The sequence below is a fragment of the Pagrus major genome, chromosome 24 (genome assembly GCF_040436345.1).
Source record: "Pagrus major chromosome 24, Pma_NU_1.0".
In the NCBI taxonomy this organism is placed as follows: domain Eukaryota; kingdom Metazoa; phylum Chordata; class Actinopteri; order Spariformes; family Sparidae; genus Pagrus; species Pagrus major.
In genome coordinates this window covers 12017242-12161420 of record NC_133238.1, presented here as the reverse complement: position 1 = coordinate 12161420, position 144179 = coordinate 12017242, and the positions used below count along the sequence as shown (strand labels likewise).

Sequence of the window (144179 nt, the reverse complement as noted above, 5' to 3'; positions counted from 1 at the left end):
AATTCAACACACTAAATAAAAAAAAGAAGAGTGTGCCCACGTATATACACATTCACACGCGCACAACCACAGTAGTTCACAAAAGATTAAAGCAAATGTATTGGATTATACATTTCCAGGTCGCCTATAGGTCGACCCCAACCGTCCCCTCCCTCACAAGTCGCTTGTGAGTGTGTTTTTGACGTCAGTGTTTATCAGGTGTGTGTGTTTTTGCCTATAGCTCAGTCTGACAGTGACAGAGACACACACACGCACACACACACACACACACTAGGCTATGCTGCAGCCTGCGGTTGCACCATCAGCTAAATGTTTTAAGTACAGTCATCTGAGGTAGACTGCGCAAAACTTCATGGTGTTATTCTCCCCCGCTTCTTCTTCTTCTTCGTCGTCTTCTTCTTTTTTTTTTTTGTAAATTTTTCAATGCATTTTTCACAAATGTCTGACATTTGGAAAGACGTAAATCAAATACCACGTGTGTTTTTTGTAGCCATGAGGTAGAAATGCTTTAAAGAAGAACTTTAGCGTCCGTTTAAAGAAAAAGGTTTCCAAGAAGAAAAAAAAAAGAACAAAAAAAAAAAAAGCTAGATTTAAACACCATGTAGAAAAAGGTCAAGACACAAAAAGAAGGACCACAAAACACGTAACAAACAAGCGTAGCATTGACCGGTGTGTGTTTCAAGTCGTTTGTTCGTCGGCTGTGGAGAGAGAGCGCCTGTGCTGTTGATGTGTGCTCTGAAGTGCATTAGTAGGTTTTTCTGTCTAAAGGGACTCTCTCTCCAGAGGATTTGCTGACAGAAGGAATTCTGGTACAGATTGTTTTGAGGGTGGTTTTCTGACGGACCACTCTGCTTTCCCCCCTTGTGCTGCCGCCACACTGCCTGGCTGTCTTTCCTTTCCGTCAGTTTTGCTGATGCTCAGCAGAACTTTCCCCCCCACATCAGGTGCTGCGCTGATGGTGCCTCGACCAGAGATAGCAGCACAGAGCGGGGCCCGCACATGCAAGTCTGTAGCTCCTACCTCAACACTGATATTATAAAAAAATGTTTTTTAAAAAAAGCAGGATGTACAATAAAAGTGTAAAACTGATCATCAGCTCAGATAAATGAAATCTCCCTCGGGATAAATATCAGACAAAACAAAACAAATCAAAGCGCTGCCAATGGCATTAATACAATTCAACAAAACGATATCACACAAAATGCTTTAGTGCACGTACATTAAACTATCTTAAGTACTCCCATGTCACAACAGCAGAGCTAAAGGACAGCGTCTCACACAGTGACAAGGAAGAGACAAAATTACATTCCAATGCAATACAACGGGCAACAGATAACCCTCAGGTAAGAAGGACTTTAAGACTAGTGCCAAAATTCCTCACTCATGTTACAAAGCTTTTCATTTAAAGTATGTATCCAAATGCATTTAGATTACGTGCTTTGTGTCATCTGTGTAAATATAGTGAAAAACAAAACTGACGATACGATTACAGATGAGAAAAAAATGGGTTTGAATTGGATTAGTCAGTCTGGGGCGCTCATTTTGGATGAACATCTTTAATTAAAAATCTATTTTCTGATTGAAATTTGATTAACATATCATGGCCACTTCAATAATAACACTATTTGTGTTCGAGAGATCTCAATCAATCAGAATTGTTATCATCACATGACCTCTGACAAAAACAGTAATTTGCTCTTGATTTCCATCTTTACATACTAAATTATAGACATGTATGTACTGGATGAATGACCCTGCCTAATTACAATTACAGGAGTGGTATCCCATTCTGCAGCTAATCCAGTTCAAATACAGCTAAACAGTGTGAGTGACAAGGCAACTTTGCAGAATCCACACTTCCGTATCGTAGTTAGGATTTCAGATCCAACTTAAAAACTAGGAGAGTATCCGGGATTAGTTCCCTTGATTCTAGTTTACTGTTTTAAAAACAGGTTTTCCTTGAACACAACAGATTAGCTTCTTACTGATATCCAATACGGCATTTCAGGCTGAAACCAACAACAGTCAAACATTTAATAAATTGTCTTTGATATCACTGTGATTTAAAAGAATATCTCCACATTTTAGGAAATACGTTTATTTACTATCTTGCAGAGAGTTCGATCGAATATAAGGCTAGAGCTAGCAGCCCGATAGCTTAGCGGCAAATAAAATCACTCATTTTTTACACTTAAGTTTTCATACGGAACAAACGATCAAAATATAAAACAGATTTTGTCTGACAGCCTTGTTAGTTGCCATGCTAAGCTAACTGGCTGCTAGCACAAGCTTGATCTTCTCATTTAAAGGTCCAGTGTTAGGTTTGTCCGTTCTGGGCTACTGTTGAAACCTTTAACTCAAGGTAAGAGAGCAAATTAGTGTATTTCCCAAAGTGTCAAACAATTCCTTTAAATTTTTTGGAGCTGCTTTTAGCATCAAGTTCAACTTCGTCAGAGAATAAATGATAAATGAGCCAATATTTTGCGCAGGATTTAGCTGACAAACTGATGGAGCCTCCATGCAGCCTAACCATATAGCCTAGATCACATACATAATATAAACAATGTTGATTATGGTTGTTTTAATAAATATACAACTCCCACCATCCCAGCACCTTCCCGGCTCTTGTAACCCCCAAACAGCAATGCTGGGCAACGTGTTTTTAAATTTTTTTAAGAGCGATGGAGATAAGCTTCAGGATTGGTCAAGTAGAAGCAGGTAACTAAAGCACCTGCTGTGAGAAAAAAAAAAAAAGAAATAATGTTTTTACTCTCACTGTTGATTATGTTCCATCTTTCCAGAACATATCTAGTACATTCATTGTCACCTCTTGCCTATCTATCCTAGCCAGCTGAGGTACACCTAACACTGCTTCGTCAAACTACCAAACCACCTCGGATTCTCCCGTCAGATCTTAGTGCTTTTCGTCAAAATATCTTGAGGTACTGTACAATTCACAAACGCTTTCCTGAGTTTTGTTTGTTACGTTTGTTTGTTTTGCAGACACAGGATCAGAAGAGATGAGTGTGAGTCAGGGCCCAGACTACTGCCGCCCTGATGGATTACTGCTCTTAGCAAGACAATAAAGAATGATTGACCACCACCGATGGCAACTGTCAATCTCTGTTTTTCAGACTCACTGCTGAAGTTTTAAAGCTCTTAATAATCATCAGCTCATGCCATGAATGTAGATTGTGAGGCAAATAAACAAAGAAAGAAAATCAGAAAGCACCACTTCAGGCACTTGGATAGCCAACTAAATCTCAAGAACAAGAACATAAAGATATATACACAGACACTGGGGCGTCTCTTCTGAAGCCAACTTGCTTGCAATGTGTAAACAATGCCTGGCTTTCTGGAGTGTCAAGCATTCAAATTAAAACTCTTGCTCGTTAACTGCAAAACTGCCAGTTGTCTCATCAAACCAGGTCTCTTGGTGCATCTAAACCCTGCTTGTGAGAACTCAGTGGGCTTGTGTTGGCCTTCTGTGTGCCTTTCCCTCCAGCACAATGCTTCTGCCCTGAGGGGAGGAATTGTGGATGCCTCTTTTTCTCAAGGGCGGAATCTATCATTTCACTGGCTGCAGCCGAACATTTTGTTCCACTCAGTGTACGTGTCAATCTCTTTCTGCGATATACTGGCTTGGAATTTACAAAAGACACTCTCAATGTCCTGGTAGGTGAGGGGCCTGACCTGTCCCCTGGGCATCATACCCGTCATGTCCATGCCCTGTGCAGAGACATGTAACAGACCGACGAGGGCCTCCTGGCAGAGTCTGGCCAGGTCCAGTCCGGAGAAGCCCTCGGTACGCTGGACCAGCAGCGCCAGCTCCTCCTCACTCATGCAGTATTTGTGCTGCGATTGAGCCAGGAGCTGGTTCACGATCTGGTGTCGGGCTGTGCTGTCCGGCAGGGGCACAAGGACCCTCCGAGCAAAGTATCTGCGCAGCCCTTCGTCCATGTCCTGGGGTCTGCTTGTGGAGCAAACCACCAACACTTGGTTGCTTCCGTCCTCGCCTGAGCTCATGAGGAGTGAGTCCAACTGGGCGAGTAGCTCCCCCTTCAGCCGGTTGATGGGGCTTTCTTCACTGAGGTGGGCTGACAGCAGCATGTCCACCTCACTAATGAACAGTACTGAGGGCTGCCTGCAGCGAGCCACCAGGAAGGACGCTCGGATAATTTTTTCTCCGTCTGCCAGCCACTTGGTGGCCAACGTGGACCCGCTGAGCTGGAGGAATGGTGCACCCAGCTGGCTGGCCAGGCAGCGACCCAGCAACGTCCTGCCGCTGCCCCTGGGGCCAAACAGCAACACGCAACGTGGGGCTGGTCCCAAACTGCTGAACATGTCCGGGCGCAGAATGGGCCACAGGACCTCCTCCTTCAGGGTTGCCTTGGCCAGTTCTAGTCCTGCAATGTCACTCCAATCCACCGGCGGCCCCTGTTGAACGATTTCAGAGGTAACCATGTCTAGGAGGTGAGGGTCACTGGTTTTTAGCTGCTCTTCAGCAGGCCGGGAGGAGGAAGTGGATGAGGAGGAGGTAGGCCCTGGCGCTGAGTGGGAGAGGTGCAGACGGTGATCATCAGCACCTTGCTCACTGAGGGAAGGGGAGGTGAAGCTGACAAGGGAATCTGCTGAGCGGGACCCCCCCAGGGTGGAGGAGACGTAGGCCGGTGGAGTCAGTGGCCCACCAGTCACCTGGCTGCTGTACTTCCTCTGCTGCTGCTCCGAGGACATCGTGGACTGCTTCTGAGGATTAAAAGGTAAAGACGCCTTTTCAGCACTTCTGTCAAATGCACCACCACTGGCGCTGTTGGCGCCTCCATTTGTACTGCTGCTGTCTGCTATCCTGTACATGGGGCTCTCAGCTGAGCTCCGAGCCTGGCCATAGCCAAAGTTACCGTAAGTGGAGTCTATCTCTCCTTGGCCTGTCATGTAGAAGGCTTTCCTCTTCAGTGAGTTGGAGGAGCTACTGTTGAGAGGAGTGGGGGCGATTGGGGTCAGGTTGTGGCTCTGGTATGGGTATCCAGGTAAAGCAGAAGAGGGGGGTAGGGGTGTAGGTGCAGCAATGCCTGAGGGGAGGTATGAGGAAGGAGGGGGCGCTCCCCCAGGGCTGTATCCTGGCCCGACCGAGCTCTGAGCTGGGTAGCCTGCTGGGGGGTAATTATAACTAGACAAGTTGGGGGAGCCTCCGTTGTAAGCTGGGACTAAAGTGGGGTGGGAGGGCGGCGGAGGGGGTGGCTGCAGCAGCCCAGAGCTGTGCAGTGGGGAGGGAAGTGCTGGGGTGGGGGCAGACTGGGAGCTGTAACTACTGTGCAGGTAGGAGCTGCTGTATGCGGGGCCGTATTCCTGAGAGGGCATGGAGGAGGAATGGAGGGCCGTGGCAGTGTGGCTCCCACAGCTGCTGCTGGAGTAGCTTGGCTCACTCAGGGTGCTGGAGGCCAGGCCGGGGGAGCTGCACATGCCAGACACCACCTCTGAAGCCGCTGCCACACCTCCCTTTCTGACAGAAACCCCCTCTGGGATGCAGCTCATGGGATAGACGCCATCCTGCCATGGCTCTGATTCACCTTTCCGGCCATTCATCACTCCTGGGACCCCAGGGGCCTCAGAATAAGAGCCCGGCATCTCCAGAATGCCAGAATACTTCTCAGCATACTTCTTGAGCAGGTTGGAAGCAGTGAGGGCTGAGATGTCGTCATTGGCCCAGGCGTACTGGTAGGTGGCCGAGCGCTGCAGGTGGCCGGGCACCGCCCTGTAGGCCTCGGCCTTGTGGGCTGGCGAGCGCGTAGTGGAGGAGATGTCGAAATGCTGTTCGGCCCACTGGCTGTGCTCGGGGGTCCACTGCATCTTTAAGCCTGAGAGAAACGAGACATAGACAGCGCATGTGAGCACACTGACATGCTAAAATCATTTTAGCAATAATTAAAATGACAACACCTTCAAATTGCCTGCGATGGAAGGTGGTCAATTAAAAAGGTGACATTCATCTGGAGGCTTGTTTGCCATGGCTTTATTTTTATTTATTTATCTCCCTGATTCATGTCATGAGAGGGTTTTGTGTCCAACTACACATGAAATGTTAATTTCCACAGATCATGAAAAGGACGGCGTGTGTCTGCAGGTACAGTGCTGCACAGAGGGATGGTGGGATGGCTGGTTACGGCAGCCTAATGCACCCTGGCCAGACCAATAAGACAGAGGCATTGAGGGTCACTCTATAATCCCCGGCTCATCTGAGGTGGCTGGAGATGGGTTTGAAAATGCGCCTCGCCGAGTGCCACAAAGCAACACACACACACCCATACACATCCAACCCCCCTCGGCTCACGGTGCTTTCATCGAACACACAAACACACACCCAAACCTGTGCTCAGACACACAGGCGTTTAAAAAAAAACTATCTGTGCCTGCACTCAGGCGTGCTGACGTGCACACGCGCACACACAAGCTCACATCCACTGACCCAGACGGACAAACACAGGCACGCACACAGTAGCTGTAGCGAGCAATGAATTACAACACATTGTGTCTCAAGCTTAGTTCCTGTCTGCACAGCTCCACCTTGACCTCTCTCTCTACCGTTCTCTTTACCTTTCTGTCTGCCTCTCTTCTTTATGCCTCCCTGCCGCCTTGTCTTTCCTCTCAGCTTCTCTTCTCTGCTTTTTTTTGTCGACCATTTTCCACCTCCCCTCCTGCTAGATCCTCCTTTATTTCTCTTCACCTCCTTTTATTCTGACTCCATCTATTTCGATATATATCTCTCCTTTTCATTCCCTTTCTGCTCTTTCTTCATGGCCACCCCTCCTCTTATTTACTCCCTCTGTGCTCGCTTCGCCTCCTCCCCTCCCTCCCTCCTTGCTCCATCTCATCTCAGACACACTCACCTGGCTCTCCCCTTTATTGCCTCAGGAGGCTGGAGAGCCACTGTTTCCTTTAATCCCAGCCAATGCCATCTGCAAACACTGACAGTCACACAGCGACTCCATCGTTGTCTCACTATCAAAGCCGTGGCGCTATCAAAGGCTGGACGGGGCGTAATCACAGCAGCCGCACGGCAGATTGAACCCTGTTTGATTTGACTTAGTGCACACAAATAAAGGATAATATCGGTGTCATTTAGGCTGCTTCCTCCGACTTATTGACTGGCGGCGGTTGCATGTAGAGATCCACAGTTGGGGGTCTGGTGAGCAATGCCTCCTTCGGAATTGGTTTATGTGTGTGTTTTTGTGCTTGTGTGAGTGAAGCAGGCATGCACAATAAAATCCATTCATGGAGGAGCAAATCTTCTCTTCCTCCCATCCATTTATGCTACCGCAAACACAGACATACACGGGGAAAAAAAAAGCACGCAGGCACAAACACATACACGTTCACACTCTCTTGCTCTCTTTTCCGAGGCCCTGTGTTTGTTTGGTAACAACACAGGCAAGGAGGGGGGGAATCCCCAGACTCCTATTTCCTCTCTGATTCTCCTCTCTAGCCATCTCTCGGCAGACGCCAGTGGCTAATTAGCAGAATGGCGATCTGCTAATTGTGTTAATTTACAACATTTTAGCCGAGGGGAGTCTAGCAGGGGCTGGCAAGCCTGTCACCCTCCCAGTGTACCGAGCAGGGAACGCCTCAGACAAAGAGCTGAGCGGAGGAAAGTTTTGTATTAGCTGGGAGGCTCCTTTAATATTGAGAATATATTAAGTGGAAGCAGCAATATAAAAGGGCAGTATTTCAAGGAGAAAATTACCAGTCGGGAAGACCGGACAAAATAAGAGAAAATGAGGCTTGAGGCCAAACACAGGTTTCACAACAAGCCTTCAATAGCAGCCTGGATTGTATACACCATTATATTGTTGTTATGTGCTTTTTTATACAGAAAATCAATGGTAATACAGTGACAGAATCCAAAAGAGGATGCAGTCTGTCCTTTGTTTATTCTGTTATGCCTAATACTATATAATCCCAACACAAAAAATAATCATAAATAAATAACATCATTATTGAACTGTTGAACTGCGTCATAGAAGCAGAGTAAATAAAACATTTTCAAGGGCTTTTAAAGTTGCGTTGTTCTCAGTATTGTACTCTCAAGTTACATGTCTGATCTGTAGCCAGAAGCAAACACGCTGGTCTGGCAGTGCACATGAAATCTCTATTATTTCTACATTAGCTCGTCAGCATTAATAGATAATATATAGCTGAGGAGAAAGTGGGAGACGCGTGGCAAAGGCTCTGAAGACAGATTCAGCCGTCAGTATACACCTTCTCTTGCTAATCCACAGTCCACCCCCCCATCGGACTCAGGAGCCACAGTCGCTGCAGAAAGTCTTTTCAGCGTCTCGTCTTGAAGGTTTGAAGAGGCGCGGCTATGAAACTGCCTCATTGATGTCGAGGTCAGGTTCTGCTCCACCTTCACTTGTCACTTAGTCATCTTCCATTCAGTAATCTAATCACGGACCACCACTGTTGAGCAAGAAATAACAAGTATGTCGTCAAGTACTTGACCTTGGTCCATAACAATGTAATAATAATGTCTCTTCTTTCATTGACGGATGGGGTGAAGTATCACTACATGAAATAATGTTGACATGAGAATTAATCTGTTTTATCATAAAAAATATGATACCATATAGATATATAATTTCTGGCAGGTCCCTCCCCTTCAGATGGACCACCATGGGTCCGTATTTAAGATAAAATATGTATGGTAGTTAATAGCGAGATAGAAAATGAACTTTTGATCCCGTTTGATTTGTGCCACGATTTAAACAAATGATGTTTGTCAATTTAAAAGATCATTTTTGAACCCCATAAAGTTGTGTCAGGGTGAAGGCCATGTTTGCATTGGTGACATATATTATGCGAGACGATGTATTGCACTTAGCAGTTACGTCTAGCCTTAGCTAGCTGTAATAAGCATTCGCAAATACACATTTTGATGACCAGACGTCTGGGCAATTCAGTTAGCTACCCATACACGGGCTAGCTAACAAGCTAAAGTAGCATAACTAGCCTCGCTTAACAACAAAGCAATGTGTGTGTTTGTAAATCAAATCTGTGGGTTGACACTTCATTGAGCGCGTGGCTGTACAAAGTAGTCGATTGCGAGCTTTCTGTGTGAATTAAAGGACGGGTTAACTGTCTAAAAAAAATGTTTCTATCTTTATTTACTGTAATATAAAATGTATTTCCTCTTGAGCAAGAGCTTGTTGGAGAATGACAGAGTAAGAGATGTGTTACTATTGTAACAACATATGCCTATGAAAATAAGTTCGCTAGGCTAGCTGGGCTACAATGAATTGGCTCACGCTACACACACAGAGCGGACTCTTCTCTGCTCGTGTATGTTGAATTATTTTGGTTAATTTTAACATCAGTTGCTACAGTTAGCTAGGACGGCCATTTTCACCCAAAACTTGCCATCAATTTGTTGTGGCTACCTTTAAATCACATATTTAAATGTATACCATTTATACATTTATTACATTATAATGAAATATAAACATATACAAATTAAGCAAATTATGAACTTAAAATATTCCTAATAAAGCTTACATTACATAGAGATAGAGCATGTACATTTTTTAGGATTGCGTTTATTTATTTCAATCCCAGTTATTTTAAACACTAATTTAAAATGTCTCACTGTTTCTGTAGTGATTCAGCATTATAGGATTAACTACTCCAACTGATTTGACATTTAATCTCCAGATTGTGTCAGTGCAGTGGAGTTGTTTTTGTATGCCAGTCTTCAGTGACATGCAATCAAGCACAAATTTGGAAGTGAGCATTAGGGTTGTTTCAGGACAAATATCAGCTGATTTAACACATGTCTTGAGAACAAAAAGCTGCGCCGCGTCGCACACGAGGCAAAATATTATGACGTGTAAGGATGGATGTGTCTTTGCGCTGTCAGGACGAATTGGCCTGTTTGGGCTTCATTTTAAGTGCCAATGCTCCGGTTCAACTTCGCAGTGCAGGGACGCGTACACAGAAATGGACGGCGCTGGAAATAGAAGGAGAGGACAGAAAATAAAACAAGCCTTGTGAATCGCACGCACTCTCCTCTCCACATAGTTTGACACTCCATCAAACTCCGATATGTCCTCCATTTAAAGAAACATGAATCTTTCTAATTCCATCATTAATAAAGATAACATATATAAAAGAGTGTGTCAGGCTCCATCAGGGCTTTCATCTCCTCTATAATGAGGTTAATGCAGAGACACAGTGATTACCCCAGCAATGCAAATGAAGGCCAAATGATAACTTGCACTATTTAAATAAGGTAATAGCGATTACTCTACGTTATTCAAATGAGGACAGATGCTTTGAACTGAGCGCTTTGAACTCGCTGCTCCTTCTCCAAAACATATGAGGATTGACTTTGGAATCATTCAGTGTGTGTATCCTCTAATTCAACGTGATGTAAACCAAGGGCAACGAGCAAAGCAAAGTCACTTAAAGTGGTGGTGGTGGTGGTGGTGGCGGTGCAGGGTGGGCGGGGTTAACTAGGAAAAGATGTTCAAGGTAGCCACTCCTTTATTCACTTTGAAAAGACCTTGAAAGTCACTCAACGGCTCTTGAATTCATTGTCAATGCCGCATATTAAAAGGGGGACTAAGTAGTTTTGGAGAAGAAATTAAAAATGTTTAATATCTGCAATATTAACGAGGTAATAATCAAACTCAGAGATATTTATTTTTCTATAACTGAATAAGCAAGCTGTTCTCAGAGGTAAACACCACTTGAAGCTTGAAAGGTGGCAGGGTCCGCCACACACAAACAAATACAAACTGTGTTGTCCTTTAAGGTCATTTCAGAACAAAACTAGTTGTTTGTTTAGTTTTGTCATTGAAGCTCTTTTTCTTCTGATTAAAATGCGTTCCTCAAAACTACATAATGCACCTTTAATAAATAACATCACCTACTTCAAATACCGACCGTTAATTCCAAAGACTTTCAAGGCCCTTTTCATATTTCAAATATGAAAAGACTTCTGCTACTTGTCGAGTCCAAACCGCCGCAGCTTTAATGTAAAACGAGTGTGTAATAGCCTCATGTACAGACTCATAAAGAGCCTTCAATCTTTTCATTCATTCCTTTTTTTCTTTTCTGATTACAGCACCTCCACAATCTTTCAAGGGTTTTTAAGGCCTGAGGGAGGTTTAAAGCATTTCGATGGACACATGCAGCAATGTGTGTGTGTGTGTGTGTGTGCTAAAAAGCAAGCGATGTGTGTGTTTGTGCTGCGGAGAGACGGCGAAAGAGGGAGGGAGAGCGAGATCGTGCACTCAGCTGAAACAACATCCAACAGAAAATCTTCTCCACCTTCTGAAGCGTCAAGTCTGCCAGCGCTTTTTTCCTTTTTTTTTCCTCCAGTCCCCTTTCCTTCCCTCCTCCAACCTCCACATAGAGAAGCCTAATCATTCTCATTACACTCGGCGTCCATCTGCATCAACAGAGCTGCCTATTACTGTGCGTGTGTGTATGTGCAGTAAACAGCTCTTTAGAGAGAGCTAATGAGCTCTTTTAAGTCTGTCCGCTGTGTGATTCTGCAAGCGGGGTGTCAGAGCAAACTGCCCATTTTGGTAACGTCATAATTAAGCCGTGTGTGTGTGTGCGCGAGTGTGGAAGAGAGACGCCGACGCTGACATACGCCGAACGCACACACACAAATCTGAGGCAAGACGTACAAATGCGTGCCCTTCTTTTGTCTTTCTAACATAAACAGACGCTGAAGACCTTCAAAAACAAACTATCATGTCAGATTGTTTTTTTTAGAAAAATCTGTCCGATCGGGTGTAGGAGGAGGAGGAGGAGGAGAAGGAGCTGCATGACAAGCGATAACTTCATCAGGAGAGACCTGTTTTCACACACCACCGGGGAAATCTAACCAGCCAGTTATTCAAATCCTTATCAAATACACCAGAGGGCATCTTTTAACCTCTAAATCGCTAAAGCACAAAAAAAACCTGGATGTGCGGCGTATGTAGCCATTGTTTCGTGAGTGTGTGTATTCTCATGCGTGTGTGTGTGTGTGTGTGTTTGACAACCTCCGGACCACCTTGTTAATGAGTCCAGCACACTGTGACTAAGCCACGGGCTACGCTGTATTGGCACACAACCTACAGTAGAGAGTCAAATAATGTGATTAGGTCCTCCAAAAGGCAATTAATTATGAAATTAGTCATGAGCTGGTGTCACACGCGCACACACACACACCCACACACACACACGCCGCAATCAAAACTCTCGCACGCGCTCTTCTGAAGTGACAGAAATTACAAAAGGTTGAATTATTTGAGTCGAAACTACACAAAATGAATTAAAACAGACAAATGTGTGTCAACAGATCAACTAAATTTTCCCTCCCGTCCTCGCTGACAGACGACAAAACCGTCCTCCAAGACAGACTCGTCCTCTGAAAAAAAAAAAAAACCCAACGAGCGCCGGATCTTTGAAGGCGGCGATTCAAGCTCAGCCGCGGCTTACCATTGCAACGACTAGTCTGTCGCAAAGCAACGACAATAACAACAACAACAGATAAGGGAGTAAACAGAGCGAGTTCAAAGTCTAGACGGCGAGCAGTGACCGGGAGAGATGAGCTGTCACTAACTCAAAGACAGTAAGGGGGGGAAGAGAGATCGCTGTAAAGATGACAGCTCGGAGCTGCGATATAAGGATATTTGACAAATGACAGCATCTTTAAAAAAATCAAATATTCATTGTAATCCGTGATCTTTGACCCTCGTGATAAGTTCTGCGCGGCTCTCGACCATCAAACTTTGAAATCGGCGTGTCTTTGTGGAGCAGAATATTCAGCTTTGAGACACAAAATGATGAAGCTTTAAAAAAATATTAGGGTATATTTTATGACGACTAAATTTAGCTCGCAGCAAGAAATCAGTCTTAACCGCTGTAAATCTCTTACTAAATTCCACAGGCATATCATCGCCGCCCCTGCCTGCCCGTATCAGATCTTCCTTAGAGCTGTATAAATTGACACTGTCTAAATTTCCTTTTACTAGACAGACTATTGAATGGGTGGGTTAAATGGGTAGGGCGCAGTTAAACAAATGCTCCGGATCAAGGAAATTGTGCGTGCCTTCTTTTGTCATTCAGAGAGGAAATTGAGAGATATTCGGCGGGGGCTTGGAGCCGCTAACGCATGGCATTCATCTATAATGCACTCGGCCTGTCCGTCAGCTACTCCATTTCCTGTGACTAGCGCAGCGTGCCTAATCACCCGGCTCGACGCGGGGTTCCTTCCTCAAAGACAGGCCTGCACACACACACACACACACACACACACACATACACACTCACTGCGGTCACACAGGCAGAGGAGGCAGGCAGACACATGCAGGACACACAAACACATGCATAGAAACATCAGGCCCGCTGAGGCAAACAGATTACTCTTATCTGGCGAACAAAACATCTGTAAGGACGCTCTCCACCACTGTGGCACATACACAATATCAGAGGGGGAAAAAAAGACATGCGTGACTTCTGCTGAATGACACATCTGCCTTGTGCTAAGTGTGATCTATGACTTAAATAATGACATGTTGTAGCTACTGCTGTTTTATATTCATTAAATTAAAAATCGAGATAGATAAAGATATCTACTGCAGATATGAGCCTGATCTACATGTCTTTAAATAATATTTAGGGTTAAAGTTACACTAGAGGAGGATAAACTGCAGTCAAACAAACAATGTTCTTATAGGCTTATTACAGATATATACTGCATTACTAAACACTATAAACTTGATAATCCCATTACAAACAACCCACATAAACCCGTAATTAGACAACATCAATAAACTTCAATTAATTAATTTCATTAGGTCATTTGTAACAGCATATAATCTCACAATAAAACATACTTTACTGGGGATTTATAAGGCATGAACAAACTATGTATTAACATAATAAAGCAGTGGTATGAATGTTTAATGAAATGTCTTGTTAAAGGTTAACAAGTCAACAAATCAGTTATTAATTCATATTACTGATCTATAAACATTTACTATCAATTGATAATCTAGTGATTGGTAACAACAATACTGTACAAGTTGTTACTACAGGCTTTATTTAGTTGATTAATCAATTGTTAACCCTTATTACTGATCATAAACATCAATCAACTATTCACTCAATTCAAGTTACGACCTCACTTCATTACAGGATTTGATAGTTGATAGCAATAACTTAAATCTCATTTCTCAACACATTACGTAAATGACTGTAAACAGAAATAAAGGAGCTAATACATGGCTTTTTTAAATTCAAATCACAGCTCATGCAACAAGAAACTGCAAAAACGGCAACTGTTTAAATAATAAACTACGTTATTGTGCTTTACTGTTTATAATGCGACCAATTGAAATCTTAAGTTGCACTTGTCAGATTGTTGGGTCCATGAGCGACCAAAACATTTGCATCCTGGAGCCCTGTTACTAATCTGTAAACATTAATAAACAATTAATTAACACATTTAAACCCTTAATTAGAGTGTAGAAGTAGTTACTAAGTTTATATGCGTTAATAAGTCCTTTATTACTGATCCATTAACACTTATACTTAACAAAATGAAGCCATTAGCATCAACTTAAAGCCATTCATTGATTCATTCTTCAAGAAGGGTTTATTTTTTTAGAAAGTGGGAACATTTTCAGCTCTAGTGGCATCGCAAGCAGAAGTTTCCGATTCTCAAGTAATGCTTTATTGACTAACTCTGCCCACATTTTCAGAACAAAGTAAATACCTTCCTCCTGTCAATTAAAGCTACACTGTCCGTACCTGCAGTGTTTTGTCAGGTGACAGCGGACAACAGTCGCACATCTGCATTCCCTACAAACAGGCTGCTGCTGATGTGCTCCTACCTGGGGGGCAGTCAACAGGATCTCTGAGTGGCCCCGAGGTTAACATGGGGCCACATGCTATCAATACTCCTCTGACGCCCAGATCCATACCTGTGAACCACCACCACTTTGTTTACCTGTGTGTTCAGTAATTAAAATAGATTTCTGAGAGGAGGCCTAATCCTCTTAGAAATGACATCGATCCTGCGATGCAAAGAGAGCTGCGGTGTAACTTTTTTTTCCCTCTCCCCTACACTCGCTCCACAGCGACGAGGACGCTCTCTTCGATGGAAACTTTGGAAAGTCCTCGACATGAAGGACGTCATTTAGGGCCAGGCTGGGAGAGGGAGGGGGGTTGGCAGGTGGAGATAATAGAGAGGAAGCCTCTAACCTCGTCTAAAGCTGTCTGTCTTCGTAAATAAAATGAGATAATTATTGAGTGAACAACATTATACGCCGACGACGCACTCTTTCTTCTACCCCCCTCCTGCCGGCGCAGTTGTAAATCTCAACAAACACGGTGCTTTTGGACATTAAGTGCTCACTAAGCACAGTGGATGCATCATATTTCAAGAGCAGGCGTTGTGTGGGTGAGGAGCTGGGGGAAAATGGAGTGTAATGGTTATCCATTATCTTATACGGCAACGGCGGCGATGATCATTTTCAAGTGACTCATTTCTGGAAGTACCTATCTATTGGCCACTTCGAGAGAAGACTTTGATGGCTAATCCAAAACAACTATTCAGAGGTCATTTACTGCAGCGGCGCCGAGACACTCTGCACAAGAGAACGCTCCAGCCTCCCTCATTATTCAAATACAATCCTCAGGAAGATCCACATCACAAACAGCCGCAGCCGCAGCCCCAGAGTGGGCGATTACCTACACAGCATACTCCGGTCCAGAGTGGAAACATTAACAATGCATCAACAAATGAATATATCACAATCCAAGTATGAGTTTGAAAGCGCCAAAGAGATATTTGTCGTGGGAATTAAATAGTGATACTGGAGTGTATTAACATATCAATGATCCCACTTGGTAGTCAATAATATCCAGATATAAGTCGTGCCTGTGGAGAACTTTCCTCTTATTCACTCATTTTATTTTATTCTGCCGAGGTAAATGTATTTTTAGAAGTGTAGGTGCGATGTTTGTTTGTGTGTGGTCTCGGCTCCACATGAATGGTTACTTAACACCACACTGATTTCCCCTCAGCAGTTAGAGAAAAACCAGCCGATGCTCAATGATGCATCACCGTGTTTGTTGCCGCCAGGCTGTGTGTATGTGTGCGCATATGTGTGTGTGTGTGTGTTATCATCGCTGGCACGTAGACAGACAGCCCAGGAGTGACTGCCGGAGTGTCACCATCTGTGGATGCATTATGTCTGTCTGCACTGGGCTGTGTATGTCTCAGTGTGTGTGTGTGTGTCCATGTGTGTGTGTGTGTTCGTGTGTGTGTGGGTGGTTTAGAAGTGGAAGTGGAAGAGGGGGGGTGGGGGTGCACTCAGTCAGACAGTAGACTGGACCACAGCTCCATAGTTTGCTGCTTCTGACAACAGCAGGCCAACTCGGTGCCAAATACTAACTACACTGCAAAAACTGTCAATTTTAGAAAGAGACAACGCTCCAAATTTGAAATAATATTCTTAAAATCTTTTTTTCCCCCTTCAAAAACGCTAAAGCAAGACACCAGATGCTGAGAAAAGCGCATAATTTATCTAAAAAGTGTTTCAAAACAAGACAAATCTCCCTACTTGTACTCATAAAACCATATTTTAACGTGTCATTTCATCACCAGGGCTCATTTAGAAAACGCACGATTTTAAAGTACGTTAAACGGCTCTCTAATTTGGAGTTTTTGCAGTGTATGAAACACTTGGCAAGCGAGCGAGATTAGAGTTCAACAGCAGTTGGTGGAGATTAACGCCCGCCGTGAGTGGCGCACGTGCGAGGCTGTGTGTGCGTGCGTGTGTGCATGCGCCTGTGGGGTGTGTGGATTACTGAAGCGGCCCTGGCTGGGATAACCTCTACCCCCAGCCTGTGAACTCGCAGGATCCTTCAGCGTGCATGTTTGAAGTGTCAAATCCTGCTCCCTTCATATAGATTCTGGAGAGATCTGCCAACTCACGCCTTCTCTCGCTGTGTCCCAATAAATCGGAGAAATGTGAAGTAGACTCTTTTTCAGGACTGTTTTTTATATAATATTTCCTCTATTCCTTAAATACGTAGGTAAAGGGAAGGGAGTTAAAGTAAAAAGTAGTTTAATTACACAATACCTCTTCTAACAATGAGTTGGGAGTTATTTATCTTAATGTCACACCTTTGGTGTTGTGTGGATGTAGCGGCGACCGACAGGATAGGTGAGAGGGGAACGGGAGGACATGTCGCATAAGGTCGCGGAGTTGGATTCGATTCTACCGATGGCTGCACACAGAGTCATGAGGGCGCAACAACAGGCCGTCCTACAGCTGCTTATACGCCACGTGAACTCGCATGCGCCTTACATCGGGAGTGCTGTGACGGCGGCGTGCTCACTTTTCGTGCAGGTGCGCGGACACGATGCCGCAAGCCCGGGCGCGCCTCTTTAAATCCACTGTGGCTCGCATTATGCTGGAATTCACACAGGTTGTCTAAACAGTCAAACAGCGGATCAATACGCCCATCGATCGGTGGCATTGAGACTGAACTGGTCGTGTCGAGGGGGCAGGAGATTCTCACTAGAGCTCTCTGCAGGCTGCCGGCTGGTGGACGCACGTACACACATTTAGAGAGTGAGCACACACACACACAAACACAGAACATATATATATACAGACTCCACAGCTGAGGAGCTGCTGTGGTATAAACCACAAATATTTGTGAACGCATGTGTACAGATTTTATGAACACACACTCTCCCCGTCCTCCACGCATATCTGCCTCTCTACCCACTCGAACGCAGACTCCAGGCCTCCTTGGGACACAAACTACCTCCACACCAACACAACAGCGCTCATCTCATATGAGCACATTCAGGTCCTGTCTGTTCAAGTCAGAGCAGTCTGCCAGCAGTTTGTCTCAAAGTGAGGGCATCCAGTCAGCTTCAGCAGCTGAATATCAAGCTGGCTGCCGCCGCGTCTCCTCGCGCTCAACTGACACAGTCGATAGCTCTGCATTATTCATGGGGACGGGCGGGGGCCGATGAGATGGCCTCTCACTGAGGGCTGGATTTCAGCGGTCCCAAACTTTACAGGGGCTGGCGGACGCATGACACCTTCAACAACTGCTTATCGTCAGCGAAAATGACAACGCGAGGCACGAGAAAGGGCACCGAACTTTAGAGGGAAAGCTCGGGGAGGCAAAAACTCAAAGGCAAATTTTGCGGGGCCTTCAATGAGACTGTAAGTCTGACATGACAAACAAGTGTTGGTGCCTTTTAAATAAAACACACCAGAGCTAAAATAGCCCCAGTCTGAAAAACTAAAGTACATATTATGACTGTCTTGTCAGCTCCTCTTGTTCGCTATCAAGTCAATAAACACGGATCACAAAGTTAACACGAAAACCTGAAGCGCCTAATAAAAAGAAAACAAATCATAATTTCAAATGTTGCTCATCCGTGTTTGCTGATTTCCATTACACAGACTAAAGACATCAATTAGCTAAACTGCGTCCGTTCAAAAAAAAAAAAGAAAAACAAGAAAAAAAACAAGAAAGAGAGACAGTTATTTGGAGTGAATCAAACAAGACGCAACGAGAACCAGAGGCAATAAAACACGTCAGGCTGCTTGATATCAGATCTCGGAGGAGAAATTTGATGGGCACCGATGAGCAGAAGGCATCTCAGGAGAATTGGACAGAGGAGAGATTTAATGTGATCATAGGGGACGCTCATCTTTCAGGGAACGGGGTAATAATGAGCAATCAATAACGTCCTTAACAGAGTTAGAGCGAGTGGCTGACAGCAGATGTAAGGCTCCGGCTAACAGGCTACGTCTGATCTCACATTACCACGCTGGAGCTGGGTTTATCACACACACACATGCACACACTCAGGCGTACATACATGCACGGAGACCGGCATATGGGCCAACACGCACCAACATATGGACACACACACACACTCTTATCCTTTGCTTTTCCCTCAGTCACCCACACACGTCTCACACACCCTCTCCTCAGGTGACATCCAGCAGCATCGTGTCATTGTCTATCGATCAATAGCTGTAATCACATTCACAGGCGATGAACACGGTAGCGGGCTCTGTACTGTGAACACAGGCTTCTCAGTTTATCCCTCGGCTGCTGATTTCACGGGCTAAAATGACAACCACCGCTGGCAGATTCTATCAGCTGGACTCGCGAGGTAATAAAAAAAAAAGAAGAAGCATACAGTATTTACTTATGAAGCGAATAAAAGCGCTGTACTCTGCCAGCTGCTGTCGAGGCCACTTACGCTCAGCTAACATCTACACTCAGGGTCTCAGGGTGGCTACACCTGAAAGCGACACACAACTTGTCACATTCGGATTATTAATAACAATAAAGGGTAGTTGTGCTGCTTTATGCTACCTGAAAAAAAGTGTCAACCCTCCCTGTAAGAACAACCATCCAGAGGAGATTAGGATGGCTTAGTCTCTTGTTAAAACACACTTTTATAGTCTAGCCCTCCTGTCTCCCGCACCATTTGTTTTACTCTTTGTTTTATTGTTTTAATTCTTTGTTGTATTTTATTTTGTGTCTACGTTTTACTGCCATTCTCTGTATACTTTATTTGATGGTGCTATTGATTTTATGATTGTTTCATGTTTGTTGTTTTAACCCTGTGAAGCACCTTGTAAACCTTGTTTTGGAAAGGTGCTACATGAAGAAAGTTATTACCTCCACCAAGGAGGGTATGTTTTTATCCATGTCCATGTGTTGGTTGGTTTGTCACCAGGACAACACAAAAACTACTGATCGGATTTCCATGAAACTTGGGTGGCGGATGGGTCTTAGCCCAGAATAGTGCCCATTAACTTTTGGCACGGAACTGGTTAAAGGGACAGTTCCAGGATTTTTTTCTCACTTTCTTTAAAGGTGCACTATGTATTTTGGAAAAGATATTCAAACTCAGAAGATTTGTTAGTTTGTGTTAGCGGACTTAATTTCTAAACTAACGTTAGCTACTGTTGCTCTCTGTTAGTGGAGCATAGCAAGGCACTGAGATGAGGCCCTCCTTTGGACTGTCACGGAAGTCCTTTACAAGGAAATCAGCAGCATGAAACAACAAAAACAAATCATCCACAAGCTTGTATAGACAACTGAGAGAGACGGGGAAGGTCTCATTTTTCCTCTCATGTTACAATCCACTCCATTTTTCCGATACGAAAGTGATTTATACATTGGTAATGGCACAAATTGCTACAAGGAGCCCCTTTAATAGTTTGGCCTGAAAGTTGTCAGCTCTTTTAAGGAGCTTTTTAAACGTTGTCTTTTGATCGGCTTGACATTCTCAGATGTCACGACTAAGGACAATTCACCTTTCAATTGCAGTTTTCTTCTTGACATTAACCCAAGTAATGATTCAGGTCATTCAACTGTCTTTACATCACAATACCACTGCAAAAAAAAAGAAAAGAAAAGAAGTTTGATGAAGAGCTGGACATTCCTGTTAGTGTTGAACTTAAAATGTGACCTTAAGTAGCTTTTAACTTCACTAAGCATATAGATTGACAGATGTTTGTATGATGGAAGGTTGAAGTGCGGTTCTACTTCCTGCAGAGCATTTTGCAGAGCCCCGACTCAAAGCCACTGAAGCTGTGAAGCAAACACAAAATAAGATATTTAATGTCTCTGTTAACTATTCTGCATTTTCCCTCCAGTTCTGCCTGATCTGGAGTGAGAAGGACAAGGACCTTGATAACAGTGCGAATGTGAATGTTTGTGTGTTTGTTGGCAACTTAATGTACTTTCACATATTTTCAGCGCAATATTTTCTCACAGCAGCAGCAGTTAGAAAGTCTTGTTTTCACTCTTACTAAATAAATAATTACAGCTTTATTACTGTGGGGCGCAGCTTCAACCCTCAGGCTAACACTGGATCTGTACTTGTTTGTCATCTGGAGGAAAACCAAAGTACTGTATCTCTAAAAAAAAAACATGTTCTAGTTTTGGGAACCAAAACATTTCCTATTCAGAGAGACAGGGCTGTCGACTCCACTGTAGGAATCGCTATTTCTGTGATGCTTTCCCCCATAATTCAAGATGAACATGGTTGTGACCGGTGTAGAGGGAGAGAGCCGAGGAGATAAACATCGTCTGGATCGTTGCAGAAAACGGGAATATGATCAGGTAGAGACGTGTTAAAAGGATGCGATTCGACAGGGGAGAAAAGGACGTGAAGTATTTATCGACAAGATGAGCTGTGACATAAGATAAGGAGTGACTCCGCTGTCCTGCTGGAAGATGAATGTCATTCCGCCATTCAAGTCCCAGGAGGGAGATGAGTCAAGGCCGAGGAACGACGGGGCCGACAGGACAGCCTGAAATACAGGCTGTGATATTTTCATTTTTGGAAAGTCGTCACGGTACAGTCATTTCCTGCGAAAATTAAACTTTTTGGTGATGCATTTTGTTTCTGAAGAAATCACGATCATTTATTCAGACTCTTCTGAGAACATACTCAGACCTGCAGCGCCTAAACACTGATTAAAGATGCACTATGTAGTTTTTGAGGGAAGAAATTGTACTGATTATGTCTAAACAAACACAAGACACAATTTCATACTGTTTTACTTTGTTTATATGTGGCGGACCCTGCCACCTTTCTAGCTTCAAACAGAGTTCTGGGACCTTATTTTCCTCTGAGAACAGCTTGTTTATTCTCTTATGGTACCAAAAGTATTATCACCTCATTAATATTGTCAATATTAAAATTCTGAGTTTGAATTTCTACATAGCGCCCCTTTAAATGGATCATTTCATTTTGTAAACAGTATCATGCAGTTGCGGATGCTCCGGCCCCCTGTCAACAACTTGTACTAACAGCTGACCAGATGTGTCCGAGGGTTTCAGCGTCTCCTAGCAACAGTAAAAACGTTCTGGCCCTGCGAGCAAATCCGAGAACCACACCACGGATTTCTATAGTGTCATTTTTAATGGTTTGCTGCCACTGTGCATTTAACTTGAGGAGATTCTGTGTGTATACTGTTACACCGCGTCGGGGCCCGGGCCGACACCGCTTCCCCCGGCTTAATCACGGCTTTCGGCGCCGCGGTTCATCAAGTTGCTAGTTGCGGCGAGGCTCTCGGACGTGGCCGCGGGCCTCTTATCTTATCAGTCAATCGGCGACGGCACGCAGGAAATGAGACACACAACAGCGATACTGCCAACAACACTCAACTGTCAAGACACGCTGGCTCAATTACCATACCGTAGCACAAAGACTCGCACCAAACAGGATGCGCGGCACGGCGCTGAAGTGGATAAACTGAATTGCTGACGTTATACAAGCTAAGTCATTAGTCGCATCCATATAGGGGGAACCAAGAGCTCGGTGGGGGAGAGAAGACGGAGGTGTTGTTTTATTTGGTGTAGCTGCGCACAAAAGAGGAAGTGGTAAACTTCTTGCAGGCCGGACATAAAATCTGCATTTTTCTAATCATGAGTGTGAGTGTTTGTTTCTGATGCAGCCCCCTCATATTACTGTACTTGTTTGCTGCCTCTGTCTGGAGATGGAAAAGGAAAAAGGGGAGGAGGGGAGGGGAGGAGGAGGAATGATATAAAGAGAGAGACAGACAGACAGAAACAGAATGAGAAACAGATACAAACAAAGACGGAGACAAACACACAGAGAGGAAGAGGGAGAGAGACACAGACACAGGGATAGAGGGAGAGATAGGGAGGGATGCTGCATGTGTGTACTGCATCCCAAGGGATCACTTACTCAGTATAGACACAGTACTGGAGGACAGAGCACAGCAAGGGTTCATTGGCCAAAATCTCTCCTCTTTACACACACATACACACTCACCATCCCTCCAAGCAATATTCCTGTAAGCACTCGTCCACTGAGAATAACCGCATTGACTGAAGTGGAGTCAATGTAAGAGGACGATAGAATGAGGGGAGGAAGAAAAAAATGAAAACGGAGGGATCAGGCGGAAGCAGCAGGAGGAGGAGTGTCCACCTGGCCAGTGTCCAGGGGAATTAAACAGTCTGTTTACCGCTCTCAGCGCCTCAGCAGCGCCATGTTAGCCTAATGGCACGGACATGAAGCCAATTGATTTGTGGACCAATAGACCTGTCCCACAGCACAGGCAGATTACCTAGATCACTGGCTCTGCATCGAGTAGACATCGCTTCTCATTCGCGCCCCACGGGCAGTGGAATGTGAACACGGTTTAATGTGCGTCTGTGTGGGCATGCTTGCATATATGTACACGTGTCCTTCAGATCAGAGCATGAAACAAGCGAGCTGGTTCATATCTGTGGGGGCTTATGCTCAACTTGCATACTGTTGCATAACTTGGACCTCATTTATTATATTATATTATTTATTATATATATATTTGAAAATAACAATGTTGTTAAAGATATGGTTTGAGACGAAACTCTTTCATTGTGACTATAATTTAAAGGAAAAGTTCATCCAAAAATTAAACTGTAGTCATTATCTAGTCGCCCCTAAGCCGATTTAATGTCAGATGAAGTTTCAACGTCCACAAAACATTTCTGTTGCGTGGTTTAGCTCAGACGGGGTGCGCGCTAATGCTTTTAGCTTAGCAGCTACAGTCAAGATTTCGTCTTAAAAAGGTGTAAATAACATATTTTCTAATAAATTTGGGGTCTTAGGGCTTCTGGAGATTTGGATTACGCCGGATGAGCTGATGGACGAGCATTTTATGTTCTTTTTCTGGTTGTTTGTTTACGTTTTGAAACAAGTCCCCATCTACTTCAGTTGTTCAGGAGAATGTTGAACGCCGTTTTGCTGTGAAGCTCCAGAAATGTTTTGTAGACTATGAAACTGGGTAGGTAATGTCTGAATATTCATTTTTGGGTTGAAGTTTCCTTTAAAGTATTAATCTAAAAGCATCCAGATGAAATAATGAGGTTACTTTTTGCTTTATTGATGTATCCGATGTTTACTTGAATTTGGTCGACATTTTATGACAAAAGTAATAATATATTCACTGATATCAGCCTCAAGATTGGTAAGTTACAGCAAAATGATTAACTGCCTCTGGACTTTGATATCACAGGCAGCTAACAACACTGCTGACAGCTCACGCTAACGTAACATTAGCTTAAGTGGCTGAAGCGCAGAGCTGTCAACAGAATTGTTAGGTTGACGCTGTGGAGCTACTTTACAGCTTGAGATATTAATTATGAGAACTGAATGTGATGAGATTAATATTATTCTGTCATTTAAACTCAATAACTGCGAAGCTACATGCTAGCTAACGGTGTGAAATTAACGTGAAGCCACAGCTGAGATCATTTCTGTAGAACGAGACTCAATAAAAAGCCTGTTTCATCTTCCTTCCTGGTATACAGAGAGCATAATTAACCAGACAGCCAAGAGTTTCTCTTCTGTTGTTTTTCATGAACACACATAAAAGTTAATTAGCTACAGCTGAGTAGATTTACCAGCGACAAATACCATTATAGAAGAGGAAGTCAAAGGTCGCAGGCTCGAACTTTTAAATTATGGAAAAATCGCAGCTTTTCTCTATTAAAGAAAAAAAATATCAGGATTTCGACATAAAATCAATTAACTTCCAGCTTCATAGTCCAAGCAAGTTGTCATTATTTACACATGTGAAGAGCTTCTTTTCTGTTGCATTACATCAGTTTCCCCATTTTACATAGAAGTTTTCCAGCTCCAATGGCTCCTTCTCAAAGCTAAATATGATTAAGTAAGAATAAACGTATGATGGTCCGGCTAAAAGCTTTAATTTCTCTGTTCCAGTGAGGCTCATATATAAGAGAAATAAACAGTATGTACATAGAGTTCACACCTGATGTCAGAATGTGAAAGTGTGGAGTTTAGCGGGTGATATTTTCCCACAAGGATACAGTGGAGCTAATGCACGGTGCACATTTGTGGCATTAACAGTGCATATTGTTCCAAATTGAATGTTACACCCGAATAAAAAAAAACCTCGCTGCAGGACAATGAAAGACCACACACACTTGAAACTACAGTTGTCCATGTGTACGGCCGAGGAGTGAGAATAATTCCGCATTCTCCACAGTTTTCACTCATGTCAGTGTCCCAGTTGATAAGCATGAAAATCCATTTATCTACAAAGGAACTGTATGGTCCATATTGGACAATGTCTCTTTCATGGTCCCTTGCAGGCCCTCTCTCGTCCACAAAGCCACCCAACTGACTCCACCACGTCTGTAATAGGCCACATTCATTTGATATGGACACATCAAGGGAGATATTGCGGTGGGTTTTGCCGTGCATCAAGAGGAGTGGAGCTGGTTCACAGAGGCAGCAATATGCTCTGAACATAAAAGAACAATGGACGAGAGGCAGATGCATTTAGGCAGAAAGTAAAAAAAAAACAGTGGACACGGTGCCGGCCTGGACATGGACACCCAACATGTTTGCTAGGATGGAGACGCAGTAAGGCTTACTGTCATTGTCATTCAGCCCTTTTCTCCCTTTGAGAGCCTGCAGTGTGAGCAGGAGGACAGAGATCCAGAATTAGGTGTCTGAGGAGGAGGAGGAAGAGGAGGAGGAGGAGGAGGAGGAGCCGTCAGATTACAGATTAGAAGGTGGGGAAGTGGTGGGATTAAGCATGCGGTCTAGATGGTAGCCCGACTAATACAGCTCACAGCTCGGCTGAGGGCGTTGTCAAATTTAGTCCTGTGGATTACACTGTGGTTAGTCCACTGACGAACCACGCTGGGGGAAATGCTGGCGAAGAAAAACGACTCTCCTGGAGACTCTTATTGAAACACTTTCCACGGTGGTCAATGTTATTCATTGCTCATCTAATCCATATTTGTGTAAATGAGGTGCACGGAGCTTCACAACACAAGGCAGACACAAAAACCTCTGAGACTCCGGTATTAACAATGATGCTACGTCTTAACCACCCTCTGGCTAATGCAGCTAATGAATGAGAAAGCGCTAGCAGGCTAACGGCTCTAATTCTCCTTCACAGGCTATCATGTTGCAGCCCGGAGACGGATCAATACCATTTGCTCAACACACAGGAGGCCTGGGAATCTATAAAAGGGCTTTTATTGAGTAATTAAACACCCATTACTGTCCCGTGCAGCCAAACAATAAATTTGATCAGCCTCTCAGGCGCAGATCCAGCCGTGATTAATACTCAGTGCATGCATGACATAAAAGACCACAATGACATTTTGTTAAGTCCTGTCTTAGACCCTCTGACGGTGCCGGGACAAGAGTTCGGCTGCTTACTGTGGCAGTTTCAAGGTTGTTTAGCGTGCGGACGGACCTGAAGAGAGCCCCGTCCTCAGTACATACTGTCCGTCCCTGAAGGACTCGGATCGAATCCCAGCAACACCTGCTGTCCTGAGGACGCCCATCGCGGGGATGTGCCCTCAAACAAAACTATTGATCTTTTTTTGTGATATTTTAAACTTTTTTTATATATTTGCACTTTAGATTGTATCATTCTAAAGACTGAGAATACAGACAAGTTACTACTTAACATGGCATTAATATTTCTAAATGTCATTTTAATGAGCGTGATGTTTTGGGCCGAGGCAGATACTGATATTAAAATAAAAAATTCAATTTTTTTCCAGCACACTGGCCAATATACGTGGGTTATGTGCTTATCAGACACAAAGATATGTTATGGAAGCAGGATATTTTACAGTTTAACGAAACTTCACTGGTAATTTAACAATTATAAACCATCCCCAACATCTATTTTCTGCATTATAAACTCTAAACACAAAGTTTTAATATCGGCGCATATTGGAATCAATATATCTGTAAATCAATAGCATTAAAATGTGTTATTGGTATAGGCTTAAAATACATATTAGTAACTGCAGAGGCTAATGTTATATACTGCTCACCTTTATAATTGTAGCATTTATAAGCAATATATGAACATTTAAAAATATGGTACAAGTTTTTACAAAGTGCTACTGAATATATCTATAAAAAAAGTAATTTAAACAGCTGTTTAACGTTGTAAAAAAGGCAAATAGTACCAAAGAATGTTTAGATTAAACTTGATGCAAAATCTGTACACTTTCAAATATCTGTAATTTCACTGACTGCATGAGGAGAAGGAAGACGCACACACTGTGAGGACAACTTCATTCTCGCATAACTGGAAGTAAAAAGAAATGCTGCTGCTGTTTGGGGTCTCCGCTTTACTATTCACCCCGTTCACAGTGGCTGAAGGGTCGACTGTTTTTTCTCCCCAATTTTCCCAACGTCCTTCCCTACACTCGCACAATTCAAAAACCTGTTACAATCCCATCCTTGTTGGAGAATATTTAGCGTTGTTGAGCCAACAATATGGCATCTGGGTGATTCTCCTAAATATGAATGGCCCATTCACGAGGCTCAATGGAGTCGCTTGGCAATGGCCCTTCTTCCCCTCCCTCCTCCATACTCAAAACAATATTCAGCGCAGCAGTCTTGGCACTTTTCCCCGAAATCAACAAAAGAGGAACTCGAAGCTGTCCCTGAAACCCTCAAAGCATTAAGCCTCTGTGAGATGCAAGTACTTGGCACAAGCAAAGCGATTTAACGACAATGGGCAAATCATACAGTGCTTTGTGAGATTTAGGGGATACAATAGCACTCCGTTTCCAAAGCACACATTAGTAAGCATGTCATTGGGACCCCCTGGGGGATTTGAGCAGCCTAGAGGATTGTGTAGTGAAGAGGATAAATATATGTTACAGGGCTAAAAGATGGACCGCTGCCAACGCCTCCCCTCCATCACTCTACATACTGTGGATTATGAGTGTGTGGAATACATTAATAGATTAATCTTCTGAACACACAAACTAACCCACAAACTGAACCCATTTGGCTTGTTAAGCGTATACATCGCAACACATCCAAAATCAATTTACCACCATTTAACAGAGCTCAAGAGGTGCAGATGAGGAGAGATTCTCGCCTCACTAAAAAAAAAAAGAAAAAAGAACGAACTCCTGCCACAAAAATAAAAACCTAAAAAAAAAAATAAAAAAAACCAGAAAAAAAAAACTTGTTATAAATGTGCGGCGCTTGCAGCCATGCTGACCTCTGAGTGCTAAACAAAACCAACAACGGACAAGCAGACACCCACTCAAAAGTCAATACCATGCGTGCCTCCTCTTCCTCTTGTATGGTTAATGCATGATGCCAGGTAGGGGAGACAGACGGAGAGTAGGATCTCATTATACGCTGCATGCTATCATTAGCTATCTACCACATGTGTCCATCCTGCCAACAGAGTTGTACAAGAAACACCCTAATGCTCTCGCCTGCTTCCAGTGGGGAAACTTGGCCCACACACACACACACACACACACACACACACACGGTACAAGTATGCATGTAAATAATCACAGGTGAGCATACTAACACGTTCCTACCTCAGCAGGCCTCGGCGCACACAGATTTCGAGTCATTTTTAAGTTGTTTTTCAGACAGAAAGATGAGGATTTGCCGCTTTTCTTTTTTTTATTTGACTGTAAACTGAATATCTTTGTGTTGTTAGGCTGTTGTCGGACAAAGGAAGATTTTTAAAGATGTCATTTTGGACTCCGGGAAATAGGGATCGATAATATAATCAAATTATTAGTCGTGGCTCACATACAGAGATATACAAGATGCAGCACGGACGCAAGACGGACAGTTGTCAAGACCTGAAACCATTAGTCGATTAATTGACTGACAGAAAAATTATCTTTTTAAGCAAAAATAGTGAAATGATGCTACAATTTCTCAGGTTCCAGCGTCTCAAATGTGAATATTTGCTGCTTTTCTTTTCTTTATATGGCTTAAAACTGAATATCTTTGGGTGTTCTGGTTTAGATGTTAACAATTTGTTGATTAATTGATCGACAGAAAAATAATCTTTTACTAAAAACTATTTTAGTAATCGACTAATTGTTTCAGTCAATTATTAAGCAAAAAATACTGAGATAATGCAACAATTTCTCACCTTCCAGCTTCTCAAATGTGACGATGCTGCTTTACTTTTCTTTAAATGACTGTAAAGTGAATATCCGTGGGTTAAAGATATTTAAAGGGTGTCACTTTGGACTTTGTGAAACTGGGATGGCAGATTTATCAATAACAAAATTAAATACTTCAATTCAACATGAGCACTGATTCAAGTAAGACAATCAACTAGAGCTGAAACCATTAGTCGACAAGTGTTTCCCACACATATAGTTTACTGGGGCCGGCCGGGCGCCCAGGTATATCTGGCAATGCATTTATTCAGTTTATATTTATTCCCGGCACCATTGGTCGATTAATTGATTGACAGAAAAATAATTGATTTTAGTCAATGATGATTAATCAGTAATTTTTTAAGCAAAAATAATGAAAAAATGCAACAATTGCTCAGTTTTCTGCGTCTCAAATGTGATTATTTGCTGCTACTCTAAGTTGTTTTTGGTATTTCTTCCCTATTTTCTGATCGAAAAAGAGAATTGGCAGCCTCATCGATAATGACTATAATTGTCAGACGCAGCCTTACAATGGCCGCTGCAGTATGTGACGCTCTGTAGCGACTAGCGATAGCAGTTGTTTTTCCCTCTCGCTCCCAGTTTGTGCCCATCTCCCAGAGGCCACAGGCAGCTCAGTGATGCTGTGCCACACGCCCAGCCACTCAACATCCTTTGTGTCCATCCCCTGGCAGCCTGCCAAGCTCAAACACACACACACACACACACACACACACACACACACACACACACCAATTCTCCCTCGCACCCAATGAGCCATTGTTCATTAGCGCGCACGCACACCTTTTGCCGGCGCGCAGACAAAAAAGTGTCCTGACTTACTTGCCGCTTGCGCAAGATGCCTCGCTAATCAAGACGTTCAAACTGAGCCGCAGACGGGGGGGAGGTGGGGGTTGGAGGGGAGGGAGGTGGGGGGGCGCGGCAGCAGACGGCCACTATCTAGCCAAGGCTCGCTGTTAACAAAATCAGATCATCCAGCCAGAGCCAGAAAGAGAAGAGCAGCGGCGGCGAGAGATTACAGTCAGATCCATCCTCTCTCCTCGCTGTCATTTTCTTTGGCCCTTGTAAAAAAAAAAAAAAGAAAAAGAAAGAGGATGGGGATGGGGAGAGAAAAAAAGGCCCTCGTCTGCCTCATCTGCGTTCTCCATCGTCGGGCCAAATGATTGGCGAGCGTCTCCGCATATCAATGCACAATTTAACTTAAGACTTCCATGGCAATAACCTAATTAGAAACGGCGCCTTCTCATTTGAAGGCACAATGTAAAGGATAAGCTGTGTGCCGCCATGTCTATTGAGGTCTAATGGTGCGGAATATTCCAAAGTGGAAGTCAGATTTTTTTTTCTTTCTCTCTTTTTCTTTTTTTTTTTAATAAGTCCTTAGCATATTTAACGCTTCCACATGCTGAATGTTTTAATATCTGCCAGAGAATCCGGGCCATGGGTGGTGGAGATTGCTGGTAAAGAGTAAAGAGAGGTGAGCGGGGGTCTGCTTAAAATTCAGAGAAAGGGGGCAGCGGATTGCAAAGGAAGGTAGGAGGGAGAGAGAGGGAAAAAAAATCTACAGCTTTGATTTGATTAAAACGTATGAAAATGACGCATTACATAAACCAAAAGAAACTTCAAACATTTGAGTGGATTCGGAGTTCAAAGAAAGGGAGATAATGCTTTTTAACGCTGGAATTAACATGGAAATGAATTTAGCCGGATGTCTCTTTTCGAAAGGAGGTGGAGAAGTCTGGAAAATTTGGCGCCACTGATCTTAGATCAGTTTTGGGCTTTTCCCTCAACTGACCGCTTCTTATTTTCACTTCAATTTCATCTCTTTTCAACCTAAAATCTGCCGTTCGATCATTTGAAATGTAAGGATTTGACTTTCTAGAATACCTGAAAAAAAAAAACCCTCATCAAACCTGTGATCTTTCAAGTGTTACCTGGATACATAAAAGCATCGTCTTGGTATTAAGCGTCACAGGTTACAGCAGCAGTAAGCTTTGCAGGTATTATTCCACCCCTGAGTCAGTCCTGTGTGGATACCCCCTCGCCTTAAGTACACCCATCAGATTCTGACTGGATAATAACCAGTCAGCACTGGGCGAGAGACGTGAGGGCAGAGTGAATATAATTTGGAGTGTGTGAGGGCGAACGCTGTGTGTGTGTGTGTGTGTGTGTGTGTGTGTGTGTGTGTGTGTGTGTGTGTGTGTGTGTGTGTGTGTGTTTGAGAAAACTTCAATTGCAACATGGAGGAGAAAAAAAAAAAAATCCATCAACCGGCAACTGTCAGTCACAGCAAACAAAAAAATGCAGCCAGTGTACCAACACTGAAGGAGGAGGAGGAGGAGGATTGAGTGGATCACGGTGTCAAGGATTTTAAGGAATTGGCGTCCACTCATCTACGGAGAGAGCCTGCGTTTCGGGCAGCGGCGCTACCGACAGCTGCCTGCCGTCTCCGGGAGAGGAACTTCAGATCGGCGAGGAGGGGCTGTCAGCGAGCACGCAGGGAGACACACAAAGACTTACAACGGCCTCGCTACAGTTAGCTGACACACACAGCCCCGGCACTGTCTTGTGGGACGAACGAGAGAGAGAAGGATGGAGAGCGAGAGAGAGAGAGAGAGAGAGAGAGGGAGGAAATAAGTGGACAAAGAGTGAAATAGATGAGAGAGCAGGGAGACAAGACGGGCTGACGCACTGTCGAGCAAACGTGGAGAAAAGAGAGGGGGTGTGTGCGGTGGTGTGGGGGGGGGATGAGAAGACAAGAGAGAGATGGAGAGAGTGAAACAGACAGACAGGTCCGAGAGGGATTTGTTCTATTTGCATGCGCCGGGCTCCCATGGGGTCCAGCTCCGCTCGGCGAGCCCAGAGCACAAAAGATAACACTTAACATATTTGCTAAAAGATGACAACCCTGGCTGGATCTCGTTTGAAGAGGCCCTTTGTCAGGACGTGCAGACAGGAGAAATCCACTGATATGGATGCAGCAGAGACTCACAAATGTCTCTCTCTCTCTCTCTCTCTGTGTGTGTGTGTAGAAAGCACAATATTTCCCCACATCGCCTTTACATCTGGCAGAAGTCCCACGGGGGGCGGGCTAGATCGCACGCCGGTGGCTCCGGGACGGTAAAACAGCTTTTAATGGTAAACATTACAGACTGATAGAAAGTGTCAGGATAATTTATTTATACGGTCCCACCGGGAGTAGCTGAACCACCTTCGCAGCACAGCGGCTCTCGCTATTCATTTGAGGGAAAAGTCTGTATTTAGATAAATAAAGGCGAGAGTAAAAAGAGGGGGTGCCTGTTTGTAAAGCAGTTTTTCTTCTGCTCCTATTATCTCCCCTTCTCTCTGTCCCTATTAGCTGTATCGGGGGGGCTGCCGGAGATGTGAGGCGATATGTTATGTGTATAATGAGGGGGATTATTGCTACTGTCACTGCAACACGCGCAGACAGCGGATGCAGAGGGACAGATCTTAAGCCGGGGACTGTAGCAAACAAATAGACTTAGAGGAATAAACAAACCGCTGAGTATCTACATTATTTACATTACACACACACACACACACAAAAATGACACGCGCACGGCTGCGCCCGGGCTTCCTCGACTCCTGCACGCACACACAAACTCACGCATCCCCATCACTTCCCCAGTATGTTTATCCAGAGTCTCTTACTTAACCACAAAACAGCAGTAGAGCAAGCTGACAATTTGAGGAAACTTCCTTCAAATATCTCTAATAAAATAAGATTCAAGTGCAACCAAACTTCAGTCATTTTTTAGCAAATTCTACAAAACGAGCTGCAAAAAAAAGTCGTATTTTATGCATCACCTGTGTGCTGTTGAAATAAATTTAAATCAGAGCACCTGAGCGTTATATCATCACAGTTAAAGTTTGACAATATGGACACACACTCACACACACCTATAAAAGGCAGAAACGTTTACAAGGTAGTAAAAAATGCAGCGCGCGTTTGTGTGTGTGTGTGTGTGTGTGTGTGCGCAAAACCGACAAGTGCATCAGCAGTAGAAAAAAGGAAACAGCACATGATGCGAAGCAAATAACTGTGTGTGTGTGTGTGTGTGTGTGGTGTGTGTGTGTGAGAGAGCGAGAGAGGGAGAGCGAGCAGTGCCAAAGATCAAAGGTGAAAGGTCGAGTCCTCGCTAATAACTGCAACAAAAACCAAGAATGTGCAATCGTGGAAGTTCTCCGTGTGTGTGTGTGTGTGTGTGTGTGTGTGTGTGTGTGTGTGTGTGTGTGTACAGAAAGAAAGACATTGTGATTATTCATTAGAAAACTATCCGCTGCCGGTCTCACTTGCAACAGGGGTGGGATGGTTGTTTTCGATTGCAACAATCCGCCATTGTTCTGCGTGAATGTTGAAGAACATTTCCTGCAGCTTCGTGTAAATCTGTTTTTTTTTTTGTTTTTTTTTAAATACCTAAAAATCTGAATGGAGTCTGGTGGGGGAATATTCCTGCAGCAAGTTGTGCTCCCTTGCCATAAACTCTGTTTATTCCTGCCATTACAGCACAATCCCCTCACACTGTCATGTTAATAATCAGGAGCGGATCTAGCTTTAATGTTATTAAGCGAGAATTATGACATCAAGTGTTGCTTATTAATAAATCCTGATTGTAAATATGCACCGTGGCCTCCAATCACATGTTAGCGTGACACCTGGTCCAGTAAACGACGAGTGTGTTAGCGTGTTTTTAAAATGTGAATCAAAATAAAACTCTGCACATGGTTGTGTGAGAGAAATGTGCAAAAAAAAAACAACACTAATCTCTCTTAATAATGTGCAGGTTTGATAATAATGTACAGGTTTGATTATATTTTAAAAGTTCAAAAACAGTGTTCAAAAGCAGGTTTGAAAATCTTTTAAAAATTCAAATTATGGTGTACAATGCAGCCAGATTAGTGTTTTAGTTGCTGTGGCTGTTGAGAAAGATGGAAAACATTTTTTTGGGGAGATTTATCCTATAAAATGCAAATTATCTAAACACAGACAGGCTTGATCTCGCACACAAACACACTCTGCACACCTTCGCCTGCACCTGAAACTCATCTGTGCATGGATTTTTTTAAACACAGTGTAATAAGTTGATGGGGAAAAAGAAAAATCTACCTACCATAGACGCTGCTGCTGCTGATCATCTCGTGCTGGAGGAGGAAGGAGAGCAAGAGGAAGGAATTAGAGCAAAAAGGGGGGAAAGCTTTACATCACACACACTTCTTTTTTTGTTTGTTTTTTTGTTGTCTGTGTCCAGCACTGCTCAGATTTCACGGGGCCCACAGCAACTCAATAGGAGACACATGTAACCTACATGCATGTCATTAGAAAGTGGAGCCCGGGATGACAGGCAGGCAGGCAGGCAGGCGGGCAGGAGGTGCAGGAGAAGGAGGAGAAGGAGGTTGAAATCAACTGGTGCAGGAGCAGCTCAAAGTTAAATCTCTTGATAACGCCCTAAATCGTCCCGGCTCTTAAAAAATACATGCCGCGGTGACATTGTATCCGCGCGTAAGGGCAACTTGTTGTAACCGTATCGCCGCAGCGAGGCTGGAGGAGGCTGCGTGTTGCGTTCAAGTTGTGTGTTTTCTTCCCCCCGATTTAGAGAGAGAGAGGAGAGAGGAGAGAGAGTGGCGCACAGCACCGCGCACACAGGGAAACCTACAGTAACAGTGCAGCCGTGCCTCTCTGCGGTTTGGCGCAGGTGCGCTCCTTCAAATCACATTTAAGGGGGGAAAGAAGCGCACGGAGGAATTCACGCAATAAAACCACAAAGTGCGCGTTATTCCTCTGCTCTCCTCTCCTCCGTCTGCTCTGTCCACTCTGTCTAATTGCAGACGCAGCGGATCACCCCCTCCCTCTCTCCCTCCTCTTTCCTTTCCTTTCCTTTCCTCCAGACTATCCTTCCCTCCTTACCTGCTTTTTTAGCGACAGGTCGACCTCTCACGTGCGGGGGTTAGGGTCGCATCGATCCCGGGGACCGGGTAGCTGCTGATGAACGGGGGGCGCCGAGGTTAAGCCGGGCTGCGAGCGAGCTGAAACCATCCCAAGTTAACGCAGGAAACACTGACCACAGCCACTGCCATGTTGGAATTTCACCAGCCCCGAACAGCTGCTTCTCACACTGACCAGCACGCTCCCCACTGCGCATGCGCCCGGAGGGGTAAAGAGGGGAGAGGAGAGAGAGAGAGAGAAAGAGAGAGAGGGAGGAAAAAAATCCTCAATTCCCAATTACTGCCCATAAGGTTATTATGGGCGTGTGGTTGAGTGTGGTGAGGGTGGCACAGTGAGTCCGAGTGGTGAAGAGATGAAGTGTTGAGACAGAATGAGGGATTTTAAAGGTGAGAGAGTCGATTTTCTTTCTACTTTAAAGGGGCACTGTGTGGATTTGGGGAGTCTAAACAAACTAAATAAACAAACTCTGTTTGTTTTCATAGCTGAATAAACAAACTGACTTTAAAGGACGACACGATTTCATACTGTTTTACCTTGTTTATATGTGGCGGACCCTGCCACCTTTCTAGCTTCAAACAACAGTGACCTTATTTTGTTCTTTCTTCAGTTATTAGAAAAATAAATATTTACGAGTTTGTATTATTACCTCATTATTTTGTAAACATTTAAATTCTGCGTTTGAATTTCTTCTCCAAATGACATAGTGCCCCTTTAAGAGCATTTGTGGCTAACATTTGTAGCTAAACGAGAAAAAATGAGGATTTTATTTTGGTAGGGTGCGTAAAATAATTCAAAAACAATTATTAATCTGTCATTTTATCACCAGGAAGTTGTTAAATGTTTGGAAATTATTATTTTTTTTTAGCTCTCTAAGTAAAGCTACAGTCCGCCTATAGCGCACCGACGACCCTCAAAAGCCCCCCCGGCCCTAGTTTGGAAACCTACCCAAGTGCAACGTGGGGGCAAACCCACCCAAGTGCAACGTGGGGGCAAACCCGCGCAACCGCCTCTCCCCCATCTCCCCCGAAAAATCTCGCCGCAGTGTCCGCGTATCTCCCAGTGATAATTATAGTAGCAATATGGAATTAGCAATTGAAGCCCTAATTAGAATGAAAATGTCCCAGTTAGCGAGGTATCAAAGCATCAGCGGGGAGAGCACATTTAAACAAGACATCAAAGATGGAGGAACTGTCAGTTCATTGTTCCTAATCACCCCCATGAGTTCATATAGCAGGCACGTGGCACTTCAAAAAAACCCTCCAATCAGATTGAGGGTGTAAATAAATAAAAAAAACTGAAAGGTCACGTGCGCAGTCAAACAGGCTGCCCTCGAGTCACCAGGTAGAAAAGTGGATCCTTCCTCTTCCTCTTCCTCTTCCCTTATCCTCCACCTGCTCTTATTCCCGGTCTTTGTTTATGACAGCGGCTGCAGCAGATCACACACTCCTGCAGGCCGGGGGAGCTACAACTTCCCTCTCTCTATTCTCTCGTATTAATTGTCGTATTTTCCCTCCCTCCTCATCAATTCATTAAATTTGTCAAGCCTGCAACGCAATCAAGGATTTGTTAGCGTAATTAGAATTGATTGAAAACTCACCTAATCGCCGCGTAATAGCCCTGTAAAGAAGTCTTTTTTAAGGTTGTTATGCGGTGCTAATTATTAGTTAGTAATTAGAAAGAGCCTTAAATTAGCGTCTTTTATGTTTAAGTGAGTAAAAAACACAGCTTTGTGGTATAACACAGCGTGGCGAGCATGCTCTCTCTGCTCTCTGATTTACATACCGAAGGCAAAGGTATAATTCAAGTGTGTTGAATATGCAGTGTTGCTATAAAAGGCGCCCACATTGATATGGAAAATCTTATGTAGAGTCACACAGGACGCTTTCAGGTTTAATTTCATGACACGTTTTCTGATTTGTGACCAACCGCATATGTGTGTGTGTGTGAGAGAGAGAGAGAGTGTGTGAGTGTGTGTGGAGGAGATTTAACGGCAACATAAATCTAAATAGATTTTAACTCATTAGCCATTGGAGAGGTAATGATGTAAGTCTGCCACTAATGAGCTTAAGCTCTTAATTGAATAGGAGGGGGGGGCGGGGGGGGGGGGGGGGGGGGTGGAGACACACACACACACATACATGCACATGCACGGACACCCACACAAGTGCACAAAAGGATGCAACTACAAATACCGCCTCCTGTGTTGGCATGGGGTGTTTTTTTCCTCCGTTTTCTCTCTCCGGGGTCATGTGAAGGGGGGGAGTCAGAGTCACATGACCAGCTAAATTTCAACTCCAGCGCCTGCGGACTTCAGTGTCGGCCCTCATCACTTCACCGCTGCACTTTTTGGTGCCTCTTCCCCACCCCTCAAACGAGAGCACGAACAAACCACATCTGATGTGTTGTTTATTAAATGAGTACAAGCAACAAAAAAACACAAAGGTTTTTCCACAATAAGTGTCTAATCAAAGCAGCCATTGAACGTCGCGCTAATCAAACTCCAAATGTTCCATATTGGCGGTATAAGAGGGAGAAAACATGCAACAAAAACCCCGCCGCTTTGATGTCACCTCTTCCAGACACATTTCATATTTTTATTCATCTCTTCCAAATAATTATCAGCACTTAACCCGCCGTGTCTGCCAAGACGCAGAAACGTCAGAATCAATTTGGGCGAAGAAGAAAGCTTATAGGATAAAGTGTCCATTCTTGAGACAATACATTTAGAATAGAACATGTTCCCCTGGTAATACACGCTATGAAAATGATGATATCCAATTTCTATCAAATATGCCCCTGATATAAACAAAGCCCCAGTGAATGGGGGACAATCTCAAAGCAGGAAATCCAGAGGGAGAGAAAAGGGGAGATTAGAAAGCCCAGACAGTGTTTCCAGTTCAGATAAAAGAAGAAGGGGGAGAAAAAAAAAAAAGAAAGAAGCGGGGATGAGTCGTCTTCGCTCAGAGGCTACAACAGTGTGTGTGGCCAATCCACTTTTATGAGCCCAGACTAACGCCCTGATGGGACACGGCGTAGATTTGAGCGGAGCCTATTGAGCATAAGCTGCTAAATTTGGCAATAAAGGGAATGTGATTTACTGTAAGCTCCAGTGGGCCGAGAGCGACGCGGCCGACGGCGTGCGTGCATACACACACACACACACACACACCTGAGAGCATAAAAACACACACTAACAATAACTCACTCACTCTGTTACTGTCTCTTGCTCTCTCCCTCATTCTCCTCGACACACACACACACACACACACAAAGCGAACGCCTGGCCGGCTTGCCTCTGAGCCACCACACACTCGCGCAGCCACTCATGCGGCTCAGCGGCAGTGACTTTGACAAATAACCAGGAAGTCCTGGTGTTGGCTTAAAAACTCCAACTTGTTCAGTTGCAATTCTGCATTTGTCCTGCTTTAATGGCTGTGGAAGTGGCTTTGGAGGTAATCTGTCAGTGATTGATTAGAGCCCGGCCAAATCCCCTCACTGAACGCATTGGTAGGCTGCAGGCCCGCCTGCTACCGTGTGAGGCAGAGAGAGATGCAGGAAAGAGAGGGAACGACAGGAAGATGAGAAACATGGCTCTGCTGAGTGTGTGAGTGCATGTGTGTGTGTCTACATCAAGTCAGCAGCAATTCAAATGGCAAAGTTCACCTGTACGTATAAGAATCCAATAGGTAACGCTGGATCCATTTCAAAATAAAATCCAATAACATAAGAATATATCAAGAAAAAAACATTTGTTCCCTTTAAATATATTTTTTTCTTCTAACCTTATTTAGTCTTATTGTTTTTACACCATATAAGGAACATTTTGTGAATATATACAGTAAAAAGATATCCGTTCTGTTCGGCAAGAAATCATCCACAGACATCCAAAATCTACCATGTTGTCCTAAACAGTGACGTTAATTATGTTTGGGGTCAATAAGTCGACCTGTGAGGAACAAACTGTTATAAAACTCAAAACATTGATCCAACTATTTGTAGTTATTTGGGATTTTTGAGGGGTAGAGCTTCGTAAACAGTACATGAAATAAGACGTCATTTCGCAGTAAAATAAGTTAATGTTAAGCAAATATTACGATTTTTAAGAAGATCCCAAACAGACACGTCAGGGTTAAATCCCACTGACCACCCAATAGGTGAGTCATTACAAACAGCATTGTTCAAACCCACAAAACTTTATTTAACATTCTAGTTAAAAGCCCAGTTAAAAGTTTCTACCAAAACCAAATATGTGTATTAAACGGTCCACAGGACATTGTGATGGAATAGTGCTTTAAAAAATATGAATCGATACCAATTTATATAAACCATCATTAATAAATGATCAATTAATAGTTAATTAAACTGTAGTTAATAGTTATTTCACTGTTAACAAACAATTAAATGCTTTTTAAATCATTTACTAAGCAATTGTAAAGGTTTATAAACATCACTGCATCACATCCAAATAATGTTTATAGATTAACTGCACAGTATTTATTTACCATTTACAGTGATGTTGTCAATTGTTTAATAAATGGTTTATTAAACATTTCATTGCTTGTTAACAGTGAAATTACTTTTAACTAATGTGTATTAACTATTGATTGAACATTTATTAATGATGGTTATTATAAAGTCAAGTATTCAGATCCTTAAGGGAAAGTGGAAATACTCGAGAACAAGTAAAAGTCGTACATTAAAAAATTTATGTTAAGCAAAAAATGGTAGGTATCAAAATAAAATGTCTTATTAGATAATCTGAACTAACCACAATTACTTCAATATAACTACTTTTAATTAGTTCAGTCATCTTAAAACGTTAATCATATATATATTAAAATAAGGGAACAATATTTCCCTGTGAAATATACCTCAAGATGGTACTTAAGTGCTATACTTGACTATATCTGCTCAATCACTTCCCACCACTGTATATGCTTTATAATACTGTCAGATTGATTTTAGACAACCTTGAAGCAACTGAAGGGAAATAAAAGAAGCAGACACTGGGCGTCGAGGAGTGTTATTACACTTTACATTTTGTAAAGAGTGACACGATCGTGATGCTAAGACCTCCAAACTTCATCTGATTCTCTGCAGAGTTTTGTCTGAGCATGAAATACAGACAGGGGCGAGTGTCTGTGCAGCTAACAGCCCACATTATCCTCCATCTTACAAGAAAGAGACTTTTTAATGGCTGCTCTGATTTAATCAATTCTTCTATTTCACTTGCTGTAAATGATTTACTCCACTTAATGATTACACTTCCAGTGATGTAATCATCGGTTTTTCATCCCTTTTATTTATATGAGTTGATGACTGCATTTGAATTTAAAACAAATGAAGCGGCTGGTTATGTTGTCGCTGAATATAATCTGCCAGAACAATGTATTTACATTTGTGTTAAATAGATACATATGTGTGGTATTCAACCGTGCAAATTGAGGTTGAAAAAATGGCTGTTAGTATTCAAAATTGCCTCTTTTCTAATCATTCAGAGCACATTTTTACAGCAAAGGAAAAATATTTCTTTCTTTTTCTTTTATAATCAAACATGAACGAGTCCCTTTGGCAAACATGTAGAGGCTCTGACCATGAAAATGTTTAGTATGAATCTTAACATCACTTAAGCGATAATTATTTCTGCTCGCCACAAACCTGACTAGCAAAATGGAATTCAATCAGAGCCCGCGCATAATGACAGTCATTATGAAAATAATGAATAAAAAAGTAATAATGACATCCCTGTCTGTATTCAGACCTCTTTTTCTCACACATCTCCATGGTGATCTGAATTATTTTTTTCATCTCTACATTCTGGCTGGCCCATGGCCGCCTTAATCACATTGTTTATGGTAAACCAAGCGTTGTGTGGTAGCTCCATGCTTGGACTCGTTTAATTAACCACTTGAGAGGTGTAGCCGAGTCTACAGTAGTCCGGCGTTGTCTCCTGCAGTGGTGAGTGCAGGGTTATTGTTGCTGACCGGTCCATCTCTCAGCAGCTCTCTGCAGCTCTCTCTGCTGGCTCTTTGAAAATGAGACAAATCTCCCTCCGAGCAAGAATTTGCCTTTCCACCGCTAATGTGAATCAACATCTGACAACCAGGAACAATATAATTATCAGGAAAACATCTCACTGGGGTTGTGGAGGAACAGATTACACATGCTGGGATTTACTGGCTGCTCTTCTCCATTACAGCCTCTGATTTGGGACAATAAAATTTAACTTTATATACGACAGATTAAAATTTCTGAATGAAAACAATTTAGTAATCATATTTTTAAACAAGGTATGTGTGACAAATTGCATGTTCACCATTATTATTAGTATCATTTTAAAAGTAACAATCTCGAAGGTCTCCATTTTGTTCTCTTTGGCAGCACCTGTGGCGATAAGCTGTAACTGCAGCTGTGTTTTTGGACCTCAAAGAGATCCAAACAGTGTTGCCTGTGTGATGTTTTCTTTTTCTTTTGAAGTTTCATCGTCTGTAGTCATTGATCTTTTTGTCCTCATTGATCCTCATACCTAAATAAACCACTGAAGAGGACGTTTGTCCGCATTTCCCGCGACAACACCACCGTTGCAGTCACAGTTTCATTTCGGTTTAGGTTAGAAAACAACTTGGTTAGGTTTACATGTAGGAAAACATCAGGGTTTGGGTTAAAATCACCACGTTACTGCTGTTACTTCGTACCTACATTACTGAAGTAACTTACGTTATGTACGTGACATGACTTCACTCCGTTAAGTTAAAAGAACTCACGGTTGAGTTGTGGTTTCACACTGGACATGAACAGCGATCTCCCGAATGAAAACAAACGTCAAAAACTGGAAAAAACAGCTTCAGACAGGTGAGCTGAAGAACGTTAGCTACTGTTGCTCGGTGTTAGCGGAGGGGAGAGAGGCACCGAGACGAGGCACTCGATAACGCACGTAAAGTCACGTTCTTTGGACTGTCATGGGAAAAATCCGACCCAAGTCCTTCACAAAGAAATCAACAGTCCAGCAGCATTAAACAATTTAAACTAACTGTTCGGAGGCTTGTATAGGCACCAAGAGACGGAGAAGGTCAAGTTACATTACAATCTGCTCACGTATGGCCAATAAAAAGTGAGTAATACATGCAGATTGGTACAAATTGTTACACAGAGCCCCTTTAATCAGCATTGTGTTTCCTTTTTTGGTGAAAGAATGTGATCGGACAGACATTTCTTTAAAGAGATTTTAAATCTTGTGTATGTTTTCCAACAGATTTTAGTGTCCTGTCGTTGGTACATGTATTTTTTTCTTACCTTCCACGCGGTAGATGTGTGTGTGGTGGACCATGTCCTTGAGGTTTACTCTTTTGATTCAATAGCGCTCCACATGGATGGACTCAATCAGATACCTCAAACCCAGTGAAGGGTGATGCTCAATGGAGCTGAAGTTACACTACAGCAGCTCCTCAGAGAAAAGACGGCCTGGTTCTCAGACGATGTTTACATGTATGGACACTTCTTATCCCTGTAGAAACCACAGAAAACCTGCATTTTAAGTGCATAAACAAAGCCATTTTGACTTGACATGAAGCAGCGCTGCTAAATTGCTTAATTGTTGTCGCTGGCATGGTGAAGTATTTTACATTTTGGAACAAACAACATATTCATATGCAGGTTTCTACTTCATATACTTTCCTGGCTGACGGTGAACATGGAAGATTTCTTGCATGGTTGAAGCATCTGAGATTCAAAGCTACACTTTCAATAAATCCTCTCTGACTTTTTTTTAACTTTTTCCAACTGTCAAAACAAATTTAAAGCAAAAAGATTCAAATGTGTATTTAAGTCTTCAAAGGCGTAGCGCGGAGATCACATCATGTACTTATCCTAAAATCAGATTTAGAACAGATGTACAGCTTAAAAAGGATCGGAGGGATATCAGAAGACACAGCTGCAGTTCGCTGTACAAATCTGTACAAATCAGTATTCTGTTCCGTCTCTCCAAACACTTACACGCAGTTCCTGAACAATAACTAAGAAGGTCTGGGCAAAGAACTTGAAATGGCCAACAGGGTTTCTGGCCCTAGAAGCCATTACTCCTTGAATACCTTGAGGATAATGAAACTGGGCCAGGGGAGAGCGGAGATGGAAAACTGTGCTGTTGGAGTGCACTGAGCCATTGCACATTTCTGTTTGAACCCATAACACTGTGGCCATGTGACAAATGATAGCAAACACGGAGCCTGAGCCACTCGGAGAAGATTATAGTCAGCCGAGTTCAAATAAAACTCAAAAAAAGGTGCATTTTTTTCCCTGGTTGTTGGTTTTCACTGTGCATGTTATGTTTGCAATCATTATTTAGCCCAGTTCAGGTGACAGCAACCTATTTGTATTTCTTCAACAACCCTTCAAACCAAATAACCCTAAGGAAATTGTAATATATAGAGAGCATTTTTGCAGAGTTACATTAAAAGATTGATAAGGCTGTCTGTTAAATGTGACAAAGCAAGACCTTTAATTTAGTTTAGCATAAAGATGGTAAGCAAGGGGGGAAAACCTGGAAACTAGCTTGGTTTTCTACTAATAAAATACATCTACTACACATTTTACTTCTGATTTTGTAATCCTTACAAATAAGTGTAACAAGGTTGTATATTTGTTTTTACCTTTAGGTAGAGCCAGGCCAGGTGTTTCCCCCAGCTTCCTGTTTTTATGCCAACAATCTCTTGGCTGTAGAGTCAATACAAGAGTCTTGAGGGAATACTTTGATATTTTGGGAAATGTGCTATTCTGCAGAAAGTTAGATAAAGATTGATACCACTCTCAGATCTATCCATTAAATATGGCGCTACAGCCAGGAGAACTGTAAGGTTAGCTGCGTTTAGCATAAAAACAGGAACAGGAAAACAGCTAGCCTGGCTTTCAAAAAAAGAAAGAAAACAATTAACATGTTATACATTGTTTAATCTACACAAATGAAGTATAAATTGTATGTCGTTGTTTTTTAACCTTTTGACCGAGCCATGGCTAGCTTGCTATCTCCCTGCTTTCTGTGTTTATGCTAAAAATCTCCTGGTCATGTCATCTCACATACAGCAGTAGTAATAGTGGTAGATTACTTTAATATTTCGGGAAATGTGCCTTTTTTCAGAAAGTTAGATGATCGCAGATATATCCAATAAATGTGGCGCGACAGCCAGGGGACCGTTAGCTGTGTTTAGCATAAAGACTAACCTGGGGAAAACAGCTAGCCTGGCTTTCTACAAAGCCTTGCAAGCTCACAAACTAATACATTTAATCTGTAAAATAGAAGTATAAAGCTGTTTTTTTATTTGTTTTTTCCTTTGGACAGCGCCAGGCTAGCTGTTTGGCTTCTGTTCTTGCGCTAACAATCTCCTAGTATCATATTTGACATACAGATACAAGTAACCTTAAGGGAAGCTTTGATATTTTGGGAAATGCACTTTTTTGCTGAAAGTAAGATGAGAAGATTGACACCACTCTCAGATCTATGTATTAAAAATAACACTACAGCCTGGAGACCATTAGCTTAGTTTAACACAACGAGCCAGAGAGCCTTTGGCACCATTTAACAAACGGATACAGTATGACAGAGATTTACTGTCAGAGTAAGTAACAACTCATGAGATTGTTTTTCTTTGTTGGGGGACTTAAACTAAAGAGTCTATTTGTCATACTATAACACAGTAAAATCCTAATATTGATTTCCTGGGAATAGGCAAATAACTTTTCTTGCACTCACAGCGTGAAGGACGACCCAAACTATTTCTCCTTTGAGTCACATGTCAATTTGTACCAGTGCTTTCTGAGAAATGAACATTGGCTGGGAGCAGACTTCCTGATTGGTCATTTTGAAGCAGAGAAGTAAGTCTGCATGTCCTGACCTCTGCCCGTTGTTTCTTCATGCTCTGCTGTATAACAAGACCATCACACAGCACCGACGGGAGACAGGTCTCAGCTGCTCGCACTCTTATCAGAATGGGCTGTGTGGAGTGAGGCGCCTCAAGGAAGTATCAGTAAACAACGCTATAGGGTTCCAGTTGCTATACGCTCAGGCACTCATGCAAAATTCAGCACTTTGTATGTAGACTGAGACGGAGCCAAGGCAGGAGGCAGGGGTTATGTTTTAACTGGCGAACCTTCAGAACTCGACTATTCCCTCTCTAATTCTGACGGAAATGTTTGCGAGTTTGACCTGAGAGCGTGAAACAGAAATATTAATTGCTGCACTTAAACATGAAGAAATTCAAACAGCGGCTGGCTGCTGTAGCTCCAGCTCTAACCAGTTATCTCTCGCAGTCTCTCTCTGTCTTCCTCCCAAGTCCTTTAATGGTGTGATCGCCCTTAACTCCACTGTAAATCTCTCCCCAACGGCTTATGGTTCAAATTAATGGCCCTGCCATAAGTGTTTGAATTTCATGAATTGTAATAATACTTACATCACAAGACACATGAAGTCATGTCTCCCTCTCTACAGTGGAGATATGATACATTTTAGAGGGATGCACAAAGTGGTCCCCTGGTACGGTAGTGATGTATTCTAATAGACTGTGCTGGCCAACCCCCGGGTGCAGATATTCATGATTCATATTTGAAGGCTGCAGAACATTTAAATGGGACATTAAGTGGCGTAGAAGATTAAAACACTGTTGGCTTTGTGGAATAACTGGGACGTTCACTGGTGGGATATAATACCTCTTTTTTTTAACGATAACTGCTTGTTCTGAGCAGTGCAAATATATCAAAGTCGAACTACATTTCGATTTCTCTTCGCTTTTTATTAAAGGGAATATAAATTATAATATTGCCGCAGCTAATATGCATTACTATAAAATGTTAAAGAGGATAAAAATGTTTGTCGAGGCCTCTGTGGGATGCTTTTCCTATGGTAGCAGTGCACATGCTAACTGGAAAGCTTACAAAAATGTATTAAGGGACTTACTGACAGCCAATAAGAACAGAAGACGTCTTACAACTTTTGTAAGGACCCATGGGGTTGTTAAGATTGCATTCAAGTCAAAAAGTTGTTGGTAGCAAGACTGGAAAATGGACGGCAATTAACCTAGCCTGCTAACGTTACGCCAGATAACCCAGCTTGCTTACGTTAATGCCGATTCCCACTCGCTGTTATTTTTCCCTCCTATTATTTCAACACTAGCTGAGTCACTGTCAGCTCCTGCACACTCAAAACTGTGTTACAAAAGGAGGTACATGTTAGACGTCTCTGTTTGGAAAGAGAAGATAATTATGGCGGGAAAAAAATGGATAATAATTGCATCAAAATTAATTCAATGCCAACTGTTAGACAAACTATCTTTGTGCAAGATAATTTTACCACATTTTTAACCAATGCTTTTATGCTTTTAAAGACAAAATTGGTCATTAAAATGGACGCCAATTAACCTAGCTTGCTATCATTATGCCAGTTAGCCTAGCTTGCTAACGTTAGTGCTGATTCCCACTAGCAGTCACTTTTTACTCGTGTTATTTCAACACCAGCTGAGTCATTGTCAGCTTCTGTACACTCAATGCTGTGTACAATTTAATTGTATTAAATTGTATTTAACTAACTATGCTTTTAAAAAGTGATGTACACTAAATTGGTCATTTCAGAGAATGGTGGGGACATGTGCCCAGTGTAAATGACACCTATGGGAGTGATTCAATTAAAAATAAACTATCTCACCTAATAACTATCTTATTAAACCGATAAAGTACCAACAGATATAAAAAATTCACACCCCCTGGCAACCACTTCAATAAAATGCTAAAATGTTACTGCAGGAAAATAAATAAAAGTGAATAAAACAGTTTTGACGAAATAAGGAACAAACACAGAGGAAATATAGAGATTTCTCAGGTTTCTGCATTGACAGAATACAAATCTGACCATTTGTAAGCTTCAAATAAGGTGAGGAAGCTGACAAATATATCCTTGTCTGTCATAATGATCTTACAACTTTATCTAGCCATTATTATTATAGGTGTAGAGCATGGATGTGTATGTGTGTGTGGCGGAGCAGGAGGACAGACTTGATGATCCCCTGTCTCCTGGTGACTGTGTGGAGCCAGCCAGCCGTGGCGAGGCTGCCATAACTACCAGTTGAGCTCTGTCAGGGAGATGACCCACTCTCTATTCAACAAGACCTGCCACCCTGACAGACAGACAGACGGACGGACAGAGAGCATGACGGACAGTAAGACAGGGCGGGCAGAAAGACAAAAGACACAGCATGTGAATATTTTAACTCTCGAATGAATCCGAGAACACGCCGTCTCGCTCCAAACAGCTGAAAACAGGAAAAAGCCGTAGGTGTAATTGGACCTCAGCAGCGCAGGTCAGGAGTCAACGGTCTTATTTGAGGGCTAACACCATTTAAGACTAATTTGAGACTATGTGTTATTGTGCCTTTAACTAAGTTTCTAACCTGATCTGTATAGAGGTTCATTGTGCTTTTAAAAGAGACCTGCTGCCCTGCAAAAGGCCATCTAATGGTTTTTCAAACCCACAGTATTACTTTAATGTACTGCGGATCAAAGGATAAAACAACCGCTTCTGCAGACGGGGGGAAAAAAACCTGAAGTGCAGAGAAGATTTTTGATTTCCTTTATGAGGAGTCCATTTGGGTTCTCACGGTTACGAATGATTACCGTCTGGCAAACGATTAAAAGGCACTTAAGCAGAAAATCAAAGAACATTTATTGTGTAGCTTACCTCATACATTTCATCAAATTAAATACAGTATGCATTGCATGGACTTATAAAGAAAGATGGATCTGTTTAATCCTGCAATTTATGCTCAATAAAATATAAAGAAAAAATAACTTTAGCATTAATAATTTTGAAGTTAATTAAAAACTCAGATATATTTATTTTTTCCAAACAAGATCAAAATAAGGTCCCCGGAGCACTGTTTAAGCTAGAAAGGTGGCAGGGTCCGCCACAATAAACAAAGTTAAACAGTATAAACTGTGTTGTCCTTTGAGAGTTTGTTTATTTAGTTTGTTTAGGCATAAAAAAATAAATCAAGACGATCTTTCTCTTCTAAATATCATTTCTTTCTTCGTAGTGCACCTTTAAATTGTGTTGTGTTGTGAAAATAAACTCAACATCAAGTTAATATATCAAAAACTGTGGGAATTCTCATTATAACCATGTTAATTGGGGCTCTCATTACAAACCAGGAGCTCCCATGTATGTACGCGCATGTACTGTTTGTGTGCGTTCAGGCACTGTTGCTTCAGTCTACCTGTACGAGGCTGCATTAGTGCGTTCATTTTGTCATCAGTGTTTGTGTGCAAGTAGCGAGGTCAGGACCTGGGCTGGAGGCCTGTCCCCGGAGAGCTTGCCTCCAGCGTGACCAACTAACACTACAAACAATTAAAAACCACTGCTGCCTCCCCCCAGGGCGTTCGGCTTTATCCAGCTCGGGTCGGAGAAATCGCTGCTCTGCGCTGCACGAGATTTCCAAACTAAACCCTCGGTATCTGGTCTATAACGATGCCGGGCAACGCAGAAGATGGAGAGGCAGAATCGATACGGCTACAGCCTGTGGACCAGTGTGGAGACAGGGGGCTATTATTAGGACGTCCTTTCTTTACCACCTGAGCCACTTACACACTTAGGATAGTCACACACACACACGTACGTTCAAACCTTCCTCGGTCAAAAGAGCTCGAACGAATGATGCTTGTGGGGAAACGTGCTTTATGTCTACAGTTATTACAACATAAATCAAATATTCACATTACAAAATCAACAACATGCTCTCTCTCTGACACCATAGATTCACTTGAAATGAAGCAAGACTGCTGCAAAATTAATCACAACTTTGAGAGCGAACAAATAATTCAGACTCGTAGTCTTGCCTGATGCAATACAGACAGGTCTGCTACACAGGCTGGGGCCTCATATCCAGAGCAGAGTCTGTTTGAATTAAACCATCTGAATTTATTAGCAGACTGGACACAGTTAGCGGAGCAGCCAGCCAGTAAGATAACCAGTCAGCCAACCAGTTATCTCCCTGGGCATATGCTGTGTCCGCTGCTCCAGAGCCCCGCTGTCAAAGCCATTGTGAATCCTAATGATCACAGTGCATCCCAACCGGTCAACACACACACAGACGCACACATGCAGACACTCTCCCCGGTCTTCGCTCCAGGGGTCCTGACAAAACAGGAGACGGCGGGGACTCGTCAGAAGACAGCGATGCCGGTGCGCTCCACCTGCTCACTGATTCTTACGCCTGGAGGAGCCTGAAGGCACTGCCATCACACAACCTCCCTGTCCATGGCACACACACACACACACACACACACACAAATCGATAGACACACACAGATGCCCACATTCATACAGACACACATAGATCCACATTGCACATATACATCCTGCTCCTCTTGTCTCCTACTTACTTACCTCCCACCTCTTTTCTTCCTCGCATCCTTTCCCTCGTGCCCCCTTCAATTCGACCCTATCCATATCCTGTTATTTGTCCTCCTTCCTCACCTCCTCGTCCCCTTCCTCCCCCAACTGCACAATGCATGAACCAACATACACACACACCTACACACACCCTCACCTGTCAGGTACCATCAGAGAGGGGGAGAGTTGAAGAGACGTGACAGCGTGCTGAAGGAATCGTGTGCCAGGAACAGAGACCTCTCTGCGTTCACCTCTGCTGTGCTGGAACACAACGAGCTGCAGCCCCTCACCTTTGTTAAGGATCAGACCTGTTTGGAGAGTGCTGGAGAACCTCCAACAGTCAGAGCAGCGAAGACACGCTGAGAAGAGGAGGTAATGTAACCGAGTGTGTGGAGAGGAAGTTCTTGTAATCAATAGGCACAGAGAGTAAGTCGGAGAGGAAGAAACAAAGACGGAGAGAAGGAAAAGAAAGCATGGGGTATGGAGGGCCAACACATGCAGCCCGAAGGCCTTTTCAGTATCCATCAAGTTCAACAAGTTGGCCCGAAAGCTTGCAGCTGCCATATGTGGTGAAGCATTTGCACAGTGAAGTCCAACAAGTCAGCAGAAGCCCGACAGATGATTTGCTGGAGAGAATAAAAACAATCATAAAAACTTAAACAACTTAACACTGTAAGAAAGACGGCTTATAGTGCCGCACCGGGCCACTTTTCTTGATTGGTGGTGTCTTTATTTTCTAATAGATACCAAAGATTGAAAGAAAGACATTTTTCAACTATCATTCACTCTGAAACCAAAGAGCAAGTGGATTCGTGAAAGCTCCATTATTACTATGATACTCAACAATCACATGGAAATCAGTCTCTCCAACTACATGAGATACAGCCTGAAGTCTGACAGCAGATAGTTATTCAGTTCATTCTTCTGATGGAAACGCACATTTTGCTTTCCGAGGCTACAGCTGACAAAAATGTAATATTCACTCTCTGGGTTTAGCTTGAAACGAGTACTTAAAGCATAAAATCAACATAATGAAATAAAGTAGTAGTCATTTTGTATATTTGACAGTTGGCAGCTCGCATTAATCTTGCATTCATAACTATCCATTGGCTACAAACACGAAAGACAGGTGCCTGAAGGTAACATTGATCCACAGCCTGTGAAAATGTTACTTCAACTTACCTTTTTAGAAATGTTAACATGCTGGCTGAAAATGTCACGTTAGCTTATCTTTCTAGAAATGTTAGCATGCTGGCTCTTTTGTCATCTTTGTTCACGTGTCAGGGGGCGCGTAGATTCATTATTCCGTAAACATATTAGAAATTAACTAACTTTACTGGCAGAGACGCACCTTAAATGCAGACTACTGCTAATTAGCGCAACACGTCAAGCAGCTAGATCCACTTCTGAGGAAGCTAAAGTTTTGTGTTTTACTAATCAAGACTAAAAGACTTATACTACATTACTTTTATATCATCAGTTAGATTCCATTAGTTGATAAAACTTCTGATGTATTTGCCCAAAGTTTTAGTTTCCAAAAATAAGTTTTTATTTCGTTTTGGGCCTTGATTTGTGGTGGAAAATAGGTGTACAACAAATATTTTGCATTGAGGAAATTATCACTAAATAAAACCCACCTCTGGATTCAGTCATGTTCCTTGGGATCTTTGGAAAGACAACAGTTTAAGTAGACAAAGCTCGTTAGTTAAGGGCTTCGTCAAAAGCCCACAATTAACAGATAAATGAAGCTAATTTTCTGTGATGCAGATCACAGACAGCATCCAAAGAGTTTACACTGAATAGTGATTCCTCTTGTATACACATAACATGCAAACAGAGAGTTCAAGGTAACAGCATATACAGAGTTGTAAACACTAGCAGGGTTGGTCAGGCTACTTTCAATATTTTCGGAATAAATTGAAATAGATCATTGAAATGAACGGAGTTGTCATTGACCCTGTGACAGATTCCTTGCTTCTGCACACAGCATGCTGATGCAGACCTCAGCCACCTCCGACCCGAGCGAGGAAAGGACTATGAAGAGCAGGAGTGCTGCAACCGAAGGCTTTCATAATAAAACAAGTCTCGTTTTTGCCGTCATGAGTGTTGCATACACAAATGCACGGTCATCAGTTACAAAAAAAATATGCTTTATATGTGTTCAAGCACACTGCATGCAAAGCTCAATGTATTCAAGCTGGGTGAATGAATTAGTAATATGTCTGCATGCGCTGGCCTTGGGAAAACATTCCCTCTTTATAATTAAGCCACTGGCAGACGCGAGCTGAAACCTCTACGTCTCCTCCTGGTTTGAGGGGAATGTTAAAAGCCGTCGCAACTAATTGGTTCCCCTGCCTCCTGTTTGTCATGGGAACAACACAACAATCGACGCCCCTCCATCAACTCCTCCAGAATTGGGAGGTGAAACAACAGGGTGGTTGTCTCGTGTCACGCCAAATAGACTGACAGTCGGTCGGGCATTAGTGAAGACTGATGTCACGCATTAGTCACTTACAGGAGGGGGATCCATGTCTGCCTCCTCTTTCTTTGGGTTCGAGCCAACAAACAACAAACCTCAATTATCATAAAACAAAAAGAATCGTTGTTTATGTGCTGGATTAACTTCTCACACTCAGGAAACGTCTCCATTGTCTAACGCTGCTTCTAATTCCTTTACTTAATTTACTTTGAGGGAGAACCCTCCAGCGTTTATATGAAAGAGAAGCCCTCCACGCAGATTTGAGGGGCTATTTGCAAGTTAGAGAATGCCACTTGAACAATAACTACCCATCTCTAGTGTTAGTTATCCTCTGGATCCACAAGAGCCATTTCCACAAAGGGGGAGAATGATTTTGCTTCATCAGGAAGAAGTGGATCTTCTAAAAACAGTCATTTTGTTTCCGCGTCTTCCCCCCACACCCGCCCTTACATCTCGAGGAGATGGTGCGGGGCTGATTCTCTGCCTGAAGTGCCTCTCGACGCTCTCAAAACTTACATCACGCATTGTTTCGCCGGCTGGCATGTTTTGCAGGCTCTTGGCCCATTCGGGTGCTGGATTGAGTGTGTGTAGGTTAGTGGGTGGGCAGCAGGAGTGGGTTCTCTGCGAGGGGCAGTAGATGCTGGAATTCCTAATAGAAGGTAATTGAAATGAGCACTTAGAAGCCGTTGGCTGGTATTTTCCTGGTGCGCGATGAAGGGCTGCTGTAATCATGTGCTAGACTCTGTTGTACTCAACATGCAAAGGATTGGCTCATTAGTGGATACCATGCATCATATAGGAGTTCAACGTACATTCACGCACACAAAAGCTCAAAGAAACATCATGTGCTCGCTGCCTGCCGGAGAGATTTTCTTTCGCAGATATTGGACTGAACTTCTTATCGCTGGTGGGCAGAGAGCAGCAGCCTTGAAAAGTTTTACTGAAATATGACAAAATTCGATGAGTAGGCTGCTTGAGGATGTGAAGTGGATGGCTCACAGGAAGAGCCGCCACTTCAGTATTCTTACTTTCTCTCTGGCCGTCTTTCTCCTGCTGTCTCTGTCTGTGGCTTTGAGGACAATAGGTGCCTAGTTTTGCCACCTTTAGATAAACTTGAGCAGTCGCTGCAGGCTTTCAGCAAATGCATCATTAAAAATAAAGTTGCCGTGTGGTTGTTTTTGTGTGTGTGTGTTCTACGAGGCTGTGTTGGTCGGACTCGCGTCACGTTGCCAACAACAATGACGGTGTCAAGATAAAACAACACTGTGATTCTTTTAGACAATCATCTACAAACACTGTTTCTCAAACTACGACGTAAGCGACCCCCCTTCAGTGGTACGTGGTCTTTTCTGCAATATTTTTGTTTCGGTATGCTAGGCTACGTAGCCACTTGCTACGTCATTCATGCACTGTGACTTGGTAACATAGTGAGCAAAGGTAAAATTGAAGGAAAGAAGAAAGAAGAGAAGTAATATTTTGAGCTGTTGAAAGTGAAGTTGACGACAATGAACCTAGCCGGTGGCTACCTTAAGCAGTGCAGCGGAAGTCTCAGCAGCACCTGCTAACGTTAGCAACAAATGGCGGGAAACAGTAAGGATATATGACTTGGCGCCAGTCATAATGGTGGTACTTGGAGAGCCTAATATTATAACGAACAGTTAAAGAGTTTAAATGTTTAAAGGGAGGATACAACAATGCTTACCTTACATCTGTTCAAGCCATGAAAATTAAGTTTACACGTTAAGGACAATTGCTCAACCAATGTGGCTTTTCCAGAACCGATGTTTGGGACCGACATTCATTTGCAGCACGATAAAGTCTAGTACTCTGCTTAAGTACAATTTCAGGTACTTCACTTGAGTATTTCCACTCTACTACATTTATTTGATAAATTTAGTCACCAGTTACTTTGCAGATTCAGATTATTCAGTGTTTATGGGCTAGTAATCGTGACGTGTTACCAATCAGATGCAGTGGGCAGGAGATTGTGTGAGAGGATGCTGCATCAGAGCCAAAGTAGCACATTTTTAAATTAGTTTATTTTATCTGGCTGACAAATAACCGATACCCATTAAAGGAAAAATGCTGAATATTGACCTGATTATATATTTGGTGCTTGTGAATCGCAAGAGGAAGCAATAACGCTGTATTGCTGTATCGATATTTTGTCCTAGCCCTAGTACAAACAGTCTGTTTACAGGGGACACTGGGAGTGGAAACAATTTCATTTAACAAAGGAGAGAAAAACAGAGGAGAGGAGCAGGAGACAGTGAGGGGAGCTCCCTGAGAAGTGGAGCGCACAGACAGAGGTCACATGATCCTGTTCCAGTTCTGATAATCCACACATTTAAACGGTTCGACAGCGATGGAACTGAAATTCTATAGCCGCCCGCCTCACTCAATCAGCCACAATATCTTGCTCCAGCAAACAGAAGCTGTGGTGCTGCCGCTTAGCACCGGGATAATGATCAGATTAAAAGCTTTGACTGGTGAGACTTGGACTAATGCCAGGTGATGGGAGCAATTTGCTGCCCAATCAACGGCGAACGAAGGAGGGGGAAGTGCATTATTGGCTACTGACAACAGCAGGGAGGGGTTACAGGGGCTTGGAGAGAGGGTTGGACCGCATCCCAACCCCAAAAAGCAGCTGGTGATTCAACAGTTCCTATTGTCAGATTCCATTACATCCCCTCTGTCTTTGTCTTTCTTTTTCTCGGCCTCTAATCAAGTTCTTTCCCTGTCTTCCTCACTTTCACTCAAAAATATGGACGGTCAGCAGAAGGCCCTTTTTTTGCTGAAGCATTTCTGTTTGGCTTCAGTCACGCGTAAACGCACATACTCGTATCAAATCTAATGCAGCACTCAAACACAGGAAAGACACACGGTGCAAGACGAATGTAAGAAATGATGAGAAGGAAGTGAGAATTAAAAACTGCAAGCGGCGACTGAGGAGATGTCTTTGTCAGTGAGAGAAAGACATGAGTGGGCCGGCGCGCTAATCATCGATCGGATGATTAAGGCAGATGAGGAGGGCTTTTTCCCCCAGTGAAGGATCTGATTGTTGGTCTCCTCCCGCCTGGTGTCCAGGGAGCATGCCGGCGGCAGCGGCTCAGGATCAATACACTCAATCACGGCTGAGAGGGGCAGCGTCAGTCACGCTGTGCCAGACTATTAGGACCAAGTAGGCAGACAGTGAATAACTCCATGCTTCCCTAGTCCCACCTCACACCTCAGGGGGAAGCCATGAACTGGCTCGCTGGCTGGCTGGAATGTGTGTGTGTGTGTGCATGTACGTCTGAGGATAAGTGTGTGCAGTTGTCACACCTGCTTCCAGTTTGGTTAAAGGAATAGTTCAGCATTTTGGGAAATGTCGGTTTAGGTTAATGGGTCCAACGCCAAAGACAATCTGGGTATGAGACAGGCATACCCCGTCAATTGCCTGATGTTAGCTCGGATCACCCCGCAATCCCGCAAAGGATTAGTGGTGACAGTACCCAGATGGATGGATGGATGGAGAGAGACTCAACAGTCAACTGTCTTTATGCAGAAAGTTACAGCTACAGTCAGGAGATGATTAGCCTAGCTTAGCACAAAGACTTGAAGAATCTAGCTTGGCTCCATGGAAAGGCTAATCTTGCAAAATTAGAGTAAACACATAATCAGCCGGCAAATTAGCTACTGTTGCTAACTGTGTAGGGATACGCTTAGGAGCAACTTTCCCAGCTGGCCAACTCCGCTGTTTGGCGAGCCAGCTAGCAAACTACCTACTCATTTGTATAACAAACATTTATGGCACTTGCTAACCATTTTTTTCTTTCCTTACTTGATTTTTTGGAGGTGAAACAGTCTCATATCATAAAACTTTCACTTCAACAAGTCCAACTGTAGGCTGGCAGAGTTTCACTTATACGTTAGCATAGAAGAGCAGCGACTACAGGAGCTTCCTCGTTAACATCTTGTTCCTCAGTTAACTTAGAGTAAGTTTGATTAAATTGAAATGAACACAGATACAACAGTAGTCCACAGCCAATTGTAATCCAATCAAATTCAAGTCGAAATCTAAATTTAATTTGGAGAGTTTTAAGAGGTGGGTAAGTGTGTGAATTGAAATTGAAAGAAAGGATTATGGATTTAAAAACACCATTATTTCTTAAAAGGCGACATTTTGTAAAAAGCACAGGGGCATGAAATGTGAGGCACATACCAACTTTAAATAAACATTTACTGGTATTTTTATTCATAAGTGGCGTAGGAAGAAAAAAAACACTACTCTTTCTTTTACGTGCCATTATGTGAAGAATGTATTTTATAAAAAAAAAATCAATGACTGATACTTGAGCTGCACCTTGTACTGTATCCTTCACCCTTTCACATTACTCCCTTTCTACTCTCAAGTCCCAACTCTTCAAAATATTACATTGAAAATCATTTTTTCCTTTTCGCAGACAAAAGGCAATAACAAATCACTGTGAGCTTTGCAGCTCTGACGTGATGTCAGAAAAAGCATATATGCACTCATCTTGCTTCTGGAAAAATCCTTGTGTGCTGACAGAAAAACCCCTCCTTCCCCTATAGAAGTGTACAGTATGTGGCGGGTGAAAGACTCGTTAGCGCCATAAGAAAGGAGGAACAGGGAGGACGGCTCTCCTCAGACAGCTGTGTCCCTGACAGACAATGGATGGCCCGGGTCCATCTGGATGCAGCAGCCCTGGACCAACATGATGTATACATCTTCTCCAGCCAATGGGTGCCATCAATCCCTCCTTCACCATGGTGACCGGCGGTGACAGCTAGCTGAGGACCACAGCCTCTATTTAACTATCATCTGTCTTTATCTTTTCTGTTATGGATGTAAACAAATACATTATTCAGATGTGGAAAAATCATTTTTGAAGAAGTGTTTGTTGTTTTTACTTCATCTCAGTGTCCTGACTCAAAACACACAGACGTCATACACACTAGAATACATTTTTTTTCCCCTTTCAACATTTTCATTCTTACACAGATCATTAAACGTATAATATTTAACATTTTTGCCTTAAAATGTCTTAAAACAACTAGACCTTTGTATTACATGTATCTTTTGAGTCGTTAACTTACGTTATCCTGAGTGTTTGCAACTATTTTCAAACCCAGAGAAATTTATATTTGAGTAAAAGTATTTTACTTTCATTTTGCCCCCTTCTACGTAAACGTGAGGAAGGAAGTCGGTGAACGTTACCAAACGTAGCGTGACTAAAGCTTTAATACATGATCATCTCTGCCTGAGTCACGTTAACAGTTTTCTTCACCAATGCTTGTTTTATAAGGAAAACTACAATTCCCATGATCCAACACTACTCATGTCTTTTGTTTTGTTTTGATTGTGGCTGAAATGACATACTGTGCATTTAAAAGTTACACAGCAGAGTCAGTTTAAGCTTATTTAAAAGATGGGAGTCAAAGACAACTCATTTTTTGCATTAATTTAATTACATGGTTAAAATATTATGTTATCTGTATTTTTCAGAAAGCCGTGAACTTATAACTGTCTGCCGGCAGTATAAGATGAAGCATTCAAGACGATTTCCAACATCTGTCTTTCTATCTTGGGCCTGTTTTCCCATCTATTCACACAGCGTTTTGAATTCAGTATGATCCTTTTAGTAAGCCCTGCTTTTGAGTTGAGTGTTTGCAGCATTCCTCTCTAATCTCCATCTTTAAAAAAGAAAAAGAAAAAAAAAATAGAATAACAGGCAACCTTGTCAGCCGAGCAGTGGAGATGCAAAGAGGGATTGGAGGAACGGCCTTGCTACAGGACCATTCTGAATATGTTAACAGCGCCGCTTCCCTTGAACTGTCACAACTTGAAAATCCACCGTGTTAAGAGCTTCACATGCAGGCAGCCATGAATATCTGCCGTTTCCATAGACTTGGCCACGCAGGCTCTTAAAAAGCACTTGTTGTAATACATGACCAATTCCCCGACAGCGAGTGCAGGGGAGTATTAACATCTCCTCGGCCTGGTTCGGTTTTAATGTGATGGAGATGTTATTAGAGCCATCACAGGCCCAAATGAATGGCCGGTGGAAGCGCCACAGCGGGAGAGAGAGGGGGGAACGCATCGACCTTCGCCTTACCAAGGACAAGGACACTTGTGCTCGTAAAAAGGGGTGGTCCGATTGCTCACACCAGCCCTGGCTGCTGAACCAAGAGTCAGGATTATATGTCGATATTAGACTCAGTTAGCCGGCTCAGATTACACAGATTGTCTCGGAGAAACACGTTTAAATAAGAAGTTAGTTAATTTGATGCATCAGCCATCTTTCATGCATGAATACATCAATCAACTGCACAAATTCAAGGATAAAATGTGCGAATCTATAAATGATTTATCATTAGAGAGGACGTCTGCTGCGCTGAATATTTCTCCAATCATTGATAAGAATGTAAATTATGAATAACTCCAAGTGAAATCACATCATTTAGGTGCGATATACAGGTGTTAATTAACATGTGGCGTCTTATAGGTGAAATGTAGCACTTTGACACGTTAAAATAAAATATCTCTTCAAACCATTTGATTAATTTTTCCCGTCCTGCATTGTTGTGTTAAGCAAATTCTCCCCGCGACGAGGAGGTGCTCTTGTCTTTGAACAGTTATCCTGCCTCCCTCCCTGCTCCTTTGAAGTATAATTATTTTGCTTTAATTAGAAGCGAATCATGCTTAGTAAACACAAAAACACGGTCTCTTCAGATTAATAAGCCGGGGGTAATGCGTTAGACACGAGGAGTTGCTGTGAATGGGCCTTGGCTCGGCTCCAATTCGGGCATGATTCTCATTGTGCGGCGGCTCCCAGCCTTGACGAAACTGACCGGTGAGTAGCGGCTGCAGAGGGAGGAGAGCGAAGATACAGCAGAGGAAGCAGCGCAGGCACATGTCCAACACTGAATTCTCCCATTGTTTCACCACAAAACATGTTGTTCTTTTGTTGTCTGCTATTAATAATACATCGGCCGAAATCTGTAAGTCAAATACTGCAGGATTTGGCATCAGGCACCTTGTTGAGAAACCTTTAACTGAGCGTTACATAACTTATGTGCGTGCAAGTGGGACTTTTTCACTCAGGCAAGATTTTAAATTCTTGATTTAACTTACAAATGTATTTCTTCTGTGCAACATGGAGCAATGCTTTAAAGGTGCATTATGTAGTTTTAGGGAAGGAGTTTTAATCAGAGGAGAACAATGTTTGATGTCTAAACAAACTTAATAAACAAACTCTTTGTTTTCACGACTGAATAAACAAACTGACCTTAAAGCACAACACAATTTCACACTGTTTTACTTTGTTTACATGTGGCGGACCCTGCCACCTTTCTACCTTTCTTATTTTCCTCTGAGAACAGCTTGTTATATTTCTGAGTTTGTATCATCGCCTCGTTAATATTGTAAATATTAAAGTTTGGATGAAAACTACACAGTGCCCCTTTAAAAGAAGAAGAAAAATAGCTTTGTGGCTCCAATCAGCTGAGTGAAACATCGCTTTAGTGTCGCGGGCTACTTCATATCAAACGATCTTTAGATGAGTTTAGATTACAGGAAATCCAGCAACCTTTCCTTAACACGTTCAATTACACCATCAAACCAGAAAAAGATAAAATGCTCTAATATTTACTCGCCAGTTTCAGCAGCAATGCGGAGGGGAGGGAGCGGAGGAGGAGAGGGTTGGGGGGGGTGTCGCTCTCCCAGCAACTAATTACTTAAGCAGTTGTCAAAGGTTTGAAGCTCGCTCTTGAATTCCAATGAACACTGTCCATGGACAGCGGTGGTTTTGCATATATTATGAATATTTCAGCTTCTCCCAGTAACCTTGGTGTCGTTTGGCAGATAGGGGCTGGCAGAGAGCCATTTAAAAGCTTCTCTGTTGCAGAAGGGAGGAGACAGGGTATTAAGCTTTATCTATACTTGACATTTCGAAGCATTTGTAATTAATTCATATAGAAAATCTCCCCCCCACCACCACCATCACCACCACCACCACCCCCTTTCTCTAAATGACTGGCCGGGAACAATCCGTAGCAAAAAAGGTGCTATTGTTTCTGTGAAAGGACACCAGACACATCAAAATTACACATCAAAAATAACCACGTAAAAAATCAAGTTATGTTTCGGAGATTTTCTTGCCCGCCCGAGCTCATATAGACATCTCTGTTTAGGCAACGCTGCTCAAGATTCAAGGTAAGAGCTCCGCGCCGAGCCGGGCCCTGAATACAATCGCAGAGGTTTGGGATTCTGAGTGTGAATAAAGATGTAACTGTTAAGAAAAGTGAAATGTGAAAGCACAGCCAGATGGACAAAAGTATAGTCAAGTCCGCGTGTCACAACTCCCTGGCAGGAAGCCAGAGACACAGGTGTGTGTGTGTGTGTGTGTGTGTGTGTGTGTGTGTGTGTGAAGAAACACCTCAAGTTAATCCTTCAATCCACAAAGTATTGTCATGTACAGACAAACCTCCACAATATAAACACACACTGTGTCTTTTCATTCTGCGCTTCCTCACAAACACACACGTGAATGTTTTACTTTCTTTCCATTTCTGGGCTTTTTAACTGAAAAGGCAGGCATGAAGTGTTTAAACATACAAGTCATTCAGGTAGCCTCAGCAACTCAGCCTTGGATGGAATATTTCTGCAGTTTTCTTGTCCTCCAAAACTGGCCAGCAGCAAACTATTTGTATCCACCTTGAAAAAGATAATAGCCACCGTCTGGAAAAAGCATGTCGTTACGATTCCATTATGAGTTTCTTTATGATGAACAGAGATACTTCGCTTTTTTGTTGCACGTATTGTTGATTTTTTTCCCATCATGTCGTGAAAACAGGCTGAAAAGCCTCAACAGCAAACAACCTCGAACTGGAGAAATCCAATAGCTGCTCAGCTAACTTGTCGACACTGGAATTAAACTTGTTATATAGTTCGGTGGCCACTTATTGAGTCCATACATTTCGGTATGCGGCAGACAGACACAGTTAGCAATTAGCTGGTGAACATACCGGAGCATTTAGCAGCTAATAGCGAGGTATTTTTCTGAGGAGTTGGTAGTGATCAAAAAGAGAGCTAAGAGGAGCGGTCAGAAACACGACCCATGCTAACATACTTTAACATACGCTAAGGTAAGTGTTTTATAAGGCGATAATATGTCAGTGTCGTGTTTCCAGCTTGCTTTGCTGCCCCCAAGTGGTCAGAAAGTAGATAAATGCAGGCTTGATGGCATAAGCACTAGGCTGATGTGAAGCATTTGTCAGGAAGAAATGTTTTTCTGAAACAATGATGTGACGTATGAACTATATTCTGGGTAATATGCATGGAACATTTTCCAAAACAGGGTTTGAATGGACATAATCAAACGCTAACGTTAGCTAGGAAGTGATCAAATCAAATATGTTGTTTTATGTTGCAATATTGCATGATGCTGATTTACACTATCGATTATCATCCATCATATTCGTAATAATTTGTCAGATTATATACTTTTACGCAGAATAACGTTTGAGCGTAACGTTAGCGGAAAATGGCGGCTGTGTGAATATGTTCTGTAGCATTTCAGGTATTCAAACTACTTTGTGTTGACTTTTACTTCAAACTTTACTTATATTAATTGTTTTATACGAAAATCTATGATGTAACGTAACACTTTAGTGATTCAATAACCACCTCTATCAGTGTTTCCCTGATAGAGGGGTTAGCGCTGAGCTTCCCAGCATCTCAGCCTCTGTTTCCTGGAGGTGATGTCAATCCACTGAGATGACTACGCGAGTGTAAAAGACTTCAATCTGGCGGCATCTAAAGCCGGGGCCCGTCCACGCCATTGTGTCCATTCTCTAAAAAAAGAGTGAGCGAGTCGGAGCATTGTGGGGGTAGCGAGCGAGCGAGTCTCTGAGTGTGTGTGTGTGTGTGTGTGTGTGTGTGTGTGTGGAGAGAGAGTGTGCCTGTCCAAGAGGTTGCCAACTGGCATTAGGGGAATGTGAATCAGTGAGGGACCACCGCGGTGGTATCCAGTGGTGTCGAGAGTGTGTCCCCTTCAACGCACACACACACACACACACTGCACCCCCTCCCTACCTCCACCCCTGTGTTCTCTTTCACAACCGACCCCCCTACCTCCACCTCCACCCCCCCATCCTCGTCCCTTGTTTCTGCCTCCAGCTTTAGCACTTCCTAGTTTAGTTCTGCCTGAGCGCCGAGCAGCTCTCTCTCCAATTTAGTGAGTGGCAGGGAAGATGCGGACTGACACCATACTGATTCACAGTGTGTGTGTGTGTGTGTGTGCGTGAGCCATTGTGTGTGGGTTTTATTGAAGGTGGGAACAAACAGCAAAGAGCGAGAGAGAGAGAGAGAGGGAAAGAAATTAAGACGTAAATAAGTTAAAGTGTGCCGCATTAGCAGCTGAACGATATCTCGGCTTCACCTCTATAATCTTTCTAAAATAAACCGCAACTGTTGCCACATGACCCGAGCGTGTCGCTCCTAATTAAAAACCCATTCATGTGAGAGAAAAGCAGACAAAAAGAGGTTTTTTTAAAAAAAAAAAGGATCAAATCATATCTCCCATCAGCCGCGATGCCATATCTCTAAAATCCTCTCTTTTCATAGTGAAGACTGGTGTTTGCTTGGATGTGAGGCCTGCATGTGTAGAAAAAGCTATAGCTCTGTATGAGAAGGCCAGCGCTCAGTCTTCAGGGTGCCATCCTGTGGCAACATCAGAAGAAATGTCAAAGATTTTGAAGGCTTGGTTAAATACGACTGGATTTCTTTGCCTTAAACCTTCAATGACATTTTTGGCTGTCGGAAAGGTCAGCGTGCGGCTCCTGTGAAATGCTAGCTCTTTTGGGGTGAACTTCAATACATGATAATAAATCCCTCTCTCTATTTTTCCCTCCATACTTCCAGCCACAATAGCCCCGTCAACAAGTAGGAAAACACAGATGCCTTGATGGATATTTCTGTGTATTCTGTCGTCCGCGTGATGAATCTCTTCGTCCTGAAGCGATTATGATATATTTTTGCTGAACTGAGATATTAATACGTCTGCCAAGTCATTAAAAAATGATATTGAAAGCCAATTTTTTTTAAATGAATCGCGTTCTCTTTCACAATAATGAATGTTTTCTCATCCGCGAGGGTAAGTGCAGCGTTTATTCATCAAAGTCGACACATCATTGGTAATGAAACCGAGCTGTGCCAACAATTATCTGCAAAATAAGGATGTTTTAGTTAATTTACAGGTGAACTCACCGAGGATTCGAGCATTAACATTTCACCTCTGAAATGTACAGTTTGGTCTCCTTTTAATAAAAATGGCGAAGAAAGGATGTGTCTGCTTTTTGTAATCTTATTCAATGAAATAATTACTTTTAAACTGCCTGTGATAACACACTCATGAGTAATGTGTATATACAAAGATCTCATGTTGGTGAAAAAGCAAAGAAATTTAACTTTAAAGGTCATTCTGCAACTTGGAAGCAACAGTGTATGTGTATTATATTATGAATATTAAATGTACAACCTTTCAGTTATTTTTTCCAGTAATGCGAGGTGTAAGTTGTTTTATTTTGTTGTGTCCTCTTAGTTGGCTTTAACGTAAGCGTATGGCTTAACATTAGCAAGCTGTCTCAGCGTTAGCAAGTTGTCTTAGCATTAGCAAGCTGCCCCAATGTAGCAAGCTGTTTTAATGTTAGCAAGCTGTCTTAGCGTTAGCAAGCTGCCCTCAGGTTAGCAAGCTGTTTTAACGTTAGCAAGCTGTCTTAGCATTAGTAAGCTGTCCTAACGTTAGCAAGCTGTTTTAATGTTAGAAGGCTGCCCTAAGGTTAGCAAGTTGCCCTAATGTTAGCAAGCTGCCCTAATGTTAGCAAGCTGTCCTAAAGTTAGCAAGCTGTTTTAACTTAAGCAAGCTGCCCTAACGTTTGCAAGCTGCCCTGACATTAGCAAGTTGGCTTAACGCTACAAAGCTGGTTTAACATTAGCTAGCCAGCCCTCCTTTACATCAGCGATGTCTGAGAGGCCCTTTTCACATTAGACATTTCGACATGTCAGAGTATGACAGCACAGGTGCAAACAATGACATTAAGGATGGCTATAATCCAGTCCTGCTCCAGGGTCCTGCTGCTGTTCCTGCTAGCCATCACTCTGTCATGGCGTACCGGGACTCTGAGTCATCTTTAAAGTTATTAGTAACACGAGACTTCCTGATGTTGCCAAGAAAGTAAAGCCTACGTTCAGGAATCAGCTGGGTTTTATTCAGATATGGGGCGTGTGTGAATCTTCCAAGTCTGAAAATGTATCCGTAACAGCTGGAAAGTTTTGTTTTTCTCAAGCGCGACTGAAAAAAAGTCCAGTGTTCTGCAGTGAGTTCAGTGCGAGAGGAAATCCAACTTACTTACCCTCCACTTCTGCGTGAACAAACATATTATTGGCGAAGGAGCAACGTTGTGGTACTTTCCGCAAAGATGTAATTACAATATTGATCATATCGCCAGGTATCGGTTTACAGTCACTTTTCATTAGTTGCAGCTGTTTTCACTGCTGTGGCTGCAGCGCCCGAGTCACTTCCACTGAAAAACAACATTAGCACAGCATTTTAAACAGTCAGAATCAGGGTATAACGTTAAAAACATCATCACAACATTTTGTAATCAAGCTGCAACTTCATTCATATGATATTTTTTTGCAGTCCAGCTGTCCGGCTGTAATTTTACCCCTGGCTTTACCAGAGGATGTTGCACTCCACCATCCACAGTGCTGCACAATTACTCCTTCAATATGATGCCACACAAAGACGATTTGGAGAGATGGAGAATCTGATGAAAAGCATTGAACAGGAATTAAATCATGTTTTCCACACCATAGGTTCAGAAAATGGTGCTTGAGACACTGGAGAGCCCAGCGGCGGATTCCAATCTGTGGGCTGAAATTGGAAATGAACAGCGGTGCCGTCTCCATTCTGACAGCCTCGTGTCAATAAAAGTCAGTTTCCCTCCATTGCTTCCCATCGCTTGACCACAAAGGGACTTTTGTCAGCTACAGCCAGAGACGCCGGACGGGCTAATATTGTGCTAACGTGCAGAAAATGGTGATTGCGTTTACGATCGCGTGGGATTTTTAACGATTAATCCGAACGTACAGTTAGACAGTAATGGACAGAAAGAGGAAAACAAGTCTTTAAAAGAAGCTCCACCTGTGCCCATAAGTGGCGTATTATACGGCAGTGGATTGGTCGTTCTCTGCATTCAGAGTGAACAGCGCTGGCTCGGCTCCCCGTGCAGAGGAGATCATATAATGTGATTTATGGTTCTGGAGTGAATTATGGAAACACTGACCTTCCCTTTACATCCCATCAAACAGATAACTGGCCAGTAAGTTGGTGTTATGATAGGAGGAGGGGGGGCAGGAACACTGTCATGCCTGTTTACATGTTCTGATGCGGGCGGACGGCAAATAGGAGTAGATTCATATCGGATGTTTTGATGTATGATTAAGAGTCAGAAATTTGGCTCGGGTGGAGCGGGAGAACCGGCTACCAGCTCCGGCCTCGGTCTGACAAAACGCCATTAAAGGTGGTATCTCACATTTTTTTTCCCTCTCTCCCAACAGAACGTCATGACAATACCATCTCTGAGATTTTTTTCAAAAAAAGAAAAAAAAAAAAAAAAAAAAGAAAGCCTTCATCTCCCCCACCTTTGTTTGCACTTTCAATTTGCATATCAAAGAAATCCCATCGGGACCTGCTTTGCATATTTACATCTGATTAGTAACTTTAAATGAACATGTCAAAAATGGTCGAGTTTTCTTTCTTGAATGTTGCGAGGACTACCTAGCTTGTATAATTAGTGCCAGCACATGTAACATAGCCCAAAAAACAAAACAAGATGATTTCAAACAAACACGAGAGGCACCTTTTATATTGCCTTTCATTAGGCGTACTCAAATATTCCTGTCTCACCTTGGACCTCGACGCTTGCTAAATGATAACTCCCTTTTCGAAATGATAAAGACAAAAAATATGTAGCGTATGTTTGTGGTAATATTTCTTTGCAATGACATTAGGTCTTGTAAATTCTATCAGTTTGCTTCTGATGGGAATATTTTTAGATGTACGGAGGAAGAGTTTGAAACGAGAACGTCGGGGGGTTCAAGGTCACTTAGTTCTGTGACAAAAACAATCTGTCTGCTTACCGTCATATAGTTCAAAGTCACAATAGGGTAAAGTGATATTCTGTCTTCTTACCTGCCAGCAGAGTACGTCTCGATTGCTGACATGTTATTCGTCTCATTCTGGAAAGAGACCAGAAGTGAGATCTGAAACCAAATTTAAACATTTTTATTTTCCCCGTGTGTTTTTTTTTGTCACATGTGGGAGGGACGGACTCGAGGGCCCGTGCCTTCTTATTTCCCTCCGAGTTGAAGCTTGACATGTTTGACGCTTCGTGTGTGTGTGTGTGTAAATTTAAAGCAAACTTTTTCCCTGCAGAAACTTCTGGAAGCTCCTGCAGGCCACAGTGTGCACACAGGGAGCCTAAAAATGAACTAACTATGTGATTATTAATTGGGAGTCTATTTTGATTCAGTATTCCACGCTGCATATCGTCACGGGTCCTCGGTGGGATTGTGTCTGCGTAGCGGTGTGTGTGTTGGGGTTGTGGGGGGGGGGGGGGGAGCAGTCTGGAAAAGGCTGCGGCGTTTGGAGCACGGCTCGCTACCCGCACATCGGCATACCAATGAGTGGGGTTAAGAAGGCACGGCTCCTCGCGGAGACACCGTTCCTTCAGCAGACCCAATCCGCCGAGTCTCCACGGACCTATTTCCAAAAGCTGCTCCTAATGTGGGCCTGTGTCAATCACCCCCACAGACAGCTCCCCCCCCCCCCCCCCCAGCTCGCCCCCCTCTCCTGTCCATATGAAATAGTCATACATTAGGAACCAGGGGAGAGCACCTCGCTGTCGAGGAGTCCTCATGTATTCTAATGCAATTCAAAAAGCTATGGGTAGTTAAGTGGAAGACAGTTGCTGGATGTTACACTGGAAGCGCTCCCTTCCCCTTTTTTTTTTTTTTTGGGCTTTTCAAAGAGTCAGAATTGTCGACATGTAAGAATTCGGCTGTCTTTTGTCTCCGTTTGTTTGTTTATGAAGAGTCACACTGTGCCGGCAAAGGAGAGGATTTAACAGAAGGAAGCGTCGTTCTGTCAGTGAGTGGACGGGGGCTAGATATTGGATCTCGCCGTGACATGTTTATGTGACAACATCGCTTGACAGCTCTGACACTCCATAGACAAACACCTTCAAAAGAGTCGGCAGTATGCCCGCTCAAAAAAAAATATAGGGATACCTTTCCCTGCTGCCAAATGTACACCGAGCTGACGGGCTAATTTTGTTTTGTTTTTAGGGCTCGGAGTGTATTTCAAACGTAATCAAGGTTACGTTTGGCAGATACGCCTTCGATACTCGATGTTGTTCGCTTATAATGTGGTTTGACTGACTGCTGGAGTAAGCGGCGGCGTGTAGCCGATAAATAAAGTTAACACAGACAAAGAAAGATCAGCACAATCTCGAATTTAAAGGACACGACTATTTTTCTTAATGTCAGCGAAACCAGCATCGTGTCGGTCCGTGTCCCGATACTTTCCAACTTTTACTGCCTGTGTGTGGCTCTCAGCTCCAGCCTATAAGTTGTAGGAGACGTAAGGGACTGTACAAACATTATTAGGAGGGGAGATGGGTTATGCCTTTTTTATATTATACAAAGAAGAGTTGTCTGACTACTTTCAGGGTCTTAGATTGCCAGATACCCAGATTCATTTTTGTGTTTTAGCCTTTCCTTTAGCTGGAAAGAGCTGCTGCCAGTTCGTTCAGTCATTGTCGCTGGTAACAGCTGTTCAGTGAGTGGCTTTCTGGCTCTTTTTGGGCTTTTTTTGGCTTGAGTTTTTAGTAAACAGGAAGCCCAGTCATTCAATCTGTATACAAATAACACAACTTTAGAGTTTCAAAAGTCCAAGGACAGAAGTGTTCGTGTCCCGTGTGAAACTGAAAGTCATTGTTGGCTTGTTTAAACTCGTCGTTGTAATAGATACATGTCAACAAGCGCAACAATGTGGCTCACTGGTTTGATTTTAATAGATTTTGGATGACAGTATCCGATGTCAGGCTTTAGATATCGACGGGATTTGTCACACAAAACTTTACTTTAAATCTTGACTGTTCAAAGTCATCAAAACGAGATAAATGGCAGAAGCTGCGTGATTGTTAATGTGCTGCACTCAAACTTGAACAGGAAAAGTGGGAAGAAAAAAAGTAAAGAGGATCATTTCTCTCTCTCCTGTATTGACTTCTGATTTATTGCAGCCTGGAGTCTTATCACTCTACAACTAACACATTATCCCACCGTCAGGAGTCGTACTGCGGTGCCACGGAGGCAGCCGCCGCTTAGTTCCTCCGTGGCCAAGGATCCAATCTCCTCTGGGGTCAAAGTAACATAGGGCTTCCATTGCTGGTCCAATAGCACCATGCTTGGCTGAGTGCGGCCCATGCTGGGCCAGAGGTATAGTGGCAAGTCCACGGGACGTGAGGCGGGATGAGTAAACCACAGGGATCTGAGTGGATTTACTCTCCTGCCAGCATCCTTTTTGGTCGGCAGTGGACCTGTTGGACTGGCTCAATGCGTTATAAGCAACACGGAGACAAAGAGGGACGGACGGCAGGGAGAAGCAGAGACGTGGTGTAACAAGGACACTTTTAACGTCTGTTTTTAAAAATTGGCTCTCCATAATATTGCAAAAATTAAGCCCCGACGGGAAAAAAGGAGCTGAAGGCCATCACGCTGGAAACTACCACACTTGAACTATACTTGAAGTATAGTTTTTGGTTCGTGTTTAGCGATGCAACAATTTGGCTCCCAATTTAATTTAGCATATGTGAAAGGGAGTCTTAATCCAATTAATTGTGAAGAAGTCCGCTATGCAGAGAATTTGAACTTCTTTTAAATAGATTCATTTAAGATAAAAATGTTGAAGGCTATTCTTTAGAGAAGAACCATTCTGCTCAGGAACATGCATCTGAAAAACTTAATTGATTTGTTCACATTTATTGTTCTGACCCGAAATTAAGTTTTTTAGTGGGCTGACAATGACATGAAGCATCGCTTTAGTGCTAATTTATCTACCTACAGTGTGATAAAAGTACCTCTGTAGCAGTGTGTGTGAGGATTTTTTGAAAAAAGAAGGGTCACAGGAAGATTATAAAAATGTTCCCTTCAGATAAAATCGCTTTGAAAAGTTCTTTCAAAAGCTGAAATACCCTCCGAGAGTGTCAGGAGACACTGTGCCGAGGCTCAGTAGTGGCAGCAGCGAGGAACAATTCAGATGGCTGTTTGTTGCCTGCTGCTATTGTACGTTGTGACTTATTGAGAAGCATCAGACTCAGGTCGCCTTTCGTCTTCACCTTTATCCGATTATGAGCTGTAAAAGATGAATGTTTGCATTTTTGTGGCGCGAAGAAAGAACAAAATCGATTCTGTGGCACAGAAACAGCTCAGATAATCTTTATTTCACTGTTTGAAAAGTGTGTCAGTGTCATGAAATACTACAGTTAGACTCACGCTGTAATTTCCTGTGGATGAAAAGTTGCTTTTTAGATCCAGAAATGTGTTTTTTATCTCTTTTATTGTAACAATTACAATAATGAGGGACTGGACAAAAATTATGAGGGGTCAAAAAAGAGGGAAGGTTTTGCGTTTTTTTCTCTTTTTGTTGAAAAGTTGTTATCAGCTCAGAGTCATATTGTAATTCTTCATTTTTTTTGTTTAGTTTTCATCGCAGGATGCACTCTTCTGTGTTCCCTTCCCCTACCTCATGAATGAAGGGTATATTTCCACAAAACCAGAGTTGGTGATTGTTGGAACGGTGAAAAGACGACCCAAAGACGGCTTAGATGAGTTTTATTTCATCTCTGTCGGGTTTGAATAGAATCCACAGATGTGTTAAAACGTTATTATTTTTCAAGTTCTCAAGTTTTCAGTGCTGTGCGTATGGTCTGGTTCAGTTTAGGCACAAAAGAAACACTCGGTTAGGGTTAGGGAGAGATCATGTTTTGGATTTAACTACCTGTTTTGGTCGCCACAAACACACCTGGAGAGGTTTCGAGGTCTCGTCGAAAATACCCAATTTTTTTGTCTCTGCAAACCCATGGTCTCCTTAAAACTATCCATCAGTGTCATGCTTACAAATGTTCATACTCCACGGCCCTCTTCAAAAAAATCTGGTTTTGTCTCCACAAACACGGCTGGAAATTGTCCCGAGGGTCTCCGGAAAAATATCCAGTGGTGTCACACTTACAAATGTTGAAACAAACAAGCGCTGCCAACATTTTATCCTGACGACTGATGGTTTTATGATGATAAAATGATTGGTTTTGTCAATGGAGTCTGGTGGTTTTGCTGAGATCGCTAGCGGCTGTTCCAGCTTAAAATAATAGGATGTTACCCCCGATTCCGAGAAGTTAAAGTTTAACAAGACATCATATTTTATAAAACTGACAACTTATGCTTCTCCTTAACTTGTACCTATAGTAGTCAAATAAATGTAGCATGCGTAAAAAGTACTTTTCCTGAAGTTTAAAAAGGTACACTATTAAAAATTCCTTCTCCACCTTAAGTTTTATGATTAAACCATCTGTACACATTCAATGTTCATTTCATTTGGAGTTATTTGGTGGGAAGGTGTTCCAGTTTTAGTCAAAAGATGGGTCCATTTAAAAATTGAATAAAGCCAGCGAGGGCCTTGGCCATCACAATCAGTGCCCTCCAAACCGCAAATGACTTTCCTTCGGTCCTAAATGTTACTTAAATTTAACTAATGTTAGAGTAAACTCTTTTTTTTTTGCCTCGGAGACCTTGAATTCAACCGGATTGGCACAAAACCTAAAGTCCTTTCAAACCGGGCACAGTTACTATAGCATGAAGCCCAATGGAGGAATTTATCATTACTGTGCAAAGCCTAACGGTATGTGTGCTTTTAAAATTAATGACAGAAGCACTCTGACTTTTAGTCCATCTAAAATTTTCATTAAATTTCATTATTCAGCTGTCTCTGTGGCCCTGAATTAATAAACTCCAGGTATCATACCATGAATTCATATTACATTTGAGACGGACAGAGTCAGGTATGCAGCCTTTTCCCCCCCCCTTTATAATATCCTAAAAACATACAATTAAAAGTGCGCACTTCTTCGCAATGTGGAACTTTTTGTGGTTATTGCCTTGAAAATAGATTGTGAGGATAAAATACAGAGCTGCTGCCTTGTAAGGCTGCGTCTTACACACACACACACACACACACACACACTCAGGTGCTATTTCTGTAGCAAATCAATGTCTCTAACATATATCACTCAATTGGCTGGGAAAACATCTCTTTTCACTGACACTGACAAATGAAGAGCACATGATAAAGATTTTCTTTCAGCGGCTCCTCTTCATACAACCTGATTTTACTTTATACGATGAGGTCGTGTTTATGGTTGAAGCTGCTCGAAACGCTCGGTTTTAATTTGCGACGATCGGCGGTGACACTCTGGAGAGCGCCGCGACGCCTGTGCAGATGCCAAAACTTGTCGCAATTAGCTGAAACCCGCTTGAATTTGAGATGAGATAAGCAGCAGCCGCAGGAGTGAGAATTACTTCCTGTCAGTTATGTGTGATTGAAAGGGAACATTCGGGGCTTCGGCAAACTTCCTCCAGATAAAAACAAAGCGGTGTAACAGGCAGGAGTCAGACACGTGAATGTAGACTGAACTCGTGCTAAATGATTTCTTGCAGACTTTGTCAAAAAGACATAAAACATCTGTATCTTACAAGGGTTTTTAAATGTTCACCTTCACAGCATATTATACAGAAAATGCTGTTGTATTTGCCAGAAATCTAAAAGCAAGCAAATTTGCATTAAAGTCTGTGTGTCTCGTCTGCACAATCACAATTTCCAGCACGCAACAGCAGATCCTGACCAGCAGATTCCCGCTGTGTGTAGGTTTTATGTTTGTTTACCCTAAGTGTGATGCCGCCGAGGTTAAAGCTACCTTTAGGCTCTGTAAAGAGCCAAAGCTGGAGGGCAGCGTGAACACCTGTTAATAGCGCTGCCCCGATGGTTTTTCTCTTCGACAAACTCTTTAAAATGAGATTTTGAAAGCAGCGGTGATTTTGAGTGCATCGTTCTCAAGCTCTGAACTTTTAACCCTAAACTCATAGCGGAGACGAAGTTTGTGTACCGCGGCATAACAATGCGGAAGATAAGGAAGAAAGCAATGTTGTACATGTTTTTCAGAGAGGAGGTTCGTCTTCTTGCGGAGGAGCCGGGATCAGGTTGGGTTTTGGTAAGAGGTAAACTCAGGAAACAGTTATCAACACAGACTACAGGTGAGGAAAGTCATTAACTGCATTCAAAGATAGTCTTTTATCTTCTCCCAGTGGAAGTAAACCGCTCTGTGCTCCCGCTGGCCTAGAATGGATTCCTGCCAGGTCTTTCTTTCCTTGTGTCTCCTTTACTTTTTTCCATCCCTTTCGTTTTAATAAAGGAAACATTATATTACTGACGGACCGTGTATGGAAAGAAATAAACCCCATACTGTTATTCATTCAGCTTGTGGTGGTACCACTGACAACTAATCCCTAGGTAGCAAAGAAGAGTGTGTGAAGAAAACCCTTCTTCAATAACAGCATTTTTTCACCAAAATGCCTTTCACATGGCCAGTAACGCTGTACTGACCTGGTTAGGATCAGTGGTTAGTGGTTGGGGTGAGGGTTGGAGATGTCCCGAGGTCTCGTTAAAACACCTTGTTTTGACTTCCCATCATATATACCCAGGTTTTGTCCCCACAAACGCGGCTGGAAATTGTCCTGAGGTCACTGATGTCACTCTTACAAATGCCGAAACGCAGACTTGAACGGTGGTCACTGGCTTGCCAACCTTGCAACCTTATGGCCTCCTCAACCGTCCCCGTCACCTCCTAATATGACAGACAGGTTATAAACATTTAATGTGAACATGATATGACACATTTTGTTGAAATGTCAGTACAGTACGTAGACTATGAACGTGTCCATGGTTTGCAGAGACGTTTACCGCCGAGCAGAAACAGAGACAGGCTATGGAGACGGACACTTCAAGGTGCTCAATCACATTTCAGCATATTAAACTTTGAGATTGCGGGAAGGCGCCAGGTTCTGACGAGGAAGTCCCAGAGAAATAGTGTGTAGTTTGTCATCATTTCAAGTTGTGGTATTCAAAGACTTCTACAGGCTCCACAGACAAGTAAAGCTGTTTCTCCCTTTAACTCAGTCGCTTCTCGACACGCTGCAGGTTCCTTTGTCTACGCTCCCGCAGACGGCACAGTGTAATTATCATCCAAAGTCAATGAGCAGTTATTGTGACAACACGGTCTTCTGGGTAAATTCCAAGTTTGGCTCAAAGAGGGTCCACTTAATCAATGTCATGCTTATACATTCAACAACATGCAACTCCGCCAAGTGCTGTAGGTTTGGACATTTCCATTAACAGGGTTTTAAAGGAGACCTATCATGTGTTGTATTTGTTAAGTTAAAAACACCTCATCAGTAGTCCCGCCTTTAATTCCGTGACTTTGTGACATCACACTATGTCCAACATTTGCATAATTAATGCCTAGCGACTAGTTAGGTGAGTAAGAATTGCTTTAGCACAGCTGCTGTTGTTGTTAGCGGTGCTGGCTCAGGCGTGTGTGAGCTGACCAATCAGAGCAGACTGGGTATTCAGGAGGCGGGGCCTTAAAGAGACAGGAGCTAAAACAGAGCGTTTCAGACAGAAGGGGGATAAAGTGCTGCAAAACTGGACCGAATTAGAAAAAGTTATGTAATTTTTGGGCATTAAAAGCATGCAAACCTATTCTAGGAGTACCACAAAATACAATTACGAAACTCAAAATGAGCATAATATGTCTCCTTTAAATTAAGGTGCAGTCCAAGTTTGAATCCTCTGAAATCTGTCCTGTGAAATGTTGCAGCAGTTTGAATAAAAAAGAGGAAAGATGTGAAAGTAATGACTGAATCATCCAGTGTCTAATATTTCAATAAAAAAAGTCAAAAAATGGAACAGCGGCGATTATATGTGGCATAATTAGTGTTAAATAAGCTAATTCCTCTTTAAAAGTTGAAGATATAAATATGAAAATCCTGCTGAAGAGGTCCATGTATGTGGCAGAGAACAGGCCTGAAGACAGCGGAGACAAATGTAACTAATTGTCATATAACCTCAAATTGGGGGGCATGGAAGTGTCTAAATAATGGCAGCTAATTTGCCTTGTATTGTGCTATCTTGATGGGTTTAAATTGAATGAGTCAGGATCCATTCTGGCGTAATGTGAAAGCCGGGGCACCGGTTCACACCGGAGACATTCAAGGTCGAGCCACTCCAAATGAAGGGGTGACGGGGGAGTGAAGAGATTTAAAGTAAGGCAGCTGAGTCAATGGACGGCCCGGGTGCAGATTTGGCAGCGTATTCATGTAACCTTGAATTATTGGTTGTTTTTTTCTCCCCTGCATTGAAAGCTTTTCTACAAGCCCTTCTCAAAAATATATATTCCTTTTTTGTCACCCACATTAATGGCACAATCAGCCTGAAAAAATTGCAGTCACAAATTATTCATTGTAATCCTCCATTTGAGGACCCTAATGCCTCTAATTGGGCTTTTATGACTTACAAACTGTATCTTCCTCTCTCTTTTTTTTTTCCTTTTCCCCTCTGGCGTTTGTTTTTCTTCCTTCCCGCCATGCTGCGGAGTGACATTGAGCCTCTCCCTGTCGGGGTGCTCTCTTGTCTCACTCCAGTGCACATTTTCGCTGTCCCCTCTCCTCCTCCCCCCCAGACAATGAGCTTTTGACTGAATACATTATCTGAGCTGTTGTTCTGTTTGTTGTTGTTTTAGCATCCAAGAAAAGAGATGAATTATTAATGATGACAGACAAAAAAGAAAGAGGAGAGTGTTAAAAAAAAAAAAAAAAAGAAAAAGAAAAACTAGTATTTTTAGGAATCGCTGCCGAGTGTCTGCGGCTCCATCAAGAGGCCTGTAAAGACTGTTAAAGGCAGCACTTGATGATACAGCCCAGGACTTAATTTTGTCGGACTGGTTCCTATGTTTTGCATTTTAGAGGAAAAGAGAAGTATTATTGTAAATACTCGGGTACAGTAGGAAACAAAGCTGACGTTTGGGGATAAAACTTCATACAACTACCTCGACTAAAAGAAACAACCGGCGTCTCTTCATATCATAGCCCACATAGCTCGTTCTTCCTTTGTATTTACAGCCTATATAGCGAGTTGTTGCTGAGTAATTACAGAGTAAAAAGTGGAAAACATTCAAGATTTGTATTACTGTTACTGTAATTCAAATAACATTCATCACCAGGATTGTTTCACCTACATGTCTATGTTTTATCATTACATTATCTCATCATTGTGCACTTAATAAAGTTTGTTTTGTAGTTTTATGAGCTGTGGATGAACGTACTGTCCTTTCTCTCACAAATGGAAATAACGTTTAAAGTTTAGTGAGTGACACTATAACATGTGTTTCCCGTTCTTGCTTATTTATTGTTGCTATACTGTGACCGAGAACCGAAAAGCTGATCGCGATCCTTCCCTTTTTTCTGCGTTTTTGATTTTCTGCCGGGGCGATATCACCTGATAACTGCGAAGGGGAGGCTAAATGTTGTTGCAGTGGGCTAGTGTTTAACTTGTTAAGTCCCCTGTAAGGGTGTCATATTGGGAGCATAACCAGTATTATATGTGTGTCGTCTGAGGTACGAGGGAGGTGCGAGTATTTGCAGCATATTGCGACTGTAAAAACATGTTTTTTCTCCAGGCTTGTTTTCTTCTCATGTACCTACAATTAAGTACTATTAGGAGCTGGTGGGTATTTTATTGAAACAATGAAATAACACTGATTATTCCAGGCTTTCTTATAAAGTATTTATTTAAATGTACTTGAATCAAGAAAGGAAGTTAAGGCCTAACTCGGACATATCACACAAAACATATGGCTGCAGTGTAATCTCACATTAATAGTACTCAAGTTAACTCCAGCTGTTCTGATTAAAAACAACTTCTGCAATCACTGGCGACCGTCCCGTGCTCATATCTCAATGCCAGCATTAGAATGTATTTCTCAGGCCCATCATAATGTCAGTGATCTGAAGCAGGGATTACTGTGCCCCCTCTTGGTTATAAATCAGCATTGCATTGTCATTCAGAGCCTCATTACAAGCCTCACAGCAAGGTCTCAGTGAGATTACAGCCAACTGGTGTGATCATGAGAGTGCTTTCGACTTGAGCAGTGGCGAAAAAGTCAAAGATACACTCCTCAGTGTCAGAGCACGAGGGCGGTCGATCAAGAGTGGAGGGAAAACACATTGTTTTTGCATTAAAGTGTGCGTTTGTTTGATGGTATAGTATCAGAGGGCGCTGGGCGTCTGTTCTGATCAAAGGAACAGCCGCCGGTGACAAATTAACCGCGGTGATTGTGTCAGTTTGTCACCGCATTGAATCGGAGACGTCGACCATTCATCACGGGGGAAGAGCTGCGTGTTTTTTCTCTCAGGATCCAGTGATAAGGGATGAATGAAGAAAAATGACACAGAGATAGGGCTCGTCCACTATCTATCACAAGAGGCCGTCGACTGCATGTTCGACCATCAAACGCCGCTTCTGCTTCTGTTCCTAGTTGGTTTATTTCACGTAGTGCTGCCAGGCATCATGAATCAAACCTGGCTTTGACTTTGCGCTTTTGTGTCAAGAATGTTTCACCGCGTCCTTTAACGTACAAGCAGAAGTGGAGCGTGATTTAAAAGGGCTTCAGTAGCGGTAGAGAGCCGAGAAATTTGATTGATTCCAGCTCAGTTTTTGGACGTCTATTTTTTCCTGGTGTTTGTATTTATAGCGCGTCTTTAAGTCCTCTTTCCCTCAACCGGGGGGGAAGAAGAAAAAAAAAAAAGGCCTGCCTGTTTGGAGTTTACAGGATCAAAGAAGAGGTAAATATCATTTCCATAACATTTGAACCAGTTAACCACCAGCACAATGCAGATAAACACTACTGTAAGCGCCTGACAACGCCAATGAGGCAGGAACTCTGTGATTTGCCGCTCCGCCAAAGAGGAGGGAAGCGAGCGCAAACATGGAGGAGGTGAGAGGTCAACTGTGCTCTCCCTGCATCCCTTTCCAAGCAGCGCCCTCAAGCACTGGTGATGTTTTAGGCAACCGTGCCTCACTTTGGGGGGAGGCCTGATGGATGCCATTCCCAAGGTGAATGGAAAGAATAGCATTAAGCTGCACCACACTGCCTGGGGAGAGCTCCACTGCTTTAGGTGATTCATCTATTGATTATTTTCTAGCAAAGCATGGAGGTGCCATGTAAACACACATATATTAGTAGTCTACAATGCACATGTGCGCCCCTGACACACATGCAGACACAGTGGATCCAGCGAAGCACGCCTCGGGCCTACTCACTGTTTTATAATCAGATTCCGACTTCTACCAGCTCGTGGGCATCTTCAAACCACAAGGCAGATGCATCTGATGGATAACTAAATAGAGATGAATGAAGAGATGAAGGAATAAATAAATGATAAATGTGCATTACCGCTATTTGTGTGGGCCAGATATTGTGTTATTGATCTGAGCTGGTGTGGTTTTTTTTGTATGTGTGTGTGTACTCACAGTAAGCAAGGCCAAGTCATATTGTAATGTTTGTTCCGGGCGATTCAAAAATGTGCAGAATTTTAATCTTTTATAGGTTGAGAAGTAGGATGACAAGTGTGTTTAATTCGTGCGTGCAGTGAAATATGTCAAGAAAGTTTTTTGTCTTTGGCAGGCTTGATGTAGACGACTTCCGCAAGAGTGCTTCAAAGATATTTCAGACTGTTCTGTAGTTTTAGGCCTTAATGTTGCTCTTAGATTAGTCTAATCCAAGGGGAAGACATTTTAATGACCTTAAAGGACAACACAATTTCATACTGTTTTACTTTGTTTATATGTGGCGGACCCTGCCACCTTTCTAGCTTCAAACAGTGTCCTGGGACCTTATTTTCCTCTGAGAACAGCTTGTTTATTCAGTTATGGAAAAAATGTGTATTATTATCTCATTGATGGTGTAAATATTAAAAGGCTGAGTTTGAATTTCTGCTCCAAAACGACATGGTGCCCCTCCTTTCAAGCCTTACAACAGGCTAACTAATAGCCACGTTTTCATGGTAACAATCAGGGACAGCCAGTGACAAGTGGCACCAATTTACAAAAAAAAAGGAGAATATGGCTCATAATTTGTTGTTTGTTAACTATTCTGAGGAGAGAATAACCTGAGTGAGTCTGTTTCTGTTGGACTCTTTATTGAATTGTCATAATAAAATGGCCTTATAGCTGTCGAATTCTTCCGGAAGGCAAATATTTCTCTACAGGAGTGAACAAGGCTGAGGACACAGCTGCTCAGTCATGTTTAATTGTTGGGGAAAAAAATGTATTTACCCAGAATTCGTGGCAAAACAAGTCCTACTGAGTTAATTTAATTTTGAAAATACAAATTACAAATGGAGCAGTGATCTGATGACACTGACTGGCAAACTGTTCAGAATGAGCCGAACAATGTGTCTCAAAAACCGGCTGACATTTCAGACTCTTACAAGGATTTGATTCATTTAACTCAACAACCACAGTGGCAGTTTTTACATGTGCTGACAGACAAGACATCTTCCTCTCTGTTTCTTAGATAGCGTGATTATCAACCCATCAACAATGTTATCTCTTTAGCTGGTTTGATCGCTGTTAGTTGTGCATTGTAGTTTAACTTTTTTAAAATTATTATTAAAAGTATGTATCTTTGCTACAAATTTGGAAGAATTGGGTTCAGAGCTGTTTCATGGCACTTTTTTTAGTAAATACCAATGTTTTTACTATTTTCACACATTGTTAGAATTTATTATTGTTCTATTTATGCGGTATGTATTTATATTTTCCTACATTTTATTGATAGGATTGAGGATGGATGTGTCAGGGTGTATCAGACACATAAATCTGATGCTTTTTGAGACCTTTTCGAGAAAGTCTTTAACCACAAATCATCTTATTCTTATTCAAGCATCGATGGTAAGTAAAGAGATAAGTAGTACATATATAGTGGTCCATGCAGAGATAGGTTTTATGCAGGAATATGGTTATTAGAATGAGTCACGTTAATCTTATGAATGAATAAATATGAGTAAATGAGTAATAAGTAAAAGACAGCATTAGGTTCAGTGGGAAGTTTAAAGATTTGTAACTACTTTCACACATAAGAGCTCGACTCATTTTGATAAAAAAGAAATTAGTGGATAATAAATGAAATTAGACAAAATGTTTATGATGATTGAATTCAAAATGTAAGAATATTTAATTACCTAATATTCATAAAATTTAAGACATCCATAAGGGGCTGTGGGAAGCTTATGTGTGGCCTGGTGAGAGGATAATAAAACATTATGGTGAGGACATACAAAACACAAAATGCTCATGCACGCCAATATTAAAATGTCTTTCTGCACATGTGTATATTTAATTAACTTTCTTTATGTGACACTGAAAAGTCCTGTTTGGTCATCATTGTTCAGCACCTGCAGAGACACACAACATCATCGTGAATAAAACACGAGCAGTTGTGGCCAAGCAGCCCATGTTTGTTCAGGTGTGTGTGTGTTTCAGCAGGACTGATCCACTGAGTGATGCTGCATTCATCCCACGGCCTCCTCACTAATTTGTTTGAACCAGGATGTGCTCGTGGGATGGAAGTGTCCTCCAGGATTTCCAACCCTCCTGTTTGCTCGCATCTCTCTCTCCACCTCGTCTCCTGAGACAAATATCAACAAATCCTTTTTGTGAGGACGTCTGGTTTTTGTTTTTTTTGTTCAAAAGGTTCATCTGTGCTGATAGCATCTAATGCCACGTGCTGGATCGTAAACGTACATGACAGAGTAGCATTTCATGTTATGCTGCATTATGAATCCGCCGTTCTTTTGTCTGCATAATCACGAACATCGCCGCTCAGGTTGAAATTCAACCTTTCGCTGCTAAAAAAAGGATAATGCCAGAGTTGTCACTTACATCGGATATCATTGCTTTAGGCAGGAAAAGAGCTCCTCTCCAGCGTGTGTCTGTGTTTCTTTTTCCACAGACTTTTTTTTTTTTTTTCTTTAAACGTTAGACGTGGCTCTCTCCCTTAGGGGCGGTAATGGCATTCTCCATGACAACGGCAGTGTGACACGGCTGTGCCCTTGAGGGCCGGGCGCCCCCTCTGGGGGGAGCGCCGCGGAAACACGACAGGGTCAACGGTCACCTCCCATCATCCACCAGCAACCCGTCCTCCTCTCTCTCTCTCCTCAGGTGGAGCGAGGAATGTTAGAGAGAGAGAGAGAGAGAGAGAAAGAAAGTCTTGAAGCGAGCCCACTCAGTCCAGGCCTGGCAAACGTGGAGCTTTAGCCACAGGCGGTTCTGGCTAGGTCTCTACCTCGCATAGCTCCTTGCTGTTCCTCCAAGGCCAGGGCTGGATCAATACGTATAGTAGTGCGGATTCTTTTGGCACCCAAGTATAGCTATGCAGTATTGCCCTGAGGTATGGGTCCGTTAAAGACATAACAGTGTGCGCATGTGAGCAAAGTGGACTGAGTTTATTCAGGAAGGTGTTGAGATGCTTGGCATGAAACCGATGCTTCCAACAAGGATTTCTGTTTTTTTTTTTTTTTTTTTTTTTTAGTTTGTTGCTGGAAACGCAGGAAATTCTCCTGTCCGCATTAAATATTCTGGGAAATTTATTGAAATGGATGTGGATTCTAAGACAAAGATAGCCTTCAGAGAAATATTAAGACATTTAAGGATAAATTAATATTAGAATAATGTTCATTCATTCATTAAAGTCCATTAAATCTGACTAATTAGATGATATTTACTGTTATTTCTTTTCTTGTGAGACATTCACCAGAACTCAGATGAGGAAACAGAACTCAGTAACAGTCACTCGTTTCAGAAGCAATGCTCTTCTGCCACCTGGTGACTAAAAAGCAAACCAGCCTCAAACTGAGTTCATGAGATTTACTGCATTCGTCATGTCTTAAAACACAACAATGTCCAACAAAGTCCAGCTCAAAACATAAAATAAATCTATTATTCTTTTGCTTTACACACAAAAAAACAAAAAAAGCTCTCACGTCAGCGTTGCGTCCGCCTTGGCACGTCTTCAATCAACATTTAAAAGGAAGTAAAGAAAAAACAGGACGTTGTCAGTTCAACAACTCGTGTCCTGTACATTTGGCTTACATGACAACACAAAATGTTTATGTTCAACCTGTGAACATAACGTCAAACATAGAAAGAGACAAAAAGGTGTCTTCTTGCACAAAAAGAGAAAGAGGCAAAAAATTAAAAAAAAGTTCATAGAAGCAGAATCAGTTGCTTCTTTTCATAAAACTGATGCAGTTCATCTACTTAGAAATCGTTCAGCTGACTTTCTGTTAGAGTCTATTTAGAGTCTGCTGTCCTCGGTCAGCTCTCGATCCTCACCCTAAACAAGGACTTCCATTCAAAGATGTGTGAGGAAGCCGGTCAGGCACCTGCGGCAGAGAAGAGAAATATTTACATCACATCTTTCCTCTATAGGCAGGAATTAAAAGGGCGAGCACTCGGTCAGGGACAGCCAGAAATATTCTTGTCATCATGCATTCAGTGTCTCCATGTCAATTTGTTTCCATGCCGATAAGCCTTAAAATAAATGTCTTTTCCCTTTTTTTACCATGTTAGAATTTCCTGGGCTGTACTGTACATCAGCAAATCAATCAGTAATATGAGATATTTCACCCTTCTTTTGATATTTTTCCCCAATTTTCAAGGCTGCACGATGCTTAACATGCTTTTTTATTTCTATGACACAACATTGTTAACACGTTTTCCATGTATGCTAGATTAACTGGCAAAAGGGCAAGCGAATGTTATTATTATCATTGTTTTTCTGACTGGTGAGTGAAATCTACTAGCCACATGCATATTTAACCCTAACCCTTTAACATTTGGGGCTAATATTGAGCCCTTTTGATATATATCGAAATATATACCATGTATTTAACCTCATTATTAAGTATTACAAGTTAAAGAATTATATATTGCTTCAGTATCAACTCTCTGTTATATTTCTAGTAAACATTATGATGCTTTACATCTACAGGATTTTATTAAGGTTGCACCTCTGATACCTCTAATTATTTGTGAGGTCCTGAAACACTGACTGTGCCCCAAATCCCTTCCTTTTTAATATAAGGAGCACTGTATTTGCCTTCTACCTACCTTCTATTTGAGTGTTTCTGAATTTATGTACCCTTAAAAGTAATCTCAAAAATGCCCACAATAAAAGAAAAAAGAAAAAAGCAACAACATTATATTGAACAAACAACAATGAAATGATAAAAAAAAAATTACCTACCATTACACACGTGTGTGTGTGTGTATGTATCATGTTCGCATTTATATTATTTCGCTGGGCATTTGTAAGAGTGCATACCTAAATGTTGTTTCAAATTATCATTATTATTATTATTATTATTATTATTATTATTATTATTATTATTATTATAAAATGTTAAAAACTGTCATTACATTTTTATTTAAAATGTAGCTTAAATCTGATTGGTGCTCAGAATTGCATTACATCTTTTTCCGGCTGGGCCCTGCAGAAACCTACAATAATATCGGTATGGACCCATCAGTTCTTTAAAGCAGCTTGTAGAGAAAATGGGTTTAATGACGTTTAAGTTTTAGATGATCACATTCTGCTGGGAGGCTGGGTTGGTGAAACTCTAGATGATCAGAAATGACTGCTCAGTGCTACTCACCAAACTGGTATATGGTCCTGGGTGGAGAGGGAAGAGTACTCTGAGGACCACTTGGGGCCTGAGGGCCTAAACCTTTCCCACCTCTCTGGAGACGGGACCTCTGAACAGCCAACGCCACTGCCTGTGCGAATCTGGACGGGGCTGAGCTCATCTTGTCTGGAGGTTTTGGTGCAGCTGCAGACTCTTCAGACGTGGCTGAGGTGGACTCATGTTGAAGGTCCTCAGTGAATGCGGTAGCTGGCCCGTTCGAGCTGGGACTTGGTGGATAGGAGGATGGCAGAGAAGAAGCTGCAGTATCTTCTCTCTCCTCTTCCGTGTCTTCATTAAAGAAGATAGGTGAAGGAGGGGGAGGGAAACTCTCCCCTTCGTCCCCTTCGTCCTCTTCCTTTTCATCTTCTTCATGTACTACTTCCTCCTCAACTTCTGTCTCATCAGTGTATGAACCACACTGGTCCATGTCTGAACTCGCAGACTGTCTACTGGGGCTTTGTAGAAATTCACTCTGATCCTCTGAGTTGCTCTGACCATCGCTAGGAAGATCTTCTTCACTGCAGTCTGACAGTGTTGCTGGAATCACCTCCGATGTGACTGCAGGCTCATCTTCTTCCTTCTGCTTTGCGTCTTCAACGTCATAGAGAGGCGAGCCTGGACAATCCTGATCATCTAAACCAACTGGAGGTGGAGGAGAAACCTCAATCTCCTGAGAAGCCTCAATCTCCTGAGAAGCCTCAATCTCCTGAGAAGAAGGTTCAGGACTCGGTGAAGGTAATCCGGTCTCTGATCCGTCAGGAGAACGTGGATCCTCCTCAGTATCAGTTAGATTATCTGCGAGCTCACAAGATCCTTCACTTTCAACATTATCTTCTACTCTAAACTGATCTGGAGCATCCAGAGTAAGTTCTGGATCATGGGACTTTTTCTTCTTTGAGGGTACCACTTTGAACGTGGTCATTCCCTTCCTCTGTCCAGGATCCTCCCACTCAGGCTCAGTGGGGAGGCTGGATGTTATAACAGGTTCTGCAAAGACGACCTCATTATTCGAATACCTCTGCGTCGTGGACATATAGGAGGAGGGGCTGTATAATTTTGGTAAAGTGGCGGAGTTCCTGAAACGCTTCATCAGTGCTCCTTTGGAGACAGAGGAGGTCAGGACTTTGGCAAGAGCACAGCGGGCATCAGATAAGTCTTTACCTCGGAAGGAAGGCAGGTACGGATCAGCTATTTCATGGAGATGAGAGAACGATGGACGGGAATAGGATGAGGATGACCATGGATGTGATGGATATGGTGATGAAGATGAGGACAGTGATTCGGATTCGTCGCTTTCTCTCAGCTCTTCCACAGTGTTCAGGGAGTCTACAATCCCTGGAGAAACAGGAAAGACTTAGTGACAGAAAAAGTCTTAAAAATTAGAAACCACAGAGCAAGCTTTAAGAAATTACTATTTTCCAATGGGAGTTCTACTCAGGGAACATACAAAATGCAAGTGTGTTAGTGTTAGTCATTAAAAAAGATATTTATCATGTGATATCCCAAACATAGATTATGTAATACAGAAATACTGAGATCTGAAGACCTTTGAATGAACCGTAATCACTTTTATTATGTTTTTTATTCAAATGTTCAGAGTCAAGTATTAAAAGATAGAATTTGTTCATTGTAATTAGATTAATAATGAAATAAACCGGATATAAAATATTAAAATGTTAAATTTTTCTAAAAAAGCATGATGTCTAAATAAATTAGCGGAAAAATCAAGATAAAAACAAATGACTGACATCAAACATAAACATATTAAAACATTCATATACAATACTTAGAAAATATATATAAAGAAACAGAAATAAGCATGTAACATAAAAACATTTTGGAAACGAGAACACTGTAATTTTTACGACTGTCTGGAAAAATGATAATGTTTTGCTTATATCTTCCCTCTGTTTTGAATTAAAGTTTGAATTAAAAGGCACAACAGTAAGTTGAAATCTACTCAATCAAGAGGAAAAGAAAGGACAAAAACTTAAGACACAAAAAGAAAGTTACACAATTTTTCCCCAAAAAAATAACAAGACAGAAAAGCTAAATAAGTGGACAAAAATAATAACAGGACAAATAAAACAGCATTCAAGTGCAGCAGGCAGCAGTGACACACATCCATAAAAGCCACTAAGATGGGAAGGAGGAAGAAGAGACCAACGCAGGAGGAGGACGGAGAGGAGGAATAGGGATGGTGGAAGGAGGAGAGGAAAAGGAGACAGCAGCAGCAGCAGCCCTCAGTCACCCCGTTCAGGTAACACAGAGTCTGTAAGCAGGAAGGAGAGAAAGCTTCAGTCTAAAGGATCCAAAACAAAACAAACACTCGAGTCTCGTTTGGTCAGTATGATGAAAAAAATACTGTCTTTTGATTTTGATTTTGATCCAAAGAGTCCAGAATTACATTGATGTTAGGGCTGCCCCGTAAAAGTCGACTAAAAACCAAACCATCAGACCAAGTTTCTATCAGACGCATTGTGGTTGGGGACAAAAAAAAATGAAAGAGAGACAGTTGCAAAACAGATCTTTTCTCTTGCAACATGTACACCGCTAACTGCTGCTATTATAGCTGCTTGTTAGCTTAGTTAGCAGTATAGCTAACCAGGGGGAATGTTTGTGTTAACACTGCAAGCACAGGGGAAGGGAAACAGAACCGGCAGCCTCCCAGTGAACACAGCCTCCTAGAGCGACAGAGGCCAGTTTGAACACAGGGACTATATGAGGGGACTTTGACTCCAGGGACGAAGACCTTTTCAAAAAGTATATACATATTTAAATAATCAAATTAATTACATAGATGTGTTATGACAAGTCGACTAATGGCTTGAGCTCAACTGGGAAGATCTTTAGTCAAATCAGCTTCTTGTAAGTGTAGGAGGACGGGATCAAGAATGTGACCATCAACTCTTGTTGGGAGTTGTTGTTTCAGTCGAGGATTAATACCAACTCAGCAGAGTGTTACACTGTCTCGGCTAAAAGAAAACAAGGGAGTGAACTGAGACACTGACGGTGCTGAAGCAAAGTTTGAAGCACGTTTTCTTTTCTTCAACCCAAGTGCACAACCAAGTGGTCTTCAGTAATTAAATGGCCCTAATAACCTATGTCTAATAACGGATAATCATCGTCCATTCAAGTCTGTGAAGGCAAGATCAGTGAAAAGGAGCCATGCACCGAGAGAGCCTGAACCCAGGTGGTGAAAGCATGTCAGACAGACTAATACAGGGCAATGAAAGCTTGGACAATAGAGGGATTTATCTCGGAACAGACTGAAGCCAATGTGCTCTATGAACAAGGCCCTCTGGGTCACTTTAATTGCCCTGAACAGGGTTAAATTGTTCAGACTGATAAAAGCTGCGTTTTGCACCGGATTTAACTGCTAAATCTTCCATTTGATGGTATTCGCTTTGACATTTTAATCTTGATTTAACTTCAATCTCTCTTGACCTCGTGCGGCGCTGACTGAAGCTGTGAGGATTTGGCAGATACAAGAATTCGCCCCGCTCTAAACCCATTTGATTTCCACTGAAATACTGTAAGGAAAAAGGTCGATTGGGATTATTGTAGCAGCATATTTTTTTATCTTCTGCTGTATGAATGGGGCTGCCTCAATAATCACCACTAGATGGCAAAATAAACAGACAGCTTACCAGTGAGATCAGGCTGCGTTTGGACAGTCAATATTAACTCTGCGTCGAACGGTTTAAAGCTATTAACAGTCGTTTGATTCTAAAATCTCAATCATTATTATTAAAATGTGTTCAGCACAGGATTTAGTAGGCCTTCTTTTAGAGCAATCTCATCAGAGGTCATCAGTCTTTAATGAAGATTTTACCTTTAACCTCGTCGGCCTGCAGCTCCTGGTGGCTGTTTGCACAGGGAGGAGGTGGAGCCTTCCGCTTGGTCCTCCTTAAGGTGGAGTCTGCAGACCTCTACAGAGAGATAATGACATTATAGGAAACTTTTCATCAAGGGTTTTATCATTATTTTAGAGACAGGGGTATTAATCAAGAAGAAGAAGAAGAAGAAGAAGAAGAAGAAGGAGGAAGAAGAAGAAGACTTTGTGCTGCAACCCACCTGTGCTCCTCTCAGATGATAGGTGCTGAGGTTGTTGGGGAGGCTCTGTGATGCACCCATGGGTGGCTGAGGGGCTCGTCTCTTCTTGGGCATATCTGCTTGCATGGTGTTAGAGGACTGTCCATTCATACTGACTCCCACTTGTGTGTTGTGACGAGGAGAAGCTGGAGGAATCGCTCCTCCTTCACATTTTTTCTTCCTTCTTCTGAACAAGCTGAGAAACCCTCTGTTCTCCTTCTGCTTCTTCTCCCTATTTGGCAGCTCTATGTAATGTAAAACATCTGGATCAGTAAGTGATGTGTAGCAGTTAACAGTGTGTAGCTGAGGCTGTGGATGAATGTGTTACCTTGTAGTGGAGGAGGTGAGATGGCCTCTGTTGGCGAGACAGCTGTTTCAGACAGGAAACAATGCCATTATCAGGTCGGATGGTACAGTATGAACACATATGTATATAAAGGAACAGGTATATTGTAGCAATGACTGAACTTATCCTTTAAGTTGACCTACATGCTTCAGGTGTCCTGGGTTGCTGCTGATGCTCAGCTGTGTCTTTGGCGAACAGCTCCCTCAGTCCGAGCTCGTTTAAAGTCTTGGTCAGGTCCAGCAGCTCTTGGGACTGAGAGTCTCTCAGTAAGACGGTTGTTTCGACTTCGAACTCGCACTTGTCACACACGACTGGCAGCAGCATCTCAAGGGGCACTCTGGGACTCACCCGCACCACGGCCTTATGGGACTTATTGTAGTTGATCAACAGACGTACAGATGCCTTCAAAGAGAAACCACATTTTCTACTTATCTTTTTTAACAAATTCCTTTTATATTTTCTACTTTTTGTCTTTTTTTCTTTTTTTTGTCACCTCAGGCATGTACGGCCTCCTGATCTTCTCCTCCACGCCTCTGGGCTTCAGCACAAACCGTTCCGCTTCTAGTGAGCCAATAGGAGAGTTCGGTTTGAAGCTGATGTTGTTCTTGTTGGCCGAGAGAACCTCAACAGTGTAGTCTGACGGATTCAGGTGGTTGCTTGCACAAAGGGTCACCAGCAGATCCATCACTGGTTTACTGTTGAGAAAAGCCAAAGAAAACAAACAGCTATAAGCCCAAGACTTTCAGGTGAACCTATTCTTTAAGGTGTCTGATGAAAGAAAAGTTAAATGCAGCTGAGGCCCAGAAAACAAAACACTGGATCCTACATTTCCCAGAATCTAGTCTACAGGACCTAGACATCTCCAGGGCATCTAAAAAGCCATTAAATAAGACTGCTTGTAATAAGCCTACCTCCCATGCACTGTGACGCTCTTCTCCAGCCCCCCTGGCAGAACCACACAGAGAGTGTGGTCAATCTCCAACGGATTCACCTGCTCCTCCATCTCAAGGGACCTTCAAGGGAACTCAGAAGCCTCTCCAGATCTGGTGCCGTCCCCAGTGTCAGGTGAACCTCCTGAGAGATAAGAAATACTTGAGTAATTAAACCAAGTGTTAACATAAAGTCGACAGTGCCAGAGTTTGTTTCTCTCATCTGACTGTTGGTGCCAGTGTGAAATGTCTTACAGCAGCTCGAAAACATTTCAGGAATGATATTTGAAGGCGTATCCACACCTAATAATACAGCATTGAATGTAGGGCTGCAACTAACGTGAAAAAAATGTCAGTAAATAATGCTGAATGCCCAGCAAAGCTGACATATTCAACAGTTCTGATTGCTTAACTTTGCAGATTATCTTTATTAATCGATCATCTTTAAAAAATTGTGGGAAATGCTCTTAACAATTACCCAGATGCCAAAGTAACATCAATACCCCAAAACTATTCATTTACAGCCATAAGTGACAAAGAAAAGCCGAAAACCCTCATATTTATGAAGCTGGGACCAGCAAAAAATATTGAAATAATTGACAGATTATCAAATTAGTTTTCTTTCAATCAACTAATTGATCAATCGACTAATCCTTGGTGTCAGCTTTACAGTTTACAATCCTAGAAGATGCAGAAAACCAGCAAAATATTCACATTGTGAATGCCAAGAATTTGCTGGTTCTTTGCTTTGAAAAACAACTGTTACAAGTAAACTCCTGTCCATTGATTAACCAGTAATCAATGAACAAATGAGACTATTAATCACGCTGATGCTCTGTTGAAAGCAGACTCTACACTACATCTTACAGTAGCAGTACCAAACACTTAATACTGTGCGCTAGCTTGCACATTCAATCAAGTTCAAAGCCTGTGAAAAGTCAAAATGTCAACTTTTACCTGAGCAGCCTTTTCCTCAAACGTGAAACATGACGGTCCAAACCCAACAACCGAACCACTCCCACATGAAAACACCGAACAGTGACCCAAACTGGAGTTAAACCCTGATTTACGACCACTTTTGTCAACGTTAGCAACTTTTCCCTGGCTACACTGAGCAGCTCACCCGCCCGTTGGGTTGTTTGGGTGAATTAAAGCCTCTGGTCGCCTCCTGCAGCAGCTTCACCCGCCCGGGACTCCACCTTTGACCCGGTGTGTCTCTACCACGACACAGGAACAGCCTCCTCACACACTTTCATGCCTCCTCACACGCTTTCATGCCTCCTCACACACTTTCATTGAAGCTAACGCCCCTCGGTGTATTTTTAAGCTAGCAGCTCACCGGAGCGAGCCCACGAGCCAGCTGTGTGTGTGTGTGTGTGTGTGTGTGTGTGTGTGTGTGTGTGTGTGTGCTCATCAACACACGCGCGTGACACTGCTCCCCCAACGTGTACAGCGCGAGCCAAATATAACGTACGAATTAATATATAAATTATTTATTTGTAATTTTTTTTTATTTACTTACAGATGCTCAAACATATATTACATTTAGTTTAAACGTGTTTTAAAAACATTTTAAAAATTATATATTTATTTATAACATTTCTAATAATTCTTTATTTATTAAGCCGTTAATCGACGTATTTACTTGTTTATTTGTATATTTATACTGAAACAGCCTGTTTATGTTTATGTTTTGTTCCTCTTCTAAGTCCGGCTAGTTATGTTAAATAAAAGTATTAAAGTAATAATAATAATAATAATAATAATAATACCATATTAAAGGGGAATTATGTGATTTTGGAAAAGAAATTGAAAGCAATATTAATGAGGTAATAATACAAGTGAATAAACAAGCTGTTCTCAGAGGAAAATAAGGTCCCAGAACATTGTTTGAAGCTAGACAGGTGGCAGGGTCCGCCACATATAAACAAAGCAAAACAGTATGAAATTGTGTTGTCCTTTAAGGTCAGTTTGTTCAATCAGTTTGTTTAGGCATAAAGGAGTGATCATAGTAACTCATTATTTATTTAGCTGTTAATTGACTACTTGTTTGTGTAATTATACTGGAAAAACCTGCTAGTTCAGCTGAATACACGTATTAAAGCAAGCTGAAATGATAACTTATTAGAAAAGTACACCATATAACAGTAGTTTCTTTAGTCCATTGGTAGAAACAGCCAAATAAAATGAAGTATTATTATTCTGGCAAACTAAACCTGCTGTATAGTTGGTTTTATTCTATTAATACTATAAATACACAATAAAAAGTCATCTTCTCCACAAACAACTCGTGCCGGCCTGTGTCTGCCTGCAGCCATGTTGCCAAGGCTGTAATGCTCGCTTCCAAATAAGCTTACACCGTTCCTCAAGTAAGAGGGATTAGTGCTTTTACAGGTTGTGTCTCCATGCTACCAATGTCAGAAACATTTAATTCATTATAAATGCATCCTTAGGCTTTTACACTCACCTGTGTCGACAGATTCGTCCCATTCTTCTTCAACTTTCTCTTCGGTGTTATGAAGTGGCCGGAGGAGAGAGGTTGAGGTAGAGAGAGGGTTCCTTCATATTTAATCCCTCTTTAGCAGACTAACCTACCACACCTAAAGGCCCCGCCCAGTCATGTGACAGCACTTTGCATGTCTGTGTTTCTGTGTCTGTGTGTGTGTGTGTGTGTGTGTGTGTGTGTGTGTGTGTGTGTGTGTGTGTGTGTGTAGAAGGGTGTGTGCTGTGTGAGAGGTGGTGGTGATGGTGGTGGTGGGGGGTATCAGCAGGGGCATGCTTGATGTAAACTGGTGGACCAGTCTTTCCTAGCCACATCAATGTTAAACGGGTATAACGCTCAATTTATAAAAGGGCCTTTAATCCACATAAGCTACTGATCCTCTCTATAGGATCTGGCAAAATTACTGCTGATCAGCAATACTTGAGTCCATCATACTGTATAGCATGCAGACACACTGAGCTTAATCCCCTTTTCTAATAATAAAGAAAAAAGATTGTAGATAATAAGTAGATAATGGTGTTTAAAGGCAAACTTAAATTGATGCTAGAGAATCTGTTCAATAAAAAAAACCTTATCCACAGAGAACTGGCGAGGCTAAAATTAGACTATGTTACAGTCATGTAAATTCAGCAGTGAGTCAACCAGGTAGAAATACCACTTTCTCGCCTGCCACAATATTGGGCTTTCAGTTCTTCACAACACTGTTTTAGCTCTGCTGGAAAACCCCACTCTGTCACACCTGCTCAGCCGTCTTCGTCACCATTTCTCTCACCACTTCCTTGTATAACCCAGCTGAATGGGTTCATGCCAGCTCTCTCGGGGCCCTTACAGTCTTCTGGGAAATGTAGTAAATAACTGAGTTGTGGGAGGTGTGAAGACCAAAAATAACTCCCTGAATGTGTTCGATAAACGGTCACATATGAAGTGAAGGGGTCGGATTTTCTTCTAATCGTCTAATAATTTTTCATTGTCAGGCTGGAGAATCAATCATCTTTGTGGTCTTGCATGCTGTACAGCCCCTGTATACTCTGCTTATTTTAGGCTTTTGTCAGGGGCGGACACAGGATGATTGAGGGGCAGGGGCGGAAAAAAAAACAAAAGGGCCCCAGGTGTTTAAAAAAAGCATTGAATTGAGAAAAACATGCTTTGTTTAGTGCTTATTTGCAAGTGCTAACACGCTGAACTCTAGACGGTGTACATATTTTATGCTACCTGCTAAAATTGAGCACGTTAGCGTTGTCACTGTCAGCGTGTTAGCAAGCCGACATTAGCATTTACTGCTTCATAGAGGCACTAGCATGGCTCTTAGTCTTGTTATATTATTTATCAACATAACTTTAGCTAAATTGGCAGTGAAGTTAGCTACATTTTAAAGAAAGTTTCCAAAGGTTGCCATACAGGGGAAAACTCAGTTTCATTCTGCAGCCCTGGCATTGTAAAATGACAAATAAATGACCCTTTAAAGGGGAAATATGTAAGAATTTAAGTTGACAACATTCAAAAACTAAAAACTAAACTTATCAAGTGAATGTGAAGAAACAGGTTTGATGAAAATATGACGTCTATGATGAGATAGCATGCTAACCAGCTACTGGTGTATACACTAACACTCCTCCGCTGCTCTAAGCTACCAGTCAGGACGGCAAGCTACACGGCTAATTGAGCTAACTACCTAATGACAGTTACTGTTAGCCGCAGTTAGCAGTCATGCTGGCGATATGTTACATATTGCACCTTTAACATTTTAACCCTTAACCTGTACTTGTATTTACTTGTACTGTGAGCAGGGCAGAGTAATTATAGAACAGTTGTTTACCTCCAGCTTTGATTCACAGAAGGATTTCCTAGCTTTCATGTTCCCAGATAATATGTGATTAGTCAAGCCTTCCTTACAGAGATAATGTTTTGTAACCCACTAATGAGTTACAGAAACTAAAATCAATGTTAGCCGTGAGGCAGATTGCTGTAGTATCACACAAAGCCCTTTGATTCATCTGCATACAGAAGGTGAGCAGTAGCATGTAGTTAAGTGGGAGTTTTAATCAAATTAAGTGCAGGGAACACATGTCCACGCCGACTGTAATCTTGTAATCTCATTGTGAAGTCTGTCAGCAGCGGAGTCTCAATGGGCCTCTTCAGTAAACAGATCACCGTGTGACTGTGTTGCTTAATGAACTTCTTTTGATGACTAACACATGAACAGAAAGGCCTGTTAGTCACATCGTCCAGCCTGCCTCTCTGTATCATCACTTATCATGTTGTGAAATGTCACTCACAGCTTTCAGATGAACCCGTCTGTCAGCTTTAACTCAGGACTATAGCATGATTTCCACCCTGGACCTGGAGACATGATGTGTGGGGAAATAAGCGGCGTGCTTGATTTTTTCCTGTCGCAGGAAATCAAAATGGCAACAGCATGAATCCATTTCCCCCCCGCGTTCGCTTCATGTAAACTCTCCTCTTGAATAGATAAATGTAAACTCAGGAAGTTTTTACCCAGCAGTGTACAGAATGTGTACCGCTCGTCTATCTGTCTGCACATTTATAGACAGCGAGCACATTTACTGTATGCGAGGTCAACCGCATGAGCACACAAACTCATATGAACTCCCAGATTTACTGCATACAGGCATCTAAAAGGAACAGAGGGCTGAGCCGGAGTGTTATACAAACATCAAACCCCAATGGAAGCCGTATTTTGACAGGCCGCAAACTAATTCTGACATCCCACTGTCAAAACGTCGGCTCCCAAATTCATCACTTTGCCTCTAATGAAACATGCAGCAAAGTCACGTAGAGCTGCCAAGAAGGACAGCTGTGAACCAGGGAAACATATGACTAATGAGAGCGCTCTATGCTTTCTTAGCACTATTTTATACTTAAGTTAAGCTGACTGGAAACCATAAATATCTGTTAGTGGTGGCCTCGAATGCCACGTCTGAGTTGAGAGTGTCGTGTGCTCACATGCAGTCGCATTTGTTTGGCTTGTGTTGATGAAAAAAAAACTACACTGACTGTCAAAAGCACCATGTTTGAAGAGTGTATCTGTTACTGTGCAATCACAAGGACCAAGGACCAAGAATATAATGCAGATAAAGATACTTGGGGTATTGTTTAATTAAGTAACTTCGTCACAAGTGTTTCATAACCACATATGAAGGATCATTGCAAAAATAAACACGTTTATGTATATATATTCTGTATATTACAAAAGAATATCGACTGCTATATCAATTAGAGCCCTAATACTGATATCTGCATCTACCTCAAAACCCAGCAATGGTCGGGCTCTGATTAATAATGTCTTGTAAAGTTGAATTTTATATAAAAGTATGATTCTGAGTGGCATTTTAAAAGAGTGACAGTTGCAGTCGAGGGTGTAGGTTTGATTTAAGTCAATGAATAAAACATTTGAATTCTTTTACAAACACTCATCAACATTAGAAAAACATAAATTACTTAATATTTGGTGTCATTGATAAATAACTGAGAATGATAACACTGTATTCACATGTTTGACCTACAAAATAATTAATTTAAAAGAAGAATGAGTGTTGTTTTATTTGTTTTGACACATTTCGACATTTATCAAACTATACAAACTATAAATAATTCATGTGTTCCTAAAAACAAATAGAGGCTAAGTAGTTTATTTAGCTGTACACAGATAGTTTTTTGTTTTACATTTAAACGAATCAAATCAATATCTGCTTGTAAACTTGTGTTTATCACAAGATAAATGGAAACTGTGTGAGATAGACGTGCCACATGGAGCTCAAGGGTGTCTCCATCTCTGCCGATCGTGACTCAAAAGAAAAAGTCCATCAAGCACCTGGTGGCCCTCACGTATGTTAATATTAGAGTTGGCATGCAGATAAAGACGATTCAGATGACAGTATCAGCATTTTTGATCAGCCATTCCCCTCTCTCGCCTGGATTTGGTCAGCTTGACAGTCACAAGGACATCCTTGGCTGTAGTCAGACAGAGGCATGACACAAAAAAGGTAAACAACAGAGATTCATGATGCACTGCAGCAGTAAAACAATAAATAAGGTTTAGCAGATCACTCTAAGGCCTGCCTGTGAAGGAGTTGCCAGTAATGTTCACATGCTGAAGTGAAACTGCTGCACCGGTGTGAAAGTGACCTGCTGCATGGAGCTGAAGGACGTGTCCACCTCTGCTCACTGTGACTCCCTTTTTTCATTTCTAAAAACGAGTTGTGGGGTCTTTTGAGTATTTCAATGGGTCAACAATGCAATAAATGATGTAATGGCATTACTGGTGTAATTTTACCACATGTCCAGCAGATGGCATGAATCCATAAGAAAACATTTGGAGGGCGAGCTGCACGCTGATGTCTGGACTCCACAATGTGGCCTCCACGTGAGCAGGTACGTGCCAGCTTCCTGTCATCTCAATCTCCACCTATATGTTAGCCCAATGGCTAGAAATCTATAAACATCAGTATTTTTATTTCACTCATATTTAATAAAAAAATATATATATAATCGCAGCCTCTGACACCATCATTATGATATCAGTGACTCCAGATGTGGTGTGGATAGTTCAATGTGTGACTTATTTTTAACTCTGTTGCTTGATTGTTTTATTTAAAACTCTATGTTGTTTGCTTTAAGTTTGTTGTTTGGTCTTTTAGGTGACACTTTTGTTAATGTCATATATTAAAGGGGCACTATGTAGTTTTGGAGAAGAAATTCAAATTGAGATACAATTGAATACAAACTAGGAATATATATTTTTCTCCATAACTGAATAAACAAGCTGTTCTCAGAGGGAAATAAGGTCCCCAGAACACTGTTTAAAGCTAGAAAGGTGGCAGGGTCCGCCACATATAAACAAAGTAAAACAGTATGAAGTTTTGTTGTCCTTTAAGGTCAGTTTGTTTATTCGGTTTATTCAGTCATGAAAACAAAAGAGTTTGTTTAGGCATTAAAAAAAAGGCAGTGAAGATCTCTCTCTTTAGATGTTATTTTATTTTGCGGCCAATAGAAAACAAGACTGAAATCTCCATTTTCAAAAGGCTTTTGATCCTTAGTCATGTGCAAGATCACAGTTTTTAAGTACTGAAGGCTGTCTATGTGTGAAACAGACTGCCTCTGATTATTAAGTTTGTCTAGGCATTTAATCTTCTGATTAAAAAATAACATAGTGCACCTTTAAAAGGGAATATGAATCTCAATGGGAATATTCCTGCTAGGAGAAAAAAAGGGTAAATAAAATAAAATATATATATATATAATGCAATCAATAAAGGCAACATTTAACTTCCATAATACACAGCAGTAAGGTTTGTTTCCACTATTTCACATATAACCACTGCTGCAAAAACTAATCCTAATCCTAAAAAAACTATCCTAAAGTAAGGATAAAAGTAATAAAGCTATATGGGCCTATTAGAAATTAGCCAACCTTTGAAATAAACTGAGTAAGAAGAGTGAAGAATCAGGATTATAACCTCAAGACTGCCTTAATTAGACTTCAGGGGCTCCTATAAAAAAACAAAACAGGTATGAATTATTAATTAAAGATGAATTAAGTATGAAGTATTGGGTCTGATGCATTCAGTCCAGTCTGGCTTACTCAAAGACTATAACAGTGTGACTCCCCTCTTGTGTCCTCACTGCCAACAGGTTGCTCTCCTTCACTGTGCTGCCTGTCTGTCTGTCTGCCTGCCTGTCTGTCTGTACATCCAGGCCATCTTGTGACAGTCACAGCTTTAAGGACATTCACTCCCAGCCTGCGATGCCTAACCAACCGGAAGCGCGGACTGATTTCTCCACGGCGGGCGAGGGCGGCTAAAAAAGAGAAACAGAGGGAGAAAAGAAATAAGTCATAAAGAGACGCTTATTAAATTATAATCCATCACCTTTCTCATAGACGGGGATTTTTTTTTTTTTGACACTGACAGGCTTGAATCCAGGATTATCTCTTTCGGATATGGGATCTACCTTCAGGGTCCCCACCTGCTGGGCACCGTAATGGTGGTGAGTATTTGAGGGTTTTTTGACAGCCCTTTTTTTTTTGACATGACAGCTTTACTTTAATTGAGGGTTAGACTAGAATAAGGTATTGTTTTTTTAATGAGACAAGACAGAAGACGCGTTTTAAGTGTCTTTTGTGCGTAATGGACGCAAGACGAGGCACGTACGAGCGGCTTTTACATCTTTATTAGCTTGTTTTTATATATCTTTAATCCCTCCGCTAATTGCGCGCCTGACGGGACTATATCACCGACATTTCGGAGTGTTTTCTCTCTTTAATACTGTTTTTATCCTAAAATAAACACAGTATTCACTCATTGTTGCTCGTATGGAGCACTTTTCTATTCATTTCCAATCAAATACACGAAAACAACCTGCACGTCGTGACAAACACACACAACCCAAGTACAGGCAGCCCCCTCGCAGGCCTGTGTGGTGTGAAAATGGTCGTCTTGTTTGTGACATGTGATGCGAGAAGGGTCAAGTGAAGAAGTTTCCAGAGAAGATGACAGAAAAAACACAAAGGTCTGGGTCTATTTTTGGCATAAAAGGGGGAGACTGGTTATAAGCAATAGGCACATCTGGCGAGGACACGCCCAGACTCATTCAGACCCATTCATGCTCGGACCTGTTGGTGACACGAGTGAATGATGAATCTGCTCCAAATCGGTGGCGTTTGAGTTGTGTTAATAATGTGGTGGTAGGAGATATTAGGTGAATGAAAGCGAGCCCGGTTCCGCTTGGAGGCATTTCGAGCACAGTTCATGGACCTCCAGGTGGCCCCCGGACCCCAGCTTGGGCACCGGTGGTGTCCTCCAGGGGATGTTGATGGGTGGCTGCTGCTGCTGCTGGAGCGAGCGACAGCCTCGACCTCGGTCCCCGGTGTGTGCGCGCCTTCCTCCGTCTTCATATCTCGTCGTGTTGCTGCTGCTGCTGGTGCTGGTGGTGTATCTGGAGGGGAGGCATGATGGCCGCGGCTGACTCGTCGAGCTCTCGTCTGTGGCGGAAAGTGTCGATTTTCGGAGTCGTGGAGAGAAAAACGTCGAGACCTCGTCAACATGGCGACAGCCGCCGCGGCTCCTTCTGAATCCATTTGAAACCCGTTCAGGTACCGTCTTCTTTGTTTCTCCATCTAAACGAGCCTCACAAGCTACTTCCACCCGTGTACTCTCGTGTCTATCTGTTGCTTCAAGTTGTTGGGGGGGAAAAAATCAATACAGGTGTCCTAAAAATCAAATGTAGGCTCATTAAAGTGCTTCAAGAGAGACGCCATTGTGCGTGAATTGTGGTTAAACACATTCAAAATGGTATCAGGTGTCTTCTTCTTTAAGCACCATGGACAGCAGCGCCCTTTTGACACCATGTCAGCACGGATTTGTAGTCATGAACGTGAAAATGTGGCTAACTCAGGAGCAGAGCAAATGTCCAGCTCAGGAACAATCAAGAGATGCTTGTTGGGCAAAAATGTCTGATTGATCGAGGACAGGTTTGTCCTCCTTCTGTAGCACCATGGACAGAGACACATGTGAGTGTGGACATGATGGAGGACAGGTTTGACAGTTTTTAAGACAACACTCTCACGACCATATGTGTGATTGTGGCCTCCAAGACATAGTGGACACACTGTGTGAAAAGTTTGAGTTTTCCTAATGGGGTTTGGTGGAAGGACGGTGACACAGACATGAGGTTTTGTACTGAAAAGACACTAACTCTGGAAGATGCGCGCTTTATTTGTCGAAAGATCGGTCAGATGAGGCCTCATGGTAGCTTACTTTTTTGCTGAATTTAGTTAGTTTGTTAATCCAGAGATCATTTTCTTGATTAATTGATCAGTTGTTTGTTCTATAAAATGTCAGAAAACGGTAAAAACACCAAGATGCCGTCCACAAATGTCTTGTTTCATCCACGACCCAGAAACATTCAGCTTATAGTCTTATAGGAGTACAGAAACAACAGAATATTCACATTTAAGAAGCTGAAATCTGAGAATTTCCTACTTTTTTTTGTTAAGAAATGACTCAAATTGATTAATTGATAATCTAAATAGTTTGCAGTTCATTTATTGGTTTACAACTACTCGATTAATCATGCAGCTATAGTGGACTTGAACTAAAAACTGTTGTTAAAATGTACATACAGACATGTTGAGTGTTGTATTCTTATATATATTCCTATATTGTATCGTTCGAGGCCAATGTGCTGAACCTGCTAACAAGAGACCTCGCATCAAGGTTTAAAGAGGCACTATGTAGTTTTGGAGAAGAAATTTAAACTCAGAATTTTAATATTTACAATATTAACGAGGTAACAATAATACAAACACAGAAATATTATTTTTTTCCACAACTGAATAAACAAGCTGTTCTCAGAGGAAAATAAGGTCCTCAGTACACTGTTTGAAGCTAGAATGGTGGCAGGGTCCGCCACATATAAACAAAGTTAAACAGTATGAAATTGTGTTGTGCTTTAAGGTCAGTTTGTTTATTCAGTCATGAAAACAAATAGTTTGTTTATTTAGTTTGTTTAGGAAAAAAAAATAGTCAAGCTCTTTCTCTTTAAATGTTATCTTATTTTGTGGCCAATAGAAAACAAGACTGAAATCTCCATTTTCTAAAGGCTTTTGATCCTTCACCAACAATGTCTGTGTGCAAGATCACAGTTTTTAAGTACTGAAGGCTGTCTACGTGTGAAACAGATTGCCTCTGATTTCATAGACACCATGACTCCTCTCAGTGCCAGGATACATAACTGCAGAAATGTCGGCTGTCCCTGCATGTTTTCAGTCTGTCATGTTATATTTGACGCCAGGGATGACCACACCGATAGCCCTGCTCAGAGGTGGGTGTGGATGTTGGGCCTACAGGGGTCGATCAGACCTCATGAACCCCCCCTTCCCTCTGCCCACCACCCAGCGGCTCATGCTAGACAAGCTGTCAGGCCAGACATCACAACACTGGGTCCCGGGGCAGTCTTTGGGATACTAGCAGATGTGTTTTATGAGACGCCGCTATAGGAGAAGATACATTCATTCACGGTTAATGCCTGATGAATTCTTAGAAACAACATCCGCCAGCTGCTGTGGCTTTCTAATAAGCCACCACTCCAGTGATAATGGGTGCTATGCTTGGCTGACCGTACTTTATGAGCCGTATCACTCATCTCCTCTTTTTTCTTATTATACACACTCATCAAGAATGAAATTACATTGATTTTTTAGGATAAAAGGCTTGTGGTAATGCTTCAATTTTCAAATTTTTCGGTGGTAATTAGAGTTACATTTTAAGCTACAAATGTTTGGAGTAGACAAGTGTTGACTGAAGACTTGATTTGGTCACAAAACTGTAATTCACATTTTCAAGGTCATACTTGTTGTCATATGCAGTTAAAAGCAAGTTTCCCAGCATAGTGAAACTCTTCCTTAGCTTTCAACTCTGACTCCTCTTTTACAATAAAATCCCCCCCAAAAATACATGTTTCTGTGCTGCAGCACACCTGATTCAAATGATCAGCCTGTCATCAAGCTCTGCTGAAGCCTGAAAAAAACCCACTCATTTGAATCAGGTGTGTTGCAGCAGGGAAACATGTAAAACATGCCCAGGACCAGGCTATAAAAACACTGACATAAGATATTTGATGACAGATATCCAAAGAACTCTTATGTACAACATGCAATGATACAGTACGAGTGCAGATATACTGTGTAATACAAATACAGTATTTTACAGTACAAATACACAATATAGGTGTAAATATGCAGTGTCAAGCGATGAAGATCTGTGCAAAATCTATATCTCCAGATATGCAAATAGTAGAAACAAAAGGCAGGCTTTAAGGATAAGATGAAAACAAAATCTAACAAAACAGACAGAACTAAATCCAAGTACTCAGGAAACAAAAGAAAATACATACCCCTGACGAGACATTTTGGATTATTTGGAATCTGCTTAACCACTTTCTTGCTGAGGGTGAGATGATAAGATCAATACCCCTGTCCAGTTTTTACGATGAATATGAGGCTACGGCCAGGAGATGGCTCGTAAGATTGGAAACGGGTAAACAACAAAGTACAAGATGTAACGTGTATAATTAGTAAGCTTCAAAGCTGCTGGTAGGAGGATTTTTTTAAACCTTCGACAGAACCACACTCTTTTTTGGTCTTAATGCTAACCTAGGGTAACAGGCTGCTGGTTTAAACTCCATGTAAAGAGATTTGTGCTGATATATTTTAAGGAAAAAGGCAATTTATATAACAAGTCCACCCAAGATAGGGGTGTTTACCAGCTTATAACTGTATCTTTTTCGTATTTTCATTCAGAGAAATAGATTTTTTAATTAAGAATGACTTTCTTCCACCTTTATCACATTGGCTTCAGGAAAGTTAGTGAGCTTTTTTGTCCTTTCCCAGTTGCATTTGATCAGGTAAGGACGTTTGGTGTGTTTGAGAGTAAGTTTAGGTATGGTTTGACATTGTTAGACCTGACACAAGAAGTCGAGAACTGTTAAAAGTCATATTTAGATCATGGCTAAGCATTAGTATGTTTGGGGGATGACAGGGTTCCAGTCTTTCCCCGGAGTTGCTTGCTACTCCGGTGCGGCTTGAATGTCAAAACAGCTTAAAATTGTCCTTTACTCGACCCCCTGCTTTCTGCTAAAATAGGTTGAAGCGTTCATCCAGCTCCATTTGGAAGAATTGAGAATCTGCCAGAGGGGCAGTTCCTGTTTTCTGGGCCAGTATAGTGTCTCATGAGGAATAGGACCTACCTGTGAGACTGTAGAGACTGGGAGGCACCAAGGATGTACTGATAATGGCACACTGGGGTTTTTTGGGAAGGTCTTGTTTGTGTGCCTTCCCTCTATTTCCTCTGGGAGCATGATTGTCTTCTGGGTGTGAAGGGTGGCAGGTGGTTTACAGGGGGAGTCTGGCGTTGATGGCGATTGGTGCAGAAAATAATCAATACTGTCATCTGTTAGTACTGGAAGCCATAGTGAAAACAGTTCATTTTTTACTAATTTGTGGCCATCCACCGATTAATTATGCTAAGAAACTACAGTACTCCTCTAATTCATCATAAACCAATTCCTCCAAATGGAGCAATAAATGGAGGCACACACAGAGTGATAAATGGGGAAAGTGGCAAGATTATGTTCTCCTGAGAGTCATTTCCCTGTCTGTTCTCGTGCTGTCCATCTCAGTTGGCTCAGGCTATTTCTGTGTCCCTGTGAATCAGCTGAAGGCGCGTCACCAACGTCAGACCCCCTATTTACTGCCTCTTTAAAGCCTCCACCCTACCTGTGACCTCTCACTGCTTTGATTTCTACCCAGTCTCCGTTCTCCCTCAAAGAATTAGAAACACTAATGTGCCTTTTAGCAGACAGTTGGTGTTTTTCCAGACTATCTCAGGGCAAAGGCTTGTTCATGTAATAGGTTATAAAACCAATAAAGGTGTCGGTGGCACTCAAATTGGTATGAGTAGTAGTCACTCAGGACCATTAGCATTTGGTGCATCTCTATATGACTTCCTTGACATATGCTTTAGTCATAAGGAAGAAATTCCATCATTAAATGGTAAGAGGATATTTATAGTCAAATATGAAGGTAATTTACACATCTCGGTTTCTTTTAACCTCTTTATGTAAGTGTGATGGCAACTTAACATTGCGTTCTCTTGTCTGAGTCACTATCTTTCCGGGTCGGACCTTGTCATAAGTCGGAAGCAGCCTGATGCACTAAGTTGAAGATTCTGGAAACATCTTCAGTCACAGAGACGCATCACCCGGAACGCGTCGCCAGCAAAACCATTGTTTTCGTTTGCTAACACGCACCGGTCGGTGCTCCTCTCCTGTGCTGCACGTCACGTTTTTCTCGTGTTGTTTAATGACCTTCTCTGTGTTTCAAAGATCCCTGGGTATTAATTTATTTGGAAAATACGAAGGGCTAACTCGCTTACTGCTTTGAATCTTCTGAGCTTCCTCCGTTGCCATGGTAATCATCGTCCAAGTCAGTACTCAAAGGAAGGAGACATTGTGTTGGCTGCACCGCAAAAGAGGCAAAAAACGAGTAAAGGGAGTGAAAAAAGGAGTTCCACTATGGTGTTCAAGCGGTCTCAAAAGCTGAAAGCCTTAGAAAAAGGATGCTTTGTGCAGTGACACAAATGTAATGGCATTACATGAGAGGCACCAACTGGGTTAACTTCATCAAGACATTCATGTAAATGTTCCTTACAGCTTTTTTAAGACATGACAGTGCATTTACCGAAATGTCAGAAATGTAATTGTACATCTGAGAGGCAAAGAAGTCTCAAAAACACCTGACTTGTCTTAATCTCATAATTACGTCCCCTTTCAATGTTTTCAGTTTAATTACAGTGTGATCCAAGAGCCTCCACAGGTGAACGTTCCAACTATTTTCAAAATCCCGCTTGTGACTCATTCCCCCCCTCGTTTCCTTCTCCTTGCAGCTCCCTGCCCCAGCTGAGCCCCTCGCTGCCCTGTGAAGGAGCAGGATGACAAGATGGCACAGCTGCTTGTACCGCCCGGACCTGACAGCTTCCGCCCCTTCGTCCCCGAGTCGCTGGCCGCCATCGAGAGGCACATCGCCGAGGAGGAGGCCCGGAGACCGCGGGCGGAGCGCCGCAGCGACAGCGACGATGAAAATGGGCCCAAGCCCAACAGCGACCTGGAGGCGGGGAAGTCTCTCCCCTTCATCTACGGGGACATCCCTCCCCGCCTGGTGTCCACCCCTCTGGAGGACCTGGACCCCTACTACAGCAATCAGAAGGTCTGTGGTCAAGTCTGTCTTAATGGAAGGAAAATATGATGTTAAATAGTGTTAATGTTCTTGTCTGTGCCGGCCTGAAAGCATCATTATGATCGTTATGTTACTGATTTAGCTTTCAATTATGACTCGAGCACTGCATTTTGATGAATTACAGGTCTGTACTTTATAGTCTGAAGTTTTTAGCCTCTAATAGCTCGCAGCCAATTGCCCAACGCTCTCAACGGACTATTTTAAGGAAACACGTGTACAGATGTAGCAATTTCCTCCCACGTAAGATAAACTTCTGCTGAAGAAATATAACACCTGAATACTTTAACTTTCTATCATTTAATGTAGGCAGGCCTTTTTTTTTTTCAAAGGGTAAAGTGCAGCTCTTTTTAAAACAAGTAAATTGTAATCACTGGCATTCAAGTGTTTCCGAGGCAAAGTTACACTCATATTTTACTATCTTCATAAAGTTTACTTTATTTTGTCTTTCTTCATACTTCTACTCCACCACATTTCAGCAAAAAATATTGTAGTTTTTACTCTCTACATTTATCTGTTAGCTATAGCAGCTCTGAAGACTGAGATTATTCTAACAAACCACATGATGAGCTTCTGAAATCTGATGCGAGTAGTTCTAGTCTGAAATTGAGTCTTTAAGGTCTTATTTTAAAAAAATAATATTATATCATATCATAAGAGATGCAGTAAGAGAGGTTCATTTGTAGAACCTTTCAGTTAAATATTAGATATCCTTGATGCACAAAATAAAGATCAAATGAGTCAATTATAGAATCCTTTCAACACTCTAACAGGAGCCATTTTGTTTTATGAATAAAATATGACCCTTTTGCAGATGGAATACTTCAGCATTTATGAAAACAATCTAATTCACTGTCTTGTTGAGAGTTAGATGAGAGCATTAATACGACTCTCATGTCTGTACAATAAATATAAAGCTAGATCCAGCAGCTGCTTAACTTGGCACAAAGACTAGAAGCAGCTATAAGCAATTAGCCTGGCTCTGTCCAACAGTAAAGAAAGCACCTACTACCATTTCTAAAGCTCAGTAATTTAATTTTTGTTTCCCCTGTTTAAAGACTCTTTATCAGACTGTGTAGTAAAAAGCTTATTGTTTGGTGCATTTAAATTGAAACAATTGGCAGCATTAGCATTTGGTAATTCAACAGGCGAGCTGCAAAAATCCATCTCAACATTAATGCGCTCATTTAGAGCCAGGCCAACAGAGGTGCTAATGCTAATCTGAGCTGCTGTGCCAGTTTAACTGCGCTGCCAACATGTCCTGCCTGGAGAAGACTCATCCAGCTTCATTATAGAAACAACCACTGACTGAGCAGAGGCTCGACAGCTTAATCCTCTCTGCTGTTATGACTGATCACACGTGCACAAGGGCAGGCGTGATGAGCAGATTCTGTTGGACACTCATGTCATTTCAGTACTGTCTTCACTCACATTTATCAAAGAAGGTGAGCAGGTTGATACAGATTTAACTAATTTTGTTCTGTCTTTCTTCCAGACCTTCATAGTATTGAATCGCGGGAAGGCAATCTTCCGTTTCAACGCCACTCCTGCCTTGTACATCTTAAACCCCTTCAACCCTCTAAGGAGGGTAGCTATTAGAGTTTTAGTACACTCATATCCTTTCAGAGTTGCTACGGACACAGTTTGATTTGGATTAAAGGGTTTATCGGACAAAAGGGGGGGATTTAAATGTGCTCATTATGAAGACTAAATGTCATGACTGGTTTAGTCTCTTTATGTGGGCATACATCAGGCTTTGCTAGATTATGGATGAACAGATAGGTTGTTTAATACTTACTGTAGCAATTATAGATGGGGAAATGTTAGGTTTGACTTGTTGCTGTTCCATTGTGTTCCTTGACTTTGTCTCTACGATGTTCAGCATGTTGATCATGTTCACCATCCTGACCAACTGTGCTTTCATGACCCTCAGTAACCCCCCGGAATGGGCCAAGAATGTAGAGTGAGTCACCATTTTCTCTTACTTCTGTCTGGAAAACAAGACATTTTTTGACTTTAGATTATCAGGCACATATTGACCTTCATCCAAAATCATACCTCTTCTTCTCAGAGTCATAACTTAGTCTGAGCTCAAAACAAACCTGTTCTACACACACTGAAATCAGCACAAAATACACTTTTTGGAGATATCAGTATGGATAAACCAATACAAATCTGCTTATAGAAATCATCGGGAAAAGACATTTTGTTTAACTTCAGATCTTGCCTAACAATCTTCATTTTAGACATCCTTATTAGCATTAGAAGTAATCAATAGTTGTCAATACATCCGTTAATAACGTGACAAAATGTAAAGAAATACAGGCTTTAAAAGCTGATAGTTAGGGCTGAGTCAGTGTGTACCCCACATCTAAATCACAGGCTGCTTTTGAGATTACTCATTCACTACTCAGTATATCAAAGACACGTAGTAGTTAGTGAGCAGTAAACTGAGATTTCAGACTCTTATTATGATTCACCATCTTTTCAGAGAATTATTCATTGGGTCCATGTTTGTTTAGATTTCAGGCACTTTGGTATTATGTACACTGCATTCCCTGAGATGGTCCTTTTTCTATTTTGACTGCACTTGAATGCACCGTTGATGCCAAGTCAGATATATGGGAGTTTCCTGAGTTTCCGTCACATTCACACCTTCAGTGCTGATGTGAATGCTATTTACAGATCAGAAATTGGTCAATATGAGAACTCCCGAACACTTCCTGCCTGAATCCCTCACAATGATGGGGACTGTTCTAAAACTCAGCACAAAAATACAGAAAGGGAAAACAAACACAAGGCAAAGTGGCAAAATCACTCCCATCTTATAGATTCAAATACAGATGTTTGATTTATGATGAAAAATGGTAAAAAAAAATAGTTTTAGTTTTACATGAGTACTTACCTCCAATAAAAACTGAACCACAGATCCACTGTCTATCAAAGTAGCAGTGGAGATCAAAATGCCCTGAATAAAGTGTGTCTGTCACCTTGCCTCTGAGCAACGGACCCATTAAGCAACATCACACTTCGTCTCTTCCTCACCTTTTTTCCCAGGTACACATTCACAGGGATTTACACCTTCGAGTCCCTTATAAAGATCTTGGCCAGGGGCTTCTGTGTGGGGAAGTTCACTTTCCTGCGGGACCCGTGGAACTGGCTGGATTTCAGTGTTATCTCCATGGCGTAAGTATTCTGACAAGCCGAGTTAGGCTGAGCTTAACATGATGTGGCGCAGATTAAGAGGCCAAATGCTTTTAATGCTAATCATCCCAGAAGCCTATTAAGTTCCTCTGAATGTGAAGAGGGGGGAAGATAATCTGCAGCCCAGATGTGTGTATTTTGAAAGCACGGCCACAAAATCTCAAGTCTCCTCATGCCCCCAAAGCATGGAGAATCGTGGCCCATATTTGCCTCATGCTTCAGTAAAGCTCACCTACTTGTCTTGAGACTATAAAACAAAGCCTTGAGCATTAGGTTACATAGTGAAAGTTAATATAATAAGACTGTAATCTTGTTTTGTCTGAGAGATTCCTGTAATACTGTGAGAGAGGGTTGTATCTCTCAGATGTCTGTGCACGTGTGATGGGTTTCTGCTGTGTAATAACTGTGCATTTGATCCTGCAGGTATATAACAGAGTTTGTAAACCTAGGCAATGTTTCAGCTCTGCGCACGTTCAGAGTTTTGCGAGCTTTGAAAACTATCTCAGTAATACCAGGTAAGGCTGCCGTGCCTGCCGCCAGCACTCCTGCCATTTGTCCTCTGTGCGTGACCGTTTGCCGTTCCCTCCTCTCCCCCCTCCCCTTCCCACGACCCTCCTTTTGTCTTGTCACGCCATGTGTGTGGGTGCCTGATGTGTGTGTGTGCGTGTGTGTGTCCCACACCTTTTTCCCAAACTACCCTCCTACCCACCTCCCTCCCTCCCTCCCTCCTCCTCCCCCCCTACCTTCCCTTACAGATATGTCACAGAGTTTGTGGACCTGGGCAATGTCTCAGCACTGCGAACCTTCAGGGTTCTGCGAGCCCTGAAAACTATATCAGTCATCCCAGGTGAGAGAGCCATAGGGTTAATGAAATGCTAACGGCTAACTGGCTAACATCCAAGCACTCCCCCCCGCCCCCCTCTCAGCTCATCTCACTGTAGCTAAGCCTGATGACGCCCGTCGCCGTCTCTCATGCTGCCTTCGTCCCAAGGCCAGTAAAAGCTGGAATCTGGCTCCAATCTGCACAGATTGACAGGATTCTTAGCTTTTAGATACATCCTTTAAGGCAGAATTCCTTTTGGTTGAAATCTATTCTTGCCTTGGGAGACTTACAAGCACTATTTGTTTTATTTTTTCATTTTTGCATGAGACATTGCAAAAGCCGATTTTCTGGTGGCAAGCACTCGTGTGTGCAGGGTTCCTCCTTACCTTGTTTTCCTGTGCATGTCCTGTTCAATGTTGTGTGTTTTTTGGAGAAATTGTGACCTGGTGAGCGGTGGTTGGGTGACGGCATTCCAAACACTAACACTATTGACATCACAGACTAACAAAAAGGTCATATGTAAACCACCCAGGATAACTTGTCATTGGCTGTTTGTATAAAGAGGATCATCTACTTTCACAGCATACATTTCTTATTCTAGCATCACAAACACAAACACTACATTTTGGGCTCTATTTTTTTGGCAGCGCAAAGCCTCGTTGAAGCAGTGCTGGCACATGTTGTATTTTCCTGACCTTGAAATACATTTTGCAAGTGCGTATGGTGCAAAGGTGGGAGAAAAAGTGTACCAAGATTGAGAGTGGTGTTTTGGTGATAATGTTGTCTTTAATGTGAGGGTCTGTTTTTCCTGCAGCATCACTCAGGTAAGGGAATGGTTCCACATTTTGAGCAATAAGCTTCCTGGCTTTTTTGTTGAGAGTTCGATGAGAGGATTGATAACACTCACGCCCCTGAACGTTAAATATGAAGCTAGAGCCCGTAGGCAATTAGCTAAGCTTAGCATAGAGACTAGACGCAGATGCAAACAGCTAGCCTAGCTCTGTCCAAAGGTAAAAAACAGAACCTGCCAGATCCTCTACAGCTCCCTAATTGTCTTGCCCGTATCTTATGTGTTGGATCTGTACAGAAACCACAATGTAAAAACGACAAATTGTGCTTTAACTAGGATCAGTGACTTCCTCTCTAGAACACCACGACTTGCCGCCTTTACATTTCGGGGTAGTATATACTTCATAAACATAAAAACGTGTGAATTGAGAAGATTTAGATTTGCTAGTGGGCAGATTTTCAAACTGTAGATGGAGCCAGCTAGACCCGCTGTTTCCCCCTGCTTCTGTTTAGGTTTGGCAACCCAAGTGCAGACACAACAGACCTGTTGAAAAACAAGAAGCGAGCTTGAAGTAACAAAAGGCAGTCAAGACTGGGCAACAAAACAGCAATAATCCGAGAGCAAAAAACTAAACTAAACAGACCGACTGTACAGACAGCAAAGTGTCATCAATCTTCACATCCAACTCTCTTTCCCAAAATGTCAAACTTTTCCTTTATCAGGAAGTGTAGGTTGTGTTTCCTTCACAGTAGGCCAGCAACATAACTGGCTGAGAGGATAACCATTAATCACCACAACCACCCTCCAATTTCACTTCACTCAACCCTTTTTGCGCACACTACTGTGCCGATACGGATAAAAACAGCATGTGCGCTTGTCCTCATTGACCTTGTGCACATCACTTAGCATCGTGCGCTGCTCTTTGGGAATGCACTAAAATAGAGCTCAGTCTAGCCACAGCTGCTGTGAGAATATAGAATAAACAACAACACAAACAAAGACATCGTTCATTAACAATCATTTTCACAAAAAACAGTACCATATGCAGGAGAAATGTAGCTTTCTCTCGTGATTTATCCATGATTAGCAGTGATCTGTATCAGCCTGGTTCCTGTATGGCAGCACACAGTTCATACAGGAACCTCCACTGCAGATCCCCCTGGCTGCTCGCTACTGTAGACTCTTATTAGCAGCTTCTTCTCTACACAAGCTTGTGGCTGTAATTAGCAGGCAGTAATCATTCTGCGATGTCCCCCTCCCGCCCCCTTGCCCTCACTCTTGTTCAGGCTTGAAGACCATCGTCGGCGCACTGATCCAGTCGGTCAAAAAGCTGTCGGACGTCATGATCCTCACCGTGTTCTGCCTCAGCGTCTTCGCCCTCATCGGCCTGCAGCTCTTCATGGGCAACCTGAGGCAGAAGTGCGTGCGCTTGCCAGTCAGCACCAACGCCACGAACAGCACCAACGCCACCAGCAGCAGCAACGTCACCGCAGACGACATGATGTTCACCACGTTCACGCTGAACGCCACGGAGTTCAACTGGACAGAGTACATCAGCGATGAGAGTAAGCTGAGTCAGGCGGTGTGAAAATGCTGTTACATGTCTGCTAGGCGCACGTAGAGGTTAACCGGGGTCAAGTTAGCATCCGACCCAGACGGCCTGAGTCAGATTCTCCCTGCTTCATATGCAGAGATGGGTCAGGGTAGTGGTGGCAGTGGTGGATGTGTGGGGGAGGTCAGGCACGCTGGCCCGCTGCCATGATGAAGAGTGACAGCAATGGCTGGGAGCAGGGGCTGCGCTCTCTAACAAGGGCTGGTGGGAGAATGCGGTAAATGTGGCAGATAATCGCCACAACAATAAAACCCTCCACTTTCACCCCCTCACCACCCGTCGTCATTCTCCCATGGCCCATCTGTGTGGCATGAGCAGCCTAAAGTGCTAGTGGAGGGTGAGTCACTGGCCCGCCAGCAGGATATCGAGGAGACGTGCACCAGCTAGACTACAAGCTGACGCAGAGAGGAAGACGACAGGGCTGATTCAAATTTGTATGGATGTTTTAACGTCTTCAGGGTATCCATGACTACGTTTGCAGCAAAAAAAATCTGATGTAATTGTGATTTCATGACAGTAAATTGTTAAATGAGGACAGAGTGGCTGTGACTGCAATGATTAATGTGGTTGGGTGTTAAAATGAAATAACAGATGACCACCTTTCTCTCTCTTTCACATTACAATATTACACCTCACACAAAAACTGAAGAGAAACCCACAGGGTGCACGTCGTCTCTCTGTTCCCTCATCAACCTTTTTTCCATTTCTTCATATGTGGCGTTCACTGACCATCCCTCTGTCTCCCCCCTCCTCTAGGTAATTACTATTACCTCCCTGGCCGCAGGGACGCTCTGCTCTGTGGGAACGGCAGCGGTGCTGGGTAAGGCTTGACATGTTTTATTTATATGGCCAATTAGATGCACCACAAAGCTGAGCATACACAATTAGTGTCGACACTCGCCACCGCGCTGAGGCATCACAAGAATCTAAACTGCTGGTTAACTATGGGTGCATTTCACTTAATGTGTTTTGGCAAAATCCTTGTTGTCTGTGTATTGATTTTAGTTGATATTCAGGCCATTTGTCTAAATGTCAGTCCAAGAAGTCACACAGGCGTTTCAGTCGCAGTTTCAAACTTTCAAACCAGTTTTTTAGAGGTGAGGCAGAGAGTAATATACAGCAGGTGTGTCACATCCAAACTTGTAGTAAGATACAACATCGACACATATCACTACGCATAATGGTCCTGCATGGCGGCTTAACAGTACTTGGACAAGATTGTGTCATAAAATTTATGACAGGAACAATATTGAAAACAAAAAAGACACTGGATGGTTGGGAGACTTCTTGGCAACTTGCAAGCTGAGAACAAACAACATCAGGTGGTTTTCAACAGAAAACATGATTTGGTCTCTTTTTCAATGACAGTCAATACAAACAGTGTAAGATTAAAGATGGGGTGGGACTCCTTCTCTGTGTATCTTCCAACAATTGCCAACAGCAAATGTCCAAGTTCCAGACGCCCTGCAGGACATAAAAAGTACATAGTGTGCGGTCCTGGATCAAGGCCAGACTTGCGGATCCAGCAGTGCTGCAAATCAAAAGTTAACATCATGTTACAAATTCATTTGTGCTACAAAGCAATATAATGTATGTTTCTGCCATACATAATAATTATGTTCATATGCTACACATGGTACCTCTTGTTCCTAACACCTGTGTGTCCTGACAGGCTCTGTCCGGAGGGCTTCACATGCATCAAAGCTGGTCGTAATCCAGACTACGGCTACACCAGCTTTGACACCTTCAGCTGGGCGTTTCTCTCTCTGTTCCGACTAATGACCCAGGACTACTGGGAAAACCTCTACCAGCAGGTTGGTAGAGCTCCAGAGGATTCCCGTGACACATTTACAATCATTACAGAGTGCAGAAGTTGCTTGTCTTTTGGGAATATTTACCATCTGTAAAAGTCAGTGACAGTGAGCTTTGTAGAGCGTTTTTAACCCGTCATATCTTGTACGTAGGTCTGTGGCTGAAGATGCAAAACAAGAAACACATGAAATTAAAGCAGTGAATTTCATAATAAAAGCCAAGCTTCAGTCAGTAAATATCTGAGCAAACATATCCAGCGAGCTTTTTCAGTTTTTTCAAACGGGCGTGTCACTCTGTAATTATAGACTAGGCTGGTTATGTAAGGGTTTTTTTGTGTTTTGTTTTGCACTGCAGCAGCACAATGCCGAAATTTGATATTTGCAAAGTCACCAAACAATGGGATGACCACAACTGAACACGACATATTCTGTTTATTCAACTACAAAGAAGAGAAAAGACAAACATCAATGATGATGTCTGTCTTTTACTCTCATGAATAGCTGATAAACAGGTTGTTGTTCAAATCCTAACAACAACCTCTTCTCCTTTCCTGTCTGTCTTGAAACCATCAGACTTTGCGCGCAGCAGGAAAACCCTACATGATCTTCTTTGTGCTGGTGATCTTCCTGGGCTCCTTCTACCTGGTCAACCTGATCTTGGCTGTGGTGGCCATGGCTTATGACGAGCAGAACCAGGCGACCATCGAGGAGGCCCAGCAGAAGGAGGAGGAGTTCCAAGCCATGCTGGAGCAGCTGAAGAGACAGCAGGAGGAGGCACAGGCAGGACATTTCATCTCTTTAGAATCGAGAATGCCAGTCTGTATCTAATTATCTCAAACCTTTCATTTGACAATCATTTCTTAATCAACTTGATTGAGAATTCCATTAAAAAAGTGATGTTTTAACCTTTTAAAGCGGCAGGGAACTTTAAGGACCTTTACATTTTTTGTTGGAAAAGTTGGAGTATTTCATAACATAGATGAGTGTCTGGGAGAATGTCTTCGTGTTAACTGCGGAGACTCTGTTGACTCTTGAGCTTAAAGTCTTGAGCCAGCTGCCAAAATTACCGTTGCCCCGGGTAACAGAGGGATTTACTGTCCAGGATGACTGACACCCCTCTGCTGTTCCCTCTGGGCTCAGGAGTCCTTGTTCGACCTACAGGAAGAAAAATTAGCAGCCTGACATGCATGTGAATATACTTACTGTAGCTGTAACTGCTGGCACCATATATGTATTAGAGGCTCATTATCAAGGGACTAACCATACCTTCCTGGGCAGCCAACCAGTTATTTTGAAGCTTGTCATGGCAAAATCAGTCTATTTCTGTCCTGCTGCATGGCATTGATTGGCACAGATTGGTGATATACAGCAGTGATTTCCATCAAGGGGCACTTCAACCCCAGAGGCTACTTCTGCAGTTGCCAGGGGTTACGTGAAAACATTGTGGGGTAGCTCGACTAATGAAACAAAAATAGAAATTAGGATTTTGTCAGAAATATACATCCGTTTATGGATGTTTATGAGGAAAACAAACACCCAAATTGGTGTGATGCTAATCTCTAGCTATATACAGTATATTGTTACAATGACCAGCAACAATGGACTAGACCTCCATCCTGAGTAAGTTAGTTATCAAAAATAAATTGATAAATTGTATGAAAAAGTCAAAAAGTATTAGATAAATAGTTGAAGTAGTAACCTAAAGGTTTAGGTGACAAACAGTTGAAATAAAGCACCTAAATAATGGATAAACGAAAAGTTAGCTTAAAGTATTGTATAAATGGGCAGAATAGTTGACAGTTAGTTGACATAATTTGGTAAAAGTCAATAATTTAAATAACTGGCTAAAGGTGAACAGCTGAAATAGTTAGTTTCAAGTAAACCATTAAAATATTAAGCAGAAGGATTTGGTAAATGGTAGAAAGATCCAGCTCCTGTCATTCCTAGTGGAAATATTATGAATGCAGATTTGACAAAACTGACCATTGACATTGACAGTACAAGTGTATGTAAAATGATTGTAACAATATCTACTTTAATGTAGTGCTACTTAACATCCTCTTTAAAATTAATTGACAAGAACACATTTTGGAACATAACAGAGCAGGTTGGGTTGATGAGCTCATCTGATGTGACGTGGGGCTCGGTAACCCAAATTAGGTTGAGGACCACTGATGCACATACAGTACTTCAGGATGAATCAAGAGCTATATTTCTGTTTTACTTTTTGCATGTAGTTCAATACCACATGGCATCCTTCTTATCTCACCCTCATTAGCCGTACGTCAGATAGCTCGTCTTCTATCTTCCTGCCTTGCTTTACGTTCCTCTGCTCGATCCTTCAGTGGCTATTTAGCCAGGCTCAACAGTGTCTTATCAGGCTTGTGCACATTTAGATCATTGTTGTTGGCTGTAGTTGCCATGACATGACTCTTAAATCCTCTTACTATAGTGCTGTCTGCCTTGTGGGACACAGGCATTTCTCTCCATTAGAACAAAGATGAAAGATAAACAAGAGAAAGCAATGAAATTGAATTAAAGTGACATTCTTTGTTCCGTGATGTACCGATATGTTTGTGAGTTTGTGACTATACAGACAATCTTTTCCTTCTAAAGTACCAGATTTTACCTACTCACATCCCCCAACCTAGCTTCCTCGCATTTCATGGAGATATCGTGGAAAAATCCTAATATGAAGCAGAATGTCTGTTAATGCACATGATAGTGAATCATGTTCCTCAGGGGAAAATGCAAGAGATTCTCTGATGTTGTATTTGCTATGCATTGGTTTGCTCGGGAAATGTTTTGGTTTGCATGAAAACATTCAGGCGTCCATTTTTAGAAGGCGTCTGAGGCTTATTTGGCTCTTCATGCTGCTGCTGCTGCTGCTCTCAGCTGCCAGGCTTTTCTCCTCCACTCCAGTCCGCGAGAGCCTCTGAGACAGGCACGGGGTCGCCATGACAACTGTGTTTGTGCTCTGATTGGCTGGCAGGTTGCCGCGGCAGCAGCCATGGAGAGCGGAGAGTACAGCGGGAGAGGGGGCCCCACCTCCGAGTCCTCCTCAGGGACGTCTAAGCTCAGCTCGAAAAGTGCCAAGGAGCGACGCAACAGGCGCAAGAAGAGGAAGCAGAGGGAGGAGGAGGAGGAGAGGGGGGCAAGGGACAAGTTCCACAAGTCTGAGTCCGAGGACAGCATCAAGAGGTCCAGCTTTCGCTTCTCCATCGATGCCAACAGGCTCTCCTATGAGAAGAGATGCTCCTCACCCAATCAGGTGAATACTTCCCTGATAAAGGAATAAAAAGTGGTGCCCTTCGGTGGGTAAAATTGGACTGAATTTGGTCTTCTCAGACATGTCACATCACGCCACTGATACAATTAAAGCCAATAAAAACAAATATATAAAACTAGGGCCACCCATCACAGTATGTATTCTTTCAAAAGGAGTTAGATGAGAAGATGAACACCACTCTAATATCTGTCCTTTCACTCTAAAGCTAGAGCCAGTAGCCGATTAGCTCATTTTAGGTTGGCATGAAGACTGGAAGCAGGAGAAATCAGATAGATGGACTGAAATCGTATTGTCTTAGTGTGTTTTTTTTTCCTCTCCAAAACTACATTGTGCCCCTTTAATAGTTATTAAGCTTCAAAGGGGGGTGATTTTGTTGCCTTCACACTGAACCAGGCTAGCTGTTTCCCCTTGTAGCCAGTCTTTATGCTAAGCTAAGCTAACTGGCTGTAACTTCTATTTAGCATAGAAACATGAGAGTGGTATCAATCTTCTCATCTAACTCTGCAAGAAAGCAAATAAGTGTAATTCCCAAAATCTATTTCTTTGCACAGACACAGACACAATTAAAGACAAATCAAGGAAAATTCACCATTCCCTCCGTCCTCTAACCCCACATCTCTTTCTTCATCAGTCTCTCCTCAGCATCCGTGGATCCCTCTTCTCACCTCGGAGGAACAGCCGAGCGAGCCTGTTCAGCTTCCGCGGCCGCGCGCGCGACATGGGCTCCGAGAACGACTTCGCCGACGACGAGCACAGCACCTTCGAGGAGAGCGACAGCCGCCGGGGCTCCCTGTTCTTGCCGCGCCGCCTCGAGCGCCGCTGCAGCGCCGTCAGCCAGACCAGCCTCGGTGCGCCAAGGATCATGCTGCCCGCCAACGGCAAGATGCACTGCTCCGTAGACTGCAACGGTGTGGTGTCGCTGGTCGGTGGGACGTCTGTAACAACCTCCCCTGTAGGTCTCCTGCTGCCTGAGGTGACTTAACTGCTTGCTTCATGCTTCAAGTTCATACACTGTAGTTACATTTATCCCCATCCTAGTGTTCTTATGTTGTTAAATAAATTAGTCATTTGTGTGTAAAGTCCATCATCAAAGACATTTTTAAATTATTTGTTGAATTGTTTCAAATCGAAGCCTACATTTGTAGACAGTGTGAGACTTTAAGAGATAGGTTTGGTGATATTCTATACTTTTCTCATCGACTGAAGACCTAAATCTTTACGAACAAAATGTATACTTCCACTTTATATTAGCTTTTTGATGGACTGGCATTCATGGTGCCAAGAGGATGTACCCAATTGACTTTGGTGATCCCCTGACGCGTCAATTCCACTGGGCGGGTCTCCCTAACCTCACTGTACGATGCTGTTTTGTTTCTTCCTCCACTTCATATCCCACCGGGAGTGTTTCAGAAGTGGAGCATCATGCTTGCCTCATATTGTTGACTTCCTCAGATTGTGTTTGGCTATGTCTTTAAATAGTTTTGTTAATTGTCTGTTTTAAGTGTGTTTATCTTTATATTCGCTGACTTTGTTGTGCTGTAGATTAGAGTCTGACAGGGAGTTATATTTTGAAAATTGACCGGATGCACCATGCAACGCTGCCTGACTTCCTCTTTGGCTTGATCGGCTCTGTGCAGCTTGAAGTGATATTATCTACAGAGGAATCCCAATACATTCATTGTTGGTTTTGTTCTTTTCATGGGATTTATTGACAAAAAGAAAAATTCAGAATATCGCCAAACTCATCCTTCAGACTTCCTACACACCCTCATAGCTGTTCTGTTCAAGTTCCTTAAACATCTCCTTTTATGACATTTAGCGCTTGAATGTCTTGGCATGAATCTGTTTATTTGATATTTTTTGTTTGTTTTTTTCCCAGGGGACAACCACAGATACTGAGCTTAAGAAACGGAGGTCAGGTTTTCACCAGCCATCCATGGATTATTTAGATGAACCAGGGGGCAGGCAGAGAGCCATGAGTGTGGCCAGTATCCTCACCAACACCATGGAAGGTAAACGGTCACGCCACATGTTTTTGACCTTCTTGAATTATTTTCATTCCTGTCTTGAACTTTACGCCATGACCTCTTAGCTCTGGAGAAAACTAGGAAGGCATATACTGTGTAAAAGAATACATTTTACCTGCTTTTTCTTATAACAAAAAGTGCTGATTTCTCCTTTTCCAGAGCTTGAAGAGTCGAGACAGAAATGCCCCCCTTGCTGGTATAGATTTGCCAACACCGGTCTGATCTGGGACTGTTGCCCAGCATGGCTGAAAATCAAGGATGTAGTCAGCATGGTGGTCATGGACCCATTTGTGGATCTTGCCATCACCATTTGTATCGTCCTCAACACCCTTTTCATGGCCATGGAGCATTACCCCATGACTCCAGAATTCGCTAACGTCCTCTCAGTTGGAAACCTGGCAAGTATTGTGTGATATGCGTACAAACAACATCAACATGTATCATGATGCAGATTGGGGTTTAAAAGTAGAATTTTGCCCTTTTTGTCATTAGGTGTTCACAGGCATCTTCACAGCAGAGATGTGCTTTAAGATCATTGCCCTGGATCCCTACTACTACTTCCAGGAGGGTTGGAACGTCTTTGACGGCATCATTGTCAGTCTGAGTCTGGTAGAGCTCGGCTTGGCCAATGTGGAAGGCCTGTCTGTGCTCAGGTCCTTCAGATTGGTAAGAGCTCTACCTGAGTAATATCTTCTTAGAAAAGCTGAATTACATGAACTGTCTGCTCTTTAGAAGAGTTAAGGTGTACCTGTGCTCCTGTAGTCAGGCCATGATGGCTCTCTCAATAACATTCATGCTATTAATGAGGTAATGATGTAACGAGAGCTTTTGTGCAGTTCATGAAATGTTCCACTGAGAGTTGTGGCCGTTGGGGCATTGTGTGTTTTTTTCTGTTCACCTGATTAGCTTTGTATGACTGTTGCTGTGCTTCTAGTTTGTTTGAGCCTATAGTCTGTCTTCTTTTACATGTTGAAATTGAGCACACACTCACTGAAATGCTAGGAATAAGAGTTAGATAATCCTGATACCACTCTCACATCTGTCTGTTTTTTTGGGGCAGCTCTCTTTGCCTGTCTTTTCTTCAATCTTTTGTCATCACTTGGCATGTTTGGTAGTATAAGCCGTCACCAGGACAGCTGGAATTGGTAGCGTTCCCTTTTGATAGACAGATTTGTTTTTACCTGTGGACAATGCCAGGCTAGAGGCTATGAGAATTAATATTATATATAGTTATATATTCATTAATCTATTGAATGTTAATCATGTAGAAAAACATCGTGAAAATCAGACACTTTCAACTTTCTCTTGAAACAGCTGAGGGTTTTCAAACTGGCCAAGTCCTGGCCCACTCTGAACATGCTGATCAAGATCATCGGTAACTCAGTGGGCGCTCTGGGGAACTTGACTCTGGTGCTGGCCATCATCGTGTTCATCTTTGCCGTGGTAGGCATGCAGCTGTTTGGCAAGAGCTACAAGGAGTGTGTGTGTAAGATTGCCGACGACTGTCAGCTGCCTCGCTGGCACATGCACGACTTCTTCCACTCCTTCCTCATCGTGTTCCGGGTGCTGTGCGGAGAGTGGATCGAGACGATGTGGGACTGCATGGAGGTGGCCGGGCAGAGCATGTGCCTGATTGTCTTCATGATGGTCATGGTCATTGGAAACTTGGTGGTATGGGGTTCTACCTCTTTATTTTCCAGATTATAAGTCCTTTAGACACTAATTTTGTTTAATAGTTATAAGGTCAATCATGTCCACTTCTTCCCAGGTTCTGAACCTGTTCCTGGCTCTCCTCCTGAGCTCATTCAGCGCTGACAACCTGGCAGCAACAGATGATGACAGTGAGATGAACAACCTGCAGATCGCAGTTGGCCGGATCCAGCGGGGCATCGCATTCGTCAAAACAACTGTGCGGCATTTCCTCCAGAGCGTCTGCTTTGGTGGGAGCGGTAAGGGCTCTGGTCTGGCTGAGGAGAGCAAACCTCTAGATGAACTGCACAGCAACGGCAAGAGCAACTGCATCTCCAACCACACTTCAGTGGAGATCACCAAAGACCCCAGCGGGGTGTACATCACAGAGGGCAATGGACGGCCAGGAGGGGGGCTGGTAGTTGGGGTCGTGGTTGGTGGGGACACTACAGGGAAGTACCCAGTGGAGGAATGTGACTACATGTCATTCATTCATAACCCCAGCCTGACAGTCACGGTGCCTATCGCTGTGGGCGAGTCGGACTTTGAAAACCTAAACACAGAAGATTTCAGCAGCGACTCGTCGGATGTGGAGGGCAGCAAAGAGGTAAGATGAAGGTCTTTGATTGGATGACTGACGTCTCTGTCAGTTTTTAGGAAATCTCTTGAGTCACATAGCGTTTGTATCAGATTAGCTCCCTTTATATGTGTAAAAGTTAACACCCTACGCAAGTCAGCCAATGTATGAATATGTCAGGATTTGCATAGAGATGGCTTTTTCACCGAACAGTCAAGCAGTTTGAAAATAACATACCTGCTGACTCATTTCTACATTCATCACGCTGTGGGGATCGTCTGGAGTTAGACTTAGTCCTAGAAGAAGAAACAGCCATGACAATTAATGACTCAAATTTGCTTTTGTCCTAAGTGTACGTGTCAGTGTGTTTGTGTACAGCAAAATGCAGTTCAGTATTATACACACGTGTGAAAGAGACTACGTAGTTCCTTGTTCCGTGCGTCACTGGGAAAATTTGCATATTTGTGCATGTGTGAGGATGAAATGAATGAAACAGCAATCTGTTTTTTTCTAAATTTAAAGAGGTGATCATAGCGTCATCAATAGCGTAGCAAATTTTGTAATGTATTGGCTATTCTAACAGAACAAATGCCAGGTTTGATGTCAAGTGTTGCCAGGCTGACAGAGCATTTGGGCTGTGCTCCCTGGTGATGTCAACCTGCCACTGTGGGTGTGGTGCCAATTCCCTGTGATTCAAAACAAACCCAGGAGACTATTTCGAGCGATGGCACCGCATGCTCCATATCTGGATCAAGCAATGCTCTCTCGTGTCACTGCTGATCTCCACACCCTGTAGCCAGGAGTTGGTGAATTGTGATAGTTAATCACCAGTTAAAATATATTTGGACATTTCTGACCCACTGTGTTATCAAGTTTGATCAAATTACAGTTAGTAAATATTAAAGATCCCATATTATCCACATTTTTAGGTTCATACTTTTGTTTTTGGTGTCTACTAGAAAATGTTTACATTCTATAATGTTCAGAAAATACATTATTTTTCTCTTACTGTCCATTGCTGCAGTACCTCTATTCATCCTCCATGTGAATGCTCTATGTCAGTGCCTTGGCCATACTGAGGGCAGTGACTGTATAGTTGTGACATCACAACCTTACAGGAGTCCTGGCGGTTCGTTAAAAGGCTCAGTTTCTGATTATGAGCTTTGTGCATTTCTCCGTGGATTGAGCATTTTGATGTTTTCATAGTATTTTATAGCACCTCGACAGGAAATCTCACTTTCAGCAATATGGGACCTTTAATTTAGGCATTTAGAGTTACACAATAAACATTTGGTGTGAGCTGTTGGTGTGTCTGTTGTGTGATATGAGTGTCAAGCAGCTTTCCACTCTTTTACATTGCATCTAATGAGGAAAATGCTTTCAGGGAAATCTAAATTGTTGTTTCTTGTGGCTAACTTGTTCCCCAACTGTGCCTTGCAGCAAAAACAGACTTGAGGTTGTATGCTGGCTTTTGGTGTGTTTGACTTACTTTTTTTTTAACCCCCCGTTTGTTATTGCAGCTGTGTCACAGGCGCTCTCAAGGTTTTCAGTGAGAGGAGAATTGTAAGACCACTTTATTGTACCATAGCACTAACCATGAGGACTGCCTATGCCATTACAGACAAACAACATATTTTTTCTCATACCTTCAATGGATTGCCCATTTTCGTTCTTTGCCTGGTCTGCCCTCCGTCCCCCACCCCTTTTCCCACCCCACCCTCTTTGCTTTACACCTCCCCTTCCCCAAACAGCAGCACTCAATGCTGTAAGTCTTCCCTTTACCCTCTCCCTCCCCTGTCATAACTTATCTCCAAGCATCAGGCTGTATTGCAGTTACAAACCATTAGGAATGAGCAACACCACCTTTTTCCATTGATAGACAAACTCATCTAACATGATCTTTGCTTTTGATTCATTGCTTGGTTTTTGACTTGGTTTTGGGACTTGATTGGCATCAACACACCGAGCTTGAGAATGAAGGAAGAGAGGAGGTGGAGGAGAATGAGGAAAAAAGATGGAATGGAGGAATGAATTTTGCTGTAGTTTGACAAAATTCATTTGTCTGGTTCATAGCCCATGCATACACACATGAAGTAGTTGTATGTACTTGTTTTCTGTGATACTCAAATTGTAGTGGAGTGATGAAAGAGTCTTTACAGAATTCTTTCCAACAAGATCATTTTGAAACACATAAGAATCAATATGGATCTTTGCAGGGTGGTAAAAACAGATAACACATGCCAATTTATATTCAAACACATTTTTAGACTTACTTAGGATGGTGCACCATATGAAGGTATTTTTTCATTTTCTATTTTCCTCAAACAGGGCTCCAGACTACATTTTAACTGTCCCAGAGAATTATTGTAACCAACCAAAGTGAATTTAAACTGGCCCAAAATCAAGATGTTGCTTCTTCTCTTTTTAAGTATCATCTCGTACGTTTATTTATTGTACACTTGTCGTGTTGTTACTCTGAACAGAAACTCTCAGTCCTGCTGTGTGTTTGGCTGTTAGTTGCATTAACTCTGTTAGCTCCCTCAACCAAACACAATGCAGGACCCTGCTGCCCATCAACTGCTAACAGCTAACTAGCGCTTCTCCTGCCAATTTCAACATGGAGTTGTTGTTCACAATGTAGCATTAGCAGGAAAAAATAGTGTGTTCCACGTCGATAGTGAGTTTACGTGTCCTTCCGGATTTTAACATGTAATATTTTTTGTAGGCCTTTCGCTGAGTAGCCTGCCAGTGATATTAACGATAGTAACAGCATGAGAAGATGTACTCCATCATAGTCAACAGTTTGTAATTTGATTACTGATATTTACAAAGATGCATACAAAAATCCCTTTTGTCCCAAAGATCTCTCTGTGGTCCCCGGGACGATGGGACGCTGTTAGTCTTGAGCCCTGTTGAAATATAAAATTGAAGAAGCACCATCCCTAATTACACTGGATATTGTATATACATCTAAGATATGGTGCATTCACACAATTGTTGTGTATTAGTTGCCCTGTTCTTTGAGCTTCTATACCTGTGTTATCCTCTTTCCTTCCACTGCAAATATCACATCGGTCAACTAAATACCAAATATAGTAAAACTTGCTAAAAACCTTCAAAATAACAGCCTGTTAGGTTAAGAGCAAAAGCCTCATATAATCCATGTGCAGAGGAGGTAAAATGGGTTTCTTGCTGAAGGATAGAAAGAGAAACAGGAGGGAAACATCCCCCCAGAAAACGATGCACTTGCGAGCAGCATGCTTCCATCATTCCCATGCCGTATTAGCTGGGTCCCACGGCAATCAGAGCTGCTGCACTGTCTAGGATGACATGTTCCCGCACTTTACACCCCAGACAGATCAGACATGAGGCCACTTAACACCATGTTTGCCCAAAGAAAAACAGACAGGAAGCCTTACGACACCAAAAAGTCTCACTATATGCAGATGATGCTGTAATATACATAGAAGATCACTGCATTTTAGGGGTTTCAGAGGAGTGTTGTCAGGGTTAGCATGGAAGACAGAGTTAAATGAACTTGACAACAGCAGCAATACTTGTCCTTACATGTGTTTTGCATCTTGCTAAGAAGGATGTACCATACTTAGTCCTGTATGTTTTCTGGGTATGCATGGGTGCTAATCTAACATGTTTTACAAATGGGAACAAAAAAAAATGCCAGACCACATGCTGTCTTATAAACAGTGCACAGTACTGGTTTTTGCTGGTAAGCTAATGTGGTTTTCCGTCTACTTCAACACAAACAGAAGAAGCTTGTACACTGCTTTCAAGGAATGGAAATAACGTGTTTTCATGTCACTGAGGAAAATGTTCAGCGGCCCCTCTGTGGGTGGATTTCTAGCTTTGAGGGTGGGGAAATTATTATTCACAGAAACAATTATGGAAATGGGATAAATTGTAAACAAGATGATTTGGGGTCATTTTTCAGTCGACATGAAAATACTTCAGCACACGTTCTGCTTGGTACTATTTCAGGCTTGGATTGATAATGCACTGGAATACTGCATGCACTCTTTCTCAAATGAGGGCACATCAAACGTACCCACAGAGCATTTCCGTAACGCCAACCTCCCCATGCTTTAATCTGATTTGAGCCATCAGATAAAACTAATTTCAAAGCCTGTAGGTACATTTGATCGATGCTGCATGTGATGATGATAATACAATGAAGATAACTTTAAAGAGGCCAACTCTGTGAGCTATTACAGTGCCTAGGTATACAGTTGTGGCACTGGATTACATGTGAATGGAGAATCACAATGATAACCAGCTCAGAAGGTTGGCTCCAATAACCACTGAACCTTTGCGTTTCAGGCACTGTTGTGTAACTTTGTGCTTTTATTTTCTCCCTCGTCCATGCAGAAGCTCGATGTAGAGCCCCAGCGTCTGAGCTCATCCGAGGGGAGCACAGTCGATATTCGGCCCCCAGGAGATGGGGTGGATTCAGTGGAGCTGGAGCCAGAGGAGTCACTCGACCCAGAGGCCTGCTTCACAGAGGGTGAGAGGGATGTGAGGGAGGATGATGGGAAGTGGGAAAGTGGGACAGAGCGAGAAAGGTGGGGGATGAATTGCTTCCAACAGCACATTTCAAGACATAGAGTACATCGCGTTAACTGCTTGTGCTTAGCACCGGTGTGCATACTCACCGCTGAGTGACAGTGAATCCAAATGCTCAGCAGGACAAAAGGAGAAGTAGTCTGTGGGATTGTCTGGGTTTGTAATGTAACCTGACATGTAGTCCGACACACCTCCACAACCTACAAATACCTCTGCAGAGTGTGAAATACAAACACAATGTTGACGATTGAGGACCTGAAATGGGTTAGTAGGTCTATCACAATAACTACTTTTTGTTGAGTTATATGTACTGGAAACAAACTCAGCGATTAATAATAAAGGACAAGAGGAAGAGAGATTTGTTTTGGTTTAATCATACCTTCACCTTTAGTCAACATGAACCCCATAATAACTCCTGTGGTCATTTCTTTACATCCCTACAGGCTGTGTACGCAGGTTCCAGTGCTGCCAGATCAATGAGGAGGCAGCACATTATAAGAGCTGGTGGAATCTCAGGAAAACCTGCTTTATCATAGTGGAGCACAACTGGTTTGAATCCTTCATCATATTCATGATTCTGCTCAGCAGTGGAGCACTGGTACGTGTTTTTTGTATCATTGCATGTGCATTTAACAAAATGTTTTCTTGCATTATTAACAGTAGGTTTTGCTGAGCAGAGTTTGTATTTTCTCACCTGTGTTGCCTTCAGGTGCTTGTTTCCTCCATCAATCTTTATTTATTGCTTTGTGTGTAGGCATTTGAGGACATTTACATTGAGCAGCGGAGGACCATCAAAACAATGCTGGAGTACGCAGACAAGGTCTTCACTTACATTTTCATCCTGGAGATGCTGTTGAAGTGGGTGGCATACGGCTTTGTCAAGTACTTCACCAACGCCTGGTGCTGGCTCGACTTCCTCATTGTAGACGTATGTATATTCAGTCCATACAAAGATAATTTAGACTTTGCGATTGACTTTTCGAGAACTTGAAAGTGTTAAATGAGAAGATACAGGAGATACCACACCATCTAATGTATATTCGATTAGCTTAGCTTAGCATGAAGAAGGGAAGCAGGGGGAAACAGCTAACCTGGAATTTTAAAGAAAGCTAAAATAGAAATGTGGCTACCAGCACCTCTAAAGCTCAAGCACTATTTTGTGTATAAATAAGAAAGAAGATAGAAACAATATGAAGTGAAGTGTAATGAAGTGTTTATCACTGAGTTTTAGAGAGAGCCAGTTGAGGTGATTCCATCTGCTTCCAGTCCTAATATGCTAAGCTAACTATAGGTAAAAAAAAGCAAATAAGCATATTTCCCAATGTCCTCTGCTACCGTCACATTTCTTTATCTGAAATTCTCAGTTTTTGGTGATGCTTTCTAATTCATTTTTAAACAGTTAAATTCAAGATTATCTCTTTAATTGAGTGCAGACTAATCATTCATGCCAAATGATCCATCTTGTTCAAACACTCAGGGTTTCTTTGCAGAAGTACCTTTTTCATTTCTCACCTTTCACCCTGCCTTTCTCTGTCTTTATCTTCTCTCAGGTGTCCCTTGTCAGCCTTGTAGCTAATGCTCTCGGCTACTCTGAGCTCACAGCCATCAAATCTCTGAGGACACTGAGAGCCCTTCGGCCCCTGAGGGCGCTGTCTCGGTTTGAGGGCATGAGGGTAAGGACATCTTGGATAACAACGACACAAAAGGAGTGTTTGTCAGCAAGCTGGAAACCAGTATACCTGTGGAATATCTTAGATTAGCTTAAATCACTTTTAAGCATTTTCCAGAAAGTTAAAGGTGCATTATGTAGAAGATCCGATTATCAGAGGAGAAAGATCTTCATTGACTGTTTTTTATACTTAAACAAACTAAATACTACTTTGTCTATATGTGGCGGACCCTGCCACCTTTCCAGCTTCAAACAGTGTTCTGCGGACCTTATTTTCCTCTGAGAACAGCTTGTTTATTCAGTTATGGAACTGAGTTTGTATTATAACCACATTAATATTGTCAATATTAAACTTCTGAATTTGAATTTCTTCTCCAAAAATACATACTGCCCCTTTAAGCTAACTAGGCAACTTCTAGCATTATTTAGTTTGACATGACGATGCCCCACAATAATACATATTTCCAGTTTTATTCCTCTGAGTTAATGTTTGATGTCATTTTAATGGTTTTATCGCGTTAGCCTGACTGTTGACTGCATGTTTATTACAGCCTCTATATAGAGTGATCTTTTCTTTGCAATTCAACACTGTACTTCTTCTATCTGCATGACTTTCTTCACATTGTGTCAATGGATTACTGTATATAGCTGTTCTGAGGCATTGTTTTCTGACGTTGCTTGTGTGGTGCCTTTGACCTGTAATTTTTTTCTTTGTTGTGTGTCTTTTTCATTTACAGTCAAACAAAATGTTGTGACTTCATCCTGCCTCTCTAAGGTTTTTTTCTGTTTTGCTTTTTTACCTATCAAATGTTAACTTTTTCACCTGTCCACTTCCTCCTTTCCAACTGTCATGTTGTTAAATTCTCTTTGTAGATGGTGTTAAGAGCTTTGTGTGTGCAGACATTACATATTAAATACAGCTTTGAATAATACAGGAACGCTATGAATTTTTAAATCAGTCTTGGCTCTTGTTCTGAAAGTCGTAGCATCTGCCTCCCGAGCTCAATCAGATCAGGTTAAGAGTTAAGTGATTAGATGTAATTGCCACTTATCTAAATCAAACAGCCTCTCTGTTTTGGCAAGCAGAGACCTCAGAATGACCGGCAGGAGAGTGCTGAGTTTAACCGTGTGCTTCGACCTCCCCAGGTTGTGGTGAACGCTCTGCTGGGGGCCATCCCCTCCATCATGAACGTGCTGCTGGTCTGCCTCATCTTCTGGCTCATCTTCAGCATCATGGGCGTCAACCTGTTCGCAGGGAAGTACTACTACTGTGTCAACACCACCAACGATGAGGTCTTCCCCATCAGCGTCGTCAACAACATGTCTGAATGCCTGAATTTGATAAATGACAGCGCTCGCTGGAAGAATGTCAAAATCAACTTTGACAACGTCGGGGCCGGATATCTGGCTCTGCTGCAAGTGGTGAGTTTAGTCTCCGCGGCACAGGCGGCATTATGAAGACAAAAATGTGAAAGTTTGCTTATATAGAAGAGGAGTATTTAGGATTTGAACTCTCCAGCTTCCAGTTTTGTCACTGAGTAGATTTTTATTCTCCTTACAAATTGACACAGTAAAGAGCAGATAATCATCAGATAAACATCAGATAATCACTGCAAAATCAATATTTATATGCAGTCATAGAAAACAAATGAATTTATGAGTCTGCCTATTACTTAAAAATGGCTTTCAGAGATTATTTTACAGTCGGGATTAAACTCAAAATATGGAAAACCTGTAGGATTTATGTTTACAGGCAAATATTTGACGACCTGAGAATGAGAATGAGAAACCAGCTACCTTTCTTCAGAATCACTTTAAGAGTTTTCCTTCCTGCATTACATAGTGCTGCTTTGATTGTCCACCTTAATGCATGCACACAGATAAAAAATAAAAGTGTCAAATGCTAAAATGGGTCACCAAATATGTACACACATAGATTTTACGACAGTAAGTAAGAGTAAAATAGAAATAAATATATACAAAACCCAAAATCAGAAGCAGGGCACTACTTTAGCAAATAATATCTTGTATTATTGTTGTAATGAGGTACCAAATTAAGGACCAACATAACACACTGTACTCACTAAATGACAGCCAAGCAGTTTAACTTGAATCAGATGATTGAGGTTGTGAGGAGGGTTATTTGAGCCCCCAACACCACCCACACTGACAAGTCTCTCATTTGCTCTCAGGCAACGTTTAAGGGTTGGATGGACATCATGTACGCAGCCGTGGACTCTCGAGATGTAAGTGTCTTTGTGCCTAACAGAGGGATCTGTAGTTTGCCTTCACAACCCAGCTCATTTCTGTTATGAAAGCCGGTAACTGTTTTATTGTGATCTGCATTGTTTGTTCTAGTTGGAAGATCAGCCTGAATATGAAGTGAACTTGTACATGTACCTCTACTTCGTCATCTTCATCATCTTCGGCTCCTTCTTCACCCTCAACCTGTTCATCGGTGTCATCATCGACAACTTCAACCAGCAGAAGAAGAAGATAAGTTGCATTTAGTAACAGTCCCTATCAGATAATGTAAACTGCGATGGGCAATCCTGCTGGAGTGTTGAGGACGGGAATGAAAATGCAAAATATTGCGTTCCTGTAACATCTTAATAGTCTCCTCCGACTGCTGATGCAATTATTATGTAATTATGTATTCATAAAGTGAAACAGATCTGGGATAAAAAATCTAAAAAATACTAATTTTAGGAAAAATTTAGCTGTTAAGTTTATCAGTGCATCCCAAAATATAGCCAATTAGCATCTTCTTTCTTTATGACTTTAATTTAGACATTAAATGAAGAGAATTAATTCAATGTATCGCCCGGTCCAAACTGGAGCCTTTTGTAGAGACAATAATGTTTCAAAGTAAAGACGAAATCCCAGGTTGTTGCTCCGCCATGCTGGCTGTTATTAATGTTGACACACAGCTTTGGTTCTGCTCGTCATTACTGCAGTGGAACAGGTAGCAGTCCTGTGTCACACTGTGCCAAGTACAAGCCTAGTCTGAGTACAAAGTCACTGTGAAAGAGTGAATGCACCCACACACTCACAAAGAAACACCTTTGAAACGACTTTGTGACGGAAATGTCGACCTTTTTGATGAATCTATCGATGCAGAGGTGAAAAGTGTGTGCAGGAATCCACTCTTTCTCCTTGAATTAGATTTTCTGGGGGGAGTTAATCCCCTGCGCCACAAAAGACATAAAAACCCAGTGTTGCCTTCGAATCACAAAGCTACTGAAGGTTCACAGGTTCAGCCAAAGCAGACCCTCAGCTGTGTTAAAGAAAGAGCCGAGCTCCAGAATAATGATTATCTGTAGCAGGGAGAGGACCTGCTGCTGCCAAGGATTACTGAGGGTGCATGAGTCACTGAGAAACACCCTGCCTGCATTCGCACACACACATGCGGTGTCACAGTAAATGTAGTCTGGAAATGAGCCCTCCATTCAACCAAGCGCTAACAAGTGGGATTGGCGACGCCCAGGAGGGGGAGGAGGGGGAGAGAGGGGGTTTGCACTGTGTTTGCTGTGCGCTGATGACTGACGTACCGACTGAGACGCTGTATCAGTGTGTTTGTGTGTTGTTCAGCAGCCCCGCAGCCACAGCGTCACACAGATGCTGTTCAGTGTTGACACCAGTCCTGCCTCCAGACACGCATCATACACTCAGTGAGCCGCGCTGAGAGTGTCATGTTCGCCTCGCGTGTGATACCGTGAGGGGGATTCACTTCTTTGATTAACGAGAGCATAGTGACGGCGACTGTGTGACCCTGCCCCTAGTTGAATAAAGTAATGAGGGGAAAAAAACACATGCGGATAAAACCATGAAATAAAAGAAGGAGCTTCCTGCAGGTGTGGTTGTTGTCTGTTGTGTGTCCTTTTAAAGGATCCCACTGCTGTTAGACACACTTCACGCCAAAACATACGTAGGCCTATCGATTGTGCAGCGCATATATGGGCACACAAGGACTTCTACCTCCATCACAGTATTCTAATGAGCAAAATAACATTTTTAAGTTTTGTCTGAACAACACCAAAGGATTAGTTTACCATCAGCCGACGAGAGCAAGCAAATATTCAACTGAAGGAACAGTTTCCTTCTTCAGTTTCAGAACCTCGGACTCTTCCTCTGGCAATCGTTTTATACCCTCTGCGCTTCAGAGATATTGATCCCAGCTGGCTATTTTATTGTTCGCACTGCTTTATAAAATGTAAATGTAAAATGTGTTCATGGTTATAACCAGTTTTTGTCGGGCTCCCTTTACTTTGGAGGTCAGGACATCTTCATGACAGAAGAACAGAAGAAATACTACAACGCCATGAAGAAGCTCGGCTCCAAGAAACCACAAAAACCTATACCTCGGCCCACAGTAAGACTCTGAGTGCTCCGACTGTGGGCTCCACTCACTCAGTTGTTATAATGGAATATGCAGTAAGTAAGTACAGAGTTAAATGACTCTCTTGTTTCCTCCCCCGCCCTCAGAATGCATTTCAAGGTTGCGTGTTCGACTGCATCACGAAGCAGGCCTTCGACATCGTGATCATGATCCTCATCTGCCTTAACATGGTGACCATGATGGTGGAGACGGACGACCAGACGAAGGATATGGACAACATCCTCTACTGGATCAACCTGGTCTTCATTGTGCTCTTCACCGGCGAGTGTGTGCTGAAGATGATCTCGCTGCGTCACTATTACTTCACCATCGGTTGGAATATATTTGACTTTGTGGTGGTGATCCTGTCCATTGTAGGTAAGGAGATGTCTGCGGTGCGCCAGCTTTCTTGTAGATGAATCGTAAAACTGTGAGCTGAATGTCTTATTTTGTGCTTTTGCAGGTATGTTTTTGTCTGAAGTTATCGAGAAGTACTTTGTGTCTCCCACACTGTTCCGAGTGATCCGTCTGGCCAGGATAGGCCGAATCCTTCGCCTTATCAAAGGTGCCAAAGGCATCCGGACGCTTCTCTTCGCCTTGATGATGTCACTCCCCGCCCTCTTCAACATCGGCCTCCTACTCTTCCTGGTCATGTTCATCTACGCCATCTTCGGCATGTCCAACTTTGCCTACGTGAAACGCGAGTCAGGAATCGACGACATGTTCAATTTCGAGACGTTCGGGAACAGCATGATCTGTTTGTTTCAGATCACCACCTCGGGGGGGTGGGACGGCCTGCTGGCGCCCATACTGAACAAGAGGGAGCCGGACTGCGACAGCCAGATGGAGCACCCGGGGAACTATTACAAAGGCAACTGCGGCAACCCATCAGTGGGCATCTTCTTCTTCGTCAGCTACATCATCATCTGCTTCCTCATCGTGGTCAACATGTACATCGCCGTCATCTTAGAGAACTTCAGCGTGGCGACGGAGGAGAGCGCCGAGCCGCTGAGCGAGGATGACTTTGAGATGTTCTACGAAGTGTGGGAGCGCTTCGACCCCGACGCCACTCAGTTCATGGAGTACAGCAAGCTCTCTGACTTTGCAGATGCTCTGGATCCACCGCTGCGCATGCCCAAGCCGAACATGATCCAGCTCATCTCCATGGACCTGCCAATGGTGAGCGGCGAGCGCATCCACTGCCTCGACATCCTGTTCGCCTTCACCAAGCGAGTGTTGGGCGAAGGCGGCGAAATGGACGTGCTGCGCGGGCAGATGGAGGAGCGCTTCATGGCCTCCAACCCCTCTAAGGTGTCTTACGAGCCCATCACCACCACCCTCCGCCGCAAACAGGAGGACATGTCGGCCATAATCATCCAGAGATCCTTCCGCCGCTACATGATCCGCCTGGCCATGAAGAAAGCCTCCGCCCTCTATAAGGAGAAGCTGAAGGAGGGCATCCGCGACCCCGACAAGGACGTGATGGTCATCAGCAAGTTCACGGAGAACTCCACCTCGGACAAAATGGACATGACGCCCTCCACGGCCTCCCCGCCATCCTACAACAGTGTGACGAAATCGGACAAAGACAAATACGAGAAAGAAAATAGAGAAAAAGAAAACAAAGGGAAAGACTTGAAAGACAGAAAGAAATAGACTTTTTAAAAAAGGAACAAAAAATCTAAAATGCATCAGAGACATGAGGGAAATTTGTTTACAGCTTCTAACGGGGGTAGATACAGTAGATGTGCGCTTGTGTGTTGATTGTCCAGAGGTGACGAGTGCGACGCCAGGTAGGCCTAAAAATGGAGTGCTGTCGTGTCATATGTGAATACATGGGGTCCTTTCAGAGGGGAAACAAATGATCCAGCAGACACTGCCAGGGATTGTCTGGAACATGGAAAAGCCTCTCTGCAAAACGCTTGTGATTTTCCTATTGGTTGTTGTTACTATCTGACACACTTGAGTGTACTGTTAAGTTGTCTGTAGCTAGTGCTGCTGCTACTACTATAAATCCAGTGTCTTGAATTTAACAATCGCTGTATCACTTAACAAGTACTCTGCATTATTTTTTTGGTTCATATTTTTGGTTACAAGGTTTCTTTTTTAATGAGAAAGAATGTTTTCTACTTTTTTGTGTCATTATCGTGAGAATGTGTCCACTGCTTTCACTGTTGTAAAAATCACCAAGGGCAGACAAAAGTTAATGCTGGAAACTACAACCACCGTCTGAAACTCGTACAGTGCAGGATCAGTGCCAGAAAAGCTCTTAGTTCATACAGTACACAGAGAGCTGAAACACAAAGCCAGCCGCTGAAGTGCGATGGGTAAATTCATTGTACTCACTGGTGTGTGATTGTGCTTCATCTGGACGGCCGTCTCCCCTTTTTAATATAAAATACAAGTCTCTAAATACAGAGAAGCTGAATGTATGCAAGGAATGAGACACATTTAAAGAATTTCTTGACATTTTGGGAAATATTTTCCCTTTTTTTCAGAGTTAGATGAGAAGATTGATACCACTCTTATGTCTGTCCTTTCGTTATGAAGCTATAGCGAGGAGATCGTTAGCTTGTCTTAGCTCTTAAATACTGAACAAGCTCAACAATCTGCATACCAGCACCTGTAAAGCTCACTAATTAACATGCTGTATCTCGTTTCTTTAATCCATACAAAAACCCAAATGTACAAAAGTGACAAGTTGTTGTTTAACAGGGAGTTGCACAGAGGGATGCACCGATCTGACTCCCCAAATATCGATTCTGATACTCAAAATCAGAGTATCGGCTGATATCGAGTACAGATCTGATACCAGTCTGTGAAATATATTAGGGTGATAGCTTTTTATCGAACCCAAAATCCAGTATCACATCCTACTTATTAAGTTTAGCTCGATAGTTTAGCTAGTTCATCACTTGCAATCAACTAAAAAATTACAAATAAAATCTTAAAGATTCAATTTAGCTCTGTAATCACCTGTTGTGAGCCAAGAAGTCAAAAAATGCTACATGTTTAGCAGTAAATTAAACAATGTTAACACAGGCTAAGCTAATCGACTAGCTCCACAGTTAGCTAACGTAAAAACAAAGCTTGCATTATTCCAGTTGTTTTAAAAGCTTGAGAAAATGTCTGAATCTATCGTTAGCTTACAGTGAAAGTAGCAGCGTTAGCTTTACAGACATTAATTTACTGCTGCAAATAAGAAGTATAGTTTAGGAACGTAACCACTCATAAAACCCCAACTTGTTGTTTTTACATCTTGATATTTGTGCTGATTTAACAAATGTGAGTCAAAATGTTTATTAGAAAGCTTAAGGGATATTTTTAAAACCTGTTTCCCCCTGCTCCCAATGTCAGGCTAGGCTAAGCTAACTGACTCCTGGCTGTAGCTTTGTGGTTAGCTAACGTACACACACGGTATCAATTTTATCAACTGACTCTTCAAGAAAATGTTTTCCCAAAATCTCACAACTTTTACTTTAAAGTAACATTCATAATTCATTCATCCGCCGCCATATTGCAAAGTTCCCCCTCTAATGCGTTTGTTCCCCTCCCCCTCCCCCTCCACACATCTCCCGGAGCTCTTGTAAAGAAAATATCTTAAGTAATGAAATATACTAAAAAGAAAAATGTCAATCTTTCTAACTTCTCTCAAGCTAGAACGTGACAATATATCACATTTAAAGGTTATAATATCACATATGTTTGTACGACATTCATGTTGTTTAAAATTGAGAAGCGAGTGGTTTTAATGTAGTGGTTTGGTTTGTAAATAAAATAGCTATTTGGGCCCACAGTATGCATCACACTTACATTTGATGTAAGAGCACTTTTTAATCCCCACTGCTATGTAATACCACGTGTGGCGGTCATACATGTAAAGTGTGTGCGAGACAGCTGGAGTGTGTTTGTATTTGTACGTCCGTGTGTGTATTTGTTAAGACGGTGAGACTGCGAGAATGTAAGCATCTATCTCTTTCGTGGGAGCGAGTGTGCAACTGGGGTCTGCGGGTTGCTTGTGTTCCACCGATTATAAATAACATTTTTACTGTAGATATGAGTGCATTTTGCCAGTCTTCGGATTTTGATTTACAATTTTTTCTAGGACTTTTCCTTTCTGCACTGTAACACATGACGAAACACATGTATGGTCCCCCCTCCCCCCATATCTGTAGATAGGAACCATGAAGCAATCAGTAGCCATCTCTCATTGCGCTTGTAGTGTTTTAGTGAACTGCATGCAAGAAGTGACTACTGTCCGCTCATATGGTAATATAATTTTAAAGCCAAAAGAATAAAGGACATATTTTTTGTAAATGCTTGTTTATTTTCTCCGTTTTTCCTTTGCAGCCGGTCTTTGTTTGATGATTCAAAAGGTTTCTCTGTGTGAGTGACATCCCGGTCTTTGCTCTGTGATCTGAACCTGAAGTATGATTGCTTAACACTGAACAGGATCATTCATGTGGTTCAAGTACATGTTACACTAAACTATGTATCGATTTGCAAAAATGTGACAAGTGACTTTTTGTTTTTTTGTTTTTTTGTTATAACCAAAGATGTGGCAACAAAACACAAAAAAATCTAGATTTTCCAAAATAAAACCTATTTTGGGAAGCATATTCTGCATGCAGTATGCGTTCATTGTGGGGTGCTGGAGACGTGATGGAAGGAGGCGAGTGGCTCTGCATATTCAACGAGGGTTAAACAGATACTTAGCCGGCGAGATGATGGTCTGTTTTCAGCCTGAGGATAATTCACTGAGTGTAGACAGCTGAGATTCCCCCTGAGGAAACTGGGTCAGTGAACGCTGCCTGGAGGTGAAGTGGAACAATTATTTATACAAGATATTTGCGAGTTAAATCACATTCAAAATGTTGTGATTGTTTTTCTTTGTTCAACTAGAATACTCAGTAAACAATAACACTTTAACCTCCTGTATATAGCTAGTTAATAAACGGGTGGTAACACACTATATAAGCACAATATTAATGTATATATGTCAAAAACACACCACGTGAAGCAGCTGTACCTCGTGTATTAACAGTTTATAGGATGGCTGTGATGTATAATCACATCTAATGATATATGATTACACACGTTAACGAGTCTTACACCATTAATTAACTTAAATTAATTAAATGTACTAATTATTTTTATTATTAGTCTAGTGTTAACACTCACAGCATGTCACTTTTATAAACTACTTTCTGTATTTTCTGCTTTTGACGACATATTACAGTTTAAATGCTCTCGTTTTAAATGAAATACCACGTTTTCCATCAGACTAGAGGGTTTTTTTTCAGCTGTATCGTTCATCCGAATAGATGCTAACGGACTTCCGAACCTGCTAGTAGGCTTATAGGCCCTTACTAGATGGCATATAAGGGGCAGATCTGTGATGATAATGCCCATTAAATGGTCAGCAGTCAAATCAGATGTTTAATGACAGTGAAGAGTTATAAAGAAATGGCTATAAATACCAATAAATATAATATAATTAGTCAAAAAATACTTCTATGACTGCAACTGTAGTGTAATGTCAATACTTCATTGAAGTTAGCATGCTAACAGCAACAGGCCGGTGCTCTGAGCTCCCGGTGCACAGCTAACTGAGCTCAATTGCTAACAGCAGCTATAGTTAGCAGCAGTTAGCGGTTACTCTGGTGATATGCTGCCCCCTGTTGGTCTGGAGTATGAATCTGACAGATGGCCAATTCTTGCATATTGCACCTTTTAAAGTTTTTGTATGAAAAAAAAGTATCTTCCATAGCTTTCAGTCACATCTGCTGGTCTTCATCCGCCCATTATATAACCGTCAACTGGGCATTAAAGGCCACAAGATGGGGGTGAAAGCTGTGGTAGAAAAAGAGTAAGCAGACCTTGAGTTAAAACGAGAAGAGACTGTTGGAGAATGAGTAACATAATGTCAACAGACAGTTTAAACAACATATTCAGCGTTTAGCCGAGACAGCGCGGTCACAGTTCCTTCTCCACATCATGCAGAATCGAGTACCGTCGACTACAAGAGCCAGACTGACACGTACATCCAGGGAGAAGGAGGAGGAGGAGGTGTTGGGATATACAGGAGGGGGGAGATGGAGGTGAAAAGCTGAGACCACCCCCACCCGGCAGCCCCCCCCCACCTCCAGACGCTTCCCTGATTCTCTCTTCCTGTTGCCTGGCAACCTAGCACTACAGCTCCCCTTGCCTGTGATTGATCAGCTTGCTTACCCACAATACCTTGCTCGATGGCAGGCATTCCCTGCTTCCAACCCCCAACACGGTGGACACACACCTGATTATGTAAGTAAAGGGTGAGGTCAAGTGGTGACCTTGTGTTCCAGATGAAATCTCGCATACAGCCCATACTGTACACATGTGCGTCATCGGCAGAGGAGCCACTGGCTGAATGTACGTTTTGTCTGCATTGTGTCTCACCTGCTGCAGCCTGTTGTGTGGTTACGCAACGAGCCATGAAAGTATTCTATACCTGAATAGAGAGCCTCCTCTCGCCCCTGTCTGATCTCTGCCTCACCCAAACACAGCCGTGTCAACTCAGCAGCGCTCTCTAGAGGCTGCAACAAAAACCCAAACTGGAAGCACTGGTGGAGCCATGAATGAAAATGTGGACAGGCAGGGTGACACAGCAGTTAAGACACATCACCCAGACTGGAAAAAGGTGTGAGCTGATGTCACGTTTTCCAGGAAGCCTGACTTTTCTCAGTGAGAAAAACACATTTAAGTAATGTCTTTTTGGTGACATGGGGGAGATGTTCTGAGCAACAGCAATGTCACAGATTGTCCTGAGGCAGAAAACATGTAATCAACAGATATACTGACGTCAGAAAAGATGATTTAACCCCTTGATGTTGGAGGATGTCAGCGGAGAGGAGGGATGAAGTTGGTTGTTGAGCAACAGACGCCATCTGCTGGTAGAAAAATAGACGACCACCTTTAAAACTGGGATGGATGTCAAAAAGGTTTTTATTCACACACTCATGGAAATGTACAATTGTTTTTTTTAAAAAGAACATGAAAGATATTTGGCCCCCAGTTTTGGCAGTTTTGAGAGACAAAGTTAATTATTTAACTAGTTTATCACATCGTTCACATGACTGTAAAATGATAAAACAACATGCATAGACTGATGTTTCTCTAATCTTGCTAAATGCTTTGGCTGAAGGTCTGATTAACACCGAAGAGACACTGATAGTGACGTTACCGAGTGGAGAAAACAAAGACGGCAACAGGAGGGACACATCTGAAGCAAAATGTGAAGACGCTGTGTCAAAATGACGGTTTTAAAAGTTAAAGGCAGGTCATGATTTTGCATCAGGTGCCTTAAATTTATAGCAAAATACTTTATCAGCAGCATTTTTACATGTTCAGGCTGTAAACGCTGGCTAACGTCAGCGTGCTAACATGTTAACACTGACAGATCCAACTTGCTCATGTTAATGTTGGCTAGCTTAATTGACCTTGCAGGCAAACATTTGCTCACTAGCTAACATAAATAACAGCTAAGGCTGATTGTATTTTATTGGACAAAGTAAAATTTTGACTTCATGGTGCTAGATGAGAAGCTAAACTTGCTAACTTTTTGGCTACATTGAGGCGTCAGACAGAAACGCTGTACCGACATGTAAGATTTTAAGTTGATATGGCTAACCTGTCGAGCAGACGAAGAGCAACATTAGCATTCATTTGGAGTCGTGTTTGTGTCTGCCTGATGAAGTCCAATATTCTCTCCTGTTTTTGTTCTTCACCACCTCCTAAAGGAAATGTCTGCCTCTTTAGCTGCTAAATACTCAACTATACTCACCAGCTAGTTGCTAACTCTGTCTGCCATTTGTCAAAGAACAAACAGGAAGTGTACAGTGGGTTTATTTTCAATGAATACAGCTGTCTGCTGAAGCGAAAAACGAAGCTAACTAGCTAGCACTTAACTCAAAGTACAGCTAAGCTTGATTGTATTTGGTCAAAGTCAAACTTTGACCTCATGATAAAAAGTTAAACTTGCTAACTTTTTTTGCTTTTTTAGCTTCTTGGATAAACCAGACAGAAGCTGTAAACACAATACTGATAATATAATCACATTATAAGTTAAAATGGCTAAAGAGCAACATTAGCATTCATATGTAGTCATGTTTGTGTTCGCCTCAGGGCCATAAGTCCAATTTTGTCTCCTGTTTTTAGCTCTGTGTTCGTTCTCCACCAGCTCCTGAGGGAAACATCTGCCCCCTCTTTAGCTGCTAAACACTCCGCTTTGTTCACCAGCTAGTTGCTAACTTTGTCTGCCATTTGGTAAAGGACAGGTGGGGTACAGTTGCCTGTTATGGCCATAAACAAAGCAGCATGATTGAATCAAAGTAGTAAAGTTACAGGCCAGACAACCAAAACAATGAGCTGAAAGAAGCTAAAACGCGCTCCAAAGTCAGGTGACAACTGCTTTTCACTTACATGTAATCATGTTATCCATTGCTGATAGAAAATACTGATTATAGCTGCTTCAACGGATGTCCAAAGTTTTTAAAATTCATCCTGTTGGCCTAGCCATGCTGCTAGCAAGGCTAACATGGGAGTGGGAGGGCTTTAGGTATGAATTGTAACAGACTTATGTGTTTTTATCATTTTACAGTTTGTGTTGAGCCTTGAAACACCTCACGTAAACCGAACACATGCTATACAGACAGGCATTTAAGAACGATTAGCAGCAACAATGAGACACCAGCACAATGGAAGAAAGCGAAACAATACGAGCACCTCAAAACCTTGATTTGTCACAGATGCCTGTCACGACCACTAAACATGCTGTAATGATCAAAGACTTTATAACAGGGCGTAAATTATACAAGTAACGTTCAGAAACACTGTTTATTGAGCTTTTATCTTTGTTTTTTAAGTCTATTGTCTAAGCCAAAAATCTTGGAAAGGTTTAGGGCTAAAATTAGATCACCTCTTTGAGCCTTCTGTTAAAACCTGTGTGACTCATTCTCTCTTTGGAAGTGCACTTATCAAGAATAAATCAAACTCGTCGTCGAAGGTCGCAATTCTTGAATAAAGATTTCCAATTATTAACTGATTCCTCTCTGAGCTCTCTGAATCATCAGGTACTGCCTGAGCATGACGTGTTCGTTGATTGTTCAGCCTGCATTTGCAGTCCTGGTTGCTCCGGTATCGCCTCCTTCATTTCCTCCTGCGTCTGCTCCAGAGACCCCGCCGAAGCCTCAGTCTGTGAGTCATGGTCTGGATTGTTCTGGAGGTCTGTGGAGAGCTGCCGTTCCTCGGCTGCGCCAGCAGGGGCAGCGCTGCTCTCACGGGTTTCTACATGTGAGCAAGTTTGGAGAGTCAGGGACTCTGTGGGGTCGGGGAAGTGGCAGGGAATGCTCTGCTGCGTCGTCTGGCGGAGGGGTTCTGTGTTCATTTTGGACTCTAGTGCGGTCTCTACTGTGGGGAGTGTGGGGGTGACGCTGACATTTTCACTGAGAAAAGCAGCAGTGTCATTCACAGAGCTGTCCATTTGATAATGCTGCATGGAGGGAGTGTTGTGGAAGGGGTTACTGAGGCTCATGAGTGTGTTGTTGGAGTAACTCAGCACTGAGGGCAGTGGAACCGGATAGGGCGGAGGACCCGTTCCGTGCAACGAGCAATCCCACTCCTCCTCCTCCTCCTCCTCCTCCTCTTCGTCCTCCTCATCCTCTTCATCTTCCTCATCCTCCTCGTCCTCCTCTCCGTCCTCGGGGTCGATTGTCTCTAAGCTGTGCGTGCTGCAGTCCGACAAGCCGCTGCAAACGCTGCTGCCGTCCTCGTCTTCCTCATAAGCCTCATCATCATCCTCTTCATCGTCTTCCTCCTCCTCCTCCTCTTCTTCTTCCTCTTCCTCCTCTTCATCTAGATGTGAATCTGTGTCGCCTGTGTTCTGGAGGTGCATTATGGGAATGTGCGGCGCGCCACTCATCAGTGGAAACTGCAGGTTCGGCTGCTGCTGCTGCTGCTGGACCAAGGAGGAGTCGCCATGGTAACCGTTGCCATTGGTTACAAGCTGCTGCTGCTGCTGCTGCTGCTGCTCCGGCTGCTGCTGATGATGATGCTGCTGCTCCTCGCGGCTCCTCTCCAGCTCCAGCTTCATGATGGTGTGCAGGAAGTGGGTGCGCACCCGGACCGGGTTGAACTCCAGGCGGCCCGTCGTGTTGCTGCAGCCCTCTTTGGTGCAGCCACATGGGAAGGACATGCGGTCCACCTGAGGACAAAAATTAATTAATTAAATCCAACGGTGTTGAAGAGAAGTAACCGAAAAGGTGAATTCAGCTGCCAATCACAGCTGGTCATGCTTGAAGAGAAACTGCAGAAACCACTGTGGGTGTCAGATGTATATAATTAAACACTTTAATGCAGCAGAACTTCATCAACTAAGCACCCTGAAAATCTCAACTCACATTTGATTTACTTGCATTACAAGCTCGATTAAAGGGTTATATTACCCTCAATGTTAGGGTTATAAAATGAATTGTCAGTGTTTGGTTTAAAAAATCCTCCCGAACCTCGAGGATGAATTAAAAGTACATGAGACTAAAACGAAAACCATTTTTAAAGGCTGTTCAAACATGACTGCTCAATATTAATTGGACTACAAATGGGCTAAGATGACTAGTGGTGTGCAGAGAAGGTGTCATGTATCAGAGGGAGAGGCGTTTAAAGGTCCAGTGTGCAGGATTGTTAGGGAGATCTTTGGGCAGACATGCAATATAATATTCATAATAACATTATATATATATATATATGTGTGTGTATATAATTGCAGGGCTTCCAGTGTAGCGAGCGGATATCTGGGTATAGGATATAAGATATCCTATTCTGTGCACTGGTCATTATATTGTTAACAGTCTGATTAGCAACTTGAGATGTCCAGACGCCATTTTCACTAATCTCTATAAGCAGATATCTGCACATGAACGCAAATAAATTGAAAAAAGCTAATAAAAAGCTAAATCCTTGTCAGACCAAAGCAAATGGATTTGGACATTGCATTGCGGCCGATGCGTTTTACCTCTTTTGGACTGATTACCTGCATGCAACCAAAGGCCGCTCAAACATGACTGATCAAACCTATTTGGACTATAAACAGAAACCAGAACACTTTCGAAACCAAAGTCTTGTCTCTTGTCTCCAGATTATGCATTTATATGCACAATCTGTTTCTAGAGATTAGGAGGAGATTAATGTTGGGGATAATCTCACTGCAGAAAAATAAGTGAAATATTCCTACTTTTGGACACATTCAAATTTAACTCCAAGGATCTGATTTCTTTACACAACTAGGTTTGTTTTAAAGAAGTTCTACTGCACAAACAAACATGAACAACACTTGAGTATTACAGAATGGCCTCACCACAGTTCCATTTACCTGGCACTTAATGCCGGCCAGGCTGCAAGCACAGGTCTCCGGGTCGCATATCCCCCTGCAGCGGCACCCACACTCCTCTCGGGACATGCGAAGGGCACGCAGCTCGTGCTTCTCTTCCACGTCGATGCGTCGCACCCCCGAGGAACGGAGAAGGGCTCGACGCCGCCTGGTAGTCAGAGGCTGGAGGAAGAAATAATCATCCACCTCTGTGTTGTCCACATCCAGGTCGTCTTCAGAGATGTCGTCAAGCGTCAGGGTATCCGCCTCCATGGATGACACCGTGCCATTCTTAGTCAGCTGGAGGACAGAAAAAGTAGGTTAAATTAAAATTACCCACCTACACATTTAGACCCTGAGAAACTCTGAGGACTGGCTACAAAACATCAGAACATTTATTATTAATGTCCTTACTGAAAACATACATGTGTATGAAATTCAAGATCAAAAAACACTGACTTTGAGTTTGATGGCATTGAGTTTCTCTTCTTTCAGATGATTCCTCAGCATGTTCCAGTGGCTCTGTTTCTGCTCCATGGCGAACTCCCTGAGGGTGAAGCGCTTCACCCCGCTGTGACGTGGCGACATCCCCAGGGTGCTGCCACCTTGTGTGGGCACGCTGGTGAAGCCCTGCCGCCGGTTGAAGTAGTAGACGGTCACGCTTTCAAAATGCACATTACGGCCTCGCAGTCGCTTTGACTTCTGCTGGAGAGTGGCTGAGACGGAGACAGTGAGGTGCATAACATGTTGAGTACCAACCAAACCAATAACTGCAATAATATTACTCTTAAGTTTATTAGCATAAACTGAGATTAGCTAGAATACTTTGCTGCTAATACCACATCAAATAGGACTGACTAACAGGGTCACATTAGCTGTTTCATAAGCAGTACAACGGGGTCTTTGGGTGACATAAAACTCGGTATCATCAGCATAGAGTGGGACATTAACAGATTGCTGCAGGGATGACGTATTTTTGTTGGCTAACCAGAAAGTTAGCATCTCCCAGTTGCCTCGACAAAAACCCTATGCTAACTTCACTAGATGTCTCTGCAAAGTAATACATCGACATCTTTGACATAATATCAAAACTCTAATTTCTTCACACTCTGTGGATACTTTCAGTTAATTTTTGAATGTTTTGAAAAGAAAAACGTCTTCTGTGTTGCACCTTTAAGTTTATTCCGCCCTTCTAAATGTCCTGGTTAAAATGACACTACAGAAATGCTGTTTACATGTGACCTCAAGACTTTCCGGTGCTCCACATTGTACAAAAACAATCCAGCTGGAGCTGCTGACAGCAGCAGTGTGGTAATGTGATCTTACAGTCAAGCAGTCCAGAGGGGACGGGATGGTTGAGACTATCACTGCTGTTGCCGCTGTCGCTGCAGGAAACCTCATCATCATCTGAGCCCTGCAGGGACAGGTAAGGGGACGGGCCCTCCTCAAGCTTCCTCTTCAGGATCCCACTCATCATGTGGCTCCTCCCACTGGTCGTACCTGCACAAAGGACATGGGTACAGTTAATGACTGACCACAAATGTATTTTTGGTTTATCTAATATATGTTTTTTATAGAAAAGTGAGATTTAACATATGATTCATGGACAATGTGCTGAAAGCAGCTAAAGCAGCAATGTTTTAACACTAACAATGGATGGCAACATGGCAACTTCTACATGAAAGGGGTCACTTGTATTGTTCTGTTCAGTTGGTTCCTGTCATTGGTTTTATGGCCCACAACTTCATCATTGTGATTCATTCTCACTTTGTCATCGACCTCGTTTGAGCAGGTCGCTGTTTTTCAGCTAAAAAAATGACTAGCTGGTGAACAAAGTGGAGCACTTAGCATCTTAAGAGACAAATATTTTTCTCAGGAGATGGTGGAGAACAAAAACAGAGCTCAAAGAGAGTGATTTGCTAACATGTTCGGTCTAATAGACTGGAAATACCAACACATATCTGGTCCCCGAGCTCCCAATCTGGACCGCTAGCTACAAGCCTGTGGACGATTTGTACAAGCCATTGGAAGTTGTTGACGCTGCTGGACAGCGGATTTCTTTGTGAAGGACTCGGGTCCAGAGGATATAACATTATGTTCTTAAGTGCCTCGTCTCAGTGCCTCAATCAGAGAGCAACAATAGCTACGTTAGTTTAGAAAAGGAGTCCGCTAACGTAAACTAACGACCAGATTCCAGCACAACACAGAAGCTCCACAGAGAACCTTTAAACCCTTCTTGCCACTTATGGCTGAAAGAATTTGATACAAACCAATTTTAAATTATACATACAAAAATATAAAAATAATTAATTTTACAGAAGTACTATGCTACTTAATTGAGCTCTGTTAACAGCTCAAAAAACCTGAACTTTCCCAGACAGTTGGGTTAATTAGGAAGGTATTGTGTCTGTGACGCTTCAAAAGTAGAGAACAACTCATGTCAAATGAAGTGTTGCGTTCATTAAGATTCTGATGAACTGATATTTGTTTTCCTGTTGGCTGCTTTTGTGGAAAATTGAAACAGTTCTGATAAGACACGGCTCATTATAGGGAGTGCGTCTTTAACCAGCCCTCTGAGCCTTTGTCGTTTCTTAAAGGGGCGCTATGTAGTTTTGGAGAAGAAATTCAAACTCAGAATTTTAATATTTACAATATAAATGAGGTAATAATACAAACTCAGAAATGTTTATTTTTTCCTTAAGTGAATAAACAAGCTGTTCTCAGAGGAAAAAAAGATCCCAGAACACTGTTTGAAGCTAGAAAGGTGGCAGGGT

The 144179-nt window shown here is 42.4% G+C and overlaps 4 protein-coding genes across 15 annotated transcripts; 1 reads left to right on the top strand and 3 right to left on the bottom strand.

The window, feature by feature from the left end:
- Positions 1 to 3573: 3573 nt before the first annotated feature.
- LOC140992382 (fidgetin-like) lies at positions 3574 to 5850 on the bottom strand. The gene has a single exon (XM_073462695.1). The coding sequence runs from the start codon at positions 5845 to 5847 to the stop codon at positions 3574 to 3576; it is 2274 nt and encodes a 757-aa protein (XP_073318796.1). The 5' UTR covers positions 5848 to 5850.
- A 75193-nt stretch (positions 5851 to 81043) lies between these two features.
- Positions 81044 to 89481, bottom strand: LOC140992258 (uncharacterized). 2 transcript variants are annotated; one of them, XM_073462555.1, is made up of 9 exons: positions 89204 to 89481; positions 88229 to 88391; positions 87811 to 88012; positions 87461 to 87719; positions 87300 to 87341; positions 86954 to 87216; positions 86712 to 86808; positions 82847 to 84211; positions 81044 to 81574 (listed from the first exon to the last, which is right to left on the bottom strand). In XM_073462555.1, exons 2-9 carry the CDS (start codon positions 88318 to 88320, stop codon positions 81567 to 81569), a joined length of 2328 nt encoding a protein of 775 aa, XP_073318656.1. In that variant the 5' UTR covers positions 88321 to 88391; positions 89204 to 89481; the 3' UTR covers positions 81044 to 81566. The 2 variants fall into 2 exon arrangements, with proteins under 2 accessions (XP_073318656.1, XP_073318657.1); XM_073462556.1 differs by having other exon boundaries at positions 89370 to 89472.
- Positions 89482 to 103254: 13773 nt separating this feature from the next.
- scn1lab (sodium channel, voltage-gated, type I like, alpha b) lies at positions 103255 to 131660 on the top strand. Of its 11 annotated transcripts, none has more exons than XM_073495496.1 (27): positions 103264 to 103530; positions 105053 to 105171; positions 105431 to 105520; positions 106615 to 106743; positions 107517 to 107608; positions 109661 to 109857; positions 109909 to 109939; positions 110743 to 110806; positions 111659 to 111800; positions 112371 to 112613; positions 114790 to 115068; positions 115718 to 116059; positions 116966 to 117098; positions 117273 to 117511; positions 117606 to 117779; positions 118428 to 118784; positions 118882 to 119409; positions 123763 to 123898; positions 124401 to 124555; positions 124712 to 124885; positions 125508 to 125630; positions 126773 to 127048; positions 127819 to 127872; positions 127985 to 128122; positions 129894 to 129998; positions 130112 to 130382; positions 130468 to 131660. In XM_073495496.1, exons 1-27 carry the CDS (start codon positions 103264 to 103266, stop codon positions 131658 to 131660), a joined length of 6051 nt encoding a protein of 2016 aa, XP_073351597.1. The 11 variants fall into 11 exon arrangements, with proteins under 11 accessions (XP_073351605.1, XP_073351597.1, XP_073351601.1 ...); XM_073495500.1 differs by lacking the exon at positions 107517 to 107608 and adding an exon at positions 107185 to 107276 and having other exon boundaries at positions 112371 to 112577; XM_073495497.1 differs by lacking the exon at positions 107517 to 107608 and adding an exon at positions 107185 to 107276.
- Positions 131661 to 139110: 7450 nt separating this feature from the next.
- LOC140992453 (uncharacterized) lies at positions 139111 to 142882 on the bottom strand. Its single transcript, XM_073462750.1, has 4 exons — positions 142732 to 142882; positions 141865 to 142121; positions 141394 to 141705; positions 139111 to 140244 (listed from the first exon to the last, which is right to left on the bottom strand). The coding sequence occupies exons 1-4, from the start codon at positions 142880 to 142882 to the stop codon at positions 139111 to 139113; spliced, it is 1854 nt and encodes a 617-aa protein (XP_073318851.1).
- Between the last annotated feature and the right edge of the window lie 1297 nt (positions 142883 to 144179).

What these genes read in the sequence shown, in the direction of transcription:
- LOC140992453 (XM_073462750.1), bottom strand. Translation starts at nt 142,882, where the DNA reads ATGATGAGTGGGATCCTGAAGAGGAAGCTTGAGGAGGGCCCGTCCCCT. An exon ending in TCAATGCCATCAAACTCAAA is followed by an intron (nt 141,706 to 141,864) that starts GTCAGTGTTTTT and finishes TCTGTCCTCCAG; the next exon opens with CTGACTAAGAATGGCACGGT. An exon ending in GCCAGGTAAATGGAACTGTG is followed by an intron (nt 140,245 to 141,393) that starts GTGAGGCCATTC and finishes TTTTGTCCTCAG; the next exon opens with GTGGACCGCATGTCCTTCCC.
- LOC140992258 (XM_073462555.1), bottom strand. Translation starts at nt 88,320, where the DNA reads ATGGAGGAGCAGGTGAATCCGTTGGAGATTGACCACACTCTCTGTGTG. An exon ending in ATCATCTGAGAGGAGCACAG is followed by an intron (nt 86,809 to 86,953) that starts GTGGGTTGCAGC and finishes ATCTCTCTGTAG; the next exon opens with AGGTCTGCAGACTCCACCTT. An exon ending in GCAGGCCGACGAGGTTAAAG is followed by an intron (nt 84,212 to 86,711) that starts GTAAAATCTTCA and finishes CTGTTTCTCCAG; the next exon opens with GGATTGTAGACTCCCTGAAC.
- LOC140992382 (XM_073462695.1), bottom strand. Translation starts at nt 5,847, where the DNA reads ATGCAGTGGACCCCCGAGCACAGCCAGTGGGCCGAACAGCATTTCGAC.
- scn1lab (XM_073495504.1), top strand. Translation starts at nt 103,264, where the DNA reads ATGGCACAGCTGCTTGTACCGCCCGGACCTGACAGCTTCCGCCCCTTC. An exon ending in ATTAGAGTTTTAGTACACTC is followed by an intron (nt 105,172 to 105,430) that starts ATATCCTTTCAG and finishes CTTTGTCTCTAC; the next exon opens with GATGTTCAGCATGTTGATCA. An exon ending in TGCTCAGCAGTGGAGCACTG is followed by an intron (nt 124,556 to 124,711) that starts GTACGTGTTTTT and finishes CTTTGTGTGTAG; the next exon opens with GCATTTGAGGACATTTACAT.